Raw genomic sequence first — 144,179 nt, 5'->3', positions numbered from 1 at the left:
CTAGAACTAGGGGGCACAGCCTCAAAATACGGAGGAGCCAATTTAAAACCGAGTTGAGAAAGAATTTCTTCTCCCAGAGGGTTGTGAATCTGTGGAATTCTCTGCCCAAGGAAGCAGTTGAGGCTGGCTCATTGAATGTTTTCAAGTCAAAGATAGATAGATTTTTAACCAATAAGGGAATTAAGGGTCACGGGGAGAGGGCGGGTAAGTGGAGCTGAGTCCACGACCAGATCAGCCATGATCTTGTTGAATGGCGGAGCAGGCTCGAGGGGCTAGATGGCCTACTCCTGTTCCTAATTCTTATGTTCTTATGTTCTTATAAGGCACAAGCGGTACCTCACATGATGAGAGAGAGAGTGGAAATCGAGCTGGACAGGCTGCAACGAGAGGGCATCATCTCCTCAGTGGAATTCAGTGAATGGGCCAGCCCGATTGTTCCAGTACTCAAAAGTGATGGCACGGTCAGAATTTGCGGCAATTATAAAGTAACTATTAATCGTTTTTCGCTACAGGACCAATACCCGCTACCTGAGGCAGATGACCTATTTGCGACGCTGGTAGGAGGCAAGACATTCACCAAGCTCGAACTGACTTTGGCCTACATGACGCAGGAGCTGGAGGAGTCACCTGCATCAACACGCACAAGTGACTGTTCATCTACAACAGATGCCCGTTTGGAATTCGGTGGCTGCAGCGATTTTCCAGAGAAACATGGTGTGCCTACTCAAGTTGGTACCACGCGCGGTGGTTTTTCAGGACGACATATTGGTCACGGGTTGGGACACTGTCGAGCACCTACAAAACCTGGAGGAGGTCCTCCAGCGACTGGATCGCGTAGGGCTGCGGCTGAAGAGGTCGAAATGCGTCTTCATTGCAACAGAAGTGGAGTTTTTGGGGAGAAAGATCACGGCGGATGGCATTCGGCCCACAGACACCAAGACAGAGGCTATCAGGAATGCGCCCAGGCCACAGAACTGCAGACACGGAGCTGCAGTCGTTCCTGGGATTCCTCAACTATTTTGGTAACTTCCTACTGGGGTTAAGCACCCTCTTAGAGCCCCTACATGTGTTATTGCATAAAGGTGAGAACTGGGTATGGGGAAAAAAACAAGTAATTGCTTTTGAGAAAGCCAGAAACATTTTATGCTCCAAAAAGCTGCTTGTATTGTGTAACCCCTGTAAAAGACTTGTGCTAGCATGTGGTGCGTCGTCGTGCGGAGTTGGGTGTGTATTACAACAAGCTAACATTGCGGGGAAGTTGCAACCTGTCGCCTATGCCTCCAGGAGCTTGTCTAAGGCCGAGAGGGCCTACAACATGATTGAGAAATAGGCATTAGCGTGTGTGTTCAGGGTAAAGAAAATGCATCAGTACTTGTTTGGCCTCAAATTTGAGCTGGAAACCGATCACAAGCCCCTCATATCCCTGTTCGCTGAAAACAAGGGGATAAATACTCATGCCTCAGCCCACATACAAAGGTGGGCACTCGCGGTATCAACATACAACTATACCATCCGTCACAGGCCAGGCACCAAGAACTGTGAGGATGCTCTCAGTCGGCTACCATTGCCCACCACGGGGGTGCAAATGGCGCAGCCTGCAAACTTGTTGATGGTGGCGCAGCCTGCAGACTTATTGATGGTCATGGAAGCGTTTGAAAATGATAAATCACCTGTTCCAGCCCGCCAGATTAGGCCTTGGACAAGCCAAGATGCTCTGCTGTCCCTAGTAAAAAACTGTTTACTGCATAGGAGCTGGGCCAGCATCCTCGTTGAAATGCAAGAGCTAATCAAGCCATTCCAGCGGCGAAAGGACGAGCTGTCCATTCAGGCAAACTGCCTGTTGTGGGTAACCGCGTAGTGCTAACCAAAAAAGGCAGGGAGACGTTCATCTCGGATCTCCACAGTATACACCCGGGTATAGTAATGATGAAAGCGATAGCCAGATCCCACGTGTGGTGGCCCAGTATTGACTCTGACTTAGAGTCCTGTGTATGGCAATGCAGCATGTGTGCTCAGTTGAGCAATGCGCCCAGAGAGGTACCACTAAGTTTGTGGTCCTGGCCCTCTAGACCATGGTCAAGGATCCATTTCTCGGTAAAATGTTCCTGGTGGTGGTGGATGCTTTTTCAAAATGGATTGAATGTGAAATAATGTCGGGAAGCACCGCCACCACCACGATTGAAAGCCTGAGGGCCATGTTTTCCACCCACGGCCTGCCTGACATACTGATCAGTGACATCGGGCCATGTTTCACCAGTACTGAATTTAAAGAATTCATGACCCGGTATGGGATCGAACATGTCACCTCGGCTCCATTTAAACCAGCCTCCAATGGGCAGGCAGAGTGGGCAGTACAAACAATCAAACAGAGTCTTAAACGAGTCACAGAAGGCTCACTCCAAACCTGCCAGTCCTGAGTACTGCTCAGCTACCGCACGAGACCCCACTCGCTCACAGGGGTGCCCCCGGCTGAGCTACTCATGAAAAGGACACTTAAAACAGACTCTCGTTGGTTCACCCCAACCTGCATGATCAGGTAGAGAGCAGGCGGCAGCAACAAAATGTAAATGATGGTCGCGCCATTGTGTCACGGGAAATTGATCTGAATGACCCTGTGTATGTGCTAAATTATGGACATGGTCCCAAGTGGATCACGGGCATGGTGATAGCTAAAGAAGGGAATAGGGTGTTTGTAGTCAAACTAGACAATGGACAAATTTGCAGAAAGCACCTGGACCAAACGAGGCTGTGGTTCACAGACTGCCCTGAACAACCCACAGCAGACACCACCTTTTTCGAGCCCACAACACACACCCAAAGGATCAACGACACCACCCCGGACCAGGAAATCGAACCATCACACCCAACAGCCCAGCAAGGCCAGGCTCACCCAACAGCCCTGCAGGGCCAACAACACGCCAGCCCAGCGAGGGCACAGCCAACACACCAGAACAGACATTTGTACTGAGGCGGTCCACCAGGGAAAGAAAGGCTCCCTCACCTTGTAAATAGTTTTCACTTTGACTTTGGGTGGGAGTGACATTATGTATCTGTAAAACATGCACTCCCATGTTCCGCCACCAGGGAGCACATTCCCTGAAGTCCCAAGGGAGCCCAGCATCCCTTGGGAGCACTGTATATAAGCTGGCCCCTAAGGGCCACTCACTCTGGAGTGTCTTAATAAAGACGGAGGTCACTGTTACTTTAACTTCCCTGTGTACAGTCTCATCTGTTTTAAGAAGACAATAGTAATAATTCTGGCTCCAAGTAATACCTTCAAACCGGGCTTGCATTGCAACATCCTGTCTGTGATGTTTTTTTGGTCAATGGTATGCACCTGTGAGTATGCTCATACATTTGAACTGTTGGACTGGAGTGCAACATCACCCCCGATAACCAAATTTTAATTTGATGTTTTTTGTCTCAAGTTTAATTTATTTATTGTGCCGGTTTTAGTGCCCCCACTCCGTTTTAGCCAGGGAACACTTGTATAATTTGTGTTTCTGGTGCCCTCAAAAAACGTAAGGGGGCACTTGATTTAATGATTATGTTTTACAGATTACAACAAAATAGTTGCAGAACTATTGCCTTTGGGCACCCTGTGCAGAGGGGAGCGAGCAGGTCGGAAGGTCTCCTCGTAGGACTGCTCCTGGGCATGGCCAAGGCGGCCATCAACCGGTCCAGGCATCGGGCGGTCGAGGGGGTCGTTCAGCTCGACTGCCTGCCTCTCTTCCACGCTTACATCCGAGCCAAGGTTTCCCTGGAGATGGAGCACGTGGTGTCCACCGGTACGCTCGTGGCCTTCCGCGAATGGTGGGTGCTCGAGGGACTGGAGTGCATCATCATCCACTGCAACCAAATTTTAATTTGAACCAGTTGACTGTCCAAAGTTTAATTTGTTTAATTGTGTCGGTTTTAGTGCTCCCCCGCCCCCACCCCCCACCCCCCACCCCCCCACTCCCAGTTAAACAGGGGTCAGTTGATTTATTTGATCTACTTGATTTACAGGTGCAACTTAAAATAGTTGTAGAACTGTTACATCGTGAGTGGCTTAGGCAGTCATGAGCTGCTCACAACACTCAATAAAACCCCAGTCAGTTGGGTCTAGGTCATCCACGATGGGGTATGCAGTTGTGAGCCTAGTGGATCATCATCATAGGCAGTCCCTCAAAATCGAGGAAGACTTGCTTCCACTCTAAAAGGCAATTACAGTCTCCGTAACTGGTTGAAGGAACGGGTGGGTGGGGAATCTGGTTTGCCGCATGTTCCTCCCGCTGTCTGCGCTTGATTTCTGCATGCTCTCGGTGACAAGACTCAAGGTGCTCAGCGCCCTCCCGGATGCTCTTCCTCCACTTTGGGAGGTCTTGGGCCAGGGATTCCCAGAAGTCAGTGGGGATGTTACACTTTATCAAGGAGGCTTTGATGGTATCCTTGAAACATTTCCTCTGCCCACCTGGGGCTCGCTTGCCGTGTAGGAGTTCCGAGTAGAGCGCTTGCTTGAGGAAGATAATGTTTGAAGACCAGGACCTCAAATCTGGCACCAAGCTTATGGCCTACAGGGCAGTAGTGATACCCACTCTCCTGTATGGCTCAGAAACGTGGACTATAAACAGTAGACACCTCAAAGTGCTGGGGAAGTCCCATCAGCGCTGTCTCCGCAAGATCCTGCAAATCCACTGGGAAGATAGACGCACCAACGTCAGTGTTCTCGCTCAGGCCAACATCCCCAGCATCGAAGCACTGACCACACTTGACCAGCTGCATTGGACGGGCCACATCATCCGCATGCCCGACATGAGACTTCCTAAGCAAGCGCCGAGCGGATGAACTGGTAATGTGTAGTGTGATTGTTAAACCTTTGTTAATAAACCAACTAGTTCTTAAAAGCAATGTGTTGCTATGAATTCTTAAGCAAAGGACCCATGAAGCAAATACATTCCAGGTATGTCTGTGTATCAGTGATTGAGAAGTGGCAAGACACGACAACAAGAAGATGGCACTTGCTCACAGCTTAGATTTGCCTACTCAGTTTGATATCCAATGATATCGAGATGCCTAATGATGTCCTGGGTGACCTCTTTAAGTGAAGTCAAGAGCTTGGAGTGTCTGAGACCTCCTTCTGTTATATACCAAAGAGGTGGGCCCCAAAATTGCATGGGCGCCTGTTGTTTACGGGATTTCTCTGGGGTTTTTACCTGTCTCCAGCGGAAGTTGCGACTGTCAACCAGTGACAGCCTTGTGGAATTTCAACACCATCGTGCTTTCCTTCAGTGTGGTCTGGATGACAATAGTACAAGGTCATGTTCAACAGAAAACTCATGCCGGCTCGATGACAACCTCTGTGGAGTAATTTGATTTGCCATCTGCAAAATCATCTGCATAATGACTATTTTACATTTTATTTATGGCTGGTTTGTTTCTTACAAACAATCTAAACATATCTTAGTTATTAAATTTGAAGTATCTGTTTTCCATTCAAATGTTCATCACTTGCTTACTTGCAGTGAGGTCAGAAAGAACAGACTAGGAGGCAGTCTGTGTATGTCACTCTGTCTCTGATAATACCAAGTGACATATGCAGCAAATATAGAATTGTATTACTCCATGTAGATACTCGAAAATAAAAATCTGCTATTCACCCGAACTTTCTCAGTTATTTTGTGCATGTTCGAGACAGAAACATAAGTTTCTATGTGTGTATGTGTGTATGTTGGTGGCCTGATCTTTTTCTGAGAAAATATTTATTTGTAGCACGTGACAAATGTAGTATACAGTCCCAAGTTACTTCAGTTGAGCATTATCAAAGAAAATTTGATACTGAGCCTCAAAAGGAGATATTAGGACAAGTGGAAGAGGTAGTTTTAAGGAGTACCTTAAAGGAGGATGGAGAGGTAGAGAAGCAAAAAGGTTTAGGGAGGCCGATAATGGTGAAGCCATGAAAATTGCTGATGAACAAGAGGCAAGAATTGGAGCAGTGCAGAGATCTCAGAGGGTTGTAGGACTGGAGGAGGTTACAGAGATAGAGCTGTATTGGCTTGTGGTAGAGCTAGGCAGGTGCTAGTGTTCTGAAATTGAAAGGGAATGGAGACTTGTTGAATATCATCCACTTGCTTTGCTGTAACTGGAGCAGCTGATATCGGAAACTCCAGGAAAGAGGGTTGGTGCAGCAAGGCTGGCAGAAGGTCACGGACAGGGTGAGTACCAGGTTCAAACTGCAGAGGATCTGACTACAGGTCAGAAAGAAGAGGGCTTACTTGAAGAAAGCTGCCAAGGTAAGGCTTCAGAACATCATTCCACATCAAACACTTGCCCTAGCTACACTTGCCCTGAGTATGCATGCCGCAAGGTGTTCATATACATGATCATTTAACACTGCCCAATGCTGAGCATTCATACAAGTGTGTTCTGTGCAGTCCTCTCAGAAGATAAATAGACAATTGAATGCTTACCAACACATGGCTGTACTGCTACATGGCACAGGCACAAGCAGCAATTGAGCCTTTAAACTACAGTCACACTGAAATCTGACACAGGAAATCCCAGAAAGATGAGTTAGCTGTATGAGGTGTGTATGTTTACTGTCAGATTGGATGGGGTGCAGGAAGAGCATTTGCAGATCACTGGCTGAATGATCCATTGGCCCTGAAATTGCGGTCACTGGCATAGCTAAGGTGACTCCCGAATGAAATCTGCACTTACCTCGTGCGGAAACTTGCTTTGAAATACTGCAGAGTAGTGCGCAGCGCAGTGGCCCACGGACCTTCGGGGTGCACTGCCATGCGTAAGCGTACGTGGGATCACGTGGAGCAGTGCTTCTTTCACTAGCCAATTGGGTTAGATAGAAAGCCCCCATGTATTATTATGTAGTTACAACTTTTAAACTAAATGGTGTGAGTACGGTACTTGACTTTAAAACACACAGTGAATACTTTGGAGTAAGTACAGTTATTTACTGGAAGACTTTGCACGATTTTTAAAAAAGATTAAAACAATCTGATCCCTCAAACTGAGGCTTTACAGCTACCTAGTCCTTTTACGTGGTCCTTTTTAATTATTATACAATTTTCTCATCCCCTCCTCCCTTTGCACCAGCTGTAAAATTTTCCAGCGTAATTGATACGCAGTTGGTGGGCAAGTAGCCCAACTTTTCACCAGCAATGAGAATTTGAAAGTCGCAGCGGATCATCCTTCTATTCGGAACTTGACAGATCACAAGTTCGGGATTTAGCGCATACGCAAGCAGATGCAGAAATCCCAAACTTGCGGTCAATTTCAATACCGAGTGCAAATTCAGGAACCATTATAAATGTCTGTATGTGAACAGTATTTGAATAAACTACATGAATAGTACTCAGTGACTGACGCTGCCCCAATATGTTTGATGGCTGTGAGGGATAGCCAGGGTCTTGATAAGCAGGAAGCTGCTTTAAAAATGCGTGTTTTCAAGACATAAAATATTGTTCTAAAACAAAGGCTGGATTTGATAGTCATAAAATCATGGAAACTTTCAGGACAGGAGGAGCTCATTCAGCCCATCGTGATTGTTCTGGCTCTTTGAAAGATCAGTCGTAGTTAGTCCTACACCTCTGCATTTTGTACGTAACCCTGTATGTTCCTCAGCGTTAAGTACCTGTCCAACTCCCTTTTAAAATTATTTATGGAATCGGCTTCCACCACCTTTCCAGGTAGAGGATTCTAGACCCTGCCAACTCTCTGAATGAAAACATTTCTCCTCTTCTCCCCTCTAGATCATTTGCCAATGATTTTAAATCTATGACCTCTGCTTATTGATCGACTCACCAGAGGGAACAGCCTTTCTCTATATCGAAACCCCTTGTCATCCTGAAAACTTAGCAGAAAATTGGCAGGTTGTAATGCAAATGGGCCTCCTCAGGTTTGTCTTGGCCAAAGCTATGGACCATTGGTCTGGCCTCGCACTGCCAGGATCTCAGCTGATTCTAGTTCTATGTGCCTTTGTCCTTATTTATTTTCACTGGCCCATCACACCATGTCATTTCATAATTGCCACTAATGTTTTTGTTAGTTTACACAGAGGTGGCATTCTCACCTCTAGGTCACAAGATCCTGGGTTCAAATACTGACTTCAAATTCAGGGACCATTATTGTCACTCACAGGAAGGGCACGTGCAAGTCACTGCATGAGCTCCCTAAATTTATTAGATTTCAAAACTATATCCCTAAAAGTTCTGCAGGACCACCACTGGTCTCCCATCAACAGTATGGCAGAAGACTGGTGGTGCCTCATGGAACTTCTATATATAGATGCTGAAATTCCATGCTGTTTTGGACATAGCTTCAATGTAAAATTGGGGCAAGTATTTTTCCTAAGCAGCAAATTGGGTTGGAAGCGTCTCTGCTAATTTTCCACCTCAGTCTTATTGTCAAGTTTCATATCATTTTAGCCCCCCACCCCCGCACAAGCTGCTCGCCAAGTCTCAAATCAGCTAGACCCTGAAATCCCACATGGTGAGTTGTATTAATATACCTGGAGTTGCATCCGCTTATGGCCTGGAGCTGAATCTACCAGAATATCCTGGGTCAGCTCATTTGCATACCTGATTGGCAGAACTCCACAGCACACCCCATGTAAAATGGGAATAATTGTATTACAATTTCACTACAAATTGGAATGCTGTATTTAAAAAGCCAAGTCTAGCATAAGATTGCCCCTGACCCTTTTAAATCTGCCAGTGCCAATGTTCCAGTGGCAGGCATTCTTGAAAAGTGGGACATCTGATCTTGAGTTCAGCTCCATTTCCCTGCCCACTCCCCACAACCCTTCACTCCCTTATCGCTCAAAAATCTGTCAATCTCCACCTTAAATAAATTCAATGACCCAGCCTCCACAGTTTTCTGGGATAGAGAATTCCACAGATTTACAACTCCCTGAGAGAAGAAATTCCTCCTCATCTCAGTTTTAAATGGGCGACCCCTTATTCTGAAACTATGCCCTCTAGGTCTAGATTCCCCCACAAGGGGAAACATCCTCTCTGCATCTACTTTGTCAAGCCCCCCTCAGTATCTTATATGTTTCAATAAGATCACCTCTCATTCTTCTAAACTCCAATGAGTATAGGCCCAAACTACTCAACCTTTCTTCATATGTCAACCCCTTCATCTTAGGAATCAACTTAGTGAACCTTCTCTGAGCTCCCTCCAATGCAAATATATCCCTCCTTAAATAAGGAGACCAAAACTGTACGCAGTACTCTAGGTGTGGTCTCACCAATACTCTGTACAGTTGTAGCAGGACTTCTGTGCTTTTATACTCCATCCCCTTTATCATAAAGGCCAACATTCCATTTGCCTTCCTGATTACTTGCTGTACCAGCATACTAATTTTTGTGTTTCATGCACAAGGATGCCCAGGTCCCGCTGCACTGCAGCATTTTGTAACTTCTCTCCATTTAAATAATAATTTGCTTTTATACTTTTTTTGCTAACATTATACTCCATCTGCCCAATGTTTGCCCACTCACTTAGCTGTCTCTATCCCTTTGCAGATTTTTTTTGTCCTCCTCATACCTTGCTTTCCCACCCATCTTTGTATCATCAGCAAACTTGGCTACATTACACTCGGTCCCTTCATCCAAGTCATTAATATAGATTGTAAATTGTTGAGGCCCCAGCACTGATCCCTGTGGCTTTCCACCAGTTACCGTTTGCCAACCGGAAAATGATCCATTTATCCCGACACTGTTTTCTGTTAGTTAGCCAATCCGCTATCCATGCTAATATATTACCCCTCAATCGAGATTCTGCCTTTGACCCGAGTGTTCTCAACTCCATCCTGCAGCATGCCACCCGCCACCACCTCGGCAAAACCCCAACATTGCACTAGGTAGAAAGAGCCATAAGACAGCTCAAAAATAACAAGGCTACGGGAGTGGATAGAATCCCCACTGAGGCACTGAAGTATGGAGGAGAGGCACTGTTGGCGTGAATCCATGACCTCATTTCTCTCATCTGGATGGAGGAGAGCATGCCAGGATATCTCAGAGATGCAGTGATCGTGAACATCTTTAAAAAAGGGGACAAGTCCGACTGCGGCAACTACAGAGGAATCTCCCTGTTATCAGCCACTGGAAAAGTCATCGTTAGAGTCCTCCTCAACCGTCTTCTCCCTGTGGCCGAGGAGCTCCTCCCGGAGTCACGGTGCGGATTTCGTTCCCTACAGGGCACAGCGGACATGATTTTTTTCAGCGCAACAGGAAAAATGCAAGGAACAGCACCAGTCCTTATACATGACCTTCTGCGACTTTACAAAAGCCTTTGACACTGTCAACTGTGAGGGTCTACGGAGCGCCCTCCTCCCCCAAAAGATCATCACCATCCTCCGCCTTCTCCACGACGACATGTAGGCCATGATCCATTACAGACCCAATCCACGTCCGGACTGGTGTCAAACAGGGCTGCGTCATTGCCCCAACCCTCTTCTCAATCTTCCTTGCTGCCATGCTCCACCTCACAGTCAACAAGCTCCCCGCTGGAGTGGAACTAAATTACAGAACCAGTGAGAACCGGTTCAACCTTCGCCGTCTGCAGGCCAAGTCCAAGACCACCCCAACCTCTGTTGTCGAGCTACAGTACGCGGACAATGCCTGCATCTATGCACATACAGAGGCTGAACTCCAGGAAATAGTCGACATATTTACTGAGGCTTACAGAAGCATGGGCCTTATGCTAAACATCAGTCAGACAAAGATCCTCCATCAGCCTGTCCTCGCTGCACGGCGCTGCCCCCCAGTCATCAAGATCCATGGCGCGGTCCAGGACAACGTGGACCATTTCCCATACCTCGGGAGCCTCTTATCAACATTGACGACGAGATGCAAAACCGCCTCCAGTGCGCCAGTGCAGGCTTCGCCCGCCTACGGAAAAGAGTGTTTGAAGACCAGACCCTCTAAACTGCCACCAAGCTCAAGGTCTACAGGGCTGTAGTAATACCCACCCTCTTGTATGGCTCAGAGACATAGACCATGTACAGCAGACATTGCAAGTCGCTGGAGAGATACCATCAATGATGTTTCCGCAAGATCCTACAAATCCCCTGGAAGTACAGATGCACCAACATCAGCGTCCTCGGCCAGGCCAACATTCCCAGCATTGAAGCACTTGATCAGCTCCGCTGGGCAGGCCATATTGTTCGCATGCCTGACATAAGACTCCCAAAGCAAGTGCTCTACTTGGAACGAGCCAAAAGTGGGAGGAGGAAACATTACAAGGACACCCTCAATGTCTCCCTGATAAGTGCAACATCCCCACTGACATCTGGGAATCGCTGGCCAAAGACCGCCCTAAATGGAGGAAGTGCATCCAGGAGGGCGCTGAGCACCTTGAGTCTCATCGCCGAGAGCATGCAGAAAACAAGCGCAGACAGCGGAAAGATCGTGCGGCAAACCAGTCCCACCCACCCCTTCCCTCAACGACTATCTGCCCCACCTGTGACAGAGTCTGTGGTTCTCGTATTGGACTGTTCAGCCACCTAAAAACTCATTTTAAGAGTGGAAGCAAGTGTTCCTCGATTCCGAGGGACTGCGGAAGATGATTTCCCCCAACCCAGTGAACTTTTATCTTGTGCAGTAACCTTTTATGTGTCACCTTATTGAATGCCTTCTGGAATCTCAAATTCCCTTATCCCCCTTATCCACCCTGCTCATTACATCCTCAAAGAACTCCAGCAAATTTGTCAAACATGATTTCCCTTTCATAAAACCATGCTGACTCTGCTTGACTGTATTATGCTTTTTCAAATGTCCTGTTACTGCTTCCTTAATAATGGACTCCAGCATTTTCCCAATGACAGATGTTAAGCTAACTGGTCAATAACTTCCTGCTTTCTGTCTGCCTCTTTTCTTAAATAGGGGCGTTACATTTGCAGTTTTCCAATCCGCTGAGACCTTTCCAGAATCCAGGGAATTTTGGTAGATTACAACTAACGCATCAACTATTTCTGCAGCCACTTCTTTTAAGACCTTAGGATGCAAACCATCAGTTCCAGGGGACCTGTCCACCTTTAGTCCCATTATTTTACTGAGTATTTTTTCTTTAGTTATAGTGATTGTTTTAAGTACCTCCCTCCCTATAGCCCCTTGATTATCTATTAATGGGATGTTTTTAGTGTCTTCTATCGTGAAGACCAATACATAATATTTGTTCAAAGTCTCTGCCCTTGCCCTGTTCCCCATTATTAATTCCCCAGTCTCATCCTCTAAGGGACCGATGTTTACTTTAACTATTCTCGTCCTTTTTATATACCTGGAGAAACTCTTACTATCAGTTTTTATATATCTTGCTAGTTTACTCTCATAATCTGTCTTCCCTCTCTTCATTATTTTTTTAGTCATCCTTTGCTGATTTTTAAAAGTTTCCAATCCTCTGGCCTCCCACTAATCTTGGCCACTTTGTATGTCATTGATTTCAATTTGATATCATCCTTTACTTCCTTAGCTAGCCACAGATGGTTCTCTCTTCTCTTAAAGCCTTTCCTTCTCACTGGAATATATTTTTGTTGAGAGTTATGAAATATCTCCTTAAATATCCACCACTGCTTATCAACTGTCCCATACTTTAATCTATTTTCCCAGTCCACTTTAGCGAACTCCGCCTTCAGACATTTGTAATCTCCTTTATACTGGTTTGAGATCCAACTTTCTCACCCTACAATTGAATTTGAAATTCAACCATGCTATGATCACTCTTTCCTCGAGGATTCTTTAATATGAGATCATTTATTAATCCTGTCTCATTACACTTTACCAGATCTAAGATATCCTGCTCCCTGTTGAAGGAAACTATCCCGGATATACTCTATGAACTCTTCCTCAAGTTTACCAAAGCCTTCACATCCGGAATTGGACACAATACTCCAGCTGGGGCCGAGCAAGTGTTTTATATAGGTTTAGAATAACTGCCTGACTTTTGTACTCAATGCCTCTATTTATAAAGCCCACGATCCCAAATGCTTTATTAACTGCTTTGTTAACCTGTCCTGTCACCTGCAAAGATTTGTGCACAAACAACTGCAGGTCTCTCTGTTCTTGCATCCCCATTAAAATTGTAGCATTTAGCTTGTGCAGTCTCTCATTCTTCCTGCCGAAATGTATTACTTCACACTTCTCGGCATTGAATTTCATCTGTCATGTGTCCACCCATTCCACCAGACTGTCTGTCTTCTCGAAGTCTATTATTAATATGGGGAAGCAGCGATCATTATCCATACAGTGGGGTCGAAATTGACCCCTGCCCAAAACAGGCGCATGCACCCCATTTCTATGGTTTTAACCGCCGTGATGATTGAGGTAGTCTCTTAAGGGAAATTCTGCTCTTTGTTTTTTTTCAGGTGGACTGGAAGTCACTCATAATGGGGGTGGAAGTTGGGGCGGTGAGCACACCAGCGGGGCGGAAGTTGGGGGGGTGGTGAGTGGGTGAGTGTAATGACCGCTGCAATGACGTCTTCACGGTGCCGCGTCACCATGGCTCTCCACTTCACTTAATGGGGAGAGCCTCCGTGATGTTTTAACTTCAGTTCACTGGGCCACCAGAGAGGGTTTCGGCTGGGCCAGCGGCCTGGCACCCAAGGGGGCATAATTGTCATTTTGACATTGCATTGACCAACTTAAAAAAATCATGGTGGCATTGTCAGTAGGTCCTCCCCTTTAAGGGGAGCCGCACCACCATTGCAGAAGGTCTCAGCCTCTCTGCACCACCGACAAAGGCTGTTTTGGCACCGGCCAGCGGGCTGAAGATTTTCACGGCGGAATTTCGCCATCGGGGGTTTACAGCGGCGATGTGCACTGTGGTGACACACTTAGGATGGATCGGCAGTAGCAGAGTGGTGGCGGGGCGGGGAGCTGGTCATCGCTGGGATACCGCAGGAGCGGAATTTTGATAATGGCAGCCAGTACACAAAAAGTTGGCAACCATTGCACCCAGCAGTGTGGCCGCCATTTTCCAGTGTTAAGAGGCCTTAAGGAAAGGGGCAATTTTGGCCCGAGGTTACTAATTCACTCATCCTGTTTTATAATTATTTCATGCTGGCAAAATTATGGTATTATTAAAAATTATCTCACTCAATGCGCTTTTGAAACCAATATAAAGCAATTTAGAATAATTGTACTTAGCTGATAAAAAAAATCTGTCAGGCAATTGTCTGTTCACTTACATCATGCTATTAATTGTTTCTGTGTATTACTTCTAATAAAAAAAAAACCTGACTACACTGTCTTGATCAGACATATTGGTCTCAATATTAATTCCCCCATGACAGGCAAGAGAGGGTAGAGAATTAAAATGAAAAAAATGGTGAACGCAACCCCAACCCACCACATATGCCCATCGTCCGAGTAATTCCGCCTCATATTCACAGTAAAGTTAGTAGCTTGTCTTTTGCTTGGTGTCTCTTTATTTCTGTTCAATGCTTCATGAAACACATCAGAGTAAAATCACAAATCACGTGCTCTGGAGGAGAACCACAGGCAAAAGAAGCACATCAGTGATAGGGCGACAACGCTTATAATGCCAACTCTCTGACCTATGCTTCTTTAGAGTGTGGATTCCCGCTGGGATTGCCGGATCTGTGAATTTACATTATAATTGCAAACACTGTGACTCAGGATTGGTTCTAACCAGTGTGGGTAAATAATTATATGCGGTGACCTACATTAACTTCAGCAGCTACAATAATACATGATCATCTCTAGTTGCTTGTCCCTCAGTCTGTTGATCAAGCCAATATTGTTATATCACCATCGATGGAGAGGGGGCGCGGAGCTGAGGCCAAAACATTTCTCCACGTGGAGGAATAGCAAGTAAAACCATTATCCTGGTCTAACAACATGGACTTCTGAGTGGCTGAATTCAAGAAAGTATTGGTGTAGGCCAAAAGCCTGTTTTTCAGGTAAGGATCGGTGCATGACAAAATATGATGTCAGAAACACAGAAACATAGAAATTAAGTGCAGGAGTAGGCCATTCGGCCCTTCGAGCCTGCACCAGCATTCAATAAGATCATGGCTGATCATTCCCTCAGTACCCCTTTCCTGCTTTCTCTCCATACCCCTTGATCCGATAGCCGTAAGGACCATATCTAACTCCCTCTTGAATATATCCAATGAACTGGTATCAACAAAATGTCTGCATCAGGGAATTCCACAGGTTAACAACTCACTGAATGAAGAAGGTTCTCCTCATCTCAGTCCTAAATGGCCTACCCTTATCTTAAGACTGTGTCCCCTGGTTCTGGACTTTCCCAACATCGGGAACATTCTTCCCGCATCTAACCTCTCCAGTCCCGTCAGAATCTTATATGTTTCTACAAGATCCCCTCTAATCCTTCTAAACTCCAGTGTATAAAGGCCCAGTTGATCCAGTCTCTCCTCATATGTCAATCCAGCCATCCTGGGAATCAGTCTAGTGAACCTTCGCTGCACTCCCTCAATAGCAAGAACATCCTTCCTCAGATTAGGAGATCAAAACTGAACACAATATTCCAGGTGAGGTCTCACTAAGGCCCTGTGCAACTGCAATAAGACCTCACTGCTCCTATACGCAAATCCCCTAGCTATGAAGGCCAACAGACCATTTGCCTTCTTCGCCGCCTGCTGTACCTGCATGCCAACTTTCAACAACTGATGAACCATGACCCCCAGGTCTTGTTGCACCTTCCCTTTTCCTAATCAGCCGCCATTCAGATAATATTCTGCCTTTGTGTTTTTGCCACCAAAGTGGATAACCTCACATTTATCCACATTATACTGCATCTGCCATGCATTTGCCCACTCACCTAACCTGTCCAAGTCAGCCTGCAGCCTCTTAGCGTCCTCCTCACGGTTCGTGTCATCTGAAAACTTGGAGATATTACACTCAATTCCTTCATCCAAATCATTAATATATATTGTAAAGAGCTGGGGTCCCAGCACTGAGCCCTGCAGTACTTCACTAGTCATTGCCTGCCATTTTGAAAAGGACCCGTTTATCCCGACTCACTGCTTCCTGTCTGCCAAGCAGTTCTCTATCCATGTCTGTACATTACCTCCAATACCATGTGCTTTGATTTTGCACACTAATCTCTTGGGTGGGATCTTGTCAAAAGCCTTTTGAAAGTCCAAATACACCACATCCACTGGTTCTCTCTTGTCCACTCTACTAGTTACATCGTCAAAAAATTCCAGAAGATTCATCAAGCATGATTTTCCTTTCATAAATCCATGCTGACTTGGACCGATCCTGTCACTGCTTTCCAAATGTGCTGCTATTTCATCCTTAATGATTGATTCCAACATTTTCCCCACGACTGATGTCAGGCTAACCGGTCTATAATTACCTGTTTTCTCTCTCCCTCCTTTTTTAAAAAGTGGTGTTACATTAGCTACCCTCCAGTCCATGGGAACTGATCCAGAGTCGATAGACTGTTGGAAAATGATCACCAATACATCCACTATTACTAGGGCCACTTCCTTAAGTGCTCTTGGATGCAGACTATCAGGCCCCGGAGATTTATCGGCCTTCAATCCCATCAATTTCCCGAACACAATTTCCCGCTTAATAAGGATAGCCTTCAGTTCCTCCTTCTCACTAGACCCTCGGTCCCTTAGTACATCCGAAAGGTTATTTGTGTCTTCCTTTGTGAAGACAGAACCAAAGTATTTGTTCAATTGATCTGCCATTTCTTTGTTTCCCATTATAAATTCACCTGAATCCGACTGCAAGGGACCTACATTTGTCTTCACTAATCTTTTTCTCTTCACATATCTGTAGAAGCTTTTGCGGCCAGTTTTTATGTTCCCGGCAAGCTTCCTCTCGTACTCTATTCTCCCCCTCCTAATTAAACCCTTAGTCCTCATCTGCTGAATTCTAAATTTCTTCCAGTCCTCAGGTTTGCTGCTTTTTCTGGCCAATTTATATGCCTCTTCCTTGGATTTAACACTATCCTTAATTTCCCTTGTTAGCCAAGGTTGAACCACCTTCCCTGTTTTATTTTTACTCCAGACAGGGATGTACAATTGTTGAAGTTTATCCATGTGATCTTTAAATGTTTGCCATTGCCTATCCACCGTCAACCCTCAGTTCTGCACTGGAGTGTCAGCCTAGATTTTTGTGCTCAAGTCTCTGGAGTGGGACTTGGACCCACAACTTTCTGGCTCAAGTGTGAACGTTGGACCCACTGAGCCACGGCTGGCATTAGCAACCACCTGGTATTGAGGTAATTACTGAGGAGACAAGCTGAATAATAATACAAAAAGAGTCATCAAACCCACACATGTGGCTGCTTTTCCCAAACCTGCAATTTATATTACTAGAGCATTCTGATAGGATATGCAGTATCATTCGGTACATCATCAGAAAACAATGTGCTAAACAAACAAGGTAAGTAGCGATGCAAAAATCTCCCCAGCATCCATGCGTGATCATGCTAGTGACATTTAACATATCCCATTTATGTTCTTGTAGGGTGTCTCCAAAATCCACAAGCTTGTAATGAAAAGTACATTGGAAAATGGTTAAAGGTATGGTCATTCCCGCAAGATGGTAAATCTCAGCAGGTTACTAATTCACTCATCTTGTTTTATAATTATTTCATGCTGACAAAATGATGGTATTATTACAAATTATCTCACTCAATGCACTTTTGAAACCAATTTAAAGCAATTTAGAATATCTGTACTTAGCTGATAAAAAATTTTGTCTGTTCACTTATGTCATGTATTAATTGTTAATGCATATTACATCTAATAAAAAAAATACCTGACCACACTGTCCTGGTCAGACATGTTGGTTGTGATCTTAATTCCCCCATGACAGGCAGGAGAGGGTAGAGAGTTAAAATGAAAAAAAAGGAACACAACCCCAACCCACCACGTACACACCTGCAGCCATTTTCACGGCATCAAATTATCATGAGGTCCTGTCGTTAAATTCAACAGGACCTCCGCATCCCCAGCCTTGTCACGCTTCCTGGCCATTTTTTCCCTCACCCCGCACCTGCCCCGCCTCCTTGTAAATATCAGAGCCGTTATCAATGCACACATCTGATAAACTTCATTTTTAACCCTTTTCGTGTAATTTTTTTATGCCAAGGTGAAGAATCCGAGTGTGGGGCAAAGGTATGTTTTGTCATTTTATTCATCAAATCAAACACTCCCAGGCCAGGTGTAACATCCAATCTTCCTCAACAATGACCCCAGCGCCATCCACAAATTGCACCACTTATTACACTACAGGTTGACCCTCCCTTATCCAGAATCCTCGGGACCTGGCCTATTCCGGATAAGGGACTTTTCCGGACGAGGGTTGGTCATGTTAAATTGGATTGTACAGATACTGAGCAAGGGGATATCAGGGCTGGCTGATTTGGGGCTGGGAGTGTGGCAGAAAGATCATGGATGGTTGGGGGCGCTGGATCATGGGGTTAGGCCAGTGATTGCGGGAGTCGACAGCTAGGAAGGACTTCAATTTGTTCAATTTGTTCATGTCGGAGTACTGCGCATGCGCCACCTGGTGGCCGGGAATAGTTCCGGACAAGGGGTGGTTCTGGATAAGAGAGTTCCAGATAAGGGGGAGGTTCAACGTGTATTGTGATATTTTCCTACTTTGTAAACACACAACCTGAATGAGGTTATCGGTTTAGTAACGGGACAGTTTTATACACTGGGCTTGTACCCATTTGAAATGACATTGATAGTGCTTAAACTCATTTTAATTTGGAGAAAACTTGGATCCCACCAGTCTGGCTTTGAAGGAAAGTAAGAACTTTAATACAAAGGAGAACTTTTAGTTATGGCTATATCACTTTTAAAGACATGTTGTGAAGTGGAATACGAAGGAACATTTTTAGCAGACATTACTCAGACAAAAGAAGCAGTTGTAGCCAAGGATCAATCTGGGATTGGTATGGAACCAGCGGAACCGAGCAGCACTGTCTAATCAGTGGAACCGAGCAGCAATGTCTAATCAGCGGAACCGAGCAGCAATGTCTTGAGATAAGACCTTCATTAAACTGCAAGAAGTGGCACACATGATGAAGTAAACCCCCTAAACTTTGAACCAATCATGAACAACAAGGGGAAAAGCAATGCTTGAGTGAGCCAATCATTGAAGTGTACATCACGAGAAGTGGTTAAATAAAAGAACACTGGGAGATAATGTATCTCTGTGTTTCAGTTAAAGTGGATTCAGGTCTATGCACCCTACTCTAACATAATAATATGGGAGGTGTGAAAGTCATAAATAATTCCTACAGCTGATTCCTTCCATTTTAAAGCACTGCAAGGAATAAGACATCATTTTCCCAATTTTGCCACATCCAGGCTCCAGACATGAAAGAGCTACACATACTTTTTAGAAAACAACCGACCTGAATGGGAACAGTTAGTCCAAGGAGTATAAGGGATAATTTTGCAAATTTATGCTCACGGAATGTAGATCTGCTCACTGGAGGCAATTATCATGATTCAGGCATGAAATTCAGGATTTTCCAACCATTCATCATTTGGAATGCACATTCATAAAACTTACCATATAGATACCACACAACTGCAAAGTAATTTAATAAAAAGGAGCTGGAGAATTCTAAGTGCTTGCATTAATAGTCTTAGGTTTTTAATGTTTAATATTTGCATTATTTTCCCTCATTTTTCAAGGACAAATGGCATGAAAATAGCAGAAACAATAAATTCAATGTGATGCATTATCTTGGATGACCAAGATCTGTACTGCTTCCAGTTCTCATAAACACTGCTGAACCATATAAGGATGTTCTGGTGCCTGAAGTGCATTTATTTAACAACAACTTGTATTTATAAAGCGCCTTTAACATAGTGACATGTCCCAAGGCGCTTTACAGGAGATTAATGTGATAAAAATTTGACACCGAGCCGCATAAGTAGAAATTAGCGCAGGTGACCAAAAGCTTGGTTAAAGAGGCAAGTTTTAAGGAGCGCCTTGAAGAAGAAAAGAGAGGTAGAGAAGTGGAGAGATTTAGGCAGGGAATTCCGGAGCTTTGGGCCGAGGCAACAGAAGGCAGGGCCACCAATGGTTGAGCAATTATAATCAGGGATGCTCAAGAGGGCAGAATTAGAGGAACGCAGATATCTCGGGGTGGGGTGGGGGATGGTTTTGGGGCTAGAGGAGATTATAGAGATAGAGAGGGGTGAGGACATGGAGGGATTTGAAAATAAGGATGAGAATTTTGAAATCGAGGCGTTGCTTAAACTCCTTTTGTACAATCTATAACCTCTGTCTTATAATTATTATTACTCTCTTGAACTTTATCTTATTTGTATTCTTCCTCCTTTTTGGCTCCACAAAACTCATCATAACGAGGTTTTATTTTAAGCGGGTTTCCATTCATTATCAACATTGCCCGCCGTAATTTTCAGGTTCTCATTCCTATGGAATGTGCCATCCAGTGGCTCAGCTGAGAACTGGTAATATGGTCGTTAAAGTGACTAGCTGACTTGACACTATAACAGCTTGCTGACTAGAAATCATGGAATTGTACCATTAGTTACTGAGCTATCCTACAGAGTAAAGAGCTTTCATTTGTCACTAGTCCTTAACTGGTGACTTTTTGAGCATAGGTTTTCCAATTGGGGTCCTGGAATTTTGATATTTTTCTGGATGTGTTGACAGCATAATTTTGCTGCAAAACTAATTTAAAGGGTGTTGTACAAGCTTCGCACTTTCTGCACCTGCCACTATCTTTCAGAAGTTAGGTTAGCAGGCTCTTTAGAACGTGTCAATATTTGCGAGGGACCCCTGCATAGAGCAGTTTGAAAACGGGTTGGAAGTGTCAATCATTACTTGTTCCTGTGAATATCTATTCCGTACTGTGTACAAGCTGGTGTTGTTTTGAATCCAATTTTGCATCCTTTCATATGTGCCAGTTTTCATAAGTATCTTTGCACCTAATGAATGCATTAGAATGATCATACCTAAATATATAAGCAAGATGATGGATGGTATGCTTGGCGAAGCATATTGGTTTCATAGACACGGCGGAGCCCCACGGAAAACCCATGCTGATTTTTTCTGCCATTATTTTAATGCTTTTTCCGCAGTGCTGAATAGATTGGGTACATGCTGAAATGCGTACAGATCCCAAGAAACCATAGAATCCAACTCTGAAATCAGAGTAAGTTCTATCTGAAAGCACAAGATAGTTTGTGAAGCACACAACTTCATCGCCCATATGCTTGTCAACCTCCCAAGATCTTAACAGAGCCTATTCATTCCATACAAGTTGCTGTTTCTTAGAACATAAGAAATAGGAGCAGCAGTAGGCCACCTGGCCCCTCAAGTCTGCTCCGCCATTCAATAAGATCATGGTTGATCTGATCATGGACTCAGCTCCACTTCCCTGCTCGCTCCCTATAACCCTTTATTCCCTTATCACTCAAAAATTTATCGAAGTCCGCTTTAAATATATTCAATGACCCAGCCTACACAGCTCTCTGGGGCAGAGAATTTCATAGATTTACAACCCTCTGAGAGAAGAAATTCCTCATCTCAGTTTTAAATAGGCGGCCCCTTATTCTGAGACAATGTCCCCTAGTTTTAGTTTCCCCTATGAATGGATATATCCTCTCTGCATCCTGTTTACAACAACCAACAGATTGTATTGCTGGTTACCAGGTAACAGTTGCCCCTGACAGGGCCCTTGTCAAAGCAATCTTCCAATGAAAGAAGTGGGGGAGGAGTAAGAAGGGAGGGAAGTGACACCTGGGGTCAGGAATTTCAGGTGGATTCCATCACCATCAGATAAGGCTATTCTTTTAAATTATGTTTGCCTTTGGCTTTTTCACAGGTAACAGTAGTTACGAACTGAAATCACAATTGATGTCTTGTATCCGGTGGCATCCTGGTTAAAAAAAGCTTGTGTGCTTTCATACCAGAGGATTGTGCGGAAAAAGGCCAATCCTGAGAATTATTTTGCAGAATTGCATAGGGGTGGGAGGGGAATTTAAATAAAAAGTGAGCCTGAATTCGTACTCAGAACTGGTGTTAGCTGAACAAAAGGTCAGTTAGAAAAATCACCATATCACTGCCAATAACTGTAACAACTTGGGCTAATATAACTCCTTTAACATAGTGAAACATCCCAAGGTGCTTCATAGGAGCGTTATCAATCAGAATTTGACACCGAGCTGCAAAGGAGATATTAAGACAGGTGAGTAAAAGCTTGGTCAAAGAGGTAGGTTTTAAGGAGCATCTTAAAGGAGGAGAGAGAGGCAGAAAAATGTAGGGTGGTAATTCCAGAGCTTAGGGCCTCGGCAGCTGAAGGCATGGCTGCCAATGGTGGAGCGATGAAAATCGGGGATGCACAAGATGCCAGAATTGGAGGAGTGTAGAGCTCTCGGAGGGTTCTGGGCTGGAGGAGGCTATTGAGATAGGGAGTGATGAGGCCATGGAGGAATTTAAAACAAGAATGAGAATTTTATAATCAAAGTGATGCTGGATCCAATATAGGTCAGTGAGCAGAGGGGTGATGGGTGTACGAGACTTGGTGTGAGTTAGGAAACAGGCAGCAGAAGTGAATAATACAGTATTATCAGACTTGTTGCATTGGATGCAGCAGCCATCAGCAGCTATCTCTTAGAGAAGGATGAGGATGATAATGATTATGTTATGGGAATGTAGAAGGCAGAGGAGGTGCACTACACACAGAATGAAGTGTCCTAGACAGTGCCTCATGAGATTCGGCAGGAGAAGCTTTGGCTGTGCTTTTTAACTTGCCACATGAAGACCTACAGAGCGAGGCAGCCATCTGCACTGCCAGTCCCAGCAAAGGTCACCGCTGCTCAATCTTTATGGTACAGGAATCACCTATCAACCATAGGGGACATCACAGGAGTCCGCCGCAAATCAATTCACTGCTCCATTAAGGAGGTAATTGAAGCCCTGCTTCACTGCAGTTTAGAAGTGCTTAATAGCAATAGCACCAGCAAAGGCAGATACAGATTCACTACATTGCTGACTTTCCCAAGATACAGAGCATAATGGCTGTGCATATGCAGCTTATGTGCTGCAATTCTGTAGTCATCATAGGCGGTCCCTCGAATGAGGATGACTTGCTTCCACGAGCTCACAGGTGTTTCGATGAAGGACCCGATGTTCCAGTCCTGAACTCCAATTGAGGGGGTGGAAGATGCCTGTGCATGAGTTTTTTTAATGTGTGGTGACCATTGCACACCAGCCGCCACATGGGCTTGACAGAGCTAGGTCTTGGTCCAGTGGCAAGGATTAACCAAGACGACTGGAGACCTGCTCTGTAGTGCACCAAAAATTCTATAGTGCACCAAATGGAAAGGGCTATTATTCCATCAACATGTCAACATATATTTGCTTGGGAGTATCTATAATACTTTTGTTCTGAGGCAATCAAAGTTCAGAAATCTCTTTGAAGGAAGAAATATAGATTGTGGCTTCTTAGAGAGATGGGATATATGTAATGATGATGGCATCTCTGCAAATCACTCCCCAGGAGAGAACAATACATGAGGCACATGGAAAAAACAAGACCCTCACTGAGTAACAATGGAGTACAAATAACACTTTAGGTGCTGGGACTGGTCTGGGGAATTGCGTGGGCACAGCATGCTGCAGAGAAAGTCATCAAAATTCTAACTGTGTGCCGCATAATATTGCCATTGACAGAGGCCGCCCCATAGGCTTGAAGAAAGAACAGCAGCAAACCATAGAAGACCAAAAGAAGAATTCATATTCCTCTTAGCTTTACTAAAATTACCTCAAGAAAAATTCTAGTCCATTTCTGGAGCGGCCTAGTAGAAGTGGGTGCTCTGTGCATGCTCTGCCCATTAGTACCAGAAAATTGCAACCAGCGTAAGACCATAATTTTTTAAAAGAACATAAGAACATAAAAAATAGGAACAGGAGTAGACCAAATAGCCCGTCGAGCCTGCTCCACCATTCAATAAGATCATGGCTGATCTGATCATGGACTCAGCTCCACTTTCCCACCCGTTCCCCATAACCCCTTAACCCCTAAGAAACGGTTTATTTCTGTCTTAAATTTATTCAATGTCCCAGCTTCCACAGCTCTCTGAGGCAGCGAATTACTCATATTTACAACCCTCTGAGAGAAGAAATTTCTTCTCATCTCAGTTTTAAATAGGTGGCCCCTTATTCTAAGATCATGCCCACTAGGTATAGTCTCCCCCATCAGTGGAAACATCATCTGTGCATCCACCTTGTCAAGTCCCCTCATAATCTTATAAGTTTCAATAAGATCTCCTCTCATTCTTCTGAATTCCAATGAGTAGAGGCCCAACCTACTCAGCCTTTCCTTATAAGTCAACCCCCCTCATCCCTGGAATCAACCTAGTGAACCTTCTCTGAACTGTCTCCAAAGCAAGTATGTCCTTTCGTAAATATCGAAACCAAAACTGCACGCAGTATTCCAGGTGTGGCCTCTTCAATAGCTTATATAGCTGTAGCAAGACTTCCCTGCTTTTATACTCCATCCCCTATGCAATAAAGGCAAAGATACCATTGGCCTTCCTGATCACTTGCTGTACCTGCGTACTACCCTTTTGTGTTTAATGCACAAGTACCTCCAGGTCCCGCTGTACTGCAGCACTTTGCAATCTTTCTCCATTTAAATAATAACTTGCTCTTGTTTTTTTCTGCCAAAGTGCATGACCTCACACTAGCCAACATTATACTCCATCTGCCAAATTTTTGCCCACTCACTTAACCTGTCTATGTCCTTTTCCAGATTTTTTTGTGTCCTCCTCACACATTGCTTTTCCTCCCATCTTTGTATCGTCAGCAAACTTGGCTACATTACACTCAGTTCCTTCTTCCAAGTCGTTAATATAAATTGTAAAAAGTTGGGGTCCCAATACTGACCCCTGCGGCACCCCACTAGTTACTGATTGCCAACCAGAGAGTGAACCATTTATCCTGACTCTCTGTTCTCTGTTAGTAAGCCAACCCTCTATCCATATTACCCCCAACCCTGTGAACATTTATCTTGTGCCTTTTATGTGGCACCTTGTCAAATGCCTTCTGGAAGACCACATCCACTGGTTCCCCTTTATCCACCCTGTTCGTTACATCCTCAAAGAACTTCAGCAAATTTGTCAAACATGACTTCCCCTTCATAAATCCATGCTGACTCTGCCTGACTGAATTTTGCTTTTCCAAATGTCCTGCTATTGCTTCTTTAATAATGGACTCCAACATTTTCCCAACCACAGATGTTAGGCTAACTGGTCTATAGTTTCTTGCTTTTTGTCTTCCTCCTTTTTTAAATAGGGGCGTTACATTTGCAGCTTTTCAATCTGCTGGGACCTCCCCAGGGAATTTTGCTAAATTACAACCCATGCATCCACAATCCCTGTCGCTACTTCTCTTAAGACCTTAGGATGCAAGCCATCAGGTCCAGGGTATTTATCTGCCTTCAGTCACATTATCTTACTGAGTACCACCTCCTTAGTGATTGTGATAGTGTTAAGTTCCTCCCCCCTCCCTATAGTCCCTTGACTATCCACTGTTGGAATATTGTTAGTGTCCTCTACCGTAAAGACTGATACAAAATATTTGTTCAGAGTTTCTGTCATCTCCATGTTCCCCATTACTAATTCCCCGGTCTCGTCCTCTATGGGACCAACAGTTACTTTAGCCACCCTTTTCCTTTTTATATACCTATAGAAACTCTTGCTATCTGTTTTTATATTTTGTGCTATCTAATCAGCCTGCTTGTTTTGGATAGGTGAGTATGCTGCTTGCCCATTGACAGACATTGGCAGAGCCTCAGGTGTTCAAATTATCCCCCCACCCCACTCCCCTGATCTTCCACACATTTTCAGGCTAAAAACAGTTAGTTGAAATAAACCCTGAGATATTTTACATTTAAGCTGAAATTAAGACAGCGAGTATCACATGACTTGAAAGAGAATTGGATAAATGTTTGCAAAGGAAGAATATAAAAAGATATGGGGAAGAGAAATGTGATTAGAGTGGGAAATCTAGTTGAAGAGCTAGCACTGGTGCAGGAGTGATGGGCCAAATGGCCTTCTGTACTGTGATTTCTACAATTCCACAATTTATGTGAGAGCTGAAATATGATCAGTTTGTTCTTCCTTTGGACAATTGACAGTTTCCTATTTGCACAACAAAAAATGATAAGATATATTAAAAGTGAAATAATGTTATTGTTCTTGAGTGCGTGTGTCATAAGTGTTCACTGTATTTTTCCGGTGCATTCACTTGTCAACATCGAACTCAGAAGAAAGATACTACAGAAAGCAGGCCACCTAACTTCAAAGTAATATTGGAAGAGACTTATCAGCTGGAGTTGACAAAGGTGCTTTTAACAAACCGGACAAAATGGAGAAATGGTAAACTACAGTAACATTTTATCCACCCTACTGTACAGCACTGAAACCTTGTCAAGGTGCTTTTAACAAACTGGACAAAATGGAGAAATGATAAACTACAGTAACATTTTATCCACTCTACTGTATAGCACTGAAATCTTGTCAATGCCAATGACTACAGGGAAGAAACTGAATTATAAAGATTTATGCCTCATTTTCTATGTGCGCACTCCTGACATAGAAGCACACTTGCCAGGAGCAGATATTGGGGAATAGTGGACATGGTCCCCATGATTCTTTATCCATAGGACTGAAAATAGTGAAGGCCAAGCCTGTGTTTTCCCAATATGAACTCCATGTGGGCAAGGTTCTGCGTCAGGAAGCCCAATTTGCAAAAACCTTTCGATAAATTGTTTTGCACGGCATTTAGAATTATCAGGTTAGATAAAGCAAGGAACAGGATAGTTACAGAAAAAAAACAAAAGCAGTTGCCAGTAAGCCAACTTTTGAAACAATAGTGCCTCAGTTGAATAGATCATGTGCTCAGGATGTCAGACTGCAGGATTAGTGCCAAGCACTGAACTGTCAGCCAAATGGAGAACGGAAGCAAGGAAGGCCAAAATTAACCTGGCAACAAACTTCAGAGAAAGATCTCCCACAAAACACATCCCTTGGAAAGTGGTGCAGCAGCTAGTTAAAAACAAGTTGGAGTGGAAAAGGGTGTACCCAGTGTGTTTCAGGACCTAAACCCAGTAAGATTTACCCCTTTGCCACATGAACTTCTGCCTGTGTTTTAGGTAGGTGCCCTATTTGGAAGTGCATCTAGCTGAGGAAGTAGAACTAGTGGGTTGCTTCTCATCCAATTGGCATGAGATTCAGAAGGTCCACCACTCGTACCTCTGAATCACTCGCCTTTGGTCAAGTTGGTATGGAATCACTTTGCTTTCAAATGCAGCCACTTGTGTGATATTCCGTTGGTATAGAGCTGCACCGAAATGAGGGACAATGGGCCACTTCTTTGCTTTGCTGTGCATGGCATTGTTGGAGGGGATAAAGCTTATTGATCTATTTGGTCTATCTGCTGTAATATTCTCTATTGGAAGGAAAGCCTACTAAGCACAAACTTTCCTCCCCCAGTACTCTTTTATTTTTGCATTATTTTTGGGGTGGAAAACTAGCAGAAATAGCTTCCATCCCAACTTGTTGGCCAACCCAACTCGAAGCACTAGAAATGCTGAAAACAGCATAGAATTTCCGAGATCTAAAAGCAGGACTATGCAATATCACGGTCGTCTCTGAAATTTAAGGAAGAATTCTAAACTTACTTAAAGATAAATAAATGCATTTCTAAAGTTCTTGCTGCAGTAGATACAGCCAGGGAAATGTTCTGATGGCTATTGTTGGCGGTGCCAATGCAGAACAAGCAGGGAGGTAGAGGACAGTGAAAAATCAGGCCCAGTATTGATATTAACTTGCCGACATAGAAATAGTGATTGCACTTCAAAAATAATTTGTGTGACACACTTTGAGACACTTTGCAGAGATGTTACAAGGTGCCTAATAATTGCAAATCTTTTTTATCAGTCAATTTGCAGCCCACTGATGTTTCAAGCAGGTGGCTTGATGCATTGTTCATCAGGGAAAGGAATTTAATTATATTAGTAATTAGTAGAATGAGTTTGGGTGGAGCTAAGGAACAGCAAGTGGCAGAAAACATTGGTGGGAGTTGTTTATAGACCCTCAAACAGTAGTGTTAATGTAGGGCAGTGTATAAATCAGGAAATTAGAGGCTCGTATAACAAGGGTAATACAGCAATCATAGGGGACTTTAATCTACGCATAGACTGGGCAAACCAAATTTGCAGTAATAGTGTGGAAGACAAATTCATGGCATGTATACAAGATAGCTTTCGAGATCAGTATGTTGAGGAACCAACAAGAGAACAGGCTATTTTAGATCCAGTATTGTGCAATGAGAAAAGGTTAATTAATAACCTTGTAGTAAAAAGGCCTTTAGAGAAGAGTGACCATAATATGGTAGAATTTTATATTGAGTTTCAAAGTGGATTTAGTTAAATCTGACACTTGGGTCTTAAATCTAAACAAAGCAAACTAGGTAGATATGAGGGGCGAGTTAGCTAAGGTAGATTGGGAAACTACATTAAAAGGTACGATGGTAGACAAGCAATGGATAGCATTTAAAGTATTAATACATAATTTACAACAAATATACATTCCTTTAAGGCACAAAAACTCCACAGGAAATGTGGTCCAGCCATGACTAATGAGCAGTTAAAATAGTATTAGATCAAAGGAAGAGGCTTATAATGTTGCCAAAAAGTGTAGTAAGCCTGAGGATTGGGAGGATTTTAGAATTCGGCAAAGGAGGACCAAGAAATTGATAATTAAAGGGAAAATAGAATATGAGAGTAAACTATCGAGAGACATAAAAATGGACTGTAAAAGCTTCTATAGGTATGTAAAAAGGAAAAGATTAATGAAACTAAGGCTGCGATTTCCTCTACCTGGGCAGGATGAAGGCAGGAAATGGCGACGGCGGGGAACAACCCCGCTCCTGCGGTGATCCTGACCAAAAATAATATCTTCCCCTAATGGACCTTGTTACGCCCGCCAGGCGTGTCGCCCAGCCCAATTATAAGGAGCAGGTCTGGTGGCGTCATCGGATGACGTGATTCTTGCTGGTATATTTAAAGGGGCCATGGCCCCATTTGCTGACAGTTAATTTTTCAGATGTTAACCTGGTGTGAGTGAGTGCAGGTCTCCACCGTGGCATCAGAGAGGCAGAGATCAGCGCTCCCCTTTTGCGACAAGTCCCTCCATCATCTTGTTGTGGAGGGAGTGAGAGGACGTAGGCAGTTTCTCTTCCCTGCGGGTGGCAGGAAGAGGCCTCCCCAGCAGACAAAGGCAATGTGGCTTAATATAGCTATGAGTATAACGGTGATTTCAGTAGTGCCTCCTCGCACCTGGGTCCAGTGCTGCAAAAGGTTCAATGATCTTCTAAGATCAGGAAAAGTGAGTATAAAGCTACACTTGCCTAGATGCTGCTGTGTCTGTCATCACATCCCCACCACTGTGCATTGAAAACCATACTCCTGCACAACATCACTCACCCCAAGATCCTTTGGGCCCTCATCCATTCTGAACTCCAATGAGAATAGGCTCAACCTACTCAACCTACCTTTATAAGTTAACCCCCTCATCTCTGGAATCAGCTTAGTAATCCTTCTCTGAACAGCCTCCAATGCAAGTATATCCTTCCTTAAATACAGAGACCAAAACTGTACGCAGTACTCCAGGTGTGGCCTCACCAATACCCTGTACAGTTGTAGCAGGACTTCTCTGCTTTTATATTCTATCCCCCTTGCAATAAAGGCCAACATTCCATTTGCCTTCCTGATTACTTGTTGTACCTGCACACTAACATTTTGTGTTTCATGCACAAGGACCTCCAGGTCCTCTGTACTGCAGCACTTTGCAATTTTTCTCCATTTAAATTATAATTTGCTTTTCTGTTTTTTCTGCCAAAGTGGATAATCTCACATTTTCCCACATTGTACTCCATCTGCCAAATTGTTGCCCATTCACTTAGCCTCACTATATTCTTTTGCAGATTTTTTGTGCCCTCCTCACAATTTGCTTTCCCACCCATCTTTGTATCATCAGCAAACTTGGCTACATTATACTTAGTCATTTCATCCAAGTCATTAATATAGATTGTAAATAGTAGAGGCCCCAGCACCGATCCCTGCAGCTTCTTGCTAGAGGGTGGCCCATGAGAGGGTTGATGGTGTGAGGGGACGTAGAAGTGGGAGCTCCTCTCCAAGCAACCCAACTTCCACCCCCTTGCCAACCCCTCGGTCAGGGCTCCAGATGCCTCCCCGGACAGTGATGACCGGGTCTGCCCCTGCACAGTCGCAGAAGGAGCAGACTTTGGTGGGGCCTCACAAGCTCCAAAACCAGGAGGATGACCACTAAAGTCATCCAATCAGGTACAGCAGGGAGGTGAGGAGGCTGCTTCTACCTCTAATGAAGCCACAGGGGTAGCACAACGTAGAAACACCCAACGTCATGGTGCTTTTCCTCCTCCTCCTCCGATGAGGATCTGTGCTCTGCGCCATCATCCTCATCGAGCATTAGTCCTCACTGCTGCGTGATGTTGTGCAGGGCACAGCAGACTATTCCAGAGACCCTGGCTGGTGCATACTGAAGGCCCCCTCCAGATTTGTCCAGGCATCTGTACCGCATTTTCAGCAATCGTATTGTTTGCTTGATTATACTTCTGGTTGAGACGTGGGCCTGATTATATCATCCCTCAGCCTCATTTGCTAGGCCTTGAGGAGATAGACCTTGTCACCAAGCAGCCAGCAAGACTGTTTGGTGGAGCAAAGAGCTGAGGGATGGTGGACTGGTGCAAGAAGTATGAATCATGGCAGCTGCCAGGGAACTTGGCACACACATGGATGATGAGGATGTTGTACACCAGCTGAACGTTGAGGGAATGGAAGCCCTTGTGGTTAACAAAAGCTATTGAATTGTGATGGGGTGCCCTGATGGCCACATGTGTGCAGTCAATGATGCCCTGCACCTGTGCGAAGCCAGCCAGAGCAGCAAAGCCAAGCACCCGCTCAGTCACACTGGCTTCATCAGTGGAAAAATGTAAATAGTTGGCTGACTTGTTAAAGAGCGCACAGTCACCTGATGCATCTGTGGGCAGCCGACTATGAAATGCCACTAACGTCTGCTGCAGAGGCCTGAAAGGAGCCTGAGGCAAAGAAGTTGAGGGCAAGGGTGACTTTGACTGCCACTGGTAAGGGGTGTCCACCCCTTCCTCTGGGCTGCAGGTTTTGCTCTAGCAATACGCAAATGTCGGTAATCACCTGGCGCGATAGCCTGATTCTCCTTCGGCACTGCTGCTCCGTCATGTTGTGGAAGCTCATCCTCTGCCTGTATACCCTGTGCCTCCGGCGCAGTGCAGACCTGCGCTGATGCCCTCCGCCCTGTGCAGCATAAGGTGGCTCAGGGAAAGGTTGGCACTCCTGCTAGTGTTGCTCCTGCTGCTGGTGTGGCTGGTTCTGCTGCTCCTGCGGCAGTTCCTCATCAGATTCTGAGGATCAAGGTGAGGGAGCATAAATTTGAGCCCAATCTGATTTTAGATATGCCAGCTGGAGTTGAGATAACAGAAGCAACCTGTCAATTGTCAGATATATTCTTCCAAGAAGGGGACAGTGAATAGACGGCAAATACTTCCAAACTGCATGAATCTGAAAAGTCTCTTCCAAATACTGAAGGCTCCAGCTTCTGAGAATGGAAAGTGAACAGCTGTGAAATGGTAGCTTTTATACCACTTCTGCAGCGATCACCTATTGAAACGAATGCAGAGATGTTGAGAACCCGACACACTTACCTGACGTGTTTCCCATGAAGCTGATTAAAAACCTGGTAAAATCTTTGGAGCTGGTAAAATGCTGCTTAAATAGGTTTAAGCAGCTCGTTAAGCATCACAATTGCTCGACACACCACTTAGTGCCGGTTCGGAAATCTGCCATGATCTTACTGAATGGCTGAGCAGGTTCAAAGGGCCGAATGGACTACTCCTGCTCCTATTTCTTATGTTCTTATGGAGCCCGAAATTGGTGAAGACCAAGGGCTGCCCAAATGCCACCCAAAGGACCGCCAATGGTCGTCTCACGGCAGGTGTTTCGGCAAAAAGGTCTCTGAAAGGGCGCACTGCAACAAAAGAGGGACTTACGCCATCAATCTGGGTGACAGCGGGCGGGAGCTCCCAACCTTGATGGCAAAGGCTCTTGCTGCCCAAATGCAGCCGAAGGTGGAGTCGGGCCCACGGGAAGGTCGAAGAGCAGAAAAGAAAAATCAACGCGGAAAAAAAACCGGAACACCTTCAGGGGGCCTCATGCGGGTAAGTCGCTGTAAGAAAATGTTTAAAAAAATGATCATTAACCTTTTGTTGCAGGTCTTCATACCTACCGTTGGGGATAGACCAGCCTTCCCCGTTCTGGTGCCGACTCCTGCCTGCCCCAAACTGGCATCTCGGCGGGCGGGAGTTCATTTGCGCCACTCGGCTGTCTGCTGACATCAGTGGGCGGTTCCTGGTGGTTCTCCCCTCCCGCCCGCACCAGCCCAAGTGCAAACTGGCACAGGGCAGAACCAGAAGAGGAATGTTGGTGGATCTCGGCAGCAGTCGGCGGTAAGGCCATCAATTTCGGCCCCTATGTTCTTAAATATAAGTAAATCGAATTTAAGCACAGAAACAGGCCATTTGGCCCAACTGTGTTAGCTGTGGCTCAATGGGTATTACCTGCGCCTCTTGAGTCAGAAGGTTGTGGTTCAAATCCCACTCCAGGGAGTTGAGTACATAAACTTAGGCTGACACTCCAGTGCAGTACTGTGGGAATGCTGCACTGTCGGAGGAGCCATTTTTCAGATGCGATGTTAAACTGAGGCCCCGTCTGCTCTCTCAGGTGGACATAAAATATCTCGTGGCACTACTTTGAAGAAGAGCAGAGGAGTTATCCTCGGTGTCCTGACCAATATTTATCCCTTAATTAACATCAGTAAAAAATAGATTATTTGGTCATTATCACATTGCTGTTTGTGGGAGCTTTCTGTAAGCAAATTGGCTGCTGTGTTTCCTACATTACAACAATGACTACAATTCAAACAAAAGTACTTCACAGGCTTTAAAGGTCTTTGGGATGTCTGGTAGCCACGAAAGGCACTATATAAATGCAAGTCTTTCTTTTCTTTATGCTCCACACGAGCATCCTCCCACCTTACTTCATTGAAGCCCATATATATACGTTCCTCATGTACGTGTATATATGGGCCCAAAATTCCACATGGACTTTTTTTGGCGCAGTTGGAGCCATTTTATTTTACGTCCGCAGGATATTTTACGTCCGATTTTTTTTAGAGGCCGACTGCGCCAAAAAAGGTTCCAAGTTTTGCCAGCATAACCTTTCATTTTGGAGTGGCGCAGATTGTCCTTAAGCTCTGTGAGTGGAGCTTAAGGCCTTTGCCGAAGAACTGAGGTTGCCAAGGTAACGAGGGACTGTATCTTGACTGTATCAGAACATGACATTTGTTACTGCCTATTTGACAGATATATGCTCCCAGGGCTTACACATTTTTAGGAGATTTCTTACTCAGATAGTTAAGTCAGTCATTGAGATTCTGTGCTGTCGTCCCGCTCCAAGCTAATTCAGGATTCACTGTACTATCTTAAAAACCCCTTTCCGGATCCATTTAAACAAATATTTTAAAATGCTGGTGAATAAAATCTAATTCTAAAGTTGAGTTCTATTCTGTACCCTTTTGTGTTGTTTCATATAGTTTTGGGGATTCAATTAACTTATGCCGCTTCTATCCCGGGTCAAAAGGCCTCCCTGCCCCCGGTGCCTGCCACTGCTATCCTGGGCCAAAAGGCCCCCCGCACCTGGTGCCATGTCTTCAGCTCGGTTAAAACAATGGTGTCTTCTCTGCACCAATTTTCTCTTCTCTGTGCTGATTTTCTTAAGTGCAGATCGGAGTTTGCAGAAGAGTGCACTGCTTCATTTTAAAAAAAATCCTACTTGATCAAACTTGCTTAAATGGCCAGAAATGGCACAGACGGCAGACGGCAGCCTGAGTGATGTCAAAAAATCGGGAACTAAACAAATTGTCTGTAAGTAGTTTAGGATGCCAAAGAAACCTTGGCGAAACTTGCAGATTTTAGGCTGCTCTGAAGAAAGCAGCATAGGTCATAACAAGTCGCAGAATTGTGGCAAAAATTCAGCCCCTAGCTTCCAGTAAAAGCATCTATACTATTTACCTCAACTACTCCTTGCGGTAGCGAGTTCCACATTCCAACCACGCCCTGGGTAAAGAAATTCACTTGCCCCATAGGTAGTCAGCAGCAGAATTGGAGGACTGTGCAATTATTTCAGATAGAGGGGTTCCCCTTTGTCGAAGGCTTCAGCGATGATACCCATACGACCCTCCAGACCACTGCATATAGTTACCTTGCCTTTCTTGTACCAACAAGGGCTTTCACTATATCAAGGTGCTCGTCATCTGTGCAAGTGAATGCCTGGGTCCTAGGTAGCAATTATGATGCGTCATTCTAAGGCAACCCACAGTCCCAGGATTATGTGACAAAAAAACAACCGCAGCATTGGGTCCAATCGGACCTAAGCTACCCTCACGAGCCTTTACTCAGTGCCCCTCTGAGAAAGTCACGGAAATCTGCCGAGCACAACAGCAAAAACAACAACAACTTGTATTTATATAGCACCTTTAATGTAATAAAACATCCTAAGGCACTTCACAGGAGTGTTACAAAACAAAATTTTACACTGAGCCACATAAAGAGAAATTAGGGCAGAAGACCTAGGTTTTAAGGAGCATCTTAAAGGAGGAAATAGAGGTAGAGAGGCGGAGAGGGTTTGGGGGGGGAATTCTAGAGCTTAGGGCCTTGGCACCTGGGCACAGCCACCCAAGGGTTGAGCGATTAAAATCAGGGATGCACAAGAGGCCAGAATTAGAGGAGCACAGTTATCTCAGTGGTTTGTGGAGCTGGAGGAGATTACAGAGATAGGGAGGGCGAGGCTATAGAGGGATTTGAAAACAAGGATGAGAATTACAAAAGCGAGGTGTTGCTGAACTGGGAGCGAGCACAGGGGTGATGGGTGAGCGGGATTTGGTGCGAGTTAGGAAATGGACAGCAGAGATTTGGATGAGCTCAAGTTTACGTAGGTTAGAATGTGGGAAGGCAGCCAGAAGTGCGTTGGAATAGTCAAGTCTCGAGCTAACAAAGGCCTGGATGACGGTTTCAGCAGCGGATGAGCTGAGGCAGGGGCGGAGTCGGGTGATGTTACGGAGGTGGAAATAGGCGGTCTTAGTTCTGGCGCGATTATATGGTTGGAAGCTCATTTCAGGGACAAATACGACACAAGTTTGTGAACAGTGTGGTTCAGCCTCTGACAGATACTAGGGAGAGGGATAAAATTGCTAGCTAGGGAACCGAGTTTGTTTCAATGCAGCTGTGATGTATGTAGTACTCAAATCACTGACTCCACACAGTCTGGTGTTGTAGTAACTGCTGTGACCTTGGTCCTTTATTGTGTAACTCCAGGTGTGCTGGTCAGCCTTTTATACTCTGTCTCACAGTTACTTTCGGGTCTCCCACCACAGTGCCCCTTGTGGCACACCATTGTAACTATACATTTAATGTACATGGACAATACATAACATCTCACACCCCCCCAGTTCCAAAAGCAAATTGTTGGTAACCTTGGCCTTGTTCGTCCTGGTTGATTTGTGAGTGTGAATCCATGACCATCCACTTCCCTCTTCCCCCCCATGCAGAGATTATGCTTGCAATCCGGTGCAAGCATGTGTTATTTGCAGTCCTTACATGGGTGATACAAGTACACAAACATAATCTCCAGTAGAAAGCAGGTACACATAGACAGTACATTTGTATGATACATATAGATGCGTTGAAGAGTTATATCAAAAGGTTGCAGGTACACTGAACAGTTATTAAATCCCAGCTCCACTGGGTGAGGTGTGGTGGCGGTATACTGCCCCTTTTTGCCCGAGGTAATGGGCTGCGCTGAGACAGGGTATGGCAACTAGTGCTTTGCCTCTATTCTCAGAAAATAGTTGTCTTTTGCGGCTTGTCTGCAGCTGCTGAACAATTGCATAAATCACATAAAATCAGATATCGCATTAATCCATTAGTCATGTTAGTCACAGATCCATTAACCCTTTTAACTATGCATTGTGATATTAACTCTTTTCACCAATCATCTCAATCATTTTAATCACAGTAATCATTTTAGCATCAAAATATTAACTCTTGTCATAAATCACATCATCATACAAATCACAGTAATCATTTTGACTCACTCTTGCCCTTACAAAAGTCTCTTTGTGGGGACCACCAATGGTGTAAGGTCCCTTTAAGACTCCCGGGTACATTTCCATTTTAAGACGCCATTTTGATTTTTCCACGAGGTTTCTACTGGGCGCCGCCATTTTAGGTGCTCTGCTGGTGCCTGCCTACCTCTCTCTCTGCAGAACTCTCCTGCCACGAGGCTCGCCTCCATCTTGAACTCGATGTACTGCTGCCTGCTCTCCCTCTCTCTCTCCCTGCAAACAGCTGGCGACCAAAGCGGTCCGGAAGAGCGCTCCGGCCATGGGCGGAGTGAAGAAGCCTCATCGCTACAGACCCGGCACTGTGGCTCTGAGGGAGATCCACCGCAACCAGAAATCCACTGAGCTGCTGCCTGCTCTCCCTCTCTCTTCTCCAGCTCGGTCGGCGCTGCTGCTGGTTCCAGCACCTCTTTCTCACACATGCTTCCTTCGCTGCCATCCGATCCGAAGGTGGAGGCCTGCTCTGCTTGTGAACACGGGGGACAGCGGTCTGTGGAAGAGTGAAGTCTTCCCAGCTCCCACCGACCTTCCCCATCCATCTCCTGCCGAGTAGCGTCGGCCCATCGCCTGCAATGATCCACAAAGGTAAGCCGTGCGTCTCGCCACTGTGAGATACCTGCACATCCGCTCTGCCAAGAACAGGTATCAGTTCCTTGGTGTAGGTACGCAGCTTCGCCGTGACCGGGACCAGCTTGGGTCGTGCAGCTGGGTTGATCCACAGTTTATCAAAAGTTTCCTGACTCATCAGTGACTGACCCAACCCTGTGTCCACTTCCATACTGGGACTCCGTTAATCTTGACTTCCATAATCACTGGGGCTGAATCGTCAGTACATGTATACAGTCCAAACAATCATCTTTTCATCCTGGGGCTGGGATACCAGTCGAGCCAAACCACAATGCTCCTCGCTGGATAGCAGATCATCTACCATCTCCTCAGCCACACGGTGAGTCGTGTCTCTTTTGCACATATGCTGAAAGTGGCCTTTCGTGTGGCAGGTATTGCATATATACTCCGCAAACCTGCACCGGTGAGCCCCATGGCTTCCTCCGCAGCGCCAGCATGGTGCTACTCGATTAGCCCCCATCGGCGGACTCTGAGTTCCAGGACCCTGAGGTCCATGCTCTCTGCCCTGGGCAGAGCCACGTTCTACAGTTTTGTCCGTGACGGGCGCTATCCTGTGAATAGTATCTGCCGGGTTCGAGACCGTGTGGATCATCTGCTTGGTGCTGCAAGTTGAGGTCATAAATGCCCGGCTGATGTTGATGGCTTGCTGCAGGCTGAATGTAGGTTCAGTAGATAGCAGCTTGTGAAGGAGACCCTCATGGCCAATCCCTATAACAAAGATGTCTCGCAACGCCTCGTTAAGGTGTGTGCCAAAATCGCACAGTGCCGCAAGTCTCCTGATGTCCACAACATATTTGGTGACATCCTGGCCCTCAGGTCTGCAGTGGTGGTAGAATTTGTGCCTGGTCGTCAGGATGCTCTCCTTCGGTTTCAGTTGGTTACGAATGAGTTCAATTAGCTTGTCCTTGGTGCTCGCGGGTGTCAGCAAATCCCTGATGAGACGGTAAACCTCCTAGCCACAACTGGACAGCAATATCGCCTTACGCTTCTCTATCTGTGCGTTTGTGTCCCCTGTCAGGTCGTTTGCTATAAAATAGTACTCGAGCCTTTCCGTAAAGGCATCCCAGTCATTACCCTCTGTGAAATCCTTTAGCGTGCCCAAAGTAGCCATGGTTGCGTGAAGAGCTCGTCCGTATCCTCGTCGCCAATTTGTGATGTATGTAGCACTCAAATCACTGACTCCAAACAGTCTGGTGTTGTAGTAACTGCTGTGACCTTGGTCCTTTATTGTGTAACTCCAGAGTGCCCCTCAGGTGTGCTGGTCAGCCTTTTATACTCTGTCTCACAGGTACTTTCGGATCTCCCACCACAGTGCCCCTTGTGGCACACCATTGTAACTATACATTTAATGTATGTGGACAATACATAACAGCAGCCACCTGGATCATAAACAAACATGTTATTGACATCTTGGAAGAAGTGCTTCAGACGCCTGGACAGAAGGGTGTCATACAATACAATCCTGCCAATTGTAATGTGCTGCATGCAAAGAGGCAGAAACATGCAGCTGCTGGAGGATGAAGGCAACAACCTGAAGCCAACAATAGAACAACAGGACAATGAAGAACTCAAAGCTGAACCATCTTTGCAGGGAGTTAGGGCAATACAACAAGACCCTATAAATGAGACCTTCACATAAGTGGCCCATCAATATTGTGAATTACAAACCTCTCCACATCTGTACCATACAGCACTCAAATATATCATCAATAATGTTGGCCTCTGCAGAAGTCCCTGCTTTTCTGACCCTCCGTGTACAGATGTCGGAGGAACACCTGGTAAGTTTTGACCGACCTGCCTGCTGAAGGTGGTGTGGGGCCCGCCAGGGCATTCATGTTTCGGATCATGGCCTCGGGCCCCCCAAAAAAGGAAGATAATTTTCTTTTAATTAGTAAGGTGGGCCACCGGGGGACATTAAAGTCCATTCCAGTGGGCCTGGCTCCCCGCGGAACTGGCAACCACTACTGGTACAAGGCAAGCGCCCTGGCAGCATGGATGCCCATTATTGGTATTAGGATCAAGGGACCCATCCTTTACCCCTACCAACTTTGGTGAGCTCAGCAGAGGTAATACCCATATGCTTCCTTGTCTCCCTCCGGCCCCTCCAGCCCCCACCCCCAACAATCAATAAGTGTGACAAGAGTGGTAAAGATATTAGGCTAGACTTTCTACTATGATTGCTGTTGCCCAAAAATGGGTGATATTTCCAGCCTCAGTGATTTTTTATTTTTCAGGATCGCTGGAATATTGCCCATTTTTTTGACCACTAGTTTTGGATTTTTATTTTGGGCAATAGCCTTAACGATGTGAAATGGGCCTTAGCAATGTAGTCAGTCGTGCAAGGTTGGCGTCCACAGCAACAACTATTCTGCGCATGCGCTTTTTTTTTAACAAAAAACTTTGAGCGCTCATAGATGAGCGACAACCAAATGGCTACTTGTGTGAATAAATGCACATTAACCATGCAGATTATTTGTGTGGTAAGTTTGCTTTGTGTTGGGCCACTTTTCCAAATGGTCAAACAACAACAATCGCAGTTTTAAGTTTCAGCATTAAAGTGTGTCCTACTGCAGTGTAGGCATGCCTATGAAACTTGGGAAAGAACTCTTTCTGGGGCCTTTGCTTGCAGCCTCGGTCACGGTGTAACTGGATGAAAGGAAACATAGAAACATACATAGAAAATAGGTGCAGGAATAGGACATTCGGCCCTTCGAGCCTGCACGACCATTCAATAAGATTATGGCTGATCATTCACCTCAGTACCCCTTTTCTACTTTCTCTCCATACTCCTTGATCCATTTAGCCGTAAGGGCCATATCTAACTCCCTCTTGAATATATCCAATGAACTGGCATCAACAACTCTCTGCGGTAGGGAATTCCCTAGTGAAGAGGTTTCTGAATGAAAATGTTTCTTCTCATCTCAGTCCTAAATGCCTTATCCATTATCCTCAGACTACGTCCCCTGATTCTGGACTTCCTCAACATTGTGAACATTCTTCTCGCATCTAACCTGTCCAGTCCCATCAGAATTTTTATATGTTTCGCTGAGATCCCCTCTCATCCTTCTAAACTCCAGTGAATACAGGCCCAGTCAAACCAGTCTCTCCTCATATGTCAGTCCTGCCATCCTGGGAATCAGTCTGGTGAACTTTCGCTGCACTCCCTCAATAGCAAGAACGTCCTTCCTCAGATTAGGAGACCAAAACTGAACACAATATTCCAGGTGAGGCCTCACTAAGGCCCTGTACAACTGCAGTAAGACCTCCCTGCTCCTGTACTCAAATCCCCTAGCTCTGAAGGCCAACATACCATTTGCCTTCTTCACCGTCTGCTGTACCTGCATGGCAACTTTCAATGACTGATGTACCATGGCACACAGGTCTCATTGCACCTCCCCTTTTCCTAATATGCCGCCATTCTGATAATATTCTGCCTTCGTGTTTTTGCCACCAAAGTGGATAACCTCACATTTATCCACATTATACTGCATCTGCCACTCGTTTGCCCACTCACCTAACCTGTCCAGGTCACCCTTCAGCCTTTTAGCATCCTCCTCACAGCTCACACCGCCACTCAGCTTAGTGTCATCTGCAAACTTTAGATATTACACTCAATTCCTTCATCCAAATCATTAATGTATATTGTAAACAGCTGGGATCCCAGCACTGAGCCCTGCGGCACCCCACTAGTCACTGCCTGCCATTCTGAAAAGAACCCATTTATCCCGACTCGCTGCTTCCTGTCTGCCAACCAGTTCTCTATCCACGTCAGTACATTACCCCCAATACGATGTGCTTTAATTTTGCACACCGATCTCTTGTGTGGGACCTTGTCAAAAGCCTTTTGAAAGTCCAAATACACCACATCCACTGGTTCTCCCTTGTCCATTCTACCAGTTACATCCTCAAAAAATTCTAGAAGCTTTGTCAAGCATGATTTCCTTTTCATAAATCCATGCTGACTTGGACTGATCCCGTCACTGCTTTCCAAATGTGCGGCTATTTCATCTTTAATAATTGATTCCAACATTTTCCCCACTACTGATGTCAGGCTAACCGGTTTATAATTACCCACCTTCTCTCTTCCTCCCTTCTTAAAAAGTGGTGTTACATTAGCTACCCTCCAGTCCATAGGAACTGATCCAGAGTCGAAAGATTGTTGGAAAATGATCACCAATGCATCCACTATTTCTAGGGCTACTTCCTTAAATACTCTGGGATGAAGACTATCAGGCCCCGGGGATTTATCGGCCGTCAATCCCATCAATTCCCCGAAAACAATTGCCCGCCTAATAAGGATTTCCTTCAGTTCCTCCTTCTCACTAGACCTTCGGTCCCTTAGTATTCCGGAAGGTTATTTGTGTCTTCCTTCGTGAAGACAGAACCAAAGTATTTGTTCAACTGGTCCGCCATTTCTTTGTTCCCCATTATAAATTCACCTGAATCTGACTGCATGGGACCTACGTTTGTCTTCACTAATCTTTTTCTCTTCACATATCTATAGAAGCTTTTGCAGTCAGTTTTTATGTTCCCAGCAAGCTTCCTCTCATACTCTATTTTCCCCCTCCTAATTAAACCCTTTGTCCTCCTCTGCTGTATTATAAAATTCTCCCAGTCCTCAGGTTTGCTGCTTTTTCTGGCCAATTTATATGCCTATTCCTTGGATTTAACACTATCCTTAATTTCCCTTGTTATATTTTTACTTCAGACAGGAATGTACAATTGTTGAAGTTCATCCATTTGATCTTTAAATATTTGCCATTACCTATCCACTGTCAACCCTTTAAGTATCACTTGCCAGTCTATTCTAGCCAATTCACGTCTCATACCATCAAAGTTACCTTTCCTTAAGTTCAACACCCTAGTCTCTGAATTAACTTTGTCACTCTCCATCTTAACAAAGAATTCTACCATATTATGGTCACTCTTCCCCAAGGGGCCTCGCAGAAAAATATTGCTAATTAGTCCTTTCCCATTACACATCACCCAGTCTAGGATGACCAGCCCTCTAGTTGGCTCCTCGACATATTAGTCTAGAAAGCCATCCCTAATACATCCAGGAAATCCTCCTCCACCGCATTGCTACCTATTTGGTTAGCCCAATCAATATGTAGATTAAAGTCACCCATGATAAATGCTGTACCTGTATTGCACGCATCCCTAATTTCTTGTTTGATGCTGTCTCCAATCTCATTACTATTGTTTGGTGGTCTGTACACAACTCCCACAAGTGTTTTCTGCCCTTTGGTATTCCGTAGCTCCACCCATACAGATTCCACATCATCCAAGCTAATGTCCTTCCTTACTGTTGAATTAATTTCCTCTTTAACCAGCAATGCCACCCCACCTCCTTTTCCTTTCTGTCTATCCTTCCTAAATGTTGAATACTCCTAGATGCATACTTTATTGATATTGGGCAATACTGGCTGGATTTCCTCAGAAACTGTTCCTTCCTCATCTGACTTCACATCCTTTGGATGTTGGAGACAGTAATTTGCTCTATGGACCTCCTTCTGCCAAGTAGCACAGTTATTTCCTCTTCAGCAAAATGGTGTCTTGGGTGACTAAAGTGGATGACCCATGTTTTTCACAGTTTGTATAAAAGAACACCAAGCTTCCATCAGTAAAAATGGAGCTGACCTACTTCTTACTGCATGTATTTGTTCCGTCTGGCCAGCAAAAAATTAAAAAAATCAGCCCCTTTAAATAGCAGCCGCAGCCTTTAAGAGCCGCAGCGGTATATCATTTCCCACCCTCCAATGTCAGCGAGATTCCAATACAAGGTCAAGCCATGTTGGGAGGTACCTAGTATTGAGTTAATGCTATACACTCACCATGCCAAGGCTCTAACATTTTAGCATTAGGACCAGAAAACTCCTCCAGCATCTCCTGCGGAGCAAGCTTACTTGAGCAACCACTATGGCAGACTCTGAGGGAAATCATTACAGTTGCAAACCATCTGTTGAATGAAGTCTGTTTGAAAATCCACTCAAGGCAGAGACAACAGGCATTTTAAAAACACTGTAGTGCCTCCCTGATTTAAAAAAAAGTTTAAAAAACTTTCCATTGCGTGCAATACTAATCAACTATTTTCACTCCAAGTCTGGAACCACTTAGACAGTTGTCAGTTTTTAATTAAATGCAGAACCATTCGAACATTCCAAAATCAAAACTAATTGAAATTAATGCTTTTCACTGATAATGACACTTCATTAATTATAGCTTGCAGTTTCCAGAACCACAACACAGTTTGATCTGATGGCAATACAGAAGCATTTATTTAATGTAATCAGATACTTGCATCAAGGTGATTATAGTTTATAGGACTTTTTAAATAAATGATGGGTAAATGAGTAAATACTGAAACGATTTAATATTACTGATTGATCGGTGTATCTCAATGTTACACATCATTGTCAACTAGCATAAAATAAACATGCATAAAGGAATAAACAATGCAGTATAATATTTTTTGACTTAAGCTGTTTGATTAATAGTACAAAAATTAATAATGCTTTAAAGGAAAAGGTACACTGGCAGAGGTTTCTATGTCAAATACATGAAAAAAACAAACACATTTTCAGCGGTCTTGTACTCTTCTGTAAATTTGTATTGTGTGCACGGCCTGTGATATTAAAACTGCACTTTGAGGCACTTAGTTCCTTGTTCAGCATTCCTTGGCAAGACTTCCTTGTGAAAAACATTAGACATACCATTACGGTTTGAAGGAGGGATTCATGCAGCATCGTGGGAGCACCATCAGCACAAGGACGACAGCAGTTCAAGGAAAAGAACACCACCGCCCCCACCTTCTCAGTGTAACCGGGGATCGCCAGTAAGTTCAGCTTCGCCAGTGTCGCTCACATCCCGTGAGCACATCTTTCAAAATAATCCTTCTCGACATGGGGATAAATAGCTCTAGGTGCAATTAGAAAATGTTTAACAATCAACACAGTGAATGTTAAGAAGAAATATCAGGAATGGAATACTCTGTGAGTGAATGCCACATCTCTCCCTCTCTCCTTCATTAACAGTGCCTACTAAAGGCTGAAATGGGTGCTCCCAATTTGTCCTGCAGTCGTTTTTCAAACAAATATAAATTTGTAGAGAATCCTTTTTCAAAAGATGACTTAGATCAGGAATTAAGCCCCCATTTTGAAAACGTGAGTGGCCTCAAGTTGAAAGCATTTTTCAGAAAATCTAATACGAATGCTTTAATGTGCAATATGAGGATCTCTCGTCAAGTGAGATGACTCTCTGAAATAAAGGTAAGCCATTTCTAAGTAATATGTCTGTACTATACAGTATAAATGCACACGAGGCCCATGCTTGAGAGAAGGTCACTCTGTGACCAGTAACCTTTATTAGCCAGCACTGAAGTGATGAAGGTGGGTGGAGCTTCCCCTTTTATACCAGAAAGTCCAGGTTAGGAGTGTCTCCCACAAGTTCACCACCTAGTGGTCAATGTTCCCACGGTGTACAACGCAGGTCAGTTAATACATGGGTTCCAATGACAGCAGAATACATGACATCACCTCCCCCCAAAGTCTTATTGGGATCACAGGTTAAGTCTCTCTGGTGGTTTACGCTCCCTTGTAGAGCGCGTGAGTTGGGGCTCCGGTTGTTGGGCGCTGGCCTGAGTGTCTGCTGTTTGCGGTGCCTCAGGCCTGTCCGGACTGCCCACAGTGACTGGGCTCTCCTCCACTTGGTTTTGGTGTTTGTTCACCTGTGCTGGAGTAAACTCTACATCGTGTTCTTCCTCTGCTTCTTCTATGGGGTTGCTGAACCTTCCTTTTGTTTGCTTCACGTGTTTGCGGCAGATTTGTCCATTGGTAAGTTTAACTACCAGAACCCTATTCCCCTCTTTGGCAATCACAGTGCCTGCGAGCCATTTTGACCCTGCAGCGTAGTTGAGGACAAAAACAGGGTTATTGACATCAGTAATCTCATTCCTGTCATGGTGACTGGCGCCTGCTCTCAACAATTTCTTTCATGGTGAGGTGTATAAGGAATAACCTGGTTTTGAATGTCCTTTTCATTAGCAGTTCTGCAGGTGGAACCCCTGTGAGCGAGTGTGGTCGGGATCTATTGGCCAACAGGAGGCGTGATAAGCGGCTTTGTAGGGAACCCCCTTGGATTCTGAGCATTCCCTGTATGATTATCTGCACAACTCGTTCCGCCTGGCCGTTTGAGGCCGGCTTGAACGGTGCCGTTCTGACATGGTTGATTCCATTGCCTGCCATGAAGTCCTGGAATTCAGTGCTTGTGAAGCACGGGCCATTGTCACTGATCAAGACATCCGGTAGACCATGGGTGGGGAACATTGCCCATAGACTTTCTACCGTGGCAGAGAATGTGCTTGAATTTAAAATGGCACACTCAATCTATTTGGAGTAGGCGTCTACTACAGCCAAAAACATTTTTCCCATGAAAGGACCTGTGTAGTCCACATGGATGCGTGACCATGGCTTGGCGGGTCAGCACCAGGGGCTAAGGGGGGATCCCTGGGTGCGTTGTCCAGCTGAGCACACGTGTTGCACCTGCGAACACAAAGTTCCAGGTCTGCATCTATGCCTGGCCACCAAATGTGTGACCTGGCAATTGCCTTCATCATGACAATGCCTGGGTGCTCATTGTGAAGTTGCCTGACAAACATCTCTCTGCCCTTCGGGGGCATGACTACTCGGTTTCCCCACGGTCGGCAATCGGCCTGAATCGAGAGTTCATCCTTACGCCTATGAAACGGTTTAAATTCCTAAGGGCATGCCCCGTACGTGGCTGCCCAGTCCCCATTCAGGACACATTTCTTGACTAAAGACAGTAGCAGGTCTCTATTTGTCCAGACTTTAATCTGACGGGCTGTCACGGGTGAGCCTTCACTTTCGAAAGCTTCAACAGCCATGACCATCTCAGCAGCAAACTCGGTTGCCCCCTCAGTGGTGGCTAGTGGGAGCCTGCTAAGTGCATCAGCGCAGTTTTCAGTGCCCAGCCTATGCCGAATTGTGTAGACATAAGCGGCTAACATGAGTGCCCACCTCTGTATGCGGGCCGATTCATTTGCATTTATGGCCTTGTTGTCGGCCAAAAGGGACGGTAGGGGTTTGTGATCTGCCTCCAGCTCAAATTTCCTGCCAAACAGGTACTGGTGCATCTTTTTTACAGAATATACACATGCAAGCGCTTCCTTTTCCACCATCCCATAGCCCCTTTCTGCCTGGGACAGACTTCTGGAGGCATAAGCTACCGGCTATAACTGACCCTTAGCATTAACATGCTGCAACACACACCCGACCCCATAGGACGACGCATCGCACGTTAAAACAAGTTTCTTACATGGGTCATATAGCGTTAACAGATTGTTGGAGCATAACAAATTGCGTGCTCTATCAAAAGCCCTTCCCTGGCTGTCCCCCCCAGACCCAATCCCAACCTTTGTGTAGGAGCACGTGTAGCGGCTCTAACAGCATGCTCAATTTGGGAAGAAAGTTACCAAAATAGTTCAGGAGCCCCAGGAACGAACGCAGCTCCATCGTGTTATGGGGTCTGAGTGCTCTCTGGATCGCTTCCATTTGGACACAGTGGGTCTGATCCTGTCTGCTGCTACCCTCATCCCCAGGAATTCTACCTCTAGAGCTAGGAAGACGCACTTCACCTTTTTCAGTCGCAGCCCTACCCGGTCCAGTCTGCATAGCACCTCCTCCAGGTTGTGGAGGTATTTTTCAGTATCGCAACCCGTGATGAGGATGTCGTCTTAAAAAATCACCCTCCTTGGAATCGACTTGAGGAGGCTTTCCATATTTCGTTGAAAGATCGCGGCGGCTGAGCGAATCCCAAATGAACATCTTGTGTGTCGTGATGGTGGTCAGCTTCTTCGACTCACTCGCCAGCTCCTGGGTCATGTAAACTGAGGTCAAGTCCAATTTTGAAAAAAGTTTGCCACTGGATAACGTCGCAAAGAGGTCCTCCACTCTCGGTAACGGGTACTGGTCTTGGAGCGACACACGATTGATGGTGGCCTTGTAATCACCACATATCCTGACCGATCCATCCACCTTGAGAATCGGCACAATCGGGCTCGCCCAGTCACTGAATTTGACTGGCGAGATGATGCCTTCCCTCAGCAGGCGGTCCAATTTGCCTTCTATCTTTTCCCGCATCGTGTACAGCACCGCTCTGGCCTTGTGGTGTACTGGCCTGGCGTCCAGGTTTATGTGAATCACTACCTTGGTCCCCATGAAAGTGCAAATGCCGGGTTGAAATAATGAGTCAAATTTGTCCAGGACCTGTGAGCATGATATTCGCTCCACAGAAGAAATTGCATTGACATCGCCCCACTTCCAGTTCATGACAGCAAGCCAACTCCTCCCCAGTAGTGTGGGACCGTCCCCCGGGACAATCCAGAGTGGCAACCTGTTCTCCGAATCTTTGTGGGTCATGACTACCGTGGCGCTGCTTAGCATTGGAGTGATCTCCTTTGACCATGTCTGTAGCTCTGCGTCAATTGGCAATAATTTTGGCCTCCTGGTCTTGGACACCCACAACTTGGCAAACTGTTTGATACTCATCAGGGACTGGCTGACCCCTGTGTCTAGCTCCATTGATACTGGGATGCTATTGAGGAGCACTTTCATCATTATCAGTGGCGTCCTGGTGTATGAACTGTGTATGTGCTCCACATGAACTCGCTGAACTTCAGCTTCCAGCGATTTCCACCAGTATTCATTTGGCCTGGTAGGGCTTACATCGGACCCGTCCTCCTCGTACATCAACCTGGCTGCAGGCTTCCTGCACATACACGCCAAGTGACCGCTGACATTAAAGTTTCTGCAGGTATATTGCTGATACCTGCAAGCTCTGGATGGGTGTTTGCCTCCACACCTCCAACATGAGCTGTTTTTGGAACAAAAGTTCCATTACCAGTCAATCGTCTCTGACTGTCTCTGTAACTGTCCTTAGCGCACCATTAACAGGTGTTGATGGCCCCATTACTGGCCGCATTGTCCCTTGCGATAGCATGAATCTCCGTTCAGCTAGCCATTGTCTCTGTTGAATTCCCCCTTTGGGTTCGACTACATGCTCGGGCATGTCCGATTGCCCCTGTCTGCCTGGAGAACTGTGTCCCACATTAACAATGTTGATTCCCTGTCCATTTGCTGCATTTAAACCAAGATTTTTGTCAAATATCATTCTGGTCTCTCCCTCCCCGAGATAAATGTCTGGACCATCAAAGCCGCCGTTTCCAGGGTCAAGTCTTTGGTCTCAATCAGTTTCCTGAAAACCCCAGCGTGCCCGATGCCCTGAATAAAAAAGTCTCGCAGCATCTCCGCCCTGCATGCATCTGGGAACTTACATAGGCTCAGCAGTCGCCGGAGGTCTGCCACGAAGTCTGGAACGCTTTGCTCTTCTCGCCGCGTGTAAAGCGGGTGTCTCGCCATGTGCATGCTGCTCGCCGGTTTAAAATGTTCCCCGATCAACTTACTGAGCTCTTCAAAAGTCTTGTCCGCCGGCTTCTCTGGCGCTAGAAGGTCCTTCATCAGGGAGTACATCCTGGATCCACAAACCATCAGGAGATGAGCCCTGCGTTTGTCGGCCGAATCCTGTCCCACCTATTCCTTGGTGACGAAACTTTGCTGTAGTCTCTCAATAAAGTTGTGCCAATCATCACCAACACAGTACCTCTCATCTGTGCTGCTAGTGGCCATGCTCGCATGGTTTAAATCCCAGTTTCTCATCACCAATAATATGTCCATACTTTACAGTATAAATGCACACGAGGCCCATACTTGAGAGAAGGTCATTCTGTGACCAATAACCTTTATTGGCCAGCACTGAAGTGATGAAAGTGGGTGGAGCTTCCCCTTTTATACGTGAAAGTCCAGGTTAGGAGTGTCTCCCACAAGTTCACCACCTAGTGGTCAATGTTCTCACGGTGTACAACTTCGGTCAGTTTATACATGGGTTACAATGACAGTAGAATACATGACACGAATGAAGTGATATACAAGCAGATCTAATATGAAGAGCACAAACTACAGTATCTTAAGGCATTTACATGGTTCCAGGAGAATCGAGGCTACAGTGTTGCCCTATCACTGACCCACACTTCCCATGAGCGCAGCCCCTCCTGGCAGCACGACGTAGCAGAATCAGCCCTCATATGTATCTCAATAGATAGCAGAAGCAACGAGAGCTTAAATCAAAAACCTTTTGGGAGTGGTTGGTGCATTGGATTAAAACAGTGTCCTTTCACCTCAGAAACCTGGGATCAAATCATCTCAAACCAATGGACGGAAAGTGTCCTCTCTCATTTGGTGCGAGGGTCCTATGTGAAACAAGTTTGAGAAATTCAAGTTAAGTTGGGCAGAACAGAAAGCTTTTATAATTTACGTCTAACCTCTGCTGTAGAATATGCAACAAAATATAAATGCTAATGAATTTTAGCCCAATATGTCTTTTCTCTGTGTTGTGCTCATTGTGGTCGTCTATATTCAACAACATATTTCAGGAAAATTCATTTTGAATAAGACAGAACATATTGCATTTCTCAAAGTCCTCTGGAGGATTCAATGATATTTAGGTTCATAGAGTCATACAGCAGGGAAGGGGGCCATTCGTCCCTATGTGTCTGTTCTGGCTTTTTGAAAGCGCTATCTAACTAGTCCCACTCATTTTTCCTTTAACCTACGCAGTTGCGAGGACACGCAGCGGTTTGGAATTCCTGTGCAGCCAGTCGCCAGCTTTTAAATCCAAAATCCGGGCATGAGCGGATTTTTGAATGGGCCGTGCAGCCCGTTAAAGGGGCCTCGCAGACCCAAAAGAATGAGAGGGTCCCACTCCCCTACTCTTTCCCCATAGCCCTGCAAATTTCTCCTTTTCCCTTTTGAAAGTTACTATTGAACCGCTTCCACCCCCTTTTCACGCAGTGCATTCCAGATCACTACAACTCACTCGGTAAAAAAAATACTCTTAAGTTCCTCTCTTGATTTTTTGCCAATTAACTTAAATCTGTGTCCTCTGAGCCCGGCGTCAGGATGGGAAACTCGCAAAGTGCCGGGACATGTGCGCTCCGAGAGAGGCCTGGGTAAGGGGGGGGAAGAAAACCTTTAAAAAAAACCACAAAAACATTCCCAAAACATTGCCCACGCCACCACAACACAAATTGCTAAGAAAATTTAAAGAACTCGCACTTACCTTCGGAGTACTTCACCTTCCTCTGCGCCACCGGCTATGCTGGACCGCACTGATTTCCCAAGCGGTCATCGCTGGCGCACTTCCGGGTGGATGGATCAGGCAAATGTCCAAACTCCTGCCGGTAATGCAACCAGAGGCGTTGCACACCCAGCACAGCTCTTTCCAGCGGTGCTGCTGATGCTGCCGCAAAACCAGACCGGAGCATCGCGACGGGGCGCAGGAGGCCTGAACGCCGCCTTTCACGTCGCTCCAGGGCGAAATCCGGAAAGGACCGGAAAATCCAGCCCAAGGTTCTTAATATCATTCTCTGAAATGTAACTTGGAAAGGCCAAGTACGTATAGATTTTTTATATCTGCATTAAGATTCCTTAATATGCCACACTTCAGGACAATTTCACACTTTCATGAACTGCCCTATCAATGCCCTAACCAATCTCCTGTAGCAAAAACATGTGACGGTTGGAGCTTTACATAAACGTTTTTTTTTTAATCTGCCTTTGCCTCTTTGTTACATAATACAGGTTGATTTAAAAAAAACTTACTGTTCAGTCGTGTAGAAGAGCAACAATAACTCGCAGTGTCTTTATCGAACTGTGCCACCGGTGGTGTGCAACAACATTCTCACTTAGATGTTGGAATGTCTCAGCTATAGGGCCTGACTGTTCTGGACACCTTTGCCAACTGTGGCTTCTTACCATTGAAAACAATAAGAATTTGGTGTGAAGGTTTCATTCCTCCCTTTCCTTCGGTCCATTGCGGGTTGTCTTGGCAACGTCACAATATGCCAGCACTTAGTTTATCTGAGGAAGTCATATTCGTCAAGGTTCAGAAACGTCCAGTTTGCTCTTTTTTTCCTGCACTTGACAAGAAACAGAACTTCTGGAATATGCTAAAAATTTGATGCTTTGGTGGTAACATAGGAATTTACAGACATAGTTTATTTATACAGTACACTTTCAAAACCGATTGCTATTTGCTAGAGGTCAGCCCACTGTAAAAGAGGCAGAGTACATTTGACTCCTTTGATTTTGGTGTCCTCTGGGCTTGCATCTTTCTTCATTTTCCGTGGCTGCTTATGTCAATACCTCTCCCTCTGGCTTCATGAATGAACAATCAGGGCAAAAACGTTTCTTTTTTTAACTTACAGTGCCTTACTGAGAGATCCTATTCAAGAAGACTAGAAGGCTGGCATGTGTTGGAAAAATCTTCGGTCATTATCTCTGGGTGAGGTAGTGGAGGCAAAGCATCACAAGAAGATTAGTACGTTTCCCCCGCAGTCGCCTAACTGTATATTTTATAAACAGTGCCTGGACCACTCAACCAACATGAGTCACATCCTCTGCTTGACAAGGGCTATCCACTGTCACCTGCCATAATCTGATGATAGGATTTGCTTGACAATCTTGCTAATAACTGGTAACTATACAGGCCCCGAAATATAATGGGGCCAATTATGCCAGTTTTAAGCCACTGAGCCAGGTCTTGCCCCTGTCAATCCTCCTGTAATCTGTGGACGCAGGGGGCTGGAAATTTGGTTGTGTACCACCTCTGCTAGCACCCTGGAGGGGCGGTAATGCTGTCGAGCATTGCTTACTGCCCGGCTATGCACCTTGCAGCGCCCTGCCGGCAAATTTGGTGCTGGTTTGGTGCAATGTGCTACCGCGTGTATTTTCAGTCAGATCATGGCGTCAGTCACCGTGCAATGAACCGCGAACAGCCCGATTGCAAAATTAGGTGCGTCCGCCTCATTTAGCGTCCGCCCCAAACACGCCGGAGAAACCAGGCAGTAGCACCTTCCATGGGTGCTATCTGCAGCCTATTTAAAGGGAGGGAGGAGGAGCATTAATCGGGGGAAACATTGAGTAAAACGTTTCTGCAGAGTACGCAGCGTGAAACTCTGACATTAAAGCGGCAGATTGATCTGCCATTACCGCGTTCTTACAACTTGAGTGAAATAATTTAATTGAGTGAAATAACTAGTTCACCAGTGTCGGCTACTCCATGGTCTTGTTAGGTGGTGTCTAGGTGTAAGGGCTGTAGGCGTCTGGATAGGAGGTCTTAGCCCCCCCATGGGTTTACAGGCAGCACGCTCATAACTCCACCTCTCTGAGGAGCAGTGTGTGAGAAGGCTACGCTTCCAAAAGAAAGTAGCTGACAGAGATATACCATCCCCTATAGGTAGACCTGCAGCCTCACATCAGCACCAGGACTGTGCTGCCCCGTCGCAGTGAAGGTCACTGTGGCGCTGGCCTTCTATGCCTCTGGCTCCTTCCAGGCTGCATCAGGGCACATATGCAGAATCTCTCAATACACTGCATATCGTTGCATTCTCCACGTTACAAAGGACAGCGGTAAGGGAGGCAATGTCGGACGAGGCTGATGCTAGGGGACCAAAGGTCAGAAAGGGAGGTAAATGGAATAGCATCTAATTGATTTCAGTGCCAATGAATGAGTACCCAAAGATACAAACAGGATATGCTACAATGCACCAAAGGCCATTAAGTTTCCAAAAAAAGAGAAAAGATAGATTAACGGTTCAGATATTATCCTTCTTCAGAATTCATTTCTGACCTATCTCTGACGAAACATGGAAACACAGAAACATAAAATTAGGTGCAGAGCAGGCCGTTCGGCCCTTCGAGCCTGCACCGCCATTCAATAAGATCATGGCTGATCATTCAACCTCACTACCCCTTTCCTGCTTTCTCTCCATACCCCTTGATCCCTTTGGCAGCAAGGGCCATATCTAACTCCCTCTTGAATATATCTAATGAACTATACTCAACAACTTTCTGTGGTAGGGAATTCCACAGATTAACCACTCTCTGAGTGAAGAAGTTTCTCCTCATCTTGGTCCTGAATGGCTTACCACTTGTTCTTAGACTGTGACCCCTGGTTCTGGAACTTCCCAGCAACGGGAACATTCTTCCTGCCTCTAACCTGTCCAATCACGTCAGAATTTTATATGTTTCTATGAGTTCCCCTCTCATTCTTCTAAACTCCAGTGGATACAAGCTCAGTTGATCCAGTCTCTCCTCATATGTCAGTCCTGCCATCTTGGGAACCAATCTGGTGAACCTTCGCTGTACTCCTCAATAGCAAGAACATCATTCCTCAGATTAGGAGATCAAAACTGAACACAATATTCCAGGTGTGGCCTCACCAAGGCTCTGTACAACTGCAGTAAGACCTTCCTGCGCCAATACTCAAATCCTCTAGCTATGAAGGCCAACATGCCATTTGCCTTCTTCGTTGCCTGCTATACCTGCATGCCAAACTTCAATGACTGATGTACCATGACACCCAGGTCTCCTTATACCTCCCCTTTTCCTAATCTGTCACAATTCAGATAATATTCTGTCTTCCTGTTTTTGTCACCAAAGTGGATAACCTCATATTTATCCACATTATAATGCATCTGCCATGCATTTGCCCACTCACCTAACCTGTCCAAGTCACCCTATAGCGTCTTAGCATCCTCCTCACAGCTCACACCGCCACCCAGCTTAGTGTCATCTGCAAACTTGGAGATATTACATTCAATTTCTTCATCTAAATCATTAATGTGTATTGTAAATCGCTGGGGTCCCAGCACTGAGCCCTGCGGCTCCCCACTGGTCACTGCCTGCCATTCTGAAAAGGACCCATTTATTCTGACTCTCTGCTTCCTGTAGCCAACCAGTTCAATATCCACGTCAATATGTTACCCCCAATACCCATGTGATTTAATTTTGCACACTAATCGCTTGTGTGGGACCTTGTCAAAAGCCTTTTGAAAGTCCAAATACACCACATCCACTGGTTCTCCTCGTCCACTCTACTAGTTACATCCTCAAAAAATTCTAGAAGATTTGTCAAGCATGACTCCCCTTCATAAATCCATGCTGACTTGGACTGATCCTGTCACTGCTTTCCAAATGCGCTGCTATTTCATCTTTAATAATTGATTCCAACATTTTCCCCACCACCGATGTCAGGCTAATTGGTCGATAATTCCCTATTTTCTCCCTCCCTCTTTTTTTAAAAAGTGTTGTTACATTCACTGCCTCCAGGCAATAGGAACTGATCAAGAATCTTTACCTGAAACATTAACCTGTATTTTGTCTTCTCAGCATTATTCTGTTTTCATCTTAGGTAGCTACCATTTGGAGGTTTTTGTTCTTTTCATCTATTTACAAAATGGGACTGGGTGGTGGGTGGATTGAGTTTATATTATCTCGGTGGTTCACACTTGAATGAGAAACTTCTGAAAAAAACCCAAATTATTTTCATGAAAAAGATAATTGCAGGGAGGCAGGGGAGGGAGAGAAGGGACATTCTTCCTCAGCAGCACTGGACAAAATGGCATCTTTGGTGCACCAGATACCGTATTATAGCTTTAGTAACATTTGTATAATGTCAAAGCCCCACAGACTGAAAATTATAATTTTGTTCCTTTTGTAGAAAAAAATGATAAGTATTGTGCTGACTGTGTGCCAACACAACGTGCAAATATCTCATTGGCCCTATTGTCCTTGTTCGTAGGCAAGAAAACAAACATAATCTGCTACCATCTGCCCTGCCATCTGATGAACATGTTTGGAGATACACCCGCCCATTTAGTCACACCAAATAAATGCCAGAAACATCCGCTTCAATCTGGTGGCTTAGAATTATTTTTTTGTCAAAACAAGTATTCAAAATCTACCAGACAGTCCTGCATGAGTTCACAAAGTGACAAGCAACAAGAGGATTTTAAATCCATTTGGGTGTCAGGATGTCTCAGAAAAAGGATAGGCCAGAGGCAGGGTCATAACCTTTAGTTGGCAATCTACATTGAGCCATTTTAATGGATTATCTGTCATTGGGGGCTTGATGTTTCAGGCATCGAAATAATATTGAAGTGTTGACTGCCCAAGGGTACTTTCAATGAAATGAAACATATTTGCAATGCCCACAACTAATCAAAACTAATTAAAAACAGAATTCAAACTGTGATTATTACTAAAATTATAAAAAGGTTAGCAATATGAAATTTCCCTCAGCACAGCTCAGAATTTTTTTCAAATAAGTTCCATTGCAGATCAATTTGTTAGTTGCATGCTTTGTTAATATAGTTTGCTGAGGTTATTACAGGTGACTCTGATGGACCAGACATGAAGGTTTTGTGATTAATTGCCGGTGTTTTTAGTGTCCCCCCTCCCCTTTTATAGGGGGCACTTGGAGAAAAAATATGAAGGTTTTGTGAATTTGAAAGTATATAAGCACAGTGAGACACTGTAGTGTTTTACCATCCAGAGTTTGAATCTGTTAGCAAACTGATGAGAGGTTTAAACTCTTTCACCTGAAAAGTTGTTCAGCAGGAGTATTGTCTGGTTCCTCACCTGGTTTTTGTTCAGCTATTTGTTGTAGATAGTCATCTCCCCTCCTCCTGTGCCATGTCCTTGTCTCTTCATACAGCACATGATGGTGGCCTTAGAGACCTTGGCGGGGATGCATTGTAAGACACCCCCTAATCTGTCCAAGCATCTGAAGCACTGCTTTGAGGCTTTCTATTGACAATAATTTAACAGATGTTTGGTTGAAAGTTGAGGTGTAATCTCAGGTTCCCAGTAACAGTTTTTAAATATATTACAGGTTTCAAACATAATTCTAGACCTCAACAATTCTTTATAAATCAGGCGGTAACATCCAAAGTGACACATAACTGAACACTTGAACTTCTTATGGGACATTGCTTTCACACAAGTGGTTGTACAATCATGTTTTCATTTATAATCACGGTGCCCAAGAATAGTAACCAAAGTGTTCACACTTTAATATGAAATTCGTCTGTCCATTATTTTAATCTGTTTATTTTAAGAGCATACTTTACCAAGATCACACAGCCACAAACATTGATTGCATTAGGCGTGAAAATTCATCCCGTCACGTTTGCACATTGTCATAAGAAAAACGATCCACAGATCCTGGGGCTCCACTTCTTCCTAACCAAAAAAAAGATTGTTTACCAAAAGCTCTTTCATGAAGTCAGAGCTCCTTCATAATATACAATCATTGCAGTGCCCTGGACCAACATCTATTTACAGACATACATCACTGAAACCAACTTCAGACTGCCTGGCCTGGTTTAAGGCCTGCACATTTATTTCTTTGAAAGCCACATTTGAAAATACCACTTAAAAATTTTGAGGAACTCAAGTTGGAGGCAATTTCCTCCGTAGTTTTTAGAGATTGAAGTGATTGAATTGATGTCATGATAACATGTTAAATCACCACAGTAACCAGGCCTGGACTAGCTGTTGCAGGAAAGATGTCCATCCCATTCTGAACTGCATGTGAATCAACAACACTGATTTAATCAACTTGGATCTAGGCACCGCAGGAAAAGTAACGGCCAGGGCAAATGTTAGGACATTTTGGGATAGACTTCAAACTTGCTGCCCGGGGTGTAAAACTGCTGCCATTATAGAAAATGCCCCAATTTCCATTTCCAGACAACAAGTTGAAATCTACCCCATGTTACGATACTAGCTGTACCAGTGGGAGCTCGAAGCCCCATGTAGTACCATGAGATACAGAATGGGACTGCTGCCAAATTTAGTGCTCATTTATGAAAATGATTAATGAAAATTTTATACAGAGGAATAACACTCCTGTATAAACTAAGCTGATAAACGGGAGTTCTATCTCTTTGGAAAGCTTAGTCTCTGGATTCCCTCACCAGCTATTAAATTGCTTGGCTCTGTTTCTTGTCATGAAAGGAAGTCTTGAGACAACATTCTCTAGTTTGAGATAACGCCCTTTCATCAACATTAAAAAAAGTAATATTCACAGGTGTTGTTGCTCTGAAAGATGGCAGGTTCTGCTTCTCATAAAAAAAACCTTTTCTTGATGTTAGCTGACCCCATCACACTTTAGTCTAACATCAGGATGTTGTAATCTGTCATTGGTGCAGTCACAGGGAAAATGCAACATCTGCAAAAGTATCACTTTCGCTGTAATTATACTCCCACTCTTGTATTGAAATACAACTGTCCCCTGTTGTATCAATGCAAAATTGGGAATATAACTGGGGTGGCAGATAGATGATATGACTCGTGAATCCCGTTATGCTGTGGGGGTCTTGCAGTATATCTCCAGTCTGCTTCAATTGCGGTGCAGTACAGCATCTTGGAGGGCTGCACCACATCAGTAGCATAGCTATTTCTTTTAATTGACTTTGCTGTAATGTTTGTAACATTTATAAAGTTTCTGCAAAGTTTCTCCGAATTTAAAGAACAGTTCTCCAGTCCACTAATGTCTCGATTTTAATATCTCATCCTCGTGTTCAAATTTCACCACAGCCTCGTCCCTCTATCTCTGTAACTTCCTCCAGCCCTACAGCCCTCTGAGAACTTTGTGTTCCTACAACTCTGGCCTCTTATAAATCCCACTTCCTTCATCCTGCCATTGATGGCCCTCTATGCCCTAAGCTCTGGAATTTCCTCCCCGAACCTCTTTGCCTCTCCACCTCCCTTGCTTTAAAGTGCTTCTTAAAGCCTAACACTTAGACCAAGCTTCTCGCCACCCATCCTAATCTCTCTGCTTTAGCTTGTTGTCAATTTTTACGTTCCTGTGAAGCGATTGCAACATTTTACTATGTTAAAGACACTATAAAAATGCCAGTTGTTGTTGTGGTTGATGCGATTATCTGTGTGTGAATATTCAACCTGATCGTCATCGTCCTCTGAAGTCAATGGGATACCCATGGCCAGGTAGCCAGCAATGGCTTTCTGAGTGCAAAAAAGGGGAACCCAGTCAGAGGGACAGTAAAGCTTTGGTCCACCTGACTAGTGTATGCTCAACTCGTGTCAGATTGCTGCATGCAATAGAAGTGCAACTTTAGTGACTCCGGCAGGTGACCATGGAACTCTAAGCTCTAGATTCGGGGTGAAATTGATCTCTAGCTGCAGTGCAAAATGGCGATCGTGAATCAGCAGCCCATGTTACACCCTGTCCAAGTTTCTTTACCATTGCCGAAGACCAATTTCATACCCGCCCCATGTCACGCACCTGATTAACTCAAATATCAAATCTGTAGAACAGCAAGAAATGACAGCTAATGGATTCTATGGAGGAAGTAGAAATAAAAAAAATTACATAAATGAAAAACTTGCATTTATGTAGTACCTTATTACAATCCAAAGTACTTCATATCCAATCATTTACCTTTTTGAAGGGTAGACACCATTATTATGTAGACAAAAGTAGCAGCCAGATCGTAAATAGCAAGATCCCACAAATAAAAAACAAGAGGAGTGACCAGTTAAGATGTTTTTGGAGTTGCTGTTTAAGGAAGGAAAGGACATTAGGAGAACTCTATGCCCTTCAAATAATGTAGTGGGATCCTTCATGCCCTCTTGATCCAGCAGAACATTCAGACAGGGCCCTGGTATAATGTCTGATCTAAAAGATGGCACCTCTGACAATACAACAGTCTCTGAGTATTGTACTGAAATGTCAGCCTAGGTCACGTGTTCAAGTCCTTGAGTGGGACTACCAATTGAGCCAAGCTGCGACTTGAATAAAAAGCCAGTTATTTCCCATTGGCTTCCTCTGACCTTAGGGAAGAGCTGGAAATTTCCGAGCAGAATTCCCATCTACAAAGAAATGCTCCAGTGACAGCAATTAGCCTCTAATCGATATTCCGGTGTATTTGTTTGCAGCAGTTAGATCTCATGGCCCTAAAGGGCCATGCTGGGTTACACACTGCTCCACCTCGCGAGCAGAATAATGCAGTGTGCATCACGTGGTTTCATGATTCTGTTCCGTGCATCTGTTGACTTAATGTGAGAATTACCACATGAAATCCACTTTAAATACTAAAAAGTTTTGATGTTTTGTATTGAGAGCTGCAATACTCTCAGGGTTCAGAAAATTTAAGTCAACAACTTCATCATTACAGCTTATAGCATTATCCAGGCCACTATAGGGTGTCGCCTCATTTAACATGACCAGCAATTACTTTTTGGAATTATTTAAAGGCTCCTTGCACACTTCCAATACATATCGGAAAATCGTCACCACATTGTCCAGGATTTTCTGTCCATTGCAGTGGGGCCTATCAGAATTTACCCAAAAGTCTCCGCGTCAGTGCTCCTTTTAAGAAAAAATGTTCTAAAAACAAATTATAATTAACAATAGCTTTTTGTATTTTTTTTCAAACATTTTTATTTCAATATCAAGTTCTGATGATATCATCTGGGGAACTGGGGTATTGGAACTGTACTAGAGTAGCCTGTTAGTGACATAAATTGATAAATATACAACCTGGGATAATTGAACAGCAGTATTTGCTAATGTAATTCCCCTGCATTGTTGGAATAATTGATCCTTTCAGATGTTACTGTGGTCAATTTTAAATACAAATGTTAACAATTTGCTAGGATGAACAGAGCAAAGTACAATATATTAATGCTAATCATAATTCACAATGGGTTTGAGTTCTGTTAAGAATCCTGGGGTGAAACTCTCTTCAAGTACTTGTAATAATTGAATGAATGGAACTTGGATTCTGCATACTAATTTGGTAAGTTTTAAAATCATTTTTGGATTGTGTGCATTGCCGGCAAAGCCAGCCTTTATTTCTTGTCCCTAATCGTCCTTGATAGGGTGGTGGTGAGTTTTATTCTCGAACTACTGCAGTACCTGTGGTAAAGGTACTCCCACAACACTGGTAATCAGGGACTTCCAGGAATTTTACCCAGCGACAATGAAAGAACATTGATATATATCCAAGTCAGGATGGTGTGTGACTTGGAGGAGAACTTGGAGGCGATGGTGTTCCCATGCACCTGCTGCTCTTGACCTTCGAGGTGGTGGAGGTCATGGGTTTGGGCTGTCAAAGAAGCTTTGGCAAGTTGCTGCATTGCTTCCTGTAGATGGTACACTATGTAGCCACGGTGCATTGGTGATGGAGGGAGCGGATATTTAAGGTGGTGTGTGGGCTGCCGATCAAGCAGACTGCTTTGTTAAGAAATTGTGAATCTAAACTCACAAATCCCTCTCCTCTTCCACATCACCTAGCTTTCCTCCATTCAAAGCATAATTGTTACATTTAGTTTTCTTAACAAAATGTACCACCTCAACTGACATTGAATTTCTTCTGCCACTTCTTTGCCAATTGCACCATCTTATCAATATCCTCTTCCTTTGGGCCTGAGAATTAATAACTATGCCTGTTATTGGTATTGTCTTAAAATTTCAACATCACTCCCTCTTGCCAAATCATTGATCTGCACCGTGAACAGAAGCGATTCCAGAGCAGAACCTTGTGGAGCCCCACTACTTACTTCAAACCATTCTGAGAAAGTGTAGTTAGCACCTGCTGTTTGGACAACAGTCCTCAATATCATCTCAGTGTTTGTAGGTGGATCCGGGGAGTTTGTCAACATTACAGGGGATGTCCTGGAAACAAAAACAGTTTGAAAAGAACTAATTTACAGGGCCATCCCACCAACTGCACCACTAGCCTTAGCAACTGCTCAATGCACCACATCCCCATCACTCACCTAGCAACAGTCTCTATCAAACAGGATTCAGACCTCACATTCATTGCCTCACCTCGGGGGCTGCATTTATTTCAGTGGGGGCCAGGACTTTCTCGAACTTAGGACAGGCTGGGGAATGATTTGAAGCCATTAAACTGTAAGGAAAAAAACTCCACTGTACCAGCTGGGTATAAAGTGGTTCAAATCTAAGGATTGAATTTAAAAAATGTGTTATATTTATGCGATCTATACATGTAGTTTGTTTTAAAGAAAAATGTAGCAGACAGGGGCTCAACTATTTAGGACTTGAAAGAATTGATTATAACCTCAGTGGTGAGTGGCAGTCGACTTAATGTTTATAAAACTTGGCATTCATTAAGAATCACATCACTAAGAAAATAAGCTGTAAATGCCTGCATACATACGAATTTTGGCAGATGAAACGGCTCATTTAATAACGTTAAAATGCCCTATGATGGGGACATTGCAGCTTTTATATATATATATATCCTATGTGATAGAAAGATATTCTCAACACTATTAAGTTGGCTTGGTTGAATTCGGCCACTGTTGATTTTGTTATACAAGAATATGAGTTTACCTATTTGTTATAAATGCATTGATAGAGATAAGTATCAGCACGTATCCAAAAGACATATTTCTGCAGGCGTGACATTACAATAACAAAGCAACACCATAGCTTTGACTGATTTTGAGCTACAAAAAAATGTTTGCTCAATTGGAAAAACTATTATAAATAAACTATTAAAAGAATATTGTGGATAGCACTTGTGTGGTCATCATATCATTCTTGCTTGACCAGAGGCAGATTTCTTGCTTCTGAGTCAGAAGATTGTGGGTTAAATTCTCATTCTAGGATATGAACACAACTTGACTGACACTCCAGTGTTGAGGAGGTGTCTTTGATGTTGATGGTACTATTATTTGGATGTGGTGTTAAACTTGGCCTGTTCCAGTAGATCAAGTGGTTGCTAAAAATCCCATAATACAGTTCAAGAAAAGAGCAGATAGTTTGCCTGGTGCTGGCCAACATTCCTCCCTCAATCAACAGCACCAAAAAAAGATTAACTGGTCATTTATCTTGTTGCTGTTTGTGAGACTTTGCGCAAAATTGGCATCATGTTTACTGACACTACAGCAGTCACTGCCCTTCGAAGCGATTCACTGTATCTGGTGCATATTGGATGTACCCGAGGGACCTTATAAAGGTGCTATATAAATGTAAGTTCTGCTTTCCAGGTTGGAAAATCAGGGTTGTGGTCCGATGATTTCCCAGCCAATGCTCCGTGCAAGCTCTCCTCCTCCGTGCAAGCTCTCCTCCTCGCCAGGAGTCTCCGAAGGAAACAGCCTGATAAATTCATCTGAGGTGCAAGCAGTGCAAACTACAGTTTCTATTTGTTTTAAAACACATAGAAACAAAATAGAAATGATGGCTGCAGCATCCACGAAGCAGTCTTGATGTGGCACTGAACTAGAGCAGGGAGACTAAGGGAGAAGGATTTTTTTTCCCCCATTTTATTCAGCCCTTCAAAATTAGTGCACTTCACCTGAATTGCAAGCAGCTATTACATAATAGGGAGTGCTGGCAAAACTACACTCATAAAGGTGCAGTTTCCTGGTGCAGGAGAGGGAAAGATTTCCACTTCTTGTGCTCACTATCAGCTGTCTGTACTCCCACTTCTCAAATCCAGCACACGATGAATCAGAGACTTTAGTATAGCTCCTTCTACTCTGCCTAACACTATACTTTGAATGACTGCTGCGCATTGCTTGTTATTTCTTACACCTGTCACTCTTATAACACCTCTGAGTGAAACTGATCATTTTGCATCATTTTTCGAGTGTATGGTGGTCGCAATCAATTCTCCGATTCGCACTGCCAACAGCTACAATTATCGTCTCCGGTGGAATGTTCATCCCACCCCTCCCCCCCCACCCACCCCCAATCCCAACCCCCACGCCTTTTTTGTAAATTATGAATCGTTTTGTGAGGTGGGTCAATGCCCATTAGAAAGTAAGCTGAGGCTTCCCAATCTCATTTCAGATAGTACCTTTTTGCCCGGCAGAGAGATCTTCATTGCATCTGTTTAGGCTGGAGTTGGAGTTGAAGCCAGGTAGCAGGGAACAACATGGAACCTCAATGTGCTTACCAATCATCCTAGCTCATAATTTCAATTGTCTCAGCCCTTTCCAAAATGCAAACTCCAGCCTCCAATCATTCGCTTGCACAAGGTTATGTGATGGTTTCTTGGATGTTTCCCTAACTACACGAAAATTAATTTGTGTTGCAAAAGCGATCTTAATGCTGTTGTAAGATATGCAAATCAAGTCCTTAAAATATACAAGTATCACTGTACTTCATCTTGTGATGGCTTATAAGGCCAACTGCCACTTAGTTTGTTTTCAAGTGTGTACTGAACAAATGTACAAGGCCTCAAAGCTTCATGTTGACTGCTGTGTGCAAAGCTGATGCTTTTTAAAGAAAGAAAGACTTGGATTTATACAGCGCCTTTCACAGCCATCAGACATCTCAAAGTGCTTTACAGCCAATGAAGTACTTTTGGAGTATCGACACTGTTGTAATCTAGGAAACACGGTAGCCAATTTGCACATAAGCAAGCTCTCACAGCAATGTGATAATGACCAGATCTTCAGTTTTTTTGTTATGTTGATTGATGGATAAATATTGGCCAGGACACCAGGAAGAACTCACCTGCTCTTCTTCAAAATAGTGCCATGGGATCTTTTATGACTGCTTGAAAGAATAGACAGGGCCTCAGTCCAATCTCAGTCCAGTAACATCTCATCCAAAAGATGGCACCTCCAACAGTGCAGCAGTCTGTCAGTACTACACTGAAGTGTCAGCTGAGATTTTTTTTGTGCTGAAGACCCTGGAGTGGGACTTAAACCCACAACCTTCTAACTCAGAGGCAACAGTGCTACTCACTGAGCCACAGCTGACACTGTCAGCTTTTTGCATTGAATCTAGTGTTATTTTTTTTACCATTTGTGCTTCTCTCTGCTGCAGAGCTTTTATATCCTTGGCTCACATCTTGATTCCTTTGGTCATGGTCTCACTTCCCCCAGCTACAAGCGTGCTTCCAGGATTTTGTTCCCTCGCCGACAGGCACTTTGAACAAAATGGAAGTCTGTGCTTCAAAGCATTGTGGTCCTACAGGGATAAAATTTGCTGCTGTGAGTTATGGGTTTTATTTCTTCCATAGAACATTACTGTTAAAATATTAATCAGTTCTAATCATTTGGTACTGGGCAACAGAGAACTGTATCTGTTCACCTAGGGGACATGGCTTTGCATCTAGCTCAAAAAGATTGGTTTGAATGTCTTTTTATGAACGAAATGAATATGGACACTCTCCCACTTAGCATTAACCCTCTTACAAAACTGCCCAAAGCTCAGCACAGGGCAGCAACAGATTGAAAGCCTAACTCAAAGGCGACAGAGAAATCAAAAATTCACACCACTGCAGTAATTCAGTCTTCTGAGGTTGGGAAGAAATTGTATGGAGAAATATGGATGGAGCTTCCACCTACATCTGGTTCGTGCTGTACTTGACCTGGGAATATTGACATTGGGTGCAGAAAGTGGAAAATGATTCAATTCCCTTTCATAACCAGACCTCACTTTAATGACCACAAAGCTTGGATTGTGTCTTTATTTGAAGAAACAACCATGTCCTTTGCTACAAAGTTTGCTTATGTTAATATAGTGGGTTATTTTTTACCTTTCTACAAATGTTTATTATTCTACTTGTGCACAATGATATTTGCTGTATCCCTCCATAAGTTTCCCTACGAGAATGCCAGCAGAAGATGTGTATCTGGAGCCACAGTGACAAAGGTTTCTTGTTGAAAGTAATCATTTGATACCGTTTGGCGGTTATGCATCTGTGTTCTCTGGCAGTCTTAATAGTCGGAAGGTATGAAGTGGGGAAACTGATGGTGACTATGCATCCAATTCATGGTGTGCAAGGAAATTGTATTGATGCCTCCTGGTTAGTTGGAAAGCGTGGTGCGCTAACTGGGCTGTTGGGATTGAGCTTTGGATTTGTAGAACATCTCCAGGAATCTGAAGCCAAGCCCCTGCATATTCATTCTGGACTTCCAGAAGGCATTTGACAAGGTGCCACATAAAAAGTTACTGCACAAGATAAAAATTCACAGGGTTGGGGGTAATATATTAGCATGGATAGAGGATTGGCTAACGAACAGAGAACAGAGAGTCGGGATAATTGGTTCATTCTCTGGTTGGCAACCAGTAACTAGTGGGATGCCGCAGGGATCAATGCTGGGACCCCAATTATTTGCAATCTATATTAACGACTTGGAAGAAGGGACTGAGTGTAAGGTAGCCAAGTTTGCTGATGATACAAAGATGGGAGGAAAAGCAATGTGTGAGGAGGACACAAAAAATTTGCAAAAGGACATAGACAGGTTAAATGAGTGGGTAAAAATTTGGCAGTTGGAGTATAATGTTGGAAAGTGTGAGGTCATGCACTTTGGCAGAAAAAAATCAAAGAGCAAGTTATTATTTAAATGGAGAAAGATTGCAAAGTGCAGCAGTACAGCGGGACCTGGAGGTACTTGTGCATGAAACACAAAAGGATAGTATGCAGGTACAGCAAGTGATCACGAAAGCTAAAGGTATCTTGGCCTTTATTGCAAAGGGAATTCAGTATAAAAGCAGGGAAGTCTTGCTACAGCTATATAAGGTATTGGTGAGGCCACACCTGGAATACTAAATGCAGTTTTGGTTTCCATATTTACGAAAGGATATACTTGCTTTGGAGGCAGTTCAGAGAAGGTTCACTAGGTTGATTCCGGGACGAGGGGTTTGACATATGAGGAAAGGTTGAGTAGGTTGGGCCTCTACTCATTGGAATTCAGAAGAATGAGAGGTGATCTTATCGAAATGTATAAAATTATGAGGGGGCTTGAGAAGGTGGATGCAGAGAGGATGTTTCCACTGATGGGGGAGACTAGAACTAGAGGACATGATCTTAGAATAAGGGGCTGTCCATTTAAAACAGAGATGAGGAGAAATTTCTTCTCTCAGAGGGTTGTAAATCTATGGAATTTGCTACCTCAGAGAAATGTGGGACATTGAATAAATTTAAGACAAAAATAGACAGTTTCTTTAACGATAAGGGGATAAGGGGTTATGGGGAGCGGGCAGGGAAGTAGAGCTGAGTCCATGATCAGATCAGCCATGATCTTATTGAATGGTGGAGCAGGTTCGGGGGGGGGCCGTATGGTCTACTCCTGTTCCTATTTCTTATGTGCTTATTTTCTTATAATGTTTAATTTCTAAATATCATTGTGTGCTGAATATTAAATCAATGCAAAGAAAACAGTGTGAATATGGTTATATTTGAAATAAGCGATTGTTCATTTAGTGAAAAGAAAAATATGTTTGGTGATTAATGGATTGGTTAACTGGTCGACTTAATCAGGAAATGAAAGAATTCAAAGAAAAAAGCCCATCCAGAGACCAGGTGGGTAACATTCAGCCCAACAGATCAGAAAGTCCCAAGTCCCAATGATAGCAGGTCTCAATTTAGGCAGCAATTATTGTGTAACAATTAGGTTGGACAGGGGGAAAAAATCAGTCAGGGTTCCTGCTCCTGCTTCTTGTCCCCTACTGGATTTCCTGCCAACATTCACTGTCTTGACTGACACATGAAGAGTGACCACTTCAGAGAGCAGACTGGAAGGAGAAATTTGTATGTACTGAATGGTTGAAGCTGCCATTAAGTTTATCTGTGCTTGTAGCTCTTAACACCTGAAACATATCATACATGTATGAATGATGGAGAATTGTAAGGACCAAGTTGAGGTTATTTGGAACTGACTCCAGGGTGAATGCTTTGTAATCTTTTTCTTGTGCAATAAATTATGTGAAGCAGCTGCCGAGGAGGTTACATGATACATGCCGCCCATGGGTCAAAGGTAGAAACCTAGAATCAAACACAGCAAATGTAGATACAGCAAATGGATATAATACATGGCAAACAGAACTAAAACGACCAAATCAAAGGCATTGCCATGTAAATTTAATGGGACAGATTTTCCTCTTTAGTACTTGGTGTAAGACATCATATGAGTTGGGCACATAGAGGAAAATTGAGCAGAAATGATTACATACCCATTATGCAGCCCTCCCAATTTCCTTCCATTAACTTCTACTGACCGAAAGTCAGATGGACTGTGTGAGGGGCATGCAATTCTCCCCCAACTGATCTTCCTCTATGCACTAAATTAGCAAGCGCTAAAAAGGAAAATCTTCCCCAATATGTGTCATCTTTCTGTCGTTTACCTTTGGTCTTGGGATCCAGGACTGTTTCTGCCATCACTCAATTCTAAAATCTTCAAGCTGGTGAAAATAGTCCATAATTTTAATTGTTAATGATCTTATAACAGAACTTATACAAACACAACCTCCCAAAAAAGAGATTTGAGGTGAGATCAGCCTGTGATAATGGCATACATATATGCTTTAAAATGGGTTGATGCCTTTTTTAAAGAGCGGGCAAAGGAATTTCATGCCAAATGTTAACATGCCCATGAGCTAATTTTGAACACTGCAATTTCATCACAATCCGCTCTAATCTAATTTGGCTTTGAGCAGAAAATACAGATAACTGGTTAATATACTGGGGAAAGGTGATTATTGCTGTACAGAAAATGTTCTAGATGTTCCATTTTGGCTGTGGGTTTCCTCATTCTATGAATGTAACTGAATTTCACACATAAAGTTCACCATCATCTTATCAAGGACATAGTCCTAAAATTGGCTTATGCCAGCACAGGCAGGAAAGAAAAAGGGATGGGCTTGTTCAACCTAAAGATTTGTTTGTAGTTCAGAAAATGCTTTCCATTCTAAGTTGAGGAAAAATGTCTACTGAAAAAAACAGAGAATGCTGCAGGAGACTTTACTCACTAGTTAAAGTGAGAAATGGGAATCACGAGCATAGGAAAAGCTAAAAGAACGCAATGAAATAAATTCAGGCTCAACTTAGGATCAGACCAGATTCCAGCCCCTAGATCTCATCAATGTTAAAACAACATCAATTTGAATTTACATAGCACTTTGAACGTAAAAAAACATATCAAGGCACTTCACAGAAGTGTAAGCGAATGACAAAACAACATTGAGCCAAAGAAGCAGACATTAGGAGAGGTGACTGAAACCTTGGTCAAAGCGGTGGGTTTTAAGTAGGCTCTTAATAGAAGAGAGGGAACTGGAGAGGTGTAGGGAAGGAATTCCAGAGCCTTGGACCTCGACAGCTGAAGGTACGGCTGCCAATGGTGGGGCGAAGGGATTTCATTAGGAACAAGAGGTCAGCATTTTGGTAGTACAGAGTACTCGGAGAGATGGAAAGCACTCTACCCTTTAGGGCTAATCTCATCCGCTGGGAACATGTGCTGAAAACTTAGTAACGTGCTGCCCACGGTATTCTTAATTGAATGCGCAATGTGCCCTCAAATATCCGATAGGCAATGCCAGCAGGCAAGGCTCCTCACCAACAAGGCAAAGTTGGAAAAATAGCCCTATAGAGTCGATATTTCAAATTATATGTACAAAATCATGCCCCCATCAGACTATTTAATGGCTTTCTTGTTCATCATTCTACATGATATTTTGTGGTAATTTTCTATAAGTTATTATATCCAAGGGAGAAATCTGGGGCAGGCAGCCAACATCTTCTGTTGTTGTGTCTACACATACATCCTCTGTTTTGTGCGCTGCTCTATTTACTTCTCCATTTATGCCACATAAATCAGTGAGGATATCATCACGCTTGTTATTTCTTATGTTCTTGTAGACAGAGTTTTGAATTACAGGGGAGTCGAGGGTTATGGGGAACAGTCAGGAAAGTGGAGTTGAGGCCAAGATCGGATTAGCCATGATCGAATGGTGGAGCAGGCTCAAGGGATGGCCTATTCCTGCTCCTATTTATTTTATGTTCGTATGTCCTTCTCTTCTTATGTTCTTGTTGTCACACTAATTGCAGCCACCCAGGGATCGTGTTCTGTTAGTTCTTGTAGACTATCACCAGGAACATGGAAGTGAAGTAAATAGTTCAAGATGTTTTTTCAATAACTTAATGAGGGAAAGAACCCCTGATGAGCTGCTTTGAAATAAATAGTATCAACTTGAGTTCATAATTAGCCAATAGTCCAGGAACCCTAGATAAAATACTGCCTTATTTTAATTGTTAATGGATTCATAACTGAAGCTAGTGAGTAGGATAACTGTCATGTATGTATGCTTGGGGTTACTAACCACCTGGTGATGCAACTGTCAGAGGTCATTGGGCTTTACGCACGTGTATGCAGCCCAGGTATAAAAGGCAAACCATCAGGTAATGTGATCACTTTGGGCCCGAATAAAGCAGAGCCAGGTTTGTACCTGTGTTAATATACAGTATTCAATTTATCGAGTTATTACATAACCTTTGGTGACGAGGTAACTTGAGAACCTTCACATGCAAAAATAAGCACAATTAGAATTCTGGAAGGATTCATGGAGGGAGAGGACTGGACAGATTTTGTAGCTCACCTGGATCAGTTCTTCGAGGAAAACAACATGGAGATACCCACTGACGCAGTTAGGCGCAGGGTAGTCTTCCTCACGGTTTGCGGTCCGAAAGTCTATGGACTCATAAAGAATCTTCTCTCGCCTGCAAGTCCAACAGTCAAGGACTATGAGGAATTGTGTGCTCTGGTACATGACCATCTCAAACCAGAAGAAGACATCATCATCTCACGATATCGATTCTACACGCACGTTCGGTCTGAGGGCAAGAATGTGTCAGAAGGCATCTAGCTGGACCGTGTAAGTTCAAAAAAGCATTGGGAGACATACTGCGGAACTTCTTTGTAATCAGCATTAACCATGAGGTAATCCTGTGTAAGCTACTGGTGGCGGAAAAACTGGACTTGAGCAAGGCCATCACAATTGCCCAGGCATGCATGATGGTGGACAAACACTTAAAGCAGATGTCATCTGAAAATCGGAACTCGGCAAGTACTGTAAACAAGATTATATTGTCATTTGACAGAGCTGCATATGGCAGGGCCTACTCGACTATGTATGTGAAACGTGTGGCTGCTAAAAGTCCGCCAACGGGAATGAATCCAATTTCAATATGTTGATGTTGTGGGGGCAATCATCGGCCTTATCATTGCCGGTTTAAACAGTACATTTGTAAAGGCTGTTTGAGATGGGGGCATCACCAGTGCATGTGTCCGCAACTGAGCAAGCATGCTGCGACACATCACGTAGAGGAGGATGACCAGTATAACGCAGATCTGGATATGCAATCCGAGATATCAGAGAAGGAAGTGTATGGACTGTATTCATTCCTAACAAAGAGCTAATCGATAATGATTAACGTGAAACTAAACAGTGTGCCGGTACCGATGAAATCGTATACGGGTGTGAGTCAATCAATAATTAGCCAGAAAACATTCGACAAGCTGTGGGTTACTAAGGCTGTGAGGCCTAAGCTGAGTCCAGTCAATGCCAAGTTGCGTACGTACACTAAAGAACTCATAACGGTGATTGGCAGTGCAGTAGTCAAGGTGTCGTAAGAATGTGCGGTTCATGATTTACTGTTATGGATTGTTCCAGGCAATGGTCCAACACTGTTCAGCAGGAACTGGCTAGAAAATATTTAATGGAATTGGAACGATATCAAAGTGTTGTCGTCAGAGGATGAAACTCCATGTGCTCAAGTGCTGAGCAAGTTCCCCTCGCTGTTTGAACCAGTCGTCGGCAATTTCACGGGAGTCAAGGTACAGACCCACGTGGACTCAGATGCAAGGCATGTCCATCATAAAGCTCGGGCCGTTCCATACATGATGAGGGAGGAGGTCGAAATCGAACTGGACAGACTCCAGCGTGAAGGGGTCATATCACCAGTCGAATTTAACGAATGGGCCAGCCCCGTTGTTCCTGTGATGGCACTGTCAGGATTTGTGGAGACTACAAGGTTACGATCAACTGAGTTACGAAACAGGATCAATACCCGTTACCGAAGGCTGATGACCTGTTTGCAACGCTAGCCGGGGGGAAGTCGTTCACAAAATTGGATCTGACGTCGGCCTACATGACACAGGAGCTTGTCGAGATATCGAAGAAATTTACCTGCATCAACACTCATAAAGGACTTTTATCTACAACAAGTGTCCTTTCGGAATTCGCTCGGCTGCAGCCATATTTCAGAGGAACATCGAGAGTCCGTCCCTAGAACTGTCGTGTTCCAAGATGACATCCTGGTCACAGGTTGTGACACCGCTAAACATCTGAACAACCTGGAAGAGGTTCTACATCATCTGGACAAAGTGGGACTCAGACTGAAACATTCAAAATGTGTCTTCATGGCACCGAAATTCGAATTCCTGGGGAGGAAAATTGCTGCTGACGGCATCAGGCCTACGGACTCGAAAACCAAGGCCATCAAAAATGCACCCAAGCCTCAGAATGCGACGGATCTACGTTCGTTTCTTGGTCTACTCAACTACTTCGGTAATTTCCTACCTAGATTGAGCACTTTATTAGAGCCATTGCATATGCTGCTAAGAAAAGACGACAACTGAGTTTGGGGTGCATCTCAAAATAGAGCTTTTGAGAAAGCTACTAATCTGCTTTGCTTTAATAAGCTGCTGGTACATTATGATCCGTGCAAGTGTCTAGTATTGGCCTGTGATGCTTCATCATATGGAGTTGGTTGCGTGCTCCAACAAGCGAATGAGTTGGGTAAACTGCAACCTGTTGCATATGCTTCTAAAAGTTTGTCAAAGGCGGAAAGAGCCTACAGCATGGTAGAAAAAGAAGCATTATCTCTGTGTATGGGGTTAAAAAGATGCATCAGTACCTGTTTGGTCTTCGGTTTGAACTGGAAACAGATCACAAGCTATTCATTTCATTAGTTTTCGGAAAACAAAGGTATCTATACCAATGCATCGTCCCGCATCCAGAGGCAGATGCTGACATTATCTGCCTATGATTATGTCATTCGCCAAAGACCTGGTGCTGAGAATTGTGCCGATGCATTGAGCCGTCTGCGGTTGCCCACACCGGAGATAGAGACGCCCCAACCTGCAGACCTACCGTTAGTTATGGATGCTTTTGAAAGTGAAGGAACCCCTGTCACGGCTCAACAAGTTCAGACCTGGACCAGCCAGGACCTGATATTATCGATTGTGAAACGTTGGGTCCTTGGTGATTGGTCTGCCATACACAAGCAAATGGGTGATGAGACCAAACCTTAAATCGCAAAGACGAACTATCCATTCAGTCAGATTGTTTACTGTGGCGTAATTGTGTTGTTACGCCTAAGAAAAGCAAAGAGAAATTTGTACATGATCTACATAGCACTCATCCCGGTATTGTCATGATGAAAGCCATTGCCAGGTCTCATGTATGGTGGCCTGGAATTGGCTCTGATCTCGAATCATGTGTGCATCAGTGCAACACTTGCATGCAGCTAAATAAAGCACCAGGGGAATCGCCGCTGAGTCTGTGGTCGTGGTCATTTAAATCATGGTCTAGGATCGACATCGACTTTGCAGGTCCCTTCCTGGGAAAGATGTCTTTAGTTCTGGTGGATGCTTATTCCAAGTGGATGGAGTGTATAATCATGTCATCCAGTACATCCACAGCTACCCTTGAGAGCCTTCGTTTGCCACTCATGGTCTGCCCGACATTGTTGTAAGCGACAACGGATCTTGCTTCATTAGTTTGGAGTTTCAAGAGTTCATGAAACTCAATGGTACCAAACATGTGAGGTCAGCACCATTCAAACCCGCATCTAATGGTCAAGCAGAGCGTGCTGACCAAACCATCAAGCGGAGTATGAAACGTGTAACTCAAGGTTCACTGTAGACTCGCTTGTCATGCATATTGCTTAGTTACAGGACAAGACCCCACACGCTTACCGGGTCTCCCCTGCTGAACTATTGATGAAGAGAGGTCTCAATACCAAGCTCTCTCTCTTGTCCACCCTGAGTTGAACGATCATGTTGAATACAGATGTCAAAGTCAGCAGTGGTATTATGATCGTGCTGCTGTGTCACGTGACATTTCTGTTAATGATCCTGTGTATGTACTAAATTATGGTCAAGGTCCCAAGTGGATCGCCGGTACTGTTACAACCAAGGAGGGTAACAGAGTATTTATTGTCATGCTCAAGAATGGGCAAACACGCAGGAAACATGTTGATCAGATAAAGCTGCGGCACACGGATGAACCAGAATAGTCTGAGGAAGACACAATCAGTGACCAACTAACCTACCCTCAGTCATCAGAGGACTCCGCTGTCATCAATGAATCTGGACTTTCAATCCCTGACATGGTCAGTGCCACTCCCATCAGATCTGCTACCCAGCCCTCCGTCATAACAGACTCAGAACGCTCGCCCAAGGCTGGAGTTGAACTGAGACCATCGACTCGGGAGCGGAAAGCCCCGGACCGTCTCAACTTGTAAAAAGACTGTTACTAATATCTTAAAGGGGGATATTGTCATGTATGTATGCTTGGGGTTACTAGCCACCAGGTGGCGCGACTGTCAGAGGTCTTTGGGCTGTACGTACATGTGTGCAGCCCAGGTATAAAAGGCAAACCATCATGTAATGTGATCACTTTGGGCCCTAATAGAGCTGAGCCAGATTTGTACCTGTGTTAGTTTACAGTATTCAGTCTATCGAGTTATTACATACATAAAAATAACCACTATTTTATTTTTTGTCCCAAGGCCCTCAGGTGATGCCTTAGTGAAGCAACAAGAAGTGGGAAATATCTACACAAGTAAAATATCTTTGAATGAAATCTTTTGGACATATATGTGTTATTTAATCATTTTACACAGAATTGTGAAGGGGAACTAGGGGGCACAGTCTCAGAATACAAACATAAGAACAAAAGAACATAAGAAATAGGAACAGGAGTAGGCCATACGGCCCCTCGAGCCTGCTCCGACATTCAATAAGATCATGGCTGATCTGATCATGGACTCAGCTCCACTTCCCCACCCACTCCCCATAACCCCTTATCCCCTTATCATTCAAGAAACTGTAGCGGTCGCCCATTTAGAACTGAGATGAGGAGAAATAAGGGGAATCTAGAACTCGGGGGCATAGTTTAAGACATAATTTATTGCAAAGAGGATGGCGTAGAAAAGCAGGGAAGTTTTGTTACAGCTGTACAGGGTATTGGTGAGGCCACACCTGGAATACTGCGTGCAGTTTTGGTTTCCATATTTAGGAAAGGATATACTTGCTTTGGAGGCAGTTCAGAGAAGGTTCACTAGATTGATCCCGGGGATGAGGGGGTTGACTTATGAGGAAAGGTTGAGTAGGTTGGGCCTCTATTCATTGGAATTCAGGTGATCTTATCGAAACGTATAAGATTATGAGGGGGCTTGACAAGGTGGATGCAGAGAGGATGTTTCCACTGATGGGAGAGACTAAAACTAGAGGGCATGATCTTAGAATAAGGGGACATCCATTTAGAATTGAGATGAGGAGAAATTTCTTCTCTTAGAGGGTTGTGAATTTATAGAATTCGCTGCCTTGGAGAGCTGTGGAAGCTGGGACATTAAATAAATTTAAGACAGAAATAGACAGTTTCTTAAACGATAAGGGGATACGGGGTTATGGGGAGCGGGCAGGGAAGTGGACCTGAGTCCATGATCAGATCAGCCATGATCTTATTGAATGGCGGAGCAGGCTTGAGGGGTCTTATGGCCTACTCCTGCTCCTATTTCTTATGTTGTTATGTTCTTATATACTAAGGGGTCGCCCATTTAGACCTGAGATGAGAAGACATTTTCTTCCCACGGAGGGTCATAAATCTGTAAAATTCTCTGCCCCAGAGAGCTGTAGAGGCTGGTTCATTGAATATATTTAAGGTGGAGATAGACAGATTTGGAACAATAAGGGAGTGAAAGGTTTTGGGGAGCAGGCAGGGAAGTGGAGCTGAGTCCATGATGAGATCATCCATGATCTTATTGAATGGTGGAGCAGGCTCGAGGGGCCAAATGGCCTACTCCTGCTCCTATTTCTAATGTTCTTATTTTCTTATGAACCTCTCATTGGATAAAGTCAAGGTAAGTTTGAATCTGGAACAGTAATTCTTATTTTTGGTTCATGCTCTTAAGCTAGTGACCTAATTTACCCCATTAAAAACATCCCAAATTAATGGCCCTGATGTTATGGGCCTGTGACGATGTACGCGGTCATAAGTGTCCCGTATGCGATGCACATGCAGGAAAACCCGGAACTTGCGATCTGTCAACTTGCAACACATCAGCTACAAAAACACTTTCACTGGTGCAGAGTTGGACTAGTTGCCCAACTAACACCCAGCAAATGCCCACCAAACCCTTAAGCCTGATAAAAGCAGGAAACTGAAAAGCAGGTAAAAGCTGAAAACCGGCTATTGCGATGCCTTCCCAGGTCTGTACACACTCCGTACGTACCCGGGGAGGCTGGGATTTCCAGGCCAATAATTCAGTATTTTTCTTCCAGGGCATTGGAGAATGTAGGTCATATTTTATAAGTGATGATTTATAGTTAACTGTTGTTACTGTGTTTGGGTTATGCACAGCAGGTTTAAGGAGCTGTTTTCCTGAAAATCCATTGGAATATGAACGGTGTCAGCTGGGCAACTGATAATACTTTCCAGCTCCTCTCAGACTCTTCATGTAGGTCTGTTATTATCTACTTGTGTTCTGTGTAAAACCTGCACCTCCTCATTCCACAATATTACTTCAATATAAAATGATCTGTCTTCAAGCTATTTTTGGCTCCGTCCTCCATTCTTCAGCATTCATCTCAGCACCAACAGTCTATCAGCCATCCAAATACAAAAAAAAACTTTAGATTCTTTTGTGCCTTTAAGAACATAAAAAAGCTGCAAAGAATAAAAGACTAATTGACCTATCAAACTTTCTTCCACTGACCACATCCGTTCTACCCTGTTATTTTTTTTATTCGTACCAAGATGTGAGCGTCCATGCCAAGGTCAGCATTTATTGGTCGTTTCGAGTTTCCCTGAAAAGTTGTTGTAATGAGCGCACCTGCGAGTATGCTCACAGGTTTTGCATGGAGGGGATTCCTGTACGGGCTGCTCTTGCACAATCTCCACTTTGTCAGCCTCGCCTGCAGTCCGGACACGCCATGGCGCACCATCTTGCCGTCCAGTGGAGGCGGGGGTCCCCAATGGAATGCTCTCTATGCGGGAGTCCTCCCTTTATTTATTGGGGACTTGGCCTGGAGAGTGTTACATGGGGCAGTCCAGTACAATAAGTTTTTAAGCCGGTTCACGGGCTCCCAGGCCGCCTGTAATTTCTGTGGTCTGGAAGAGTCCGTGTTCCATGTTTTTATCGTATGCTCCTCAAATTCTGGTTGCACTTCAGTCCCACACTCCTGATCTTTGGGCACCCTGTGCGGAGCGGAGCGGGCAGGTCGGAAGACCTCCTCATAGGACTGCTCCTGGGCATGGCCAAGGGAGCCATCAGCCAGTCCAGGCAGCGGGCAGTCGAGGTGGTCGTTCATCCCGACTGTCTGCCTCTCTTCCGCGGTTACATCCGAGCCAGGGTGTCCCTGGAGATGGAGCACGTGGTGTCCACCGGCCTTCCGCGAGAGGTGGGCGCTGGAGGGACTGGAGTGCATCATCATCCCCGGCAACCAAATTTTAATTTGATGTTTTTGTCTAAAGTTTAATTTATTTATTGTGCCGGTTTTAGTGCCCCCCCACCCCGCCACCCCTTTTAGCCAGGGGGCACTTATATAATTTTTGTTTTTAGTGCCCTCAAAAAAAACCCCAAGAAACAAAAAACAAGAGGCACTTGTCTGAAAGTGTTTGGTGTGCCCCCCTCCCCTTTTAATGAGGGGGCACTTGATTTAAGTTACAACTTAAAATAGTTGTAGAGTTGTTGAAGCATGGAGGGGTTTACTGTACGGGCTCCTCTTGCACACCTTCCATTTTGCCATCCTCGTCTGCCATCCGGACATGCCGTGGCGCACCATCTTGCCATCCGGAGGAGGCGGGTGTCCCCAATGGAGGGCTCTCTATGCGGATGTCCTCCCTTTATCTATTGGGGACTTGATCTGGAGGATCTTGCATGGGGCAGTCCTGTGTAATAAGTTTCTAAGTTGGTTCATGGACTCCCAGGCCATCTGCATTTTTTTCTGTCTGGAAGAGTCCGTACTCCACGTGTATGTTCAGTGTGTGAGGTTGTAGCCCCTCTTCCATTATTTTAGGGCTGCTCCTTGATTTCTGGCTGCACTTCAGTCCCACGCTCCTGATCTTTGGGCACCCGGTGCGGAGGTAAGTGGGCAGGTCGGAGGGCTTCCTCGTAGGACTGCTTCTGGGCCTGCCCAAGGTGGCCATTTACTGGTCCAAGGTAGTGAGTAGTCAAGGGGGTTGTACAGCCTGACTGCCTTGTTCTCTTCCATGGCTACATAGCGTGTTGAACTAGTAATGTCCCCATTAAATTCGCTCATTAAGTTGTAAGGACACTGTAATGGCAGATAAAATTGCCGTTTGCAAGTTGGAGCTTCACGCAGCGTGCTATGCGCAACCATTGCAGTCAATATGACCTGTGATGTAGGAGCCTCATACCTCCAGTTAAATACGCTGTCAGTACCACCTTCTGCACCCTGTGAATGCCTGGTTTTTCAGACGTTTCCTGGGGCGAGCATTAAATGATGCGTTCGGGCCGAATTTTGCATCTGGGGTGCTAGCGTAGCATTGCACGAGGATTGACGTCATGATCTCAGTGAACCTCGAGGGTGGGTCGGTAAATATTGCCACAAACCATTTAACTAAAAATGCCAGTCAGGTGATAAAAGCTGATACGCCTGCCATTGCACCTAGAAAAGCCATTTACTGCCCCTCCGGGGCATTACCTGAGGCGCAAGTGACCTGAAAATCCAGTCCATTCAATATTAGCCTTCAAAGGGGAATTGGATAAATACTTGCAGGTGAAAAAATTGCAGAGAGATGGGGAAAGAGCGGGGGAGTAGGTCCACTCAGATTGCTCTTCGAAAGAGCTGCTGCAGACTCGATGGGCCAAATTTGCCTCTTTCTGTGCTGTACAATTCTATTATTCTATGATGCTATTTTTCAATTTCATTCGCAACCAGACCTTGTTGAAGGAGTGGAAGGGTGCAGCCTCAAGTGTTTTTAAATATTCAGGGATTCTGCTCTACATCTCCATGTTGTATGGCCAACATGTTTTTTCCAAACTCTAGTCTGATGAATTTTGATAACTTTCAATCAGTGTCCTCTAACTCTATGCTCATAGTCTAAGTCAAATAGCTTGATGTATGTACATCATTTATATCTCGTGGCATTTTAAAGCCAATGGACTATGTCCCCTCTTCTATTCTTCAATGAAGACACACTCATATAGCTCTTGTAGATTATTTTGAATACAAAATACATGCATGACATTTTCACTCAAGCTTGCAATTTGCAGAATAATTTACTTCTGATTGAGTTTGATTGATAACTAAACTGCTGGAACAAAATGTTCCCTATTTGTCCCTATAAACTACAAGGGGGAAAACGTCTTTCAGATATTTAAAAAAACGCAAAAGAAAAAATAGAAAACTCCGAAAGGGATAATTGCAGAGAAATTAAGTCTCAATGTTACTTTCTCTTGTGGTTAATGTAAGCCTTGAAAATGTTCTCTTGTCACTAGACTCAGATTGGTAATACGCTTCTACACTCCTATATTTCTCAGCAATTATCCCTTTAGGAGTTTGTTAGCATTACATTCCAGTGTCTAGCACTGAAGCAGAAAAAAATAAGCTAAGCTTTCCAATTTCTGGAGTATATAAATTCATTCAAAGATTATACATCCAGATGGGTTTGAATTTCATGTTTATTTTTGTACAAATTTAACGTAAACTTTGTTTAAAGAACTAGTAATTTCATGAAAAGTACACCTCTTTCAAACTATCACTTTTCTACCAGTTACCAAAAAGTCGTGCTTAATTAAAAATGCTGCTTGTTTTGCTTCGATGCTACATGTTGTTTACTCTTGCTTTGGCAGGCAGGAACTCAACTTATCAGTTTTGAGACTCTGGGTTAAGGTGGGGTCCTAACACAGCCATGCAAACATTAACAATTGTATTCATTTAGGAATTAAGGAATCTCTGCTATGAAAAATAAACAGATTATCTATCAAACTGAGGTCTTTCCTGCCCAAATAAATTAAGCCGCAACAAACAATTTTGATTCAGGTGGCCACTGCAGTAATGTATAATTTTAGATTTTTTTTTTAACAGTGTCAGTGAAACATGTCAAATCCAGCTCTGTTGGGACCAAGGCATTTGCTGTTGGACAACAATGTCGCGTAAGAGAACATATGTGAAATTCAGTGGAAAGGGACTGTGCAACATTTGATTCACAATTCAACGCAGAGCCAAACTTTGTTGATTAAAATAATGAATCATATTGTGCGTGTCGGTTCCGAAATGAGAAATAAAATAAGACCTGGGCCAGCAGATGGTGGATATATGAATAACAATGCTGCAACATTCCATATATTGCTTATATTTTTTACTGATGAATAATCTTTTTCTGCAACTATTAAATCCACAGTCCAGTAGAAGTCTCTTGAAGGGAGCACCCAGCTGGCATAAAGAAATCCACAATTATCCAGGTACAGTTGGAGTTAAATTTCCTCTAAAATTTACATTAAGAAAAAGAGTATCAAACTAACCCCACAGAGCTCTTTAGACTGGGCCTGGTCAATAGATTATGCAATAACTGCTTGCACAAGCAAATTGTACCTCATGGTACTTTGTTAACAACACATTGAATTAAATTGATTATATATTACTGGTTACCGTATGCAATAAGATATCAATTACAGCGCTTGCTTAGTCAGGCGTAGAAAAGAACAACAAAATCTGATCTGTTTTTCTTGTGTTTACCTCAGAATGTGTGGAGAATGAATTGGTTCATGAGCAGATGGGCTCTGGAACAAACTTCCTCATTAAAAGGATGTCCATTAATCAATGTGTATACTCTAACCTTTCCCAACAAAGCTATTAGTCAATTCGGAATCAATTTAATCAGCTTAAATTTAACTAGTCAGCAATCTCTACACACGACATTCAATCAACAAATTGATTCATATGCAAAATATTGTACTGTACTATTTCCTATCATTTTCAATAAAGATAGAGAGGAAGCCCAAGAGGTGCACTCTCGCTAGATAAACATGTTATTATTCAGACCTCCTCCTAATACTTCTTCTTTCATTCTCAATACAAAAGGCAACTTCCATAGATGAGCCTGCACTCCCTGTAAGCTGAGACTTAATTTTATATGTTTATATATGAGAAATAGCGACAATCTTTTTAAAAAATCCTTTTTATTTTAAATTTGCTATTGAATAATACATCGATTTTCAACATGTCTAAGGTCCCTTTAGGAGAAGGCTATCAGCAACACAAGACACTTTTTGTAATAAGTTAGACAATCACTCATGATTATAGCTACATACATGGAATATAAGAATTAGGAGCAGGAGTAGGCCATGCGGCCTCTCGAGCCTGCTCCACCATTCAATAAGATCATTGCCGATCTTCGACCTCAACTCCACTTCCCTGCCCTATCCCCATATCCCTTAATTCTTCTGGAGTCCAAAAATATCGCTCTCAGCCTTGAATATACTCAATCACTCAGCATCCACAGCATTTTGGGGCAGAGTATTCCAAAAAGTCACACCCCTCTGAGCGAAGGAATTCCTCCTCATCTCAGTCTTAAAAGGCCGGCCCCTTATCCTGAGACTATGCCCCCTAGTTCTAGACTCTCCAACCAGGGGAAACACTCTCTCAGCATCTACCCTGTCAATCTTATATATTTCAATGAGATCACCTCTCATTCTTCTAAACTCCAGAAAGTATAGGCCCAATCTACTCAATCTCTCCTCATAGGACAGTTAGTTTTAGCATAATTGTGGATAGGTCAAAGACAAAACGGGAGTAACGGTTCTAAATTGGGGAAGGCCAATTTTACCACAGCTGAGAAGTGATTTAGCAAAATTGCACTGGAAACAGTTTCTTGAAGGTAAATCAGTGTCAGAGCAGTGGGAGGCATTCAAGAGGGAGGTACATGGAGTTCAGGGTAAACATGCTCTCACAAAGTAAAAGGGTAGAACTGCCAAGGGTAGAGCCCCCTGGATGACAAGGTGCATACAGGGTAAGATAAGGAAAAAAGGAAGCCTATATCAGATATCATGAGCTCAATATTGCAAAAAGTCTAGAAGGTATAGAGTGTGCAGGGGTGAAATTAAGAAGGAAATTTTCAAAGCAAAAAGAGGGCATGAGAAAATACTGGCAAGTAGAATCAAAGAAAACCCAAAGATGTTTTACAATTACATGTACAATTACAATTACAATTACATAAAGAGCAAGAGGATAATGAAGGAAAGAGTAGGGCCAAAATGGTGATCTATGTGTGCAGACAGAGGATGCAGGTAAGGTAATTATGAATAATTTGCAGTTGTCTTCACAAAAGAGGAGACGATGCTAATGTTGAAGTTCAGGAGGAAGATAGTGAAATATTGGATGGGATTAACATAGTAAGAGAGGAAGTTTTAAGGGGTTTAGAGCATCCTTGAAAGTTGATAAATCGCCAGGACTGGATGAAATATATGCGAGGCTACTAAAAGAAGCAAGAGAGGAAATTGTGGAGGCTCTGACCATCATTTTCCAATCCTCCCTGGCTACAGGAGTGGTGCCAGAGGATTGGGGAACTGCTAACATTGTAACATTGTTTAAAAAGGGAGGAAGGGATAAACCGAGCAATTACAGGCCAGTTAGTTTAACCTCGGTGGTGGGCAAATTACTGGAATCAGTATAAACCTTCATTTAGAAAGACATAGATTAATCAAGGGCAGTCAGCATGGATTTGTTAAGGGAAGGTCGTGTCTGACTAACTTGATTGAGTTTTCTGAGGAGGTATCAAGGAGAGTCGATGAGGGCAGTGCGTTTGCTGTAGTTTACATGGATTTCAGCAAGGCTTTTGACAAGGTCCCACATGGTAGGCTGATCAAAAAAGTCAAAGCCCATGGGAACTAAGGGAGAGTGGCAAATTGGATCCAAAATTGGCTCAGAGGCAGGAAGCAAAGGGTAATGGTTGAGGGGAGCTTTTGTGAGTGGAAGGCTGTTTCCAATGGGGTTCCACAGGGCTCAGTACTCTGTTCCTTACTTGTTGTAGTGTATATTAATGATTTAGACTTAAATGTAGGGGGCATGATAAACAAATTTGCAGATGCTACAAAAATTGGTTGTGTGATTAACAGTGAGGAGGAAAGCTCTAGACTGCAGGAAGATATCGATAAACTGGTCAGTTGGGCACAAAAGTGGCAGATGGAATTCAGTCTGGAGAAGTGTGAGGGGCAAAAAGGCAAGGGAATGCACAATAAATGGGAGGATACTGAGAGGTGTGGAGGAACAGAGGGACCTTGGAGTATATGTCCACAGATCCTTAAGGGTAGTAGGACAGGTCGATAAGGTAATTAAAAAGGCATACGGAATGCTTTCCTTTATTAGCCAAGGCATAAAATACAAGAATAGGGAAGTTATGCTCGAACTGTGTTCAGCATTAGTTAGGTCACAGCTGGAGTACTGTATGCAGTTCTGGTCACCACATTACAGGAAGGATGTGATTGCACTAGAAAGGTTGAAGAGTAGATTTACGAGGGTGTTACCAGGACTAGACAACTTTAACTATGAGGAGTGGACAGGCTGGGGTTGTTTTCCTTGAACAGAGGAGGCTGAGGGGAGATTTAATTGAGGTGTATAAAATTATGAAGGGCCTAGATAGAGTGGATAGGAAGGACCTATTTCCCTTAGCAGAGGGGTCAATAACCAGAGGGCTTGGATTTAAAGTAGTTGGTGGAAGGATTAGAGGGGAGATGGGGAAACATTTCTTCACACAGAGGGTGGTGGGGGTCTGGAACTCACTATCTGAAAGGGTGGTAGAGGCAGAAAGCCCCATCACATTCTTGGATGTGCACTTAAAGAGTTGTAATCTACAGGGCTGTGGACCTAGTGCTGGAAGGTGAGATTAGGCTAGGTAACCCCCTCCAGTCCTGAGGCAACCAGGGGTAGGCCTTGTGCCCACACACAAAATAAGTGCCATTGTATGCTGTTAGATTCGATCCCAATCTCTCTCTCAGCCCCCGTCACCACCTAATTTTAGGCTCCCAGTCCTGGCTACTTGTCTGATTCTTCAAACTCTTCATTTCAAAGAATCCCTGGTTTGTTGTTTAGCTGTCTGTTATGTTCCTCCTGGTGAGGTTAAAGTATTGCGTACAATTGCTATATCCTGCTACAAAACCTGTTTTCTCACCGATCAGGTTTCTAGTGAAACAAATGTCAGCGGTGGGCCTTCCAACTCCTGAGGTGTTGGTCAAAACCAGGGACGGGGGTCGTACCGACTATTGTATTCCGGCTGGTACCATCCGTCAAATGCATCCAAAAGGTAACCCCCCGATCTCCACGTTTCTTTATCCCTACTCTGATTCCAAGTATCATTTACTTCTCCTGTACCGTTTTGTCGCATTACCCACTCCGCTACTTCCGAAATGTTAAGGGAGATTGACTTCAAGGGGATGCCTCCTTTGCTATGTATGGGGATGTGCGAACATACCCAGCAACTAGAAAGGTTCCCAATTTGCACATAAAAAAAGACATGTACAAAAAGGTATTCACATGTAACTCTCGCTTCGGTCTAGCTAGCAGGCCGGACCTAACACGAACTATGATAATCGCACCGATCGCAACATATAATTTCATCTTATTACTCTATATTTAACAAATAGTCAAAGGCAAAATGGCCGTATGGCTTGCTTGAAGAATCTCTCGCTGTCAATCTGTAAATGGACAACAACAACAACTAATATGTGTGCTAAACGGTTGGTTCAAAAACCTTAAGCTGGGTCCAATGCTTCCATTGCCTGTTCCCTTTAATATCGATGCAGGCACAAATATCCCCACTGATTATAACCTCATATGGTCCTATCCATTTTGGGGCAAACCTCGGTCTTCCCGGGAGGACCCTTACCATAACGCGACTTCCCGCCAACGGGACTTCAGGGAGCTTTGTAAGCTCTGCTTCCGCGTCTCTTTCTTCCTGATTGTCCCAAACTAATTTACGCATCCCTTTTAATCGAGTACTTAGCTCCAAAACATACCGTTTTATTTTGTCTTTTAATGGGCTGACATCGGCCCCACCTGTTATGATGTTCTCTGGTAATTGCATCGCCCTTTCTGTCATTAGTTCATAAGGGGTTAATCCGGTTGTCCGGTTTGTTGTAGCTCTTAACTTTATCAATATAATGGGTAATACTTCCGTCCACGTTTTTCCTGATGTTTGCATGGCCTTTGCCAGGGCGTTTTTGAGGGTACGGTTCATGCGCTGTATCATTCCAGAACTCTGCGGGTGGTAGGGGATGTGGAATTTTTGTTTTATGCCCATCAGCTGGCATATTGTTTTTACAATCTTCCCAGTGAAGTGGGTGCCTTGGTCGGAATCTATTTGAAGAGGCACTCCCCATCGGGGAATCACCTGCTCGGTCAATATCCTTGCCTCTGTTGAGGCAGTGCAATCACGTGTGGGTAAAGCTTCCACCCACCGGGTAAATTGATCTATAATCACTAGGCAATATCTTTTTCCATGGGATGGGGCAAAGGACCTGTGAAATCAATTTGTACGTGTTCCCATGGCCCCCGTGGACAGGGCTGGTGTCCCATTTTAATTTTAATGGGCCTGCCTGGATTATATTGTGCGCACGTAACGCATCGATGGCAATGTTTGGCAATATCTCTCCCCATCCCTTTCCACCACTAATCTCTCCCAAGACTCCCGGTCATGGCCTCTCATCCTGAATGAGACAGATCATAATCTGTATGTGTTCAGGCGCCATTTCGTCTCCAAACGTTATCCTTCCCTTGCGTTGCGCCCTGCTTTGTCCACATACCTATTTCCTCCTCAGAAGTGTCCTGGTGTAGTTTCTCAATACTTATTTGTTCGTCTCGGGCCCCAGCGGCACTGACTGAGGCTTCCTCACACTCTTCCTGTTCTAAGGCCTTATCGGCAGCTACGTCTGCAGATTTATTCCCCTGGTGACTCAGCCAATCTGGACTGGTTCAGTCCGGTTCCCTTTGGTGGGCTTTAATTTTAATAACCGCTACCTGTTTTGGTTTATTACTGGCTGCTAAAAGAGCTTCTATTCTCAGCTGATGTCAACTGGTATGTAGTAAGTTATGTCTTTTTCCATCGCAAACACCCCTTTTTATTTTTCCAGCACCTAATTAGTGCATTACGTCTTTTTTTTTCAGATCACCTTTCTTCAAATTAGGTTTTGTATTTTACACGGAGGGCTCGTGACTCCGTAAATTTGTTAATTTAAAATCATCAGACAATCGAAGACACTTTTTCTTTCCAATCGTTCAATTTGTTTACTTTCAAAGTTGCGTCTTTTTCTTTTTCTTTTCTCCATAACTAGAACAGAGTCTAGCACGCAGGCTTTGAGGGCTGCTTTTCGTTATCTCAAATTCCAGTTGCAAGGTCATTAAAATGTCTTTTCTAAACTGCCAAAGCTTGCTGTTTTAACCTTTTTTCAAAAGTCCCTTTTACACCTTCGCAGATAGTTCGCCACTTGCCCAGGAGTTTGACCTGATCCCTGAAGGTATTTCTAGATTGTTTCCAAACCTTTTAGTTTTATTTCCTCCCTTTTTCTTCAAGAGACCAGATTTAATTTAATTAATTTTTTTTTTAGTTTAGAATCCATCTCAGTATTTTGCTGTGCCTTCTCTTAATATCTCCGAATCCCACTTCAAATTTTTGTAATGCCAAACTTTATTTAAAAGCCTTTTTTTTTACTGAGCTAGAAGCTTTCATGTCAAGGTTTTAGACAAAGGAAAATGGGAGCGTTTTAAAACGCATTCTTTATCTCATTCCTCGACTAAATTTATGTCTTTCAACCCAATGTAATCAATCATTGCATGTTTTCTTTCGACAAGTAAGTGAGTGTGTCAAATAAATTCTTTTTTTTTCAACCACCGGAACCATGTATTTTTTATCTTTTACTCAACAAACCTATCCTTTGTGCATTTCCTAGCTCCGTAACTTATCATCCGAATATATCCACACCCGCGTTCCTAACTTAAAATGTCTTAAAACTTCCCACATACAGGACAACACTACAAAGGGTTAAATAAACTTTCACTCTGTTTGGAAAAGTGGGTAGAGCTGCACTAATTTTCCAAACAGATTTTCAGAAACATTCATTCCGCAATCAAAAAATCACACAGGACTCTCACTTAAGACAGACATTCACAAAAGTCTCTCTTCATTCAACAAAGCTTATTAATTGGTTGGCCGGCTTTATTTTTGGATCCATATGTCGCTTAAGATAGTCACTATCAGCTTTTTATGGCATTACGTAATTACGCAAGTTACAATTAATTAATTAACGACCCGGGCGGCCCGCATTTTACATTCCCTTCCTTACCTTCCATGTTCGCCAGTCTCGGACGTTTCCCTTTGTTCCTGTAATACTCATAGCCACGACTACCCTTTGTCTTCACAACAAAGCTAGCATGTTTCCTTACCACCAGAGTTTCAGCTCTAGATTGGAGTGATCAGCTCCCTACCGCACCGACCTTATTTACTAAAGGGAAAAAATCAAACTGGTTAGTCAGCCTCCTCCCGTTATCTACTTACTCATACCTTATACACTATTCCGTCGTGCCCGTATGCCTCTCTTTCAGTCTCTAACACTGGATTCCAGATACTGTCTTAGTTGATCACATCTGATCAGACAGTATCCTGTTCGTGATGCCATTATGTTGTGGAAAAATATTTCCGAGACTGTATAATATTTAAAGAGAGCTTTATTAAAAACGGAGACAAAGCTTTGGGAGAAGTGTTAGAGACCCACGCTTGCTGAACCAACTTCTCAATTTGAAATCGCCTGCGAGGTTCCTTTATCTTACAAATGACGTCACTTTACATCACGTGCCTTCACAACAGTCCTTATATTACTAGGTTTACAAAGCTTTTCATACAATTACCGTTCAAGGCTGGGCTCTTGATATAAGCCAGCCTCGCATTGTGACAGGCCATTATAAACAAAGAAGAGGCCTAACTCCCCTGTTTTCACAGAAAAAACAAGGCTTCCTATAACCAGTAAAGGCAAGCATACAATAATGCATCAGTATTGTCTCTTACAAAATTCATTCGAGGGGGACAAATGTTTGGTATACTAGTCAAGTGTCCCCCTAGGCTTTATTATGTCCAAAAATCTGCTCCAACATATAGAACTTCTTTATTGTAATAGTAAAGGCAAACGTTCTGGAGTCATTCAAGAGGTTATTGTAGTCTGTTGTGCTGGGGAATGTAGGTTGCTATAGAAGGATTAGCTGGATGGTCCAAATTGCTCCTTCAGTGGTACGTATCTTTGTGATCTTTGAGTTGAAGTACTTCTCAGAAGAAAATACTCAAGTTTGTTCCTCAGTGAAAACATGATAGTCTTTGTACAAATTCCGTTAGTAGAAGTTTACAGAGCTTAAAATACCACTGTCCACCATGGCAAGATGGAACGGAGTCATTGTTGGCAGTTCCGTAATATCTATGTGCATGATTCTACTTTGGTCTAAATGTAGTTTGTTTTTAGGTTGTTCTCAAGAGCCCATCCCAATAAAATTGCACAGTAAATCCATCAAAATAATGAGAGCTAACAAGATGTTTATGGTCGTGCTGTGGTTATGGTACTGTGCTGGCAAATCACGGTTTGTGAATTCAAATCCCACCATGGCATGTTGTGAAACTGAATTCAATAAATCTGTTAATTTATGGGCTGGCAGCAAGAAATAAAAATGATGATGAAAGCTGCTGGATTATCATAAAAAACAAGTTGGTTACTAATGTTCTTGAGGAAGGGAATGCACAACCAATTGCAGTGTGATATACATGTAACTCCAGGCCTACACTATACGGTTGACTCTTAATGTCCTCTGAAGTGGCCTTGCAAGCCATTCAGTGCTACAAATAATTGCCAACCGAGAAGAAAGCCCATTCCCCTTGCCTGAGGGCAACCAGAATTGACAATAAATGCAGCCTTGCCAGTGTCGCCTACATTTGGGAACATGAATAAAAAACGTCTTGCAGATTCAACTGATATGCAATTGATTCAATCATGCAACTCATGTTCTTGTGGTACATCAGCTCTTAACAATCTTGCAATCAAAAAAATTAACATGTCAAAATATTGTGTCCCCTCCAAAGGGATACTGTGGCAGCAAATCAGACATCTCATCTGTGAGCAAACATTTAACAACATTGTGCCTTGCATTTTGAGTGTCATGTTTAAAATTGCTGTTTAAAAACTAAGGAAAATCCAAAGGAACCATGACAAAATTCTATCTTTTTGTCACACATCCCATGCATCTCCAGAAATAGGAATATGAAAGCTGAGTCATACCACAAGACCGACAGGCCAAGTTGATGCCTCAGTGGTTTAAACCACTGCAGTAATAGAGTTAGGAGCCCAATTAGACTTCCGAGCAAAAATAAGCCACACTGATGTATCATGTGCTATTATTATTTGCAATCAGCTACCTTCGTGGGTAAAAAGGAAGATTTGTATTTATATAGCGCCTTTCACAACCTTGGGATGTTCCAAAGCGCTTTTCAGTTAATTAGGTATTTTTGAAGTGTAGTCACTATTGTAATTTAGGAAACGCAGCAGCCAATTTTCACACAGCAAGGCCTCACAAACAGCAATGTGATTATGACCAGATAATTTGTTTTAGTTATGTTGATTGAGGGATAAAAATTGGCCAGTACATTGAGGATAACTCCCCTGCTCTTCTTTGAAAATAGTGCCTTGAGATCTTTTACGTCCACCTGAGGGAGCACCTTGGTTTAACCTCTCATCCGAAAAGCGGCATCTCGGAGAGTGCAGCACTCCCTCAGCCTACACTGTCAGTGTCAGCCAAGATCTTTGTGCTCAGGTCTCTGGAGTGAGACTTAAACACACAACCTTCTGAGCCGAGAGTGTGACCAACTGAGCCACAACTGACACGGCTAAGATTCAGGTAAGATTCATCAAGTTCAGAATAATAGAATTCTCCATATCAGGGAGAAAAAAATGACAAGATCAGATTAGTGAAGTTGCATGCAACAAATACATTGAGCCATAATTTGCTGTGGCGTGGCCTCTAATGGCACCTGCCGTTACTTAGATTTGCCCGTGCACATTTTAGGTTTATATATTTTTTGCGTGGCAAGTTGCTGAAAGTGCAAACTGATAGCATCGCAACAAGGCAAACCGGGCATCTGGGACCTGAGTGAACAGGGCAAGTAACTGTGTTTCTCCTCAACCAATCAGATTGAAGGATTGTGAAACTAACAGTACAAGGACTGAGAAGGAAGTGTAAATTAGAGTAGGTAAATTCAATGTCAAGTCAGATGCAGAAAGATAAATAAAGAGAGGGAAAGGAGAATGAATTAATAGAGAGAGAAAAAAGAGATAGAAAGAAAAACTTCATTTCTTTTTACATTTTTAAAGTCTCCAACAACAATTACATAGGACTACATAGGATATACAGCACAGAAACAGGTCATTGGTCCAACCAGTCCACGCAGCATTTCGGCTCCACTCGAGCCTCCTCACCTTTCCTCTTCTAAATTTATCAGCATAATCCGTTATTCCCTTCTCCCTCATATGCTTGTCTAGCCTCCCCTTAAATACATCTATACTATTCGTTTCAACCACTCCCTATGGTAGCGAGTTCCACATTCTCACCACTATTTGGGTAAAGAAGTTTCTTCTGAATTTCCTATTGGATTTCTTGGTAACTGCCTTATATTGATGGCCTCTAGTTATGCTCTTCCCCAAAACTGGAAACATGCTCTCTATATCCACTCTATCAAAACCTTTCGTAATTTTAAAGACCTCGATAAGGTCACTCCTCAGCCTTTTTTCAAATAAAAGCCACCCCGCCTGTTCACCCTTTCCTGATATATATACCCACACATTTCTAGTGTCATTCATGAAAATTTTCCCTGCACCCTGCCTCGATATCCTTTTGATAATATGACGATAAGAACTGTACGCAGTACTCTAGTCTAACCATGGTTCGATACAGGTTTAACATAACGTTTTAACCTAATTTTCAATTTTTTACCTCTACAAATAAACCCTCGTGCTTGGTTTGCATTGTTATGGTCTTGTTAATCTGTGTCGCAACTTTTAGTGATTTGTGTATTTGGACTCCGAGATCCCTTTGTTCCTCTACCCCACCTGGACTCACACCCTCCAAGTAATAAGTGACCTCCCTATTATTCCTACCAAAATGTAATACCTCACATTTATCTGTGTTGAACTTCAGTTGCCAATTATATGCCCATTGTGCAGTTTATTCATGTCCAAAAACCTGAAACAATGAGACTCCATAATTGTAATAGTTAATTTTCAGTGCCAGAGAGGTTGACTGGCAGTAATTAATACTTCATCATCATAGGCAGTCCCTCGAAATCGAGAAAGACTTGCTTCCACTCCAAAAGTGAGTTCTCAGGTGACTGAACAGTCTAATATGGGAATTACAGTCTCTGTTGCAGGTGGGACAGTCTTTGGAGGAAAGGGTAGGTGGGGCGTCTGGTTTGCTGCACACTCCTTCCACTGCCTGCGTTTGTTTTCTGCATGCTCTCGGCGATGAGACTCGAGGTGCTCAGCGCCCTCCCGGACGCTCTTCCTCCACTTAGGGCGGTCTTTGGCCAGGGACTCCCAGGTGTCGGTGGGGAGGTTTCATTTTATCAAGGAGGCTTTGAGGGTGTCCTTGAAACATTTCCTCTGCCCACCTGGGGCTTGTTTGCCGTGTACGAGTTCCGAGTAGAGGTGCTTGCTTTGGGAGTCTCGTATCGAGCATGCAAACATTGTGGCCCGCCCAACGGAGCTGGTCAGCGTTGCCTCCACAAGATCTTGAAAATCCCCTGGGAGGACAGGCGCACCAACATCAGTGTTCTCGATCAGACCAACATTCCCAGCATCGAAGCACTGACCACACTCAACCAATTAATACTTATCACATCGTTAAAAGGGTATTTAGACTGAAATGGACAGTTGTGAGTTTAGTTTGTATTTACCGTGCAAATACAGGAACTTCATGCCGTTCAATACATTTCAATGGTGAGACAGGCAGCGAGATGCTGTTTTTGGGATGCTAACAGCAGAGGGGAGCAATTCGGACAGCAACTTTTGGATATTCACATTTAATCTTGTATCAGCCCCTTGCCTGAAGTTGCTGTACCATTTGTGCATGAGTGTCATTAGCTTCCCTACTATTTTAACAGTAAGTTATCTTGCAATAATGTAACATTATTTTTCATTTGCCCTATTTAAACAAAATATGTGTTTTTTTTAATCAAGTATAGAACAATTTTCAACAATTTCCATCACTGACTTTCAGAAAAGTGATGCCCACACAATGAAGAAATAATATTTGCTGTTAAATATGAGGTTCATGACCCAGTCTTCAAATTAAGAAAATGAGAAGCTCCAACTGTTTCTCATAATACTTCAGAGTGGCATCTATTGGAGTACAGTGAAATTCTAATGCAGTCATTAATCCTTATCATGAAGTCATCTCCAAGGATGAATATGTTCCAAGGGCAGAAAAATAGGCAGACATGCCTTTAGCAAAAAGATTTAGAATTAATAAAAAAATGAAAGACTTGCATTTATATAATTCCTTTCATAAGAACATAATAAATAGGAGCAGGATTTGGCCATCCGGCCCCTCGAACCTGCTCCACCATTCAACAAGATCATGGCTGATCATCGACCTCAACTCCACTGTCCTGCCCGATCTCCATATCCTTTGATTCCCCGAGACCCCAGAAATCTATCTCAGCCGTGAATATATTCAAAGACTCAGCATCCACAGCCCTCTGGGGAAGAGAATTCCAAAGATTCACAATCCTCTGAGTGAAGAAATTCTTCCTCATCTCTGTTTTAAATGGCCGACCCCATATCCTGAGACTAGTTCTAGACACTCCAGCCAGGGAAAATAACCATTCAATATCTACCCTGGCAATCTCCTTCAGAATCTTGTATGTTTTAATGAGATCACATCTCTGTCCTCTAAACTCCAGAGAGTATAGGCTCATTCTACACAATCATAAGGCAGCCCTCTCATCCCAGGAATCAATCTAGTGAACATTTGTTGCATTGCCTCCAAGGCAAGTGTATCCTTCCTTCGATAAGGAGAAGAAAACTGTGCAACTGAAGTAATACTTTCTTACTCTTATACTCTAAACTCCTTGCAATAAAGGACAACATACCATTTGCCTTCCTTATTGCTTGCTCAACTGCATGCTAGCTTTCTGTGTTTCTTGCACAAGCACAACAAATCTCTTTGAACACCAACATTTAAAAAACATTAAAAAAAAAAAATTCTGTTTTTCTATTCTTCCGACCAAAGTGAATAACCTCAGGACATTCCAAAGTGCTTTCAACCATGAAGTACTTTTGAATTGTAAGTCACTGTTGTAATATAGCGAAATGCAGCAGCCAATTTGCACACAGCTAGGTCTCACAAAGAGCAATGAATTAAATGGTCTGATAATGCAATTTAATAATGTTGTTTGAGGGATAGAATTGGCCAGGATATTGGGAGAGCTTCCTTGCTCTTCCTTGAATAGTGCCATGGGATCTGTTTGGACCACCTGAGAGGGCAGATGGGGCCTTGGTTTAATGTTTCATCCAAAAGATGGATAATCTCTCTCTACATAAGGAATATGGTATGCACATGCACTGAAGAATAAAGAGATAGACTTTATCTAACTCGGCATGGGCTCGACGGGCTGAATGGCCTTCTTCCATGTTCTAACCATTCTATGATTCTATGAACTTTCATCACCGGCAGAAAACTATTGATAGCAGATTGCCCACCAATATACACCTTGATTTCTTTTCCATTGATTTAAATCTACCCCAAAGTTTATTTTTTTTTATTCGCTCACAGGATGTGGGCATCACTGGCAAGGCTGGCATTTATTGCCCATCTCTAATTGTCCTCGAGAAAGTAGTGGTGAGCTGCCTTCTTGAACCGTTGCAGTTCTTGTGTTAACTTTGTTGCAGCAGATTGGTACAACTGAGTGACTTGCTAGGCCATTTCAGAGGGCAGTTAAGAGTCAACCACATAGCCGTGGCTCTGGAGTCACAGACTTGTTGGAAAATGGACAATAAGTAATACCTTTTGACATGGCCTTAAAAAGCATACTGTTTTTCTCAGCATAAAACATGTGCAGTGGGATGGCCTGTGCCCATTCTGTACAGGCATTGGGTCCACTGTTAAATCCGTGGGGCATATTTTTAGGCCCCTTGCATAAGTTAGTTAGGGACCTAACGCAAGTTGAAGGACCTCTGTGTAAAATTTGTGATTGATGAGCAAAGCAGGTGCCAGGTCTGCACTGCTCAGCATCGTTCAGAACTTCCTGTGACTGCCAACTACATGCAAGATGATTTTTTGGAGCCAGAAGGAACAAGCAGAGGAGTTCTCTTCAGACTCAACTGTCTTGGCTGGAATCATACCTAACACAAAGGAAGATGGTTGTGGTGGTTGGAGGTCAATCATCCCAGCCCCAGGATATTGTTGCAGGAGTTCCTCAGGGCAATGTGCCTAGGCCCAAACATCTTTAGCTGCTTCATCAATGACTTTCCCTCCATGATGTCAGAAGTGGGGATGTTCGCTGAAGATTGCACAGTGTTCAGTGCCATTCGCAACTCCTCAGATGATGATGAGTCCATGCCCACATGCAGCAAGATCTGGACGACATTCAAGCTTAGGCTAATGAGTGGAAAATATCATTGGCCAGGCAATGATTATCTCCAACAAGCGAGAGTCCAACCATCCCCATTGAAATTCAACGACATTACCATCGCCAAATCTCCCACCATCAATATCCTGGGGATCACCATTGACCAGAAACTTAACTGGACCAGCCACATAAATACTGTGGCAAAAAGATCAAGTCAGAGACCGCGTATTCTGTGGCGAGTACCTCACCTCCTGATTACCCAAAGCTTTTCCACCATTTACAGACACAAGTCAGGAGTGTGATGGAATAAACATAGAAACATAGAAACATAGAAAATAGGTGCAGGAGTAGGCCATTCGGCCCTTCGAGCCTGCACCGCCATTCAATGAGTTCATGGCTGAACATGCAACTTCAGTACCCCATTCCTGCTTTCTCGCCATACCCCTTGATCCCCCTAGTAGTAAGGACTTCATCTAACTCCTTTTTGAATATATTTAGTAAATTGGCCTCAACAACTTTCTGTGGTAGAGAATTCCACAGGTTCACCACTCTCTGGGTGAAGAAGTTCCTCCTCATCTCGGTCCTAAATGGCTTACCCCTTATCCTTAGACTGTGACCCCTGGTTCTAAACTTCCCCAACATTGGGAACATTCTTCCTGCATCTAACCTGTCTGAACCCATCAGAATTTTAAACGTTTCTATGAGGCCCCCTCTCATTCTTCTGAACTCCAGTGAATACAAGTCCAGTTGATCCAGTCTTTCTTGATAGGTCAGTCTCGCCATCCCGGGAATCAGTCTGGTGAACCTTCACTGCACTCCCTCAATAGCAAGAATGTCCTTCCTCAAGTTAGGAGACCAAAACTGTACACAATACTCCAGGTGTGGCCTCACCAAGGCACTGTACAACAGTAGAAACACCTCCCTGCCCCTGTACTCAAATCCACTCGCTATGAAGGCCAACATGCCATTTGCTTTCTTAACCGCCTGCTGTACCTGCATGCCAACCTTCAATGACTGATGTACCATGACACCCAGGTCTCATTGCACCTCCCCTTTTCCTAATCTGTCACCATTCAAATAATAGTCTGTGTGTCTGTTTTTAACACCAAAGTGGATTACCTCACATTTATCCACATTATACTTCATCTGCCATGCATTTGCCCACTCACCTAATCTATCCAAGTCACTCTGCAGCCTCATAGCATCCTCCTCGCAGCTCACACTGCCACCTAACTTAGTGTCATCCGCAAATTTGGAGATACTACATTTAATCCCCTCGTCTAAATCATTAATGTACAGTGTAAACAGCTGGGGCCCCAGCACAGAACCTTGCGGTACCCCACTAGTCACTGCCTGCCACTCTGAAAAGTACCCATTTACTCCTACTCTTTGCTTCCTGTCTGACAACCAGTTCTCAATCCATGTCAGCACACGAACCCCAAACCCATGCTTTAACTTTGCACATTAATCTCTTGTGTGGGACCTTGTTGAAAGCCTTCTGAAAGTCCAAATATACCACATCAACTGGTTCTCCCTTGTCCACTCTAATGGAAACATCCTCAAAAAATTCCAGAAGATTTGTCAAGCATGATTTCCCTTTCACAAATCCATGCTGACTTGGACCTATCATGTCACCTCTTTCCAAATGCGCTGCTATGACATCCTTAATAATTGATTCCATCATTTTACCCACTACTGGGGTCAGGCTGACCGGTCTATAATTCACGGTTTTCCCTCTCGCTCCTTTTTTTAAAAAGTGGGGTTACATTGGCTATCCTCCACTCGATAGGAACTGATCCAGAGTCAATGGAATGTTGGAAAATGACTGTCAATGCATCTGCTATTTCCAAGGCCACCTCCTTAAGTACTCTGGGATGCAGTCCATCAGGCCCTGGGGATTTATCGGCCTTCAATCCCATCAATTTCTCCAACACAATTTCCCAACTAATAAGGATTTCCCTCAGTTCCTCCTCCTTACTAGACCCTCTGACCCCTTTTATATCCGGAAGGTTGTTTATGTCCTCCTTAGTGAATACCGAACCAAAGTACTTGTTCAATTGGTCTGCCATTTCTTTGTTCCCCTTTATGACTTTCCCTGATTCTGACTGCAGGGGACCTACGTTTGTCTTTACTAACCTTTTTCTCTTTACATATCTATCGAAACTTTTGCAATCCGTCTTAATGTTCCCTGCAAGCTTCTTCTCGTACTCCATTTTCCCTGCTCTAATCAAACCCTTTGTCCTCCTCTGCTGAGTTCTCCCAGACACCGGGTTCGCTGTTATTTCTGGCCAATTTATATGATACTTCCTTGGCTTTAATACTATCCCTGATTTCCCTTGATAGCCACGGTTGAGCCATCTTCCCTTTTTTATTTTTACGCCAGACAGGAATGTACAATTGTTGTAGTTCATCCATGCGGTCTCTAAGGCCCCAAGTTTCCACACGCGCCAAGAACGGCGCAGTCCCGACCTTGACGCCCGTTTTTCACGCCACAAAGTGCGCCTAAAAAAATCCTCGGTATTCTCCACCTCCCTGCAGGTCCTCTGGCCCTCGGCGCAGCGCAGCACGAGCTGTGGGGGGGGGGGCGGAGCCAGGTCCCTGCGCTGAAAACAGTGCCGGGATCTCTGCACATGCGCGCTACAGTGGGCACGCAAGTGCAGTAGCTCCAGGCGCCCAAAACTGTGTGGGAGGGGCCCGAAGCACGCAGCCCCTAGCCCTGGCCGAATGGCCTCACTGGGGCTGCGTGAATAAGGCTCCTCCCTCGGCCAGCTCCTGCTTCCCCCCCGGCCCCCCCGAACAGACCCGACACCCGCTCCCCCTCCCCCCCTGCCTCCGGACAGGACCTGACACCTGCTCCCCGCCCCCCGGACTGGAACCGACTCGATTCCCGCTCCCCCTCCGCGCCCCCCCGGACCGGAGCCGACCCAACTCCCGCTCCCGCTCCCCCCCCGACTGGACCCGACCCGACCCGACTCCCGCTCCCAACCGCCTCCGGACCCGAACCGATTCCCGCTCCCGCTCCCCCTCCTGGACCGGACATAACCCGACTCCCGCTCCCGCTCCCGCTCCGCCACCCCCCCCGACTGGACCCGACCCGAATCCCGCTCCCGCTCCGCCCCCTCCCGACTGGACCCGACCCGACTCCCGCTCCCGCTCCGCCCCCCCCCCCCGACTGAACCCGACCCGACTCCCACTCCCGCTCCCCCCCCCGACTGGATCCGACCTGACCTCCCCCTCCCGACCTCCCCCTCCCCAACCTGACCTTCCCCCCCCTCTCTCCCTCCCTCCCCTCCCTCTCTCTCCCTCCCTCCCTCCCCCCTCTCTCTCCCTCCCTCCCTCCCCCCCTCTCTCTCCCTTCCTCCCCCCCTCCCTCTCCCTCCCTCCCTCCCCCCCCCTCTCTCCCTCCACCCCTCTCTCTCCCTCCCTCCCTCCCCCCCACCTCTCTCTCCCTCCCTCCCCCCGACCCGAACCGAACCGAACCTCCCCGACCCGACCCAAAGCCACCTACCTGTAAATCTGGTGCTGGGGACGGGCCCTGCCCGACGTCTCGGGCCGGCCCGTTCAGCCTTCGGTCCCGAAAGGCCTGCCTGAAGCACTTTCACACAGGTAGGAAGATGGTTTATTTCATCTTTTCTTTGCTTATAAATGTTTATTCAGGTTGGATTTATTTGTATAATATTTGTATAAGTATAAATAAGGATTTATTATAGAATTTAATGACTTCCCTTCCCCCCGCCCCTCCCCCCCCACCTCGTCCTGATTTTTTAATGTGTAGAACAGGTTTTTTCAGTTCTACAAAAATCTTCACTTGCTCCATTCTAAGTTAGTTTGGAGTACGTTTTCACTGTGGAAACTTTGAAATCAGGCGTCAGTGGCCGGACACGCCCCCTTTTGAAGAAAAAATTCTGTTCCAAAGTGGAACTGTTCTACCTGACTAGAACTGCAGAAAAAATAATGTGGAGAATTGCGATTTCTAAGATAGTCCGTTCTCCACCAGTTGCTTCTAAAAATCAGGCGCAAATTATGTGGAAACTTGGGCCCTGTGTGTCTGCCATTGCCCATCCACAGTCAACCCCTTAAATATCATTCACCAATCTATCCTAGTCAATTCACGCCTCATACCTTCAAAGTTACCCTTCTTAAAGTTCTGGAGCATGGTCTCTGAATTTACTGTTTCATTCTCCATCCTAATGCAGAATTCCACCATATTATGGTATCTCTTCCCCAAGGGGCCTCGCACAACGAGATTGCTAATTAATCCTCTCTCATTACACAACACCCAGTCTAAGATGGCCTCCCCCTTAGTTGGTTCCTCGACATATTGGTCTGGAAAACCATCCCTTATGCACTCCAGGAAATCCTCCTCCACCGTATTGCTTCCAGTTTGGTTAGCCCAATCTATGTGCATATTAAAGTCACCCATTATAACTGCTGCACCTTTATTGCATGCACCCCTAATTTCCTGTTTGATGCCCTCCCCAACATCACTACTACTGTTTGGAGGTCTGTACACAACTCCCACTAATGATTTTACCCTTTGGTGTTCTGCAGCTCTACCCATATCGATTCCCCATCATCCAAGCTAATGTCCTTCCTAACTATTGCATTAATCTCCTCTTTAACCAGCAATGCTACCCCACCTCCTTTTCGTTTTATTCTATCCTTCCTGAATGTTGAATACCCCTGGATGTTGAGTTCCCAGCCCTGATCATCCTGGAGCCACGTCTCTGTAATCCCAATCACATCATATCTGTTAACATCTACTTGCACAGTTAATTCATCCATCTTATTACGGATACTCCTTGCATTAAGACACAAAGCCTTCAGGCTTGTTTTTTTAACACCCTTTGTCCTTTTAGAATTTTGCTGTACAGTGGCCCTTTTTGTTCTTTGCCTTTGATTCTCTGCCCTCCACTTTTCCTCATCTCCTTGCTGTCTTTTGCTTTTGTCTCCTTTTTGTTTCCCTCTGTCTCCCTGCATTGGTTCGCATCCCCCTGCCATATTACTTTAACTCCTCCTCCCCAACAGCACTAGCAAACACTCTCCCTAGGACATTGGTTCCGGTCCTGCCCAGGTGCAGACCGTCCGGTTTGTACTGGTCCCACCTCCCCCAGAACCGGTTCCAATGCCCCAGGAATTTGAATCCCTCCCTGCTGCACCACTGCTCAAGCCACGTATTCATCTGCGCTATCCTGCGATTCCTACTCTGACTAGCACGTGGCACTGGTAACAATCCCGAGATTACTACTTTTGAGGTCCTACTTTTTAATTTAGCTCCTAACTCCTTAAATTCGTTTCGTAGGACCTCATCCCTTTTTTTACCTATGTCGTTGGTACCAATGTGCACGATGACAACTGGCTGTTCTCACTCCCTTTTTAGAATGTCCTGCACCCGCTCCGAGACATCCTTGAACCTTGCACCAGGGAGGCAACATACCATCCTGGAGTCTCGGTTGCAGCCGCAGAAACGCCTATCTATTCCCCTCACAATTGAATACCCTATCACTATCGCTCTCCCACTCTTTTGCATGCCCTCCTGTGCAACAGAGCCAGCCACGGTGCCATGAACTTGGCTGCTGCTGCCCTCCCCTGATGAGTCATCCCCCTCAACAGCACTCAAAGCAGTGTATCTGTTTTGCAGAGGGATGACCACAGGGGGCCCCTGCACTACCTTCCTTGCACTACTCTTCCTGCTGGTCTTCCATTCCCTAGCTGGCTGTGGACCCTTCTCCTGTGGTAAGACCAACTCGCTACACGTGCTACTCACGTCATTCTCAGCATCGTGGATGCTCCAGAGTGAATGCACCCTCAGCTCCAATTCCGCAACGCGATCCGTCAGGAGCTGGAGGTGGATACACATCCCGCAGATGTAGTCGTCAGGGACACCGGAAGTGTCCCTGAGTTCCCACATGGTACAGGAGGAGCATATCATGTGACCGAGCTCTCCTGCCATGACTTAACCCTTAGATACACTTAAATTGGTGACAACACTGTTAACCGGTTACTTACTGATATAAAAAAGAAAAAGAAAAGCTACTTACCAATCACCAGCCAATCAATTACCCCTTTGGCCGTGACGTCACCTTTTGATTCCTTTCTACTTCTTTTCTGCTTTTTCTCCCGGCTGGAGCTGCACAAGCTCGCCTTTTATAGGCCTCACCATGCTGGTCCCGCCTCTTGCTAACTGCCGCTGCCTGTGGAACACCCACTGGGCCTTTTATAGGCCTCACCACGCTGCCCCCGCCTCTTGCCAACTGCCGCTGCCTGTGGAACACCCACTGGGCCTTTTATAGGCCTCACCACGCTGGTCCCGCCTCTTGCCAACTGCCGCTGCCTGTGGAACACCCACTGGGCCTTTTATAGGCCTCACCACGCTGCTCCCACCTCTTGCCAACTGCCGCTGCCTGTGGAACACCCACTGGGCCTTTTATAGGCCTCACCACGCTGCCCCCGCCTTTCGCCGACTGCCACTTGCCTGGGTGAGTGCAGTTCCAACAATACTCAAGAAGCTCGACACCATTCAGGACAAAGCAGCCCGCTTGATTGTACCCCATCCACCATAAGAATATAAGAAATAGGAGCAGGAGTAGTCCATTCGGCCCCTCTAACCTGCTTCACCATTTAATAAGATCATGGCTGATCTGATCAGGGACTCAGCTCCACCTCCCTGCCCACTCCCCATAACCCCTTATCCCCTTACCATTTAAGAAACTGCCTATTTCTGTCTTAAATTTATTCGATGTTCCAGCTTCCAGCTCTCTGAGGCAGCGAATTCCACAGATTTACAACCCTCTGAGAGAAGAATTTCTCCTCATCTCTGTTTTAAATGGGCGGCCCCTTATTCTAAGATCATGGCCTCTAGTTCTAGTCTCCCCCATTAATGGAAACATCCTCTCTGCATCCACTTGTCAAGCCCTCTCATAATCTTATACGTTTCGATAAGATTACCTCTCATTCTTCTGAGTTCCAATGAGTAGAGGCCCAACCTACTCAACCTTTCCTCATAAGTCAACTCCCTCATCACCTAGTGAACCTTCTCTGAACTGCCTCCAAAGCAAGTATATCCTTTCGTAAATATGGAAACCAAAACTGCACGCAATATTCCAGGTGTGGCCTCACCAATACCTTATATAGCTGTAGCAAAACTTCTCTGCTTTTATACTCCATCACCTTTGCAATAAACATCTTAAACATTCACTCCCTCCACCACCAACGTACCGTGGCTGCAGTGTGTACCATCTACAAGATGCACTTCAGCAACTCGCCAAGGCTTCTTCGGCAGCACCTCCCAAACCCACGATCATTACCACCTAGAAGAACAAGGGCAGCAGGCTCATGGGAATCCTATCACCTGCACGTTCCCCTCCAAGTTACACACCATCCTGACTTGGAAATATATCGACGTTCCTTCATCGACGCTGGGTTGAAATCCTGGAACTCCCTCCCTAAAAGCATCATCGGCGTACCTTTGCCACACGGATTGCAGCAGTTCAAGAAGGCCACTCACTACCACCTTTTCAAGGGCAATTAAGGATGGGCAATAAATGTTGGCCTTGCCAGTGATGTTCACATCCCATGAACGAATAAACAAAATATCTCCCCACCTCCTAATCCCCTACCCACGCCCCTGTTGTTCACTCCAAACCCCCTCCTGGAATTTACCTGAGGGCAACTACTGGTGTGTTCAAGAGGCCTGAAAATGTTTTTTCTCATGAGGCCCTGGGCCAATTCCCGGCGAACCTTGGGTATCTTGGTTTGGGCAAATGCCGTAAATGGGCTTCGACGAGAAACTTGCATCAAAAGGTTAGATTCTTCAAAATCAAATTGAAAAACCAAAATCTCTACTTTTATCAAATAGTCAAATCGGAACATTCAGTTTATTTGTTAGGACTGTGTTTTCTTTAAGTCTACCTTTGACCTCAAAATTGTGAGATTCTCAGAGTGTCCAAATAATAACATGGTCTTAAAAATAGTTTTTTGCCTGTGGAAAAAAATCTCACTAAAGCATATCCAACTTGGCTGCACTATTGTTAATGACAATTATGTTTGTTTTGGCTCTGTGAAGTTCAGGGTGTGATATAATTTAATAAGTCATATATATTTATGAAGATAAATTGAACCCCTTAACATTTGTGCACATTCCAAAATTCTGGATTGGAAAAACTTTTTAGCTTGCAGATTATCCAGCTTAACTGCAAAGTGCATAAATTCAAGGGTCTCATTTATATCATTTGCTGGTTAATCCTTTCTCTCAACCCCTCCACTGCCTCTGCTTGTCCCACATTCAGTTCTGGTTGAGTAGAAACTTCCCACAATTAAACATTGAGAAGGCCAAATCCATTGCCTTTGGCCCCGCCACAAAACTCGAATCCTTAGCCACCGAGTCCATCCACTTACCCGACCATGGTCTTAGGCTTAGCCAGATGGTTCCCAACATGTTCTATTGGACCCTCAGCTGAGCTTCTGACCCATATCCTCTCCATCACCAAGTCTGCCTACTTCCACCTCTGTAATATCACCCGTCTTTTCCCTGCCTCAGCCCATCTGCTGCTGAAACCCTCATCCATGCTTTTATTACCACTAAACTCGACTGTACCAATGCTCAGCTGCCAGCCTCCCATATACTTAAATTCATTCAAAACTCTGCTGCCCAAGTCCAAACTTGCATCCAAGTCCCATTCACCAATTACACCTGTGATCGCTGACCTACATTGGCTTCCGGTCCCCGAATGCGTCTATTATAAAATTCTCATTCTCATGTTCAAATCCTTCTGTGGCCTCATCCCTCCCTATCTCGGTAACAGCCTCTAGCCCAACAGCCCTTTGGGAACTCTGTGTTCCTTGAACTCTGGCCTCTTGTCCATCCCCACTTCCTTCACCCCATCATTGGTGCCTGGGCCTTCAGCTGTCTGGAATTCTCTCCATAAACCTCTCCACCTCTCTCACCCCCTATTAAGACCCTCCTTACAAACTAACTGTTTAACCAAGCGTTTGGTCACCTGTCCTAACGTCTCCTTCTTTGCCTCGGGGTCAGGTTTTATCTGAGTATGCTGGTTGGGACATTTTACTACATTAACGGCACTGTGCACATGCAAGTTGTTTTGTTCGGGAAACTTTTTCTGCAAGGTTGCAGATATTTCAATGTCATTGCAAGTGTGCTGAAAATAGCACCCATCTAGTTTGCTGTGGATTCCGTATGCGTTGCTCATGCTGTGTTAGCATTTTGAAAATCAGTCCCTTTATGACTTAAGTTCAGCACCAGTCCATTAATATTTCCTATACATAGCTGTGCCTTGATATATTGTTGACAATGTCATAGACATTTAAATAAATGTACTCGTATAGAAACAGCATCTCAAGTGTAGCATCTCAGTAATAAGCGATGCCACAGAACTATCCGAGGCAGCTTTTATATGTTATTTTAAGACATGCCTCGGCTCTTGTTTTTCTGGACCTGAGCTCCACACATTAAAACGGAACACATGATTGATTTCAGAGGAAATAGTGAGAATCCGAGCCAGCTAGGAACATGAGATGACTGGAGTGCTTTGTTCATGAAGTATAGTTCCATTAACCTGAATGAGAGGATTCCTACTTAGCGTTAATCTGAAACACATTCGCCAAACTCAAGGAGCAAACGTTCTTGCTTGCTCTTCTAATTTTGCTTTATCTCTTCAGCCTGCTGGGCCGTCTTGACTAGCTTCAAAGCTGGAGGTTGTCATTATGCAGTGGGCCTCTTCACTCTTGCAAAACTCATTACAATCTGAGAATTGGGCTTTAGGATTAAGCCTCTGGGATCTATTGAATACTGAGAATTCGTAGTGACTTAAAAACTAACCTCTGAATCAACCAGGGATTTTGCTCTTTACCACCTGGGTGTTAAGCTTTGCTTGGGCGGAGTGCAGCCAGAAATATCTGGGGGTAGAGGGTTGCGCGCTGGTTAAGGGAACCACCCAGATTTTTTTTTCCATTAAAGTTAATGGAAGGAAAATCCAGCAAGTTCTGGTAGGAGCTGCAGACTTCAGTGTCAGACATTCATTTCAGCACTCTGTTCAGGTGATGCTTCACACGGCAAAGGCCCCCAGGCCTGAGAATTCTATTTTCATTTTGGTTTTCCAAACTTCCTTTTTTTCTCTCCTTCACAGAAAGTGTTGACTCACGTTCGGTTACAGGAGCTGGCCAGTCCTCCAGTGCTTCAACCATTTTTCATGGGAGAGCTGGGACAGGCCACCAGAGCCAGGCTTGATCCTGTTCCCACTCCATATGCTTTCCAGCACAAGTCACTGGATAGCAATCACGAGCAGAAACCAAAGCTGATTTTCTCCTCTCAAGTCCTGGGGTACAAAGGCCAATTTCTCTCCCTACCCCTGCCCTGGGTGAGCTTGGGGATCAAACACAGGATATTTAGCAGTAAACCCATGGAAGAGCTTTTGAAGTTCCATTTTCTTCTGAGTTCAAGCTTGATGAATCTAAAGTGTATATCATTACAGAGCCAATTTCAAATCAGTCGAACAAACAACACCATGAAGCACAACCTAAATATTCATGTTTCGATAAAGGTGCAGCTACAAAGGGCATAATAAGCCAGGGCTCCAGTTCCTATCATTAACCAGTGACTCCTGCATGAATGAGCCCATTTATGGACATTGGGAACATGATTCAACTTAGCCCCGATGTTTCTAATAGTAGCGCCACAATCCTCCCTGTTACTCCAGTTTTCTCCCCCAACTTTGATCCTCATGTACAGCTAAGCAACATAAAGATAATTGTAAAGCATTGCTGAGCTCCCGACTTCTAATAAGCTGATCTATGCAATATTACTATACAAATGATCAGCGCATTCGTATCAAACTCCTTTGCAATTTTAACGGAGATATTTTATATTAATGTGCTATCATAGAAGTTTACCGCATGGAAGGAGGCAATTTCGACCCATCGTGTCCATGCCGGCATCTCCATTAAAAGTGTGGAGAGCGAAATTTGAAATGACTGCATTAAGCATTTGTGTGATACTATCCCACAGCTTAAGTTCCAAGCTAAAACAACAACAACTTGTATTTATATAGCATCTTTAACGTAGTGAAACGTCCCAAGGTGCTTCACAGGAGTATTATAAGCATCTTGAAGGAGGAAAGAGGGAGAGAGGCAGAGAGGTATAGGCAGGGAATTCCAGAGCTTGGGGCCTAGGCAACAGAAGGCATGGCCCCAATAGTTGAGCGATTATAATCAGTGATGATCCAGAGAGCAGAATTAATGGAGCGCAGACATCTCAGGGGAGTGTGGGCCTGGAGGAGATTACAAAGATAGGGAGGAGTGAGACCATGGAGGGATTTGAAAACAAGAAATCGAGGCATTGCTTAACTGGCAGCCAATTCTACCCTACGTAAGCTAGAGGTGATCCAAAACTCGGCTGCCCGTGTCCTAACTTACACTAAGTCCCGCTCACTCATCACCCCTGTGCTCGCTGACTCAGGTTAAACAATGCCTCAATTTCAAAATTGTCATACTTTGTTTTCATGGCCTCGCCCCTCCCTATCTCAATAATCTCCTCCAGCCCCACAACCCCTCAAGATGTCTGCGCTCCTCTAATTCTGCTTCACTACGTTAAAGGCGCTATAGAAATATAAATTGTTGGTGTTGTTGTTGCATCTCGGAAATACATGGGCTGCACTTCAGTGACTACCCAGGGACATGTCCCTGAAAGTGTCACTCCCACTAGCAGCCAGAAATTGTAGAAAGTCCTTTAAGTGAGATTATATCGGGTAGAAGTTCCTGTGGGGGAGTAAATGACAACTTATGCCTGAAATTGCGCCCATTCTGGCAGCCATTTTGCCAATGTAAATTTATGCCTAAATTTCCCATCAATCTCATCAACATACAATGGAATGTAAATTCAGCATAAAAAAACTGAACATCAGCGTAAACATTTGGGGCCCAAGAAAAGCGGCGAGCTCACACCATATAATTCTTTAAGTACCAAAATTAAAGTTTCAAGGCACCTAACATTCATGCACATTACACACAGCGGCATGGAGTTTCCGCTCAGGGAGCGATCGGCAGAATGCGCTGGACACTGCGTTGGTTTTGCGAAGGTGCAGTTGCACTCAAGTTTCTGCACAAACTCATTACAATAAACCTGGGCTTAAAATCTCCCATGAATCAGTGCAATCAAGTAACGTGATCGATCGTATTTGAGTGAGGCCGGGAACAGGGTCTTCTCCCCCATCTCAAACAGGAGCAGGATTGCCAAGAAATGCGCCATTCTTCAGCTGACTAATTTAATGCTCTTGGTCCTGCTTCCTAATTGGCTTCAATTTACTGCTTTGGTCTGCCCTCAGTACATCAGACCTGGGACCAACAGTCAATTGAAGCTACACAGGCCTGCCCTGCTTTGTGCTAATTTAGACAAATTTAAACTGAATTTAAAGTCATTTCAAGTAATTGCAGCAGCAGTAAAGGAAACACGATAGGATCAGGCTTCAATTGACTACTGGTTACTGCAGGTACAGGTGATTAAGTCTGTATTCATGTGGCCACGGGCGCTTGTGCACCCAGGTTCAATGCAAGTGATGAACACCCCCGCTTGGGAGCAATCGACAGAGTTTCTGACCTGGGGGCGTGGCTGGTTTTGTGGGCAGGGACTGCTTCAGGTGAATGGACTTTCAAGCCAGTGTAATAGATCACGGATACTCGAGCGTGAAGTAATTATGGGTCACAATCCACTTACGTTTAACATTCCGCGACCTTCAGCGCTATTTCATTCGATTCCGCCCTGACTACACTGATACCTGAGCAGAAATCAAGCAGAAACTCCAGGCCAGCATGTTTAAGGACACGCATTCCCGGAAGCTATTCAATTTTAATGTGGCTCTTACTAATGCCATTAAAATTTATTCAAAGGAACAGAAAATACAGTGCTGGCCTCTATGAGAATGAATACTTTTAAAAACCCTTCAAGAAATTGCAATAAGAGGCCAGGAAAATGGTATTGCTTCCTGTTGCGACTCAAATTCTGGGCATAATCTTTACATCTGTTGTGAACCAGTGTAAGTGCAGGAAATTTATGTGTACTCCTCTGTGGTCTGTGGGTCGAAGCCATTATAATGAGTCAAGAGACATTCAGGCACAGAGAACAACAGACAGGAATAAAAGATGGAGGAAATTTGAACGTAGCGTAATGACACACGTTTCCTTGATCTTTTATGGGAGGTAATTGCTTTACACCCTGATTATGTATGTCTCTGGGCACAAATGCACTGGAAATTCCACCCGTGTCAATTTAATACTAATTAGTGCCGAAATCTAAGTCTTTTTGAATGTTAGATCTATCCCACTAGGAATTAGCTTCAGACTGTGCAGCCTCATTTCATGTAAAACTCTTGATGTCAGCAGACAGAGGAGACTTTCCAACAACGTATGTGGGCTGAAGTCAACGCAATTCTATATCACACCATCCTTTTTCTGGAAAGGAAAACCAGATGACGAACGGCGCCTCCATGGAGTCGGCTTAGCCATCAAAAATGAGCTGGTCGACCGCCTCAAAGACCCCTTCGGCGGGGTTAACAAATGCCTCATGACTCTTCAACTCACCATATCTCAGAACCAATGCGCCACAGTCATCAGTGCGTAGGCCCCAACACTCGATACATCGGATGAGACCAAAGAGAGTATTTATTCCAACTTCGAAACATCCCTGTCCTGCATCCCCGCGGGCGACAAACTGATCCTCCTCGGTGACTTCAATGCCAGGGTTGGTAAAGACGCAGCCCTCTGGGGAGGCGTGATTGGCAGAGAGGTGGTAGGGAAAGTCAACTCCAGCGGTACCCTACTCCTGACAAAATGTCTAGAACATGAACCTCTCATCACCAACACCCTGTTCCGCCACAGGGACAAATACAAGGCATCATGGCAAAGGCCTCACTCCAAACACTGGCGCCTGCTCGACTATGTCGTCGTCCGAGCCAGGGATCGCAAGGATGTGCACATCACCCAGGCCATGACAGGAGCTGACGACTGTTGGATGGACCACCACCTAATCCGATCCATCATCGACATTAACATAGCCCCAAAGCGGAGGGGACAGCAGAAGCAGTGCCGCAAAAAAGTCAATGCCGGGGCACTTAAAGACCCAGCTAAGAGAGCCCTATACAGCCAGTGCCTCACAGCTAACCTGGAGTGCCTTGATGACCCTGAGATGCTGAATGCCCACAGCGCTTGGTCTGCCATCCAGGCTTCCATAACCAGTGCCTGTGAAAAGACACTCGGTCACTCAACCAGAAAACACCAGGACTGCTTTGATGAGAATGATCAGGAGAACCAAGAACTAATAGATCACAAGCGCAGAGCATTTCTGAGCCTCAAACAATAACCCAACTCGGGAGCAAAACAATATTACAGGAGGCTTAAGGCTGAGGTCTAACAAAAAACCCGGGACCTAAAGTATAGGTGGTGGATGGAGAAAGCACAGGAGATACAACAACTGGCCTGAGGATATCTGAGGATTCTTCATCACAGTCAAGGCCACCTAAGGTCCAAACTCCCAAGACCCCACCCCACTCCTGGTCAAGACCGGGGAAACACTCATCAAGGACACCGAGGCAGTCAGGGCCAGCTGGAAGAAGCAATTCGAAGATCTCCTCAATCGAGACTCTGCCTTTGACTCGAGTGTTCTCGACTCCATCCCGCAGCATGTGACCTGCCATCACCTCAGTGAAACCCCAACGTTGCACGAGGTAGGAAAAGCCATAAAACAGCTCAAGAACAACAAGGCTATGGGAACAGATGGAATCCTTGCTGAGGCGCTAAAGTATGGCGGAGAGATGCTTTTGGCGCAGATACATGACCTCATCTCTCTCATCTGGAGGGAGGAGAGCATGCCGGGAGATCTTAGAGATGCAGTGATCGTGACCATCTTTAAAAAAGGGGCCAAGACCGACTGTGGCAATTACAAGGGAATCTCTCTGCTATTACTCACCGGGAAAGTTGTCGTTAGAATTCTCCTCTACCGTCTTCTCCCTGTGACCGAGGAGCTCCTCCCGGAGTCACAGTGCAGATTTCGTCCCCTATGGGGCATCACAGACATGATCTTTGCAGCACGACAGCTGCAGGAAAAATGCAGGGAGCAGCGCCAGCCCTTATACATGGCCTTTTTCAACCTTACAAAAGTCATTGACACTGTCAACCGCGAGGGTCTATGGAGCGTCCTCCTCTGTTTCGGATGTCCCCAAATGTTTGTCAACATCCTTTGCCTGCTCCATGACTACATGCAGGCCGTGATCATTAACAACAGATCCATTACCGATCCAATCCACGTCCGTACCCTAGGTCAAACAGAGCTGCGTCATCGCTCCAACCCTCTTCTCAATCTTCCTGGCTGCCACGCTCCACCTCGCAGTCAACAAGCTCCCCGCTGAAGTGGAACTAAACTACAGAACCAGTGGGAAGCTGTTCAACCTACGCCGCCTCCAGGCCAGGTCCAAGATCACCCCCACCTCTGTCGTTGAGCTACAGTACCCAGACAACGCCTACGTCTGCACACATTCTGAGGCTGAACTCCAGGATATTGTCGATGTATTTACTGAGGCAAACAAAACATGGGCCTTACGCTAAATCCATAAGACAAAGGTCCTCCACCAGCCTGTCCTTGCTGCACAGTACTGTCCCCAGTCATCAAGGTCCACGGCATGGCCCTCGACAACGTGGACCATTTCCTATACCTCGGGAGCCTCTTATCAACAAAAGCAGACATTGATGCGGAGATTCAACACCGCCTCCAGTGTGGCAGTGCAGCCTTCAGCTGCCTGAGGAAAAAAGTGTTCGAAGACCAGGCCCTCAAATCCACCACCAAGCTCATGGTCTACAGGGCCATAGTAATACCCACCCTCTTGTATGGCTCAGAGGCATGGACGATGTACAGAAGACACCTTAAGTCGCTGGAGATGTATCATCAACGATGTCTCATAAGATCCTACAAATCCCCTGGGAGGACAGGTGCACCAACATCAGTGTCCTCATCTCGGCTAACATCCCCAGCATTTAAGAACTGACCACACTCAATCAGCTTCACTGTGCAGGCCATATAGTTCGCAAACCAGACACGAGACTCCCAAAACAAGTGCTCTATGCGGAGCTCCTTCACGGCAAACGAGCCAAAGGTGGGCAGTGGAAATGTTACAAGGTCACCCTCAAAGCCTCCCTGATAAAGTGCGACATCACCACTGACACCTGGGAGTCCCTGGCCAAAGAAGGCCCTAAGTGGAGAAAGTGCATCCGGGAGGACGTTGAGCACTTTGAGTCTCAACGCCGAGAGTGTGCAGAAATCTAGCGCAGGCAGCGGAAAGAGTGTGCGGCAAACCAGTCCCACCCACCCCTTCCCTCAATGACTATCTGTCCCTCCTGTGACAGAGTCTGTGGCTCTCGTATTGGACAGTTCAGCCACCAAAGAACTCACTTCAGGAGTGGAAGCAAGACTTCCTCGATTCCAAGGGACTGCCAATGATGATGACACTACAAACTACCATAAAACATTCATCAGTTTTATTCAAATGGAAGTTAAAATTTAATGAAAAATAATTACTTTCTTTTTTAACCTTTGATCTCTAGAGCATTATCCAATAGTGATTCAGGTTATGTTTGTAATATATATTTGCCCCTAGCAAAATACAGCATATGTTCAACACATCAAAATGTCTCTTCTCTTGCTGATGGACTGCAGCCAAGGCTTTGATCAGGTTGCAATTTTTATCTCTAACTATTGCAATGATGGCTTAAAAAAGCATCTCTAAATTTCTTGTGAGCCATGTATTGGCTTGTCGCTTCTCCTTGAGACAGCTTTACAGAACACTAAAATCCTTGAGGCACATATTTGCTTGACAATCTGTATCTTTTTAGTGGTTCCTCAATAATAATCTGCACAACTGCATTGCAAATATTTGTTGCTTCTTTGAAGAGTTGCTTTGACTCTCTGAGGGCTGGATTTTCGGCTTTGCTCATTTTCATCATCATAGGCAGTCCTTTGCAGTCGAGGATGACTTGCTTCCACTAAAAGTGAGTTCTCAAGTGACTCAGGAGTCCAATGCGGGACCTACAGTCTCTGTCACAGGTGGGGCAGACAGTGGTTGAAGGAAAGGGTGGTCGGGGAGCCTAGGTTGACACACGCTTCTTCCGCTGTCTACGCTTGGTTTCTGCTTGTTCTCGGTGATGGGACTCGAGTTGCTCAGCGCCCTCCCGGATGCTCTTCCTCCACTTTGGGCGGTCTTGGGACAGGGATTCCCAGGAGTCGGTGGGGATGTTGCACTTTGTCAAGGAGGCTTTGAGGGTGTCCTTGAAGCATTTCCTTTGCCCACCTGGAGCTCACCAGCCATGTCGAAGCTCCGCATAGAGCGCATGTTTTTCGGAGTCTCGTGTCGGGCATGCAGAAGATGTGGCCCGCCCAACGGAATTAATCGAGCATGGTCAGTGCTTCGATGCTGGGGATGTTGGCCTGAGCAAGAACACTGACATTGGTGCGTCTGTCCTGCCAATGGTTTTGCAGGATCTTGTGGAGGCAGCATTGGTGGTAATTCTCCAGCGTTTTGAGGTGTCTGCTATATATATATTTCACGTTTCTGAGCCATATAGGAGAGCGGGTGTCACTATTGCCCTGTAGACCATAAGCTTGGTGGCGGATTTGAGGTCCTGGTCTTCAAACACTCTCTTCCTCAGGCGACCGAAGGCTGCACTGGCACACTGAAGACGGTGTTGAACCGCGTCATCAATGTCTGCTCTTGCTGATAGTAGGCTCCCGAGGTATGGAAAATGGTCCATGTTGTCCAAGGACTCATCCTGGATTTTGATAATCGGGGGACGGGATCAGATTGGTAGAGGACTTTTGTCTTATGGATGTTTAGCGTAAGGCCCATGCTCTTGTATGCCTCAGAGAAGGTGTTGACGATGGCTTGGAGTTCGGCCTCCGAGTGTGCGCAGACGTAAGCTTCATCTGCGTACTGTAATTCGATGACAGAGGATGGGACGACCTTGGATCTGGCCTGAGGCAGCAGAGATTGAACTTTAATTTAGCTCCACTCCAGCAGATGTAGCATTGCAGCAAGGAAGATCGAAAAGAGCGTTGGTGCAATGACACAGCCTTGCTTGACCCCGGTCCGGATGTGGATTTGGTCTGTGGTGGATCCATTGGTCAGGATCAAGGCTTGCATGTCATCGTGAAGCAGACAGAAGATGGTGACAAACTTTTGAGGGCAGCTGAAACGGAGGAGGACGCTCCATAATCCCTCATAGTTGACAGTGTCAAAGGCCTTTGTGAGGTCAAAGAAGATCACGCACATGGGTTGATGCTGTTCCCTGCATTTCTCTTCTAGTTGTCGCGTAGTGAAGATCATGTCTGTTGTGCCCCTTATTGGACGGAATCCATATTGCGACTCTGGGAGGAGCACTTCAGCCACAGGGATAAGACAATTGAGGAGGATTCTTGCAATGACTTTCCCTGTGGCCGACAGCAGGGAGATTCCTCTGTAATTACCGTAGTCGGACTTGTCCCCTTTTTTGAAGATGGTCAAGATTACAGCATCCCTGAGATCTCCTCGCATAGTCTCCTCCTTCCAGATAAGGAACATGAGGTCATATATTCGTGTCAATAGTGCCTATCCGCCATGCTTTAGTGCTTCAGCAGGAATTCCATCTGCTCCTGTTGCCTTGTTATTCTTCAGCTGACTGATGGCCTTTTCTACCCTGTGCCAGGCTGGGGTTGCGCTGAGATGGTGGCGGTTAGTATGCTGTGGGATGGAATCAAGGACATTTGCATCAAAGACAGAATCTCGGTTAAGGAGATCTTCGAAATGCTCCTTCCAACGGCCACTGACTGCCTCTCTGTCCTTGATGAGTACCTCACCATTCTTGGCCAGCAGTGGGGTAGGGCCATGGGTGGTCTCGGCTGCGCTGAAGAATCCACGCTCATCATGATTGTCGGCTAACTGCTGAATCTCCTGCGCTTTCTCCACCCACCATCTGTTTTTTAGGTCGCAGGTTTTTTGTCTGACTTCGGCCTTTTAGGGGGTAATGGCAGCGGGGTGGTTCTGATAGCACTCAGGAAATGTTTGTGCCTCAGTCAGCAAAATTGGGCAACTGGGCCCTGAGCGTTGGGAGGAGCGCTAAGGGAGGCGTTGCACACCTCTTTTAGCACGTTAGGCCGCCTGAGCATGTGAAAATCCAGAGCTAAATAGCCGGCCTTGGAGCGCTCTAAGAGAGGCCTGGAGAGAGAAAAGAAAAACTGAAAACAAAACATCAAAAACATTCCCAGGAAATAACTCACGCCACCACAAAATAAATTGCAAAACAATGAAATATAAAACAATCACAATTACCTGAGGTCGACATTATGTACCTCACTGCGGTGGCTACAGCTCGGAAATTTCACTGGCAGTCCCAGCACAGCACACTACAGAGCGCTACGGATCGGGCTGGAGCTGATAATCAACCAGGGGTGTTGCACACAGGCTCGCCTCTTCCGGGTGGTAATGATTCGCGCTATGCCGAAACCGGTCCTGAAAACTCCTGCGGGACACTGGAATTTGGCCTCCTACCCGGAAGAGTTTACCGCCACCATTGCCGCCCTCCGCATAAAAACAGAGGCAGCAACGAGTCAAAAATCCAGCCCTGAACCTTTTAAAAAAAATTATTTTAATGGCGTCTAAGGAGGAGAAATTGGGCTCCTTTGCATCTCCTGTTAGCGCCTCCAGGAGTGGCGATATCGGGGCGCTACCTGCTCTGCGAGTGGGCGCGCAAAAGTACCTACACCCGTGAACTCTCCTTGCCGGTTAGCGGTGGTGATAAACCCCAACTCCACGATAATGATGTCATCCGGTGCGCAGTGTCCTGGTACCGCCCCAGATTGTGAACTTCAGTTCCGCCCCTTGCAGCATCGTTGGGCATCAACACCGGCAGCTGCAGGACGCATTGTAAGGTAGACCCGCTGCTTGGGGAGTGGAATTTAAAGGGATCGACAGTGAGGTAGGTGACAAATCTTTTATTAACGCTCTGTGCATTTTTTTTTACCTTTTTATTCTGCTGCGATTGTTAGAACGCTTGTGGCTGATGGTCATGGATCGCAGCTGCTGTTAGCGAGCAGGGGAGTCAATTTATTGCCGAGCCTGCAGCAATGGCTCTTCCCTTTAAGGGAAGGAAAGCGCCGCCTATCCCAGCAGTGCTGCACTGAACATCGTGCCCCTCTTGCCTGGTTTAGTGCTCCAAGGCAAGTGGTGATGCTTGATTTAGCCTTCCACTTCCCTCGTGGATGCTAAAGCAGATGTTTGCGTCCAGTAGAATTTGGTAGCGCCCGGCGATACTTTTGCACTCCTGCATTTCTAACCCTTATTCTTTCCCCTCTTCTGAGTTTTAATTAATCTTTTTAAATGTCTGTTCTCTCCTGTTAGATCAGACCATGCCACACCATCCATTGAAACTGGAAAACTCTCCCCGAAAAGCCGTTGAGACTAGGTTGGATTGAAGATTTCAAACCTGAAATTGATAGACTTTTGTTCAGTAAGGGTAGCAAGGATTACAGAACCAAGGCGGATAGATAGAGTTAAGATAGGGTTTAGCCATGATCTAATTGAATGGCGGGACAGGCTTGAGGGGCTGAATGGCTTACTCCTGTTGCTATATTCCAATTTTCTAGCTGACAATTGGTAGGCAACTTACATTTACATTGCATTTTAATGTTGAGAAATATCACAAGGCACTTCACAGAGACGTACTCTGACTAAATGGACACTAAGCCAAAAACGGATATTTTTTAATTTATTCGTTCACGGGATGTGGGCGTCGCTGTGAAAGCCAGCATTTATTGCCCATCCCTAATTGCCCTTGAGAAGGTGGTGGTGAGCCACCTCCTTGAACCGCTGCAGTCCATGTGGTGAAGGTACTCCCACAGTGCTGTTCCAGGATTTTGACTCAGCGACGATGAAGGAACAGCGATATATTTCCAAGTCAGGATGGTGTGTAGCTTGGAGGGGCACTTGCAGGTGCTGGTGTTCCCATGCACCTGCAAGTGCCCCTGTCCTTCTTGGTGGTAGAGGTTGTGGGTTTGCGAGGTGCTGCTGAAGAAGCCTTGGCGAGTTGCTGCAGTGTATCTTGTAGATGGTGCACACTGCAGCCACGGTGCGCTGGTGGTGGAGGTAGTGAATGTTTAAGATGGTGGATGGGGAGCCAATCAAGCAGGCTGCCTAGTCCTGGATGGTGTCGAGATTCTTGAGTATTGTTGCAGCTGAACTCATCCAGGCAAGTGGAGAGCATTCCTGTAGATGGTGAAAATGCTTTGGGGAGTCAGAAGGTGAGACACTCACTGCAGAATAGTAGTATTAGTACAGTATTAGGCAGCCCTCATGTCGGTGGCGCTTCCACAACAAAAAAAAAAGATGAGTTCACATGAGGGACATGACATTTACATACCAGCCACCACATGGGCTTGATAGAGCAAGGTCTTGGTCCAGTGGCAAAGGTCAACCAAGACAACTGGAGGCCAAGCTCCGTTGCATGGGCCTAGTATGCACACATACTCCTACTGTCCTTGGAATTCATAGGATGCAGTTGATACACTCATAATAAAGGATGAAACTGAGTACTGTATGCAATGAGCAAGTGTGATCTTCGCTTCCTTAATAAGACTCCAGAGTGCAGGTACTTGTGAGTGGCCTGCTTATATACCGTGCTCCCAAGGGATGCTGGGATCCCTTGAGACTCCAACAGGTAGGCCCTCTGGTGGTACTGTGTTGCAGGTTGCAAGAAAATAAATACATAACATCACTACCGCAAAAAGTTAATAGTACACTTATTTACAGGGTGAGACGATCTGGGCCTTTTTGCTCCCTTGTCGATTGTCTCGGTACAAATGTGGGTGTGGGTGAGTTGGTTAGTTCTTCACTGGGCTGCTGGGCAGCCGACCTTGCCGGGCTGCTGGGGATGTTGAGTTCGGCTTTGTGGTCAACCATGACGTTGGTTGCCACTTGTGTGTGTGTTGGAGGGTCAAAGTTGGTGGTGTCTTCTTCGAGTTGTTCGTAGCTGTTGGTGAACCGCAATTTGATTTGGTCCAAATGTTTTCTGCACGTTAGTCCATTAGCCAGTTTGACCTGAAACACCCTACTCCCCTCTTTAGCTATGACCATGCCAGTGAGCCATTTGGGACCATATCCATAACTGAGTACAAACACAGGGTCATTGACCTCAATATCGCGTGACAAATTTGCGCGGTCATGGTACACACTTTGCTGATGCCTCCTGCCCTTCATGTGATCATGCAGGAAGCCTTCCGACACGCGTTTCCAGCTTTCCTTGATGGTCTGAACTTTCCGTTCTGCCTGGCCGTTGGATGCGGGGCAGATGTGACGTGCTTGATCCCATTGCGGGCCATGAATTCCTTGAATTCCGCACTGGTGAAACACGGGCCATTGTCGCTGATTAGGACATCAGGCAGGTCGTGCGTGACAAACATGGCTCGTAGGCTTTCAATGGTGGCCGTGGACGTGCTTATAGACATTATTACACATTCAATCCATTTTGAGTAAGCATCCACGACAACCAAGAACATTTTGCTTAGAAATGGGCCCGCATAGTCCACGTGGATCCTCGACCACGGTTTGGAGGGCCATGACCACAAACTTAGCGGTGCCTCTCTGGGTGCATTGCTCAGCTGAGAGCAAGTGTTGCACTGGCGCACGCATGACTCTAAATCTGAGTCGATGCCGGGCCACCACACATGGGATCTGGTTTTGGCTTTCATCATTACAATGCCTGGGTGGGTGCTGTGCAGTCTCTCTGCCTTTCTTGGGCAAGACCACGCAATTACCCCACAACAGACAGTCCGCCTGCAAGGACATTTCGTCTTTGCGCCTGTGGAACGGCCTATTCGCCTCCTGCATCTCTGCTGGGACGCTGGACCAGCTCCCATGGAGGACACAATTTTTTACCAAGGACAGTAAAGGATCCTGGCTGGTCCAGTTCCTGATCTGGCGGGCCTTAACAGGTGAATTTTTGTTTTCGAAAGCATCCATAACCATAAGCAAGTCCGCAGGCTGTGCCATTTCCATCCCGGTGGTGGGCAATGGTAGCCGACTGAGAGCATCAGCACAGTTCTCTGTGCCCGGTCTTTGGCGGATTGCATAGTTGTATGCCAAGAACGTGAGCACCCATCTTTGTATGTGGGCAGAGGCATTGGTGTTAATCCCTTTGCTCTCAGAGAACAGCAATATGAGCGACTTGTGGTCAGTTTCATGCTCAAACTTGAGGCCAATCAAGTACTGGTGCATTTCTTTTACCCCATAAATGCATGCCGGAGCCTCTTTTTCAATCATGCTGTGGGCCCTTTCAGCCTTGGACAAACTCCTGGATGCATACGTGACCGGTTGCAAAATCCCCGATTCATTAGCCTATTGTAACACACACCCGACCCCGTATGACAATGCATTGCAAGCTAGCACTAATCATTTACAAGGGTTATACAGGACATGCAGTTTGTTTGAACACAACTGATTTCTGGCTTTCTCAAAGGCAGTCTCTTGTGAATTCCCCCATACCCAGTCGTTTCCCTCGTGCAATAGCACGCGTAGGGGTTCTAACAGGGTGCTTAACCCAGGTAGGAAATTACCGAAATAGTTAAGGAATCCCAGGAACGACCGCAGCTCCATCACGTTCTGTGGTCTCGGTGCGTTGTTGATGGCCTCCATCTTGGCATCAGTGGATCTGATGCTATCTGCTGCAAATCTTCTTCACAAGGACTCGGCCTCCGGCGCCAGGAAAACACACTTCGAGCATTTCAACCTGAGTCCCACACGATCCAACCGACTAAGAACCTCTTCCAGATTCTTCAAGTGCTCAATGGTGTCCCGACCCGTAACCAGTATGTCGTCCTGGAAAACCACGGTGCAAGGGAATGACTTTAGCAGGCTCTCCATGTTCCGTTGGAAGATTGCCATGACGGACCGAATCTCGAACGAGCATCTGTTATAGATGAACAGACCTTTCTGCGTGTTGATGTAGGTGAGGCCTTTCGAAGATTCCTCCAACTCCTGGCCAAGGTCAGGTCCAACTTGGTGTACGTCTTCCCTCCAGCCAGGGTTGCAAATAGGTCGTCTGCCTTGGGTAGCGGGTACTGGTCCTGTACTGAAAAATGGTTAATCGTTACTTTACAGTTCCCACAAATGCTGACCGTGCCGTCCACTTCAAGGGCCCAAGTTTCCACATGATTTGCGCCTGATTTTTAGGAGCAACTGGTGGAGAGCGGACTATCTTAGAAATCGCAATTCTCCACATTTTTTTTTCTGCAGTTCTAGTGAGGTAGAACAGTTCTACTTTGGAACAGAATGTTTTCTTCAAAAGGGGGCGTGTCCGGCCACTGACGCCTGATTTCAAAGTTTCCACAGTGAAAACATACTCCAAACTAAAGTAGAATGGAGCAAGTGAAGATTTTTGTCGAACTGAAAAAACCTGTTCTACACATTAAAAAATCAGACGCAGGTTACAAATTAGGCGTCCAGAACGAGGTGGGGGGGGGACGGGGGGGTGAAGGGAAGTCATTAAATTCTACAATCAATCCTTATTTATACTTCTACAAATATTATACAAATAAATCCAACCTGAATAAACATTTATAAGCAAAGAAAAGATTAAATAAACCATCTTTCTACCTGTGTGAAAGTGCTTCAGCCATCGTTCGTTGCCGCGGGGGGTGGGGAAGGAAACCGCCGTTTGTTGCCGTGGAGGGTAGGGAGGGGAAAGAGACAGTGAGAAGGGTAGCCTCAGTGCTGATGTGCTGATGGCAATGTGCTTTTATTAAAAAATTTTCAAAAATTAAACAGCGACAAAGAACTACAAAAATGGCTGAGTGCCAATGTTTCCTTCACACTGCGCGTGCGCGAACGCTCCAACGCGCACGCGCAGCGTTGCCGGCAGGAAAAAACTAATTTAAATAGTACCCGCCCCCTCCCACTTACAAAATCGGCGCGAGTGTAGGCTCCGCTCCCCTGGGCGCCACGCCAAACAGACAAGGAGCTGCAAAGCGCTCGAGAATAGCGCGTTTTTTTTCTGGCGCTGTTTTAGGCGCGAAAAACGGGCGCCCAGCTCGGAGGGGCGCCCGTTTTTTATCCTGTGGAAACTTGGGCCCTAAGTACTGGGACAATCGGACTGGGCCACTCGTTGAATTCCACCGGCGCGATGATGCCTTCTCGCTGTAACCTGTCCAGCTCAATTTCCACTTTCTCACGCATCATACATGGTACCGCTGGTGCCTTGTGGTGGATGGGTCGTGTTCCGGGATCCAAATGGATCTGTACTTTCGCCCCCGAGAAACTTCCAATGCCTGGCTCGAACAACGATGGAAATCTGCTCAGAACCTGGGCACATGAGGTGTCGTCGACGGACGAAAGCGCTCGGATGTCGCCCCAGTTTCAGCGGATTTTTCCCAGCCAGCTTCTGCCAAACAGTATGGGGCCATCCCCTGACACGTTCCACAGCAGGAGTTCATGTACTGCTCCATCATAGGAGACTTTGAATTCTGTACTGGCAATTACAGGGATTAGTTCCTTGATGTAAGTCCTTAGTTTGGTGTGAATGGGGCTGAACATGGGCCTATTTGCCTTGTTACAACACAGCCTGTCGAAGGCCTTTTTACTCATTATGGATCAGTTCCTATGGAGTGGAGGGTAGCCAATATAACCCCACTTTTTAAAAAAGGAGGGAGAGAGAAAACAGGGTATTATAGACCGGTGAGCCTGACATCAGTAGTGAGTAAAATGATGGAATCAATTATTAAGGATGTCATAGCAGCGCATTTGGAAAGAGGTGACATGATAGGTCCAATTTAGCATGGATTTGTGAAAGGGAAATCTTGTTTGACAAATCTTCTGGAATTTTTTGAGGATGTTTCCAGTAGAGTGGACAAGGGAGTACCAGTTGATGTGGTGTATTTGGACTTTCAGAAGGCTTTCGACAAGGTCCCACACAAGAGATTAATGTGCAAAGTTAAAGCACATGGGATTGGGGGTAGTGTGCTGATGTGGATTGAAAACTGGTTGGCAGTCAGGAAGCAAAGAGTAAGAGTAAATGGGTACTTTTCAGAATGGCAGGCAGTGACTAGTGGGGTACCGCAAGGTTCTTTGCTGGGGCCCCAGGTGTTTATATTTTATATTAATGATTTAGACAAGAGGATTAAATGTAGTATCTCCAAATTTGCAGATGACACTAAGTTGGGTGGCAGTATGAGCTGTGAGGAGGATGCAATGAGGCTGCAGAGTGACTTGGATAGGTTAGGTGAGTGGGCAAATGCATGGCAGATGAAGTATAATGTGGATAAATGTGAGGTTATCCACTTTGGTGGTAAAAACAGAGGGACAGACTATTATCTGAATGGTGACAGATTAGGAAAAGGGGAGGTGCAACGAGACCTGGGTGTCATAGTACATCAGTCATTGAAGGTTGGCATGCAGGTACAGCAGGCGGTTAAGAAAGCAAATGGCCTTCATAGCGAGGGGATTTGAGTGCAGGGGCAGGGAGATGTTACTACAGTTGTACAGGGCCTTGGTGAGGCCACACCTGGTGTATTGTGTACAGTTTTACAAACATAGAAACATAGAAAATAGGTGCAGGAGTAGGCCATTCGGCCCTTCTAGCCTGCACCGCCATTCAATGAGTTCATGGCTGAACATGCAACTTCAGTACCCTATTCCTGCTTTCTCACCATACCCCTTGATCCCCCTTGTAGTAAGGACTACATCTAACTCCTTTTTGGTCTCCTAACTTGAGGAAGGACATTCTTGCTATTGAGGGAGTGCAGCGAAGGTTCACCAGACTGATTCCCGGAATGGTGGGACTAACATGTCAAGAAAGACTGGATCAACTGGGCTTGTATTCACTGGAGTTCAGAAGAATGAGAGGGGATCTTATAGAAACGTTTAAAATTCTGATGGGTTTTGACAGGTTAGATGCAGGAAGAAAGTTCCCAATGTTGGGGAAGTCCAGAACCAGGGGTCACAGTCTAAGGATAAGGGGTAAGCCATTTAGGACCGAGATGAGGAGAAACTTCTTCACCCAGAGAGTGGTGAACCTGTGGAATTCTCTACCACAGAAAGTTGTTGAGGCCAATTCACTAAATATATTCAAAAAGGAGTTAGATGTAGTCCTTACTACTAGGGGGATCAAGGGGTATGGCGAGAAAGCAGGAATGGGGTACTGAAGTTGCATGTTCAGCCATGAACTCATTGAATGGCGGTGCAGGCTTGAAGGGCCGAATGGCCTACTCCTGCACCTATTTTCTATTTTTCTATGTTTCTATGGACTGACTCCCACCCGTGTCCAGTTCCATAGATACTGGAATTCCGTTCAATTCAGCTTTCAACATTATTGGTGGACATTTCGAGGTGAATGTGTGTACCCTGTACACTTCTGCCTCCTCAGTACGAGACTCCAATTCAACCTGATCCACAGTGGATCGATGTTCCTCTGCAACGTGGTGGTTTGCAGGGCTTGCAGGGTATGCAACTTGCCTGCACATTCGTTGGAGGTGTCCCATTGTTCTGCAGCAATTGCACACATAGCACTTGAAGCGGCACTGATGGGCCTGATGATCACCTCCACAATGCCAACAAGGTGTTAATTGCCTCGCATTAACGATTGATGGCGAAATCTGGGTCATCTGAGTTTCGGCCACAGCAGCCGGCGTGTACCTTCTGCCATGTATATTCCTGCTCGAAAATGACGTTACATTGTGCACAGTACTGGCTGAAACTTCTTTACTCTGTGAAGTCTGTTTGGTGTTGTCACTGGTGGACATAAATGCCTGGCCTATTGTTATGGCTTTGCTTAGATTCAGAGTTTCTACAGTCAACAGTTTGCGAAGGATTGTCTCATGGCCAATGCCCAGTACAAAAGATTCTCTCAGCATTTGTTCTAGGAATCCCTCAAATTCACAATGTCCTGCGAGGCGCCCTAGTTCGGCGCCATAGCTCGCCACTTCCTGGCCCTCCGACCGTTGACACGTAGAACTGATATCTCGCCATCAAAACGCTTTCCTTAGGATTTAGGTGCTCCTGGACCAGTGTACACAATTCTTCATGGGATTTATTTGTTGGTTTTACCGGAGCTAGAAGATTCTTTATGAGGCCATAGGTTGTTGCCCCACAGACATTATGGAGGAACACCCTTCATTTTTCAGCATTCTCGTCCCCTTCCAGCTCGTTGGCCACAAAATATTGGTCGAGTCTCTCCACGAACGCCTCCGAATTGTCCCCTTCTGAGAACTTCTCCAGGATACCAACTGGTCTTTGCATTTTCGCGCGGTTGCTCGTTACCTCGTCGCCAATTGATATACTCATAATAAAGGATGAAACTGAGTACTGTGAACAATGAGCAAGTGTGACCTTAGCTCCTTCAATAAGACTCCAGAGTGCAGGTACCTCGTGGGTGGCCTGCTTATATACCGTGCCCCCAAGGGATGCTGGGATCCCTTTGGACACCAACAGGTAGGCCCTCTGGTGGTAGTGTGTTGCAGGTTGCAACGGGTTAATAACATAACAGCAGTGAGAGTCTCACAAACTCACTGCTGGATGTGCTGCACCTTCTGTGGGCTCTGATCCTGCGCTGCTCTGTGGCCCCAAACTCTCGCCGCTCCTGGGCTCCGAGCTCACCGCTCCCGGACCCTGAACTCACTGAATCTGGGCCCCGAACTCTGCTCCTGGGCCCTGAACTCTCGTGTCTCCTGTGCCCTGAACTCTCACCTCTCCTGGGCTCAGAACTCTCGCCCCTCCTGGGCCACAAACTCACCACTCCGGGGCCCCGAACTCACTGCTCCTTGGCCCCAAACTCACTGCTCCTGGGCCCTGAACTCACTGCTCCTGGGCCCGAACTCACTGCTCCTGGGCCCTGAACTCACTGCTCCTGGGCCCTGAACTCACTGCTCCTGGGCCCTGAACTCTCGCCTCTCCTGGGCCCCAAACTCTCACTTCTCCTCGGCCCCGAACTCTCGGCACTTCTGGGCCTTGAACTCAATGCTCCTGGGCCTGAACTCACAGCTCCTGGGACCCGAACTCTCGCTGCTCCAGGGCCTCAAACTCTCGCCATTCCTTGGCTCCAAACTCTTGCCTTTCCTGGGCCCCAAACTCACCACTCCTGGGCCCCAAACTCTCGCCTCTCCTGGGCCCCGAACTCTCGCCTCTCCTGGGCCCCCAACTCTCGCCACTCCTGGGCCCTGATCTCTCACCACTCCTGGGCCCCGAACTCTCGCCGCTCCTGGGCCTTGAACTCACTGCTCATGGGCCCCGAACTCACCGCTCCTGGGTCCTGAACACTCCCCACTCCTGGGTCCCGAACACTCCCCACTCCTGGGCCCGGAACTCGCCACTCCTGGACCCCGAACTCTTGCCGCTCCTGGACCCCGAACTCTCGCCACTCCTGGGCCCCGATCTCTCACCGCTCCTGGGCTCCGATCTCTCGCCGCTCCTGGGCCCCGAACTCTCGCCGCTCCTGGGCCCCGACCTCTCGCCGCTCCTGGACCCCGACCTCTCGCCGCTCCTGGACCCCGACCTCTCGCCGCTCCTGGACCCCGACCTCTTGCCGCTCCTGGACCCTGAACTCTCGCCGCTCCTGGACCCCGAACTCTCGCCGCTCCTGGGCTCCGAACTCTCGCCGCTCCTGGGCCCCGAACTCTCGCCACTCCTGGGCCCCGATCTCTTGCCGCTCCTGGGCCCCGAACTCTCGCCGCTCCTGGACCCCGAACTCTCGCCGCTCCTGGGCTCCGATCTCTCGCTCCTGGACCCCGAACTCTCGCCGCTCCTGGACCCCGAACTCTCGCCGCTCCTGGGCTCCGATCTCTCGCTCCTGGGCCCCGAACTCTCGCCGCTCCTGGACCCCGAACTCTCGCCGCTCCTGGGCTCCGATCTCTCGCTCCTGGACCCCGAACTCTCGCCACTCCTGGGCTCCGATCTCTCGCCGCTCCTGGACCCCGACCTCTCGCCGCTCCTGGACCCCGAACCCGCCGCTCCTGGGTCCGAACTCACCGCTCCTGGGCCCCGAACTCGCCGCTCCTAGGCCCCGAACCCGCCGCTTCTGGGTCCGAACTCACCGCTCCCAGGCCCCGAACTCACCATTCCTGGGCCCCGAACTCACCGCTCCAGGGTCCCAAACTCACTGCTCCTGGGCTCCGAACTCTCGCCGCTCCTGAGCCCCGAACTCTCACCGCTCCAGGGTCCCAAACTCACCGCTCCTGGGCCCCGAACCCACCGCTCCTGGGCCCCGAACTCACCGCTCCCAGGCCCCGAACTCGCCATTCCTGGGCCCCGAACTCACCGCTCCAGGGTCCCAAACTCACTGCTCCTGGGCTCCGAACTCTCGCCGCTCCTGGGCCCGAACTCACTGCTCCTGGGCCCCGAACTCTCACTGCTCCAGGGTCTCAAACTCACCGCTCCTGGGCCCCGAACTCACCACTCCCAGGCCCCGAACTCACCGCTCCAGGGTCCCAAACTCACTGCTCCTGGGCCCCGAACTCTCACTGCTCCAGGGTCTCAAACTCACCGCTCCTGGGCCCCGAACTCGCCATTCCTGGGCCCCGAACTCACCGCTCCAGGGTCCCAAACTCACTGCTCCTGGGCCCTGAACTCTCGCCGCTCCTGGGCCCCGATCTCTCATCGCTCCTGAGCCCCGACCTCTCACCGCTCCTGGACCCCGACCTCTCGCCGCTCCTGGACCCCGACCTCTCGCCGCTCCTGGGCCCTGAACTCTCACCGCTCCTGGGCCCCGAACTCACCGCTCCCAGGCCCCGAACTCGCCATTCCTGGGCCCCGAACTCTCACCGCTCCTGGGCCCTGAACTCACCGCTCTCAGACCCCGAACTTGCCATTCCTGGGCCCCGAACTCACCGCTCCAGGGTCCCAAACTCACTGCTCCTGGGCTCCGAACTCACCGCTCCTGGGCCCGAACTCACCGCTCCTGGGCCCGAACTCACCACTCCTGGGCCCCGAACTCACCGCTCCTGGGCCCGAACTCACCGCTCCAGGGTCCCAAACTCACCGCTCCTGGGTCCGAACTCACCGCTCCTGGGCCCCGAACTCACCGCTCCTGGGCCCGAACTCACCGCTCCTGGGCCCCGAACTCACCGCTCCTGGGCCCCGAACTCACCGCTCCTGGGCCCCGAACTCACCGCTCCAGGGTCCTGAACTCACTGCTCCTGGGCCCGAACTCATCGCTCCTGGGCCCAGAACTCACCACTCCTGGGCCCAGAACTCATCGCTCCTGGGCCCAGAACTCACCACTCCTGGGCCCAGAACTCACCGCTCCTAGGCCCCGAACGCGCCATTCCTGGGCCCGAACTCATCGCTCCTGGGCCCAGAACTCACCACTCCTGGGCCCAGAACTCACCGCTCCTAGGCCCAGAACTCACCGCTCCTGGGCCCAGAACTCACCGCTCCTAGGCCCAGAACTCACCGCTCCTGGGCCCAGAACTCACCACTCCTGGGCCCAGAACTCATCGCTCCTGGGCCCAGAACTCACCGCTCCTGGGCCCCGAACGCGCCATTCCTGGGCCCGAACTCATCGCTCCTGGGACCCAAACTCACCGCTACTAGGCCCCGAACTCACCGCACCGTGGCCCCAAACTCTCGCCTCTCCTAGACCCCGAACTCACTGCTCCTGCGCCCCAAACTCTGCTCCTGGGCCCTGAACTCTCGCCTCTCCTGGGTCCTTAGCTCACTGCTGCTGGGACCTGAACACACCACTCCAGGGCCCTGAACTCTCGCCACTCCTGAGCCCCAAACTCACCGCTCCTGGGCCCCGAAATTTCATCGTTCCTGGGCCCCGATCGCTCGCCACACCTGGGCCCCAAACTCTCGTCGCCCCTGGGCCCCGAATTTACTGCTCCTGGGCCTCGATCCCGCACCGCTCCTGAGCCCCGAACTCACTGCTTCTGAGGCCCGAACTTACTATTCCTGGACCCCGAACTCTCGCCACTCCTGGGCCCCGATCTCTCACCGCTCCTGGGCCCCGATCTCTCACCGCTCCTGGGCCCCGAACTGTCGCCACTCCTGGGCCCCGATCTTTCACCGCTCCTGGGCCCCGAACTCTCGCCACTCCTGGGCCCCGATCTCTCACCGCTCCTGGGCCCCGAACTCTCGCCACTCCTGGGCCCCGATCTCTCACCGCTCCTGGGCCCCGAACTCTCGCCACTCCTGTACCCCGATCTCTCACCGCTCCTGAGTATCGAACTCTCGCCGTTCCTGGGCCTCGAACTCACCGCTCCTGGACTCCGAACTGTCGCCACTCCTGGGCCCTGAACTCACTGCTCTTGAGTCCCAAGCTCATAGCTCCTGGCCCCTGAACTCTCGCCACTCCTGGGCCCCGATCTCTCGCCAGTCCTAGGCCCTGAACTCATCGCTCCTGTTGCGCAAACTCACCGCTCCTGGGCCCCGAACTCACCGCTCCCAGGCCCTGAACCCGCCGCTCCTGGGTCAAAACTCACCGCTCGTGGGCCCCGAACTCACCGCTCCTGGGTCCGAACTCACCACTCCTGGGCCCCGAACTCGCCATTCCTGGGCCCGAACTCACCACTCCTGGGCCCCGAACTCGCCGCTCCTAGGCCCCGAACCCGCCGCTCCTGGGCCCCGAACTCACCGCTCCTGGGTCCGAACTCACCACTCCTGGGCCCCGAACTCGCCATTCCTGGGCCCGAACTCACCACTCCTGGGCCCCGAACTCGCTGCTCCTAGGCCCCGAACCCGCCGCTCCTGGGTCCGAACTCACCGCTCCTGGGCCCCGAACTCTCACCGCTCCTGGGCCCTGAACTCACCGCTCCCAGGCCCCGAACTCGCCATTCCTGGACCCCGAACTCTCACCGCTCCTGGGCCCTGAACTCACCGCTCTCAGACCCCGAACTTGCCATTCCTGGGCCCCGAACTCGCCATTCCTGGGCCCGAACTCACCACTCCTGGGCCCCGAACTCACCGCTCCTGGGCCCCGAACTCACCGCTCCAGGGTCCTGAACTCACCGCTCCTGGGCCCGAACTCATCGCTCCTGGGCCCCGAACTCACCGCTCCTGGGCCCCGAACTCACCGCTCCTGGGCCCGAACTCATCGCTCCTGGGCCCCGAACTCACCGCTCCTGGGCCCCGAACTCACCGCTCCAGGGTCCTGAACTCACCGCTCCTGGGCCCGAACTCATCGCTCCTGGGCCCCGAACTCACCGCTCCTGGGCCCCGAACTCACCGCTCCTGGGCCCGAACTCATCGCTCCTGGGCCCCGAACTCACCGCTCCTGGGCCCAGAACTCACCGCTCCTGGGCCCCGAACTCACCGCTCCTGGGCCCGAACTCATCGCTCCTGGGCCCCGAACTCACCGCTCCTGGGCCCCGAACTCACCGCTCCTAGGCCCTGAACTCACCGCTCCTGGGCCCAGAACTCACCGCTCCAGGGTCCCAAACTCACCGCTCCTGGGCCCAGAACTCATCGCTCCTGGGCCCCGAACTCATCGCTCCTGGACCCCGAACTCACCGCTCCTGGGCCCCGAACTCACCGCTCCTGGGCCCGAACTCATCGCTCCTGGGCCCCGAACTCACCGCTCCTGGGCCCAGAACTCATCGCTCCTGGGCCCGAACTCATCGCTCCTGGGCCCCGAACTCACCGCTCCTGGGCCCAGAACTCATCGCTCCTGGGCCCGAGCTCACTGCTCCTGGGCCCCGAACTCACCGCTCCTAGGCCCTGAACTCACCGCTCCTGGGCCCCGAACTCACCGCTCCTGGGCCCAGAACTCATCGCTCCTGGGCCCGAACTCATCGCTCCTGGGCCCCGAACTCACCGCTCCTGGGCCCCGAACTCACCGCTCCAGGGTCCTGAACTCACCGCTCCTGGGCCCCGAACTCACCGCTCCTGGGCCCGAACTCATCGCTCCTAGGTCCCGAGCTCACTGCTCCTGGGCCCCGAACTCACCGCTCCTAGGCCCTGAACTCACCGCTCCTGGGCCCCGAACTCACCGCTCCTGGGCCCAGAACTCATCGGTCCTGGGCCCGAACTCATCGCTCCTGGGCCCCGAACTCACCGCTCCTGGGCCCCGAACTCACCGCTCCAGGGTCCTGAACTCACCGCTCCTGGGCCCAGAACTCATCGCTCCTGGGCCCCGAACTCATCGCTCCTGGGCCCGAACTCATCGCTCCTGGGCCCCGAACTCACCGCTCCTGGGCCCGAACTCATCGCTCCTGGGCCCCGAACTCATCGCTCCTGGGCCCGAACTCATCGCTCCTGGGCCCAGAACTCACCGCTCCTGGGCCCAGAACTCACCGCTCCTGGGCCCAGAACTCACCGCTCCTGGGCCCAGAACTCACCGCTCCTGGGCCCAGAACTCACCGCTCCTGGGCCCCGAACTCACCGCTCCTAGGCCCCGAACTCGCCATTCCTGGGTCCGAACTCACCACTCCTGGGCCCCGAACTCACCGCTCCTGGGCCCCGAACTCACCGCTCCAGGGTCCCAAACTCACCGCTCCTGGGCCCGAACTCATCGCTCCTGGGCCCAGAACTCACCGCTCCTGGGCCCCGAACTCACCGCTCCTGGGACCAGAACTCACCGCTCCTGGGCCCAGAACTCACCGCTCCAGGGTCCCAAACTCACCGCTCCTGGGCCCCGAACTCACCGCTCCTGGGCCCCGAACTCACCGCTCCAGGGTCCCAAACTCACCGCTCCTGGGCCCCGAACTCACCGCTCCTGGGCCCAGAACTCACCGCTCCTGGGCCCCGAACTCGCCATTCCTGGGTCCGAACTCACCGCTCCTGGGCCCCGAACTCGCCGCTCCAGGGTCCCAAACTCACCGCTCCTGGGCCCAGAACTCACCGCTCCTAGGCCCCGAACTCACCGCTCCTGGGCCCCGAACTCACCGCTCCTGGGCCCAGAACTCACCGCTCCTGGGCCCCGAACTCGCCATTCCTGGGCCCCGAACTCACCGCTCCTGGGCCCCGAACTCACCGCTCCAGGGTCCCAAACTCACCGCTCCTAGGCCCCGAACTCACCGCTCCTGTGCCCCGAACTCACCGCTTCTAGACCCCGAACTCACCGCACTGTGGCCCCAAACTCTCGCCTCTCCTAGACCCCGATCTCACTGCTCCTGCGCCCCAAACTCTGCTCCTGGGCCCTGAACTCTCGCCTCTCCTGGGTCCTGAACTCACTGCTGCTGGGACCTGAACACACCACTCCAGGGCCCTGAACTCTCACCACTCCTGAGCCCCGAACTCACCGCTCCTGGGCCCCGAAATTTCATCGTTCCTGGGCCCCGATCGCTCGCCACACCTGGGCCCCAAACTCTCGTCGCCCCTGGGCCCCGAATTTACTGCTCCTGGGCCTCGATCCCGCACCGCTCCTGAGCCCCGAACTCACTGCTTCTGAGGCCCGAACTTACTATTCCTGGACCCCGAACTCTCGCCACTCCTGGGCCCCGATCTCTCACCGCTCCTGGGCCCCGAACTCTCACCATTCCTGGGCCCCGAACTCACCACTCCAGGGTCCCAAACTCACCGCTCCTGGGCCCCGAACTCTCACCATTCCTGGGCCCCGATCTCTCACCGCTCCTGGGCCCCGAACTCACCGCTCCTAGGCCCCGAACTCACCGCTCCTAGGCCCCGAACTCGCCATTCCTGGGTCCGAACTCACCACTCCTGGGCCCCGAACTCACCGCTCCTGGGCCCCGAACTCACCGCTCCTGGGCCCCGAACTCACCGCTCCAGGGTCCTGAACTCACCGCTCCTGGGCCCCGAACTCACCGCTCCTGGGCCCAGAACTCACCGCTCCTGGGCCCGAACTCATCGCTCCTGGGCCCCGAACTCACCGCTCCTGGGCCCGAACTCATCGCTCCTGGGCCCAGAACTCACCGCTCCTGGGCCCCGAACTCACCGCTCCTGGGCCCAGAACTCACCGCTCCTGGGCCCAGAACTCACCGCTCCTAGGCCCAGAACTCACCGCTCCTGGGCCCCGAACTCATCGCTCCTGGGCCCAGAACTCACCGCTCCTGGGCCCAGAACTCACCGCTCCTGGGCCCCGAACTCACCGCTCCTGGGCCCAGAACTCACCGCTCCTGGGCCCAGAACTCACCGCTCCTGGGCCCCGAACTCACCGCTCCTAGGCCCCGAACTCGCCATTCCTGGGCCCCGAACTCACCGCTCCTGGGCCCCGAACTCACCGCTCCAGGGTCCCAAACTCACCGCTCCTGGGCCCGAACTCATCGCTCCTGGGCCCAGAACTCACCGCTCCTGGGCCCCGAACTCACCGCTCCTGGGACCAGAACTCACCGCTCCTGGGCCCAGAACTCACCGCTCCTGGGCCCCGAACTCACCGCTCCTAGGCCCCGAACGCGCCATTCCTGGGCCCGAACGCACCGCTCCTGGGCCCCGAACTCACCGCTCCTAGGCCCAGCACTCACCGCTCCTAGGCCCCGAACTCACCGCTCCTAGGCCCCGAACTCACCACTCCTAGGCCCCGAACTCACCGCTCCTAGGCCCCGAACTCACCGCTCCTAGGCCCCGAACTCACCGCTCCTAGGCCCCGAACTCACCGCTCCTAGGCCCCGAACTCACCGCTCCTGGGCCCAGAACTCACCGCTCCTGGGCCCAGAACTCACCGCTCCTAGGCCCCGAACTCACCACTCCTAGGCCCCGAACTCACCGCTCCTAGGCCCCGAACTCACCACTCCTAGGCCCCGAACTCACCGCTCCTAGGCCCCGAACTCACCGCTCCTGGGCCCCGAACTCACCGCTCCTGGGCCCCGAACTCACCGCTCCTAGGCCCCGAACGCGCCATTCCTGGGCCCGAACGCACCGCTCCTGGGCCCAGAACTCACCGCTCCTAGGCCCCGAACTCACCACTCCTAGGCCCCGAACTCACCATTCCTAGGCCCCGAACTCACCGCTCCTAGGCCCAGCACTCACCGCTCCTAGGCCCCGAACTCACCGCTCCTAGGCCCCGAACTCACCACTCCTAGGCCCCGAACTCACCGCTCCTAGGCCCCGAACTCACCGCTCCTAGGCCCAGCACTCACCGCTCCTAGGCCCCGAACTCACCGCTCCTAGGCCCCGAACGCGCCGTTCCTGTGCCCCGAACTCACCGCTCCTAGGCCCCGAACTCTCTGCTCCTGGGCCCCGAACTCACCGCTCCTGGGCCCCGAACTCACCGCTGCTAGGCCCCGAACTCTCTGCTCCTAGGCCCCGAACTCTCTGCTCCTGGGCCCCGAACTCTCTGCTCCTGGGCCCCGAACTCACCGCTCCTGGGCCCCGAACTCACCGCTCCTAGGCCCCGAACTCTCTGCTCCTAGGCCCCGAACTCGCCGCTCCTGGGCCCAGAACTCGCCGCTCCTGGGCCCAGAACTCGCCGCTCCTGGGCCCCGAACTCGCCGCTCCTGGGCCCAGAACTCACCGCTTCTAGGCCCCGAACTCACCGCTCCTGGGCCCCGAACTCGCCGCTCCTAGGCCCCGAACTCACCGCTGCTAGGCCCCGAACTCTCTGCTCCTAGGCCCCGAACTCTCTGCTCCTGGGCCCCGAACTCTCTGCTCCTGGGCCCCGAACTCACCGCTCCTGGGCCCCGAACTCACCGCTCCTAGGCCCCGAACTCTCTGCTCCTAGGCCCCGAACTCGCCGCTCCTGGGCCCAGAACTCGCCGCTCCTGGGCCCAGAACTCGCCGCTCCTGGGCCCCGAACTCGCCGCTCCTGGGCCCAGAACTCACCGCTTCTAGGCCCCGAACTCACCGCTCCTGGGCCCCGAACTCGCCGCTCCTAGGCCCCGAACTCGCCGCTCCTGGGCCCCGAACTCGCCGCTCCTAGGCCCCGAACTCACCGCTCCTAGGCCCCGAACTCACCGCTCCTGGGCCCCGAACTCACCGCTCCTGGGCCCAGAACTCACCGCTCCTAGGCCCTGAACTCACCGCTCCTGGGCCCAGAACTCACCGCTCCTAGGCCCCGAACTCACCGCTCCTGGGCCCCGAACTCGCCGCTCCTGGGCCCAGAACTCACCGCTCCTGGGCCCCGAACTCGCCGCTCCTAGGCCCCGAACTCACCGCTCCTGGGCCCCGAACTCACCGCTCCTGGGCCCCGAACTCACCGCTCCTGGGCCCAGAACTCACCGCTCCTGGGCCCCGAACTCGCCGCTCCTGGGCCCCGAACTCGCCGCTCCTGGGCCCCGAACTCACCGCTCCTGGGCCCCGAACTCACCGCTCCTGGGCCCCGAACTCGCCGCTCCTGGGCCCAGAACTCACCGCTTCTAGGCCCCGAACTCACCGCTCCTGGGCCCCGAACTCACCGCTCCTGGGCCCAGAACTCACCGCTCCTGGGCCCCGAACTCACCGCTCCTGGGCCCCGAACTCACCGCTCCTGGGCCCCGAACTCACCTCTCCTCGGCCCCGAACTCGCCGCTCCTGGGCACCAGCTCACCGCTCCTAGGCCCCGAACTCGCCATTCCTGGGCCCAGAACTCACCGCTCTTGGGCCCGAACTCACCGCTCCTGGCCCCCGAACTCTCGCCACTCCTGGGCCCCAATCTCTCGCCAGTCCTGGGCCCCGAACTCACCGCTCCTGGGCCCCGAACTCACCGCTCCTAGGCCCCGAACTCACCGCTCCTAGGCCCCGAACTCGCCGCTCCTAGGCCCAGAACTCGCCGCTCCAGGGCACCGAACTCACCGCTCTTGGGCCCTGAACTCGCCATTCCTGGGCCCCGAACTCACCGCTCCTAGGCCCCGAACTCGCCGCTCCTAGGCCCAGAACTCACCGCTCCTAGGCCCAGAACTCACCGCTCCTGGGCCCAGAACTCATCGCTCCTGGGCCCCGAACTCATCGCTCCTGGGCCCCGAACTCACCGCTCCTGGGCCCCGAACTCACCGCTCCTAGGCCCCGAACTCACCGCTCCTAGGCCCAGAACTCGCCGCTCCAGGGCACCGAACTCACCGCTCCTGGGCCCTGAACTCGCCATTCCTGGGCCCCGAACTCACCGCTCCTGGGCCCCGAACTCACCGCTCCTGGGCCCCGAACTCACCGCTCCTAGGCCCCGAACTCGCCGCTCCTAGGCCCAGAACTCACCGCTCCTGGGCCCCGAACTCACCGCTCCTAGGCCCCGAACTCACCACTCCTGGGCCCGAACTCATCGCTCCTAGGCCCCGAACTCACCACTCCTGGGCCCCGAACTCACCACTCCTGGGCCCCGAACTCATCGCTCCTGGGCCCCGAACTCACCGCTCCTAGGCCCCGAACTCACCACTCCTGGGCCCGAACTCATCGCTCCTAGGCCCCGAACTCACCACTCCTAGGCCCCGAACTCACCGCTCCTGGGCCCCGAACTCGCCATTCCTGGGTCCGAACTCATCGCTCCTAGGCCCCGAACTCATCGCTCCTAGGCCCCGAACTCACCACTCCTGGGCCCCGAACTCATCGCTCCTGGGCCCCGAACTCACCAATCCTGGATCCTGAACTTGCCACTTCTGGGCCCCAAGTTCACTGATTCTGGGCCCAGAACTCACCGCTCCTGGGCCCCGATCTCTCGCCGTTCCTCGGCCCCGAGCTCGTCATTCCTCCTTTGGCCACTGCAATGCCACATGCACTTGGGTCCCGACCCCACCAAAGGTCTCTTCCACGCTCCAATCGGCAACCAGAATTTTGGTGAAGTCAATCCAGTCGACCTTCTCGAATCCGTCACCCTTGTAGAATGGCTCACGCTGCTCCGCAGAATACCCAGTCTCTGACTTACTCTTGTGGTGGAATAAAATTCTGCTCCTGCTGATGGCCTACAGCACCTCATGGATGCACAGTTTTGAGCTGCTAGATATGTTTAGAATCTATCTCATTTAGCAAGGTGGTAGTGCCACACAACACAATGGAGGGAGTCCTCACTGTGAAGATGAGACTTTGTCTCCACAATGACTGTGCAGTGGTCGCTGCTACCAATGCTCTCATGGACAGATGCATCTGCGACAGGTAAATTGGCGAGGACGAGGTCAAATAGGTTTATCCCTCGTGTTGGTTCTCTCACCACCTGCTGCAGGCCCAGTCTGGCAGATATGTCCTTCAGGACTCAGCCAGCTCAGTCAGTAGTGCTGCTACCGAGCACTCTTGGTGATGGACATCGAGGTCCCCCACACAGAGTACACACTGTGCCCTTGCTACTCTCAGTGCTTCTTCAATGTGGTGTCCAACATGGAGGAGTACTAATTCATCAGCTGAGGGAGGGTGGTAGGTAGTAATCAGCAGGTTTCCTTGCCCATGCTTGATCTGAAGCCATGAGATTTCATGGGGTCCGGAGTCAATGTTGAGGATTCCCAGGGACACTTTCTCCTGACTGTATACCACTGTGCCACCACCCCTGGTGGTCTGTCCTGCTGGTGGCATGGTGATGGAGGAGTCTGAGACATTGGCAGAAAGGTATGATTGTGTAAGTATGAATATGTCAGGCTGTTGCTTGACTAATCTGCGTGACAGCTCTCCCAATTTTGGCACAAGTCCACTGATGTTAGTGAGAAGGACTTTGCAGGGTTGACTGGGCTGGGTGTGCTTTTGTCATGTCCGAATCTGGTGCCGATGTCGATGCCATGTGGAATGCCCAGTTTTATTATTAAAATAGTTTTTCGTAGCAGTTTGTTACAACAAGGCCATTTCAGAGGGCAGTTAAGAGTCAACCTCATTGCTGTGCCTCACAAATAAACCAGACCAGGTAAGGACGGCAGATTTCCTTCCCTAAATGACATTAGTGACCCAGATGGGTTTTTACAGCAATCCGTTACGAGCTTTTATTTATTATTTAATTAACTAAATTTAAATTTCCTAGCTGTCATGGTGGGATTTAAACTCCTGTCATCCGAATCATTTGTCTAAGCCTTTGTATTACTAGTCCAGTAACATAACCACTATGTTACTGTTCCCTTAGATGGTTTGACTAAAAGCTTGGTAAGAAAGGTGGGTTTTAAAGAGAGAAAGGTAGAGAGGTTTAGGGAGATCATTCGAGAGCTTAGGACTTGGAAAGCCAAAGGCACAACCAGCAGTGGTGGTGCAAAGCAGATACACAAGTGGTCAGAGTTGGAGGAACGCATAGTTTTTGGAGGGTTGTAGGGTTGGAGATGTTTTGTGATAATGAAGTGAGGCCATGAAAGTATTTAAATATGAGGATAATAATTTTTATTTTGATGGGGTGATGGTTGATCAGAACTCAGTGCAGGATAGGATATGGGCAGCAGAGCTTTGACTGAGCTGACGTTTATGGAGGGTGGAGGATGGGAGGCTGGCCAGAAGAGTACTGGTCCTGATAGGTTTGGATGAGGCTTTCGGCAGAAGATGGGCTGAGGTTGTTCAGGTCTTGACCTATACTATTAAATAAGTAGAACATCAGAAAGTGAGTGGAAGCAGTTCAGGTTTACTTACCTTCTAATTTTTACTTCCTCCCCTGTGGACAACTATCCCATTTCCATTTGGTATCTTGCCAATGACTTGCCTGAAATAAGGAACTGGATGGACAAGACCATGCATAAGTTGTCCTCCCATCTGTCTATGGCACCTGGGCATTTATCAACTACTGTGTCACTGAGTTGCCGCAAACAATAATTATAGGAAACAAACACACTTTGCCAACATAACGTGCACCTCAAAAGCACTTTGGAATGCCTTAAGGTGATAAATTACTATATAAGTGTAAAATCTTTCTTACTGTTTCAGTCCATGAGAATAAAGCAGAGAAAATTCATTCAGAATTTACCCATCAGCAGATATATTTCTTTATGATTACTTTTAATATTTTATAACTACTTAGTCATTATCAGACAGTTATCACAAAAGTACTATCAGTGCAAGTACTTAAGATTAACTCTCTCTGTTTTTCTTACAACTTAAGAAAACATATAAAACCTTCAAGAGAGATAAAGAATATCTGCTGCTAGCCATGCTATTGTTTTCAGTTTTATTTCCTGAGTATGTCAGTAGGCACCTTCTGCAATCTGATCCAATTAATTTGTGAGTTGCTACAATTCCGACAGTCCTGAATATTTCTGGCATGCCATCTTCAATTTGGATCGCTGAGGGAGAAGCCTTTCCATCAGTGGACATTAGGGATGAGAGCAGCTCTGCAACACACTTTGACCTTCCGATATTCCCAAATTGGTTATTCCTGACACAATAGGATTCCTTGAAATTGTTTTCCAAAGCATGACACTGTCAGAACAATTGTTACACAAATGTGCCCCTGTGAGGAAAGAAGGTCAACTTGAGTAGTTTTATCATAAAGTTCATTTGGATGGTGGCAGTCGCAGAATGAGCATGACATGATGTTCCATCGGATATTGCCATTCTGGTAGGATTAGTGCTGACAGTGGCACATTTTACAACCTGTTATGAAATAAGTTACTGCTTGCTGCAAAGACTGAATACTTCGGATTTAATTTCCGCTGGTAGCGCAATGGTTAATGAATTTGGATAAGATTTCCTTGTCTGCTATTTTAATATAGTTGTTGACCCTCTTTAAAATAAGGATAATGACTCAGTTAAAATAGCACACAAAGGAATTTTACACAAATGTGTTTACTCATCTACTATCAGAGGAAGCCAAACCCCATGGTTACGAACAATGCACAGTGCAATTGTGAGGGCTCAAACTAGTCTAAATGTTCTGAATGAATTTGAAAGGAAACAACAGGAACTATTCCCACTATTGCTTTTATTTGTAAATACCTCATGCACTCTTGGTCAGGCCTGGTCTGACAGTGCCTCAAGCTATTTGTGTAATGTGGAGCGGGCAGAGTTGGCTGCAGGATACAAAGTCTCACCAGCATTTGGAAACCGCTCTCAGCATAAAGCATTACATCGCTAGCAACTGTGCAGTAGGGGGCAGCACTTTCTGGGGTTCTGCGATTCAGGTGCTTGCCAGTCAGTCAACACCTGCCTTAAAACTGCCGCAAGACCTTTCAACTTCAGGAGCCAGACAGTGCGTATAAACCTGGTCATTATTGGTACTTAAAGCAGGAGCCTTCAAAATTGCTATCATTGTGTACCACACATGTGCTCATTTTTCTCATATGAAATGGGCATTAAAGCTCAGTCAGGTTCTCATGATGTTACAAAGCAGAAGCTAACTGCAGTAATGTTAGTCAATGCTTGCTGGCAGACATTTCACAGCTATTGGAGCTGCTTTCAGCGCACTCCTGTCACTATACTTAATGAATGAGTATGAGTTGGAGCAGAGAAGAGTTGCCAAAAATGTCCAGGTGGCACCAGAAACATCCTGTCTGCACCACTCACTGTCTGCATGCCCTGGCAGAACTCCCTGCCAATGATTGATGAGCCCTGCTTCTGATATCTCAGGCTTCGGAGGGAGAGGCATTTATAAAGTTGTGCCACCTGCTTTCAGGAGATCTGCAGCAAACCTTGAGCATAGGGATGGTGTGGTCAGTGGTCCTCCACTTTTCGGCCTTTGGGTTTCTCCAGGCTGGTTCAGGGAACATCAGCAATATCCAACAAATTGCTGCTCATACTTGTAACAAACAGGTAGAAAATAGCTTATTCTTACTGATCAATATCTTTATCTCCTTTCCCACTGAAAAAAAAAACTGCATGAGGGGTTTTGAACCACTCATGATTTTACTCTCCATCAAGATCAATGGAGAGTGATATCTGGCGGGATGCAAAACCGGCGTTCCACTCAATCCCATGGGTTTCGCAAATTTACAATCACCCCCAAAGTCTCTGTAGCAGCTGCCTGATATATTGTGAGATACTCCACCGAGAGAGCTCTGCTACAGATATCCCTGGAGTTGCCATGCCATCTAATGAACCTAATTGACTTTTTTGTGGAAGTAACTAAAGAAGTAAGCAGGGGAATGTCTATGGATGTAGTTTATATGGACTTCCATTAGGCATTCATCAATGTTCCATATAAGAGATTGTTAGCTAAAATTAAAATGCATGGAATTGAAGGAAAATTAGTGGTGAGATTATTTAGGTGGTAGAAGACAGAGAGTAGGGATAATGGTGTGTACTTGATTGGAATGAAGTGACTAGTGGTGTCCCACAAGGATCTGTGGTGGGACCTCAACTATTCACTATGGCCTGGAATTTAGAATCAGCGGCGAAGCAAAGGTGCTCACCGCTGGCCCCGAAGAAAGCTGCCCACAGATCGCGAGATATCTGAGGCAAGAAGTTTGTCTTTTTCGACGTTTAAGTGATTTCAGTGCTCTGTAATGGGAATTCCTCGTGCGATGCTGCTGTGATGTCAACAAGCTGTCTAAACAATCAATCACATTGCAGAATTCTCACAGACAGGAAACAAGGAAATGAGAAGCTGCTTGTATCCGGACGTTTAAAGATGTTACAGAGAGCGAAACAAAGATTGGGGCTCTCACATGGGGATAAGGTAGAACCTAAAATATTATGAGAAAACATTTTTATTAATTGAAATGTAATTTTTATGACAACAGAACATTTGACACGTCACAAATAAAAAAAACAGTTTTTCAGGACCATAATATTTGATTACCAGTCAATATTCTGTTAAAACCCCAATTACACCTTTTCCAACAATGCTTAACATTTACTTGTACTTCTTTCAATTTAGTATACTGTATTCGCTGCTCACAATTTGGTCTCCTCTACACTGGGGAGACCAAACGCAGATTGGGTGACCGCCTTGCAGAGCAGCTCCGTTCAGTCCGTAAGCATGACCCTGAGCTTTCAGTCGCCTGTCACTTTAATTCTCCGCTCCACTCCCACTCTGATCTCTCCATCCTCAGCCTCCTACACAGTTCCAATGAAGCTCAACGCAAGTTCGAGAAACAGCAACTCATCTTTTGTTTAGACACTTTACAGCCGTCTGGACTTAACGTCGAGTTCAACAATTTTAAATCATAACCTCTGCCCTGATTTTTTTTCTGTTATTTTCCCTTTCCTGCGACAGCTGTTGATGATCCTGTTGTCTCCATTTACACCCTATCTAGACCCAGCTTTTGCTTCTTAACTTGTCCCCTTACCATCTCCTTTAGCCTTGCACCATCATCCCTTTTGTCTCTTAGGCCCCTATTTGCGCCATGATTGTGCGTCGTTTTTTGGCGTCCAAACATTTTTTTGGCAATAATTCCTCAATTTCCAATTTTCAGCAAGGTTTGTATGCCGACGTGGACCATAAACGGCAGTTTAAAAGTTTTTGACGCAGACACGAGTGAAAACGGGCTCACGCGCCGTTTTTGTGCAGTTAGGCAATTTTGGCCATCCACAATTTTTTTCAGCACACTGCCAAGAAGCTCGGAAAAAAAAAAACCTTCTGTGAACTTAAGGAAATCGGCGCGACGCACAAAAGGACATTGGGGCCAGGCAAAAGAAGACAAAATACAGCATAAATGCATGGATTTTTTTTGACAGGGTACTTTGAAAATAACCTAATTTACGAGTTTTTGGAGCGAGACAATTTAATCAACAAATGTATACGTTTTTTGGAGAGAGGGAACTGAAATAACTTTGCTGGGTTAGGATTAGGGCTCTTTGCCGTGACTGTCAACCCCAACACAATCGTTGCTGGCCGGCTCCAGGCACGGCTCGAGGGAATGCCGGCTGGGCAGCGTCGCGGGCTCGGCCGGACACAAGCACCAGAGCCCGGGCTGCTTTTGAAGCCGAGCGTCGAGTTGTGCCGAATTTCCAATCCTGCCCGGCTAACACTCCTTCCGCCCGTGCTCGAACTCAGTCAGCATCCAAATGGGACGTTTTGTGCACAGGCACAGCAGCAAGCTAGAGATCAACATTTCCCACAGGTGACCCAAGAGAATCACTGTACAAAGAAACAAACAAATGCATGCGCACATCAGGGTGTGGACTGATCAAGGGCATCATCTAGCCTTGTGGAGCAAAACGGAGAGGAGAAGTGTCAGTGATTTAAATATTTATCTGCATAATAACAATAATAATGGGTGCAATTTTTAGCATGCCTGATGTGATAAGGCGTTGGCCATACATGGCATTCACATTGCAGAGGCGAGGAATAATTCGATGCCGATATCGGGGAGACAGATTGATGGGGAGGTGGCCTTATCCTCAGTGAGTCTATAGGGAGAGGCGCTCATACCTGCAACTGAGTGCGTTTTCAGGCTGCGATTCAGAAAGGAGGTCATCACTGAGATCTGCCAACTAATCAGGGCAGACATATGGCCAAGAAGTGGAAGGAGGACTGCCTTACCTGTAGAAGTAAAGGTAACAGCGGCACTTGCCTTCTATGCTACGGGATCATTTCAAGCTTCGATCTCTCAGCAAGCCACCCATTGCTGCATTCGCCAGGTGACTGCTGCACTGTATTCCAAAAGGGACCAGTTCATCACTTTCCCTATGACCACGCAGGCAAAGAAAGACAGGGCTGTGGGGTTCTCCAGAATTTCTGGCTTCCCCAGGGTACAGGGTGCCATTGACTCTACCCACATCGCCTTGAGAGCACCCTTGCAAGATTCTGAAGTTTGCCGTAACAGGAAAGGGTTCCACTCCCTAATTGTATAGCTGGTGTGCGATGATCTGCAGCAGATCATGGCAGTGGATGCCAAATATCCCGATAGCATCCATGATGCTTTCATCCTAAGTGAGAGCATTATATCAGCGAGGTTTCAGGAGCTGCCAGAAGGGCACAGCTGGTTGCTTGGGGACAAAGGGTACGGACTCATCACCTGGCTTATGACCCTCCCGATGCAATCCCCACACTGAGGCAGAGTGTCAGTACAATATGTCCGACACAATGACACGGAGCATCATAGAAAGGACAATTGACATTTTAAAGCAGTATTTCCAATGCCTTGACTACACTGGAGACTACCTACAATACTGCCCTCACCACGTCGCTCAGTTCACTGTCATGTGCTGCATGCTGCAGGGGACAGATACTGGACTTTGAAGATCCTCCTGAGGGGAGGGGAGAGGATTCAAAGGAGGCCGACGAGGAGGAGGAGGGGGACCAGCAGCAGGAGCAGGAACCACTTCAAGCCGCAAGACTATGGGGGAGGAGGGTGGGTGACCAAGGGGACCTCTAGCTATTGTTAGAGACTTGAGTCAGTGGCTAATGCGTGGCTAATGTTTTTCTGCCTCAAGAATAAACGGCGGCACGGTTAATTATAGTGTCACACCATGTTGACTGCTTACACCTGTTCGCACATTCAATAATTTTATGTTGGTTTATGTTGGTTAAATTCACAAAATAATGCACTGATTCTGGTTAAATTAAAGAATACGTTTATTAGACATTTGTACATTTGTACTTAACTTTAAGAAAACATTTAATTTTTCAATGAAGAAATATCAAACTTTAAAATTTTCAATTAACATGTATCAAACTTTAAACTTCTCACGAACATTAACATTTTCAATTAACAAATCTTTATTGTATCAAACTTTTCTATTAACAAAACAAGTAACAGCAAGATACAAATATCTCTCCTTCCCCCTTATTCAACGACCACTAGCGCGTAGTGCCCCTCTTGCCCGTCCTGGTGCCTCTACCCTTAGCCCTGTCGGTTGGCGCAGCAGACTTCCTCGGCCCCCTGGTGAGCCCAAGGTTATATTTTTTTGTTTTTCATTGGTGGGTTTGGACAGGGGCAGACCTAGTACACACCTTTCTGGAAGGCTCGGGTTTGTCTTCATCTTCTTTTTCAAGCTGGCCTTCATCCAGATCGTCCTGCTCAAAATCAGGAAACAATTCTGGACTCTCTTCTGGATGTCCTTCAGGTGCTACTTCTGCTGGTACTTCTGCTTGTCCTAGTGGATCACCTTCTGCCTCTTCCTGACGCGCAGCTGCTGTAAAACATATCGAAAACATCCATTAAAGCCGAACTAACCCATGCAGTATTTAGCCAACCCACAGTACAAATTGCAGGGCTTACCTCATCTATTTGACCTGGGCCCAGCGTTCACATTGGTGATTGATCTCCTTCGGTGAGCTTTAATCAGATCAGAGATCCTTTGTTCCAGCTGGCTCAATTGCAGCTTACTTGGTGGACCTCCACCGTACGATTCCTGTGGTTCCTGATCTTTGCATTTTTCAACTGCAAAGATGAAAATAGAACTTTTTAAAGAGGGGGTCCTTCTGCTGTGGTGGCCCCACACACGCACATTTACAAATGTAATTGCAGTGCATACTTACTTTAAATAATTGTCCTAGGTCCTGCCACTTCTTTTTCAGCTGCCCGCCGATTCTCCGGGTGATAGCTACTGCATTGTACTCCACAGCAACATCATCCCAACGTTGAGCCATTATAGCAGGTTTTACTTTTTTTCGCCTTTCCCCTTGAGTTGCCAGCAGATCCCATTTCCTCTCAATGATATCTATCAGGGATACCACTTCATGTGGGAGAAATCGAACGGCCCTTCCTTCTCCTCCTTCGAATTCCTCTTCCACTTCCTTCTCAGCCATATTTTGCAGGTTTTAATGCTCAAAATTGCAGAAAGAGCCAGCCAGCACAATCCGATCACAAAAGGAAACATGATCCAATCACAAAGGGCTCTTTAAAAATGTCTGATCCTGACCAGGAAGTTTATTACTTTGCGCATGCCCAGAGTTTTTAGCGTAGACTTGAAGCTCCGCACCCGCCAGACAACTTCGGAGAGCGCAGCGGGTCAAATTTAAATATTTGTTTGGCGAAAGTCCAGATTTCTTTTTTGCCGCAAACGTACAAAAAAAAATTGTACATTAACATGCCAAAAATGCAACAAGTAGAAAATAGGAACCAATATCTCTTTTGCCTTCCATCCTATCCCAGCCTTCCCTTTTGTTCTTTCCTCCCTGTCATGTATCTTACATTATTATATATAACTGTATCCTAGTGCCTGTTTCTCACACCCGAGGTTGAATTTTTGGGCATAAGGATTGCCGCCGATGGAATGCACCCAACAAAGTCCAAAACAGAAGCAATTCGCCTGGCACCCAGGCCCCGGAATGTCTCAGAACTGCACGCCTTTCTCGGGCTGCTCAATTACTTTGGGAACGTTATGCAGAACTTAAGCATGCTGCTGGAGCCTCTCCACATGCTACTCAGGAAGGGGTGCGATTGGTTTTGGGGGGACGCCCAGGAACGTGCCTTCAATAAGGCATGCAACCTTTTGTGTTCCAACAGTGTTTTGGCTTTCTTTGATCCAGGTAAAAAGCTAGTTCTCACATGCGATGCGTCAGCGTATGGGGTCGGGTGCGTTTTGCAACATGTCAATAGTGCGGGCAAATTACAACCCATAGCTTATGCCTCCAGGTCACTTTCGCGGGCGGAGCGTGGGTACAGAATGGTAAGGAAGGAGGCGCTCGCGTGCGTGTACGGTGTCAAAAAGATGCACCAATACCTTTTCGGGGCCAAGTTCGTGTTACAAACCGACCATAAGCCCCTCATGTCCCTCCAAGCTGAGAGCAAGGCAATAAACGCCAATGCCTCGGCACGAATTCAACGGTGGGCACTCATGCTGGCATCCTACGACTATACCATAAGGCACAGACCATGCACAGACAACTGTGCCGACGCGCTCAGCAGGCTACCCCTGGCAACCACGGAAGGGTCTGACGAACAGGACTGTGAGATAGTCATGGCAATCAATGCCTTTGAGTCCACAGGTTCGTCCATGACGGCTCGCCAAATCAGAGCCTAGACGGCCAGCGACCCCACGTTATCCTTAGTAAAAAAATGTGTTCTGACCGGTGACTGGGCAGAGGCTCGCGATGCCTGCCCTGAGGAATTAAAACCCTTTCACAGGCGCATGCATGAGCTATCACTACAAGCAGACTGCCTGATGTAGGGCAGCCGAGTAGTCATGCCTCTGCGAGGCAGAGAGGCATTTGTCCGGGACCTCCACCGCGAGCACCCGGGGATCGTTCTCATGAAGGCCATAGCCAGATACCACGTCTGGTGGCCTGGTATTGATGCGGACTTGGAGCTCTGCGTCCGAAGATGCACCATTTGTGCCCAACTCAGCAATGCCCCCAGGGAGGCTCCACTGAGCCCCTGGCTCTGGCCTACCAAACCGTGGTCGCGGGTACAAGTAGACTATGCAGGCCCATTCATGGGCAAAATGTTCCTCGTAGTTGTAGATGCATTTTCAAAGTGGATCGAATGCACCATTTTAAACTCGAGCACAACCTCCACCACTGTGGAGAGCCTCGCAACCATGTTTGCAACGCACGGAATCCCTGATAATGGTCCATGCTTCACCAGCGCAGAATTCCAAGTTTTTATAATTGACCACGGCATAAATCACGTCAAGACGGCACCGTTCAAGCCGGCCTCCAACGGCCAGGCGGAGAGAGCAGTGCAAATCATTAAACAAGGCTTAAAATCCAAGGTCCCACGCTACAGGGTCGCCTGTCGCGACTGCTGCTGGCATACAGATCTCGTCCGCACTCATTGACTGGGATCGCTCCCGCGCAACTGTTGATGAAAAGGACTTTAAAAACAAGGCTCTCATTAATCCTCCCAGACATGCACGAAATCATTGAGGCAAAGCGCTGTCAGCTGACTGAGTACCATGACAGAAATTCGAGGGGGAGATGGAAGGAGATAGGGGACAAAGTGTTTGTACTAAACTATGGCAGGGGTCCCAAATGGCTTGCAGGGACAGTAATGGGCAAGGAAGGAAACAGGCTACTGGTAGTACAAATGAACAATGGCAAA

The 144,179-nt window shown here is 46.7% G+C and overlaps 1 long non-coding RNA gene across 1 annotated transcript; it reads left to right on the top strand.

Annotated features, from left to right (window-relative positions):
• Positions 1-43,757: 43,757 nt before the first annotated feature.
• Positions 43,758-106,978, top strand: LOC139262370 (uncharacterized). Its single transcript, XR_011592957.1, has 4 exons — positions 43,758-43,781; positions 79,310-79,370; positions 88,613-88,827; positions 106,943-106,978. It is a non-coding gene; the product is annotated as an uncharacterized lncRNA (long non-coding RNA).
• The last annotated feature ends 37,201 nt before the right edge of the window (positions 106,979-144,179 follow it).

The sequence above is a fragment of the Pristiophorus japonicus genome, chromosome 4 (assembly GCF_044704955.1).
Source record: "Pristiophorus japonicus isolate sPriJap1 chromosome 4, sPriJap1.hap1, whole genome shotgun sequence".
NCBI lineage: Eukaryota > Metazoa > Chordata > Chondrichthyes > Pristiophoridae > Pristiophorus > Pristiophorus japonicus.
Note: the sequence above shows the minus strand (reverse complement) of the source record. Positions and strands in the feature narration are given on the sequence as shown.